This window comes from Daktulosphaira vitifoliae, unplaced genomic scaffold (genome assembly GCF_025091365.1).
Source record: "Daktulosphaira vitifoliae isolate Bord-2020 unplaced genomic scaffold, ASM2509136v1 Scaffold_1, whole genome shotgun sequence".
NCBI classification, from domain to species: Eukaryota; Metazoa; Arthropoda; class Insecta; order Hemiptera; family Phylloxeridae; genus Daktulosphaira; species Daktulosphaira vitifoliae.
Window position 1 is genome coordinate 67,573,867 of NW_026099572.1, and position 144,179 is coordinate 67,718,045.

Below are 144,179 nucleotides of genomic sequence, written 5' to 3' on the forward strand. Positions count from 1 at the left end.
TGCTCTACCTGTCAACCACTCAATACTCTGAATCATACATCATATCTGGTTTCATAATAGTCTTATAGAACTTACCTTTCAGCCTCATTAGAATTATTTTATCGTTTAACACATGAAACGCTTTTCTCCAATTCATATACTCGCACTTAATCCTGTGTCTTACATCCACGTCTTTACCACCGTCTATCCTTTTCATTTGCATAATTGATCCTAAATACTTAAAACTTTCTACATCTCCTATTTTGTCCTCGCTTATTGTCACTTATCTCCTCATACTTCGCGTTCTCCTTTGTCAAACTCATACTCTATATTCTGTCTTACTCCTACTTATTATATTTCTTTACTTTGAAGAGCTGATTACCACACCTCTAGCCTTTGATTAATTTTTTCCTATAACGCTACATTGTCAAAGAACAACATGCATCACGGTACCTCTCTTTGTATTTCTCTAGTAATTTCATCCATCACTATAGAAAATAAGTAAGGACTTAAATGAAAACCTTGGTGCACTCCTACTGTTACCCTAAAATCTTCTGTTACTCCGCAAATACTTTTTACCCTGGTTCAAGTGCCATCATACATCTCCTCTATTATACTAATGTACCTTTTTAGGATTTATTTCACATTAATACCTACTTGAAAACCTCTCTCGGTACTCTATCATAGCTTTGTCCAAATATTTAAATATCATACACATCTTTTTCTTCTTTTCCCTACACTTTTCTATTAGTTGTTCTACACAAAAAACTGTCTCCATCGTTGACTTCCTAGCAAAAAACCAAACTATTTTGAATTACTAATGTTTTTCTTCTTATTGATTTGTCTATTATCTTTTCCTAAATCTTCATATTATGCCTCTATAATTTCTCTATGTCTCCTTTGTCTTTAAATATCGGCACCACAGTACTATTTCTACATTCTTTTGGCATTTTCCCTTTTTATAGGATTCTATTAAAAAGATCCTTCAAACACCTTGTGCCAACATCTATTAATAAATATTACTATAATTAATCATGTTGCTTATTAAATAATTGGCGAATGAACTACTGCGAAAATACATGACTCATTAGAACACATTGGAATATTAATCATAATAAATATAATCACAACTAGAATACAATTATTGAGGGAACTAGTTATTTGAAGCGAAATATAATATGAATAAATGTTTAGCTAAAAAAATTGCAGCACACCTCCTCATCTCCTATCATTACTTTAAATTATTAATATTCTATCAAATAATGGTCCAAATGTTATTATTGAGCAGTTATTTTCTTAATTACAACATTTTCTCTTTCATAAGCTAATTAAATATCTATGTTGTCATATAAAAATATAAAGTTGACACACCTATAAGATTTAAATGGATGAACATAAAAAATATTTTATAATAGATAAATGGAAATAATTATATAACTAACAATAGTAAAAAAAAAATTACAAAATAAGTTTTTATCTTAAGAAAAATCAAGTGGTTAGTGTTAAAAGAATTGTAAAAGAAATACATATATATATATTTTATTTATGTATATTTTGAACATATTTACCGGAATCCGGATCCCTTGGATATCTCCTCAGATTCAGCCTTAACTATTTTATAATTTTAAACCCAACCCAAATATCTTCATAATCAGATACTTGTCTTTAGACTATTTTCTTAGATTATAGTTACTAAAAATTTACTGGAGTTATTGAAATGAGGAGTTTTTAACTTCAATTTATTTTCCAATTCTATTTGATTTATGTCAATTACTATAATAGAGTTGTGTTAAACGAACTAAAAAACTAAAATGTACTTATGATAAGATTTTATAATAAATGTACTGTTAATGTAAGTTTTGGTAAAAACTTACTTTATATCATAAATTTTTTTTTGTTAATAAAATTAAAAAATAAATTTATTTAAATGAATAAAAAAGTTCCTGAATTTTAAACCATGTTTTTTTTTTTATCAACCCGAAGATTGGTTTACACTCCAATTCTCCATTCTAACTGGTTACTTCCCTTTTCTTTAAGTTACTTAAAGGTTTTGACTCTTGCATCACATTTAATTTGTCCTATATAAGAGTTTCGGGGACGTCCTGCAGTTTTCTTTTCTTCTATCATATCCTTTAGTATTATATTATGCAACTCTTCTGGGTGTCTCGGGGCGTGACCAACAATTTCCCAGTGTCTTGCTCTAATCGCATCTATATGTCTGCGTTTTTCTTCCACTGCTCTAAGTACTGCTTCTGAAAGTACTGAAATAGCAGATCATGTAGCTTTTGGAATAATCCACCAATTTTTTTAAATTAAATACTATCTACAGATTTGCAACGAAGCATTTCTTATGATAGTAATTTTAATCACTGTCAGATTAAATCTATACGGGACCCAACTATGCCATGTCCACACTGTGCTGTTTTTTTTTTAATAGAGAAAATCTTTTTTGCTTTTCGTTTACGCCTGTGAGGCCCTTTTAAACACCAAGTCATAGGTAAGTGCATTGGTGATTTTACCTTCCATCAGCCTTAATAAAACTACTGCACTCAATAATATTATTTTTATTCTCTTATTTTCTTTCTATATTAAAATTTCTATATAAATTTTAAGGACGTTTGGAAAATGTAAAATGACTGAAGATTATTAATTCAAATGAAAAGTTATCAACATATTTCTTTTTATTATTGATATATGAATTACTTATAATACTTTATATTAATTTTTTCAATATATTAGTTTTATATAATGTATTATACTCAGAATACATTACAATTACCTCAGAAGTAAATTTTATTAATTTTCTTTTTTCAAAAATAAGATAATACTGTTTTTGAAATGTTCATTAAATAAGTATGTCATACACGGTTTTACTATTTTTTTTTTTAAAGTGGACTTATCTCTGATGGACTGATAAAAATTCATAATATTTATTTTGTATTTGTTAAGAAGAATAAAGACTTCTTTTAAAGTCTTAATGAAGCCTAAAATTTAGATAAAATAATTGTTTAGACTAAAGATTAATTTACATTAATAGAAAAGCAAAGATATTCTCGTGAACTATTGATTAAATCGATTTGTTTAACGATAATTGTAAAATAAATCAATTTAATCTAATCAGCAATGATGAAATCTATTTCGATTATTTAGTTTATAATGTTGAAAAATATTTCTATAATTTCAAAAAAAATTTTTAACATTTAGTATACCTACAGAATTATCTAAATAAATTTTCTTTTCTTTTTGATTATAATGAGTTCAAAAAATTACTTAAAACTCATATTATACCATATTACTGATACAATAGTAACAATGAAAACTTTGAAATCCAGTCTCAATAGGCATACGTTATTTTGTCAGAGAATACGGATGAGAGAAATTTGGTTCTGAATGAAGTCGACCGGATCCCTGGCTACCGGTGACACGGCAGTGTCGTAACGGGACGTGACGGGATGCGAGAGTTCCCGAGGGGTCCCGTTAAGTTGGTCACACCCAGCTTGGGCAGCAGCAAAAGCCGCCGGTGCACGCGCGCGCACCCACTCATCACCCGATCGCTAGCGCCGCGCGCATACGCCGTACTGACGGGCGTCAGTCCGCGTTTTGCGCTTGCTCCATGTAGTTTTCGTCCGCTACCGCTGCTTCTAAACGCAAAGCGGTTCCCCACCCAAACAGTAGTGTAACCGCTAGTCAGTTCAATATTATTAATATTCAATATAGTATCAGTCCGTGCTTAGTTGTTAAAAAATATTAATATTTTTCATTTATCGTGTTTCATAAGTAATCACATTATTGTAATAATTTTTACCCACATTAAATTGATTATTTAGTTCGAAATCGCGATCGTGAGTATATGTGTGTGTGCGCGATTTAATGCGTACGCGAGTATATCGCCTAGTTGTGTAACCAAACACGGGATTCCGCTCGTTCTAAAACTTTGTGTGCGTTTAGTTGGTGCCTGAAGACGACAGCGATTGAAAGTTTGAGCCCTCGCCAAAGGGACAGACGATAATGCGTTACATTCACGGCACAGGATGGTGCCGATGACCGGCGGCACACCCCTTGGTGGTTCGACAGCGTTGCGGTTGACGATCGGTGACGGTGCGGCGTCGTCCATTACCCGGCGCGTATAATAGCCGCGCGCGTAAAAATTTCCGCCCTAGCGAAAGTCGGCCGAAAGATGGGCTGTGCAATGTCCGCCGAAGAGCGGGCCGCCCTGGCCCGGAGCAGGCAGATCGAGAGGAACCTCAGGGAAGATGGTCTGCAAGCAGCCAAAGATATAAAACTGCTATTGTTAGGTGAGTTCTTCACTAGCTTAGAAAAATACACAAAAATAACTACACATCTAAAACACTACCCATGTTTTAATATAGAATCTGCTATAAATTGTAATTTAATATAACATTTTTTTATTAATTATGCAGCTTTTTAATAGTTCTGTCTGTAGGTTGTTTTTGACATCTCTAAGATATTATGTATACCTATAAGAGACCTATAAGTGGTCTTATTTTTGTCAAGGTGTAAGTGTTGTTGAAGTTAAAAATTCGTTACTAAAGAAAAAATTAAATTTTTTAGACGGTAAATTGGAATATACCAATCAATTTTCCAATCATAAAAATCACTAATTATCATAAATATATTATCATTAAGTTGTAACTAATTGTTATGAACATTATGAAAACCATTAATGTTACGGAAAATACCGTTTTCCATTAGAAGTGGCACTCCTGCGTTTCAACAGTGGCGGTAACTCCCCTCGAGAAATCGATTCACTACTGCCGCAGACCATTCACCTCCTCTGTAGCTTTAGATAGATTTCAATACTCTTTTTGCAAACACTTTGTATTTTCAAGTATTGTAAATAAAAAATGAACATAAACAGGCATTTGACAAACATAACGTTTGATAATTTAAAGAGAGTTTTAGGATAATTGATCAATGTGTTGACTTATTACTCCTTCAAGATAAATTCTTTCACATGTTTTCCAATAGGAAATAAGCCACTTTGCATTTCAGTGTTATTAAAAATAGTATAATTTTAAAAGATACATAATTAACTATCTTTTGTATGATTGTTTTAATAATTAGCTGATATCACTCAAAATTAAGCTGCAATTTTATCAATATATATGAATACATATAAAACATATGTCGGAATGATAAAGGAATAATACCTTCTCGTTACAATTTTTAGCACATAAAAAATGATTACACCACAGATTTCCAGTTAATTGTACTACGGAAACAGAGAATGAAATTAAAATATATTAGGTCAATGCCATCACACTTGATATTACCAACGTTAAAACATTAGTCAAATAAATACACACGTCATTCTATAATCTAATATATACATATATACATATATATATATATATACATATATATATATATATATATATATATACTAATAATATTTTATTAATGATGAATACTCATCTAAGAATGTTTTTAATTTAGGTGCTGGAGAATCAGGGAAAAGTACAATAGTCAAACAAATGAAGTAAGTGTCACCATTATCATTACACTTATTACTCTATTATCTTTGGTCTCGATCATTAACAATACTTTCTTAGAGTATTTTGAAACAACTTAAGTAAAAAATTTATGGAAATAACTTTAACGCATTTATTTGAATTTTATCAGTAATTTTTGAAAACATTTTATTGGATTAATTTCATATAGTTATAAGTAATCAACTATATTAAACATATTCTTAATTTTTCCTTAACAGACTTAATAAAAGTCATTCGTTCCTCTTTTAAAATCTTTAACGTAAAATAAAAACTAATACCAGGTAAAATTACTGAGAGTTTATAGGGTCCATAATTTGTTAAATTAAATCTTTGATAAATATTTATATTGTAAGTAAAAAAACATTTTAATTTTGAGCAAATCAAAACGATATATTAAACGATTATTCTAATTTTATTCCTCAGCACAATTATAATGCAATCTCATAAAAAAAAAATTATACTATTTAAAGTAACATTACACTATACAATTAATTAATAGAATATAGAATGACAGGATATAATAGTTTAAGGATTAAAAATATTTTTTAATAAAATCTTAAAGAAATGAATTATTCTCTGTTATTGTATTTTATAATGTATGCAATAGATAAAATACAATTAAATTTACTTCAATGTTTGTATATTAATGTACATCTTCATTTGGCGCCAATTGTGAGGTCTTAGGCTACCAACTTACCAGAACCAATAAAAATATAATTTATTATTATATTTTTAAACTACTTCTGTTAATGTTATTAGATAGTTGTTTTTAGTAGTAACAAGTATCAAATAATTCATCGGTGCATTAAGTAAAATTTAGAGATCGACCACGCCCCGGCATTAAATGCAACGATGCTAATGTGTACCACAAAACAAGGTTTGATGATTCCTCGGCGGCAATAGTAGTGGTGCAGGATCGATACTTCTATGCGTCCCATTTCTTGTTGAGCACGCGTCAACAACGACCCATCAATGACCACCGTTGCCACCGGTCCTATGAAACTTAAAGCTATTTTTCTAAAAAAATAATTGTTTAAAAAAATCAGATTCATCTATCGTTAATTCAATAGATAACGACAATGATATGATTGTTTATTATGGCGTACATTTTTTTTCTTATTATATTAAAACAATTCACATGATTTTTATTTAACTTTGCAATCTGTTATTTGTATTGATTCTATAATTTACAATCTTCTGTATGTGTTGTTACATACAAATTTCAAATTATTTTACTGAATTATTCTTCATGTAGAGAACATTGAATTTATAGTATTCAATGTTATTAATGTTTTAAATACTGTTAAATGCGTATTTTTCTCATTTTTTCTTCTACCTCAATAATAATAATAATAATAATAATTTATTAAAATTTTAATTTTTAACATCTATATTAATCGATTTATTAATAAATAATTTAATAATTTATTTGAACTATTTAATAAAAAGTCATTTAATTATGTTTTCAAAACTGTATAAATTATTGCTCCTGTATTTAGGATCTTGTCAATATTGTTTTTAGTGATGTGATAGAAAATATAATTAAATTATAAACTAATTATTTTGATATAAATTTGGTTAAATATAAATTACCTGTAGTTAATTTTTTTAACTAATCAACTATCGTTCTTAAAATTAAGCTATTTAATATATTTCCTGGGTGATAGAGTATTAAGAAACAAAATATCACGTTGAACACTTCCTTTGATACTCTTTTAATTAAAGGTTCAAGTAGAAACTATTCTAATTAAAAAATGATCAAAAATATTTACTTTAAAATTTTCTGTGTAATATTTTGTATTTGTATTCGTAGCAAAATTGAGTTGTGTCAACAACGATGTTTAAGGACTGGGTAATCTTAGCGACATGATCAATACATAAAATTAAACGTGACAAAATGTTCTAAATGTTTACATAATTTTTGATAAACATATTTCTTAAAGAGTAATAAGTCTTAAAAATAATGTAAAATTTTTGTTTATCCAGGCACTTACATTTTTTTAAGAAATATGTTAATTAAAAATCGTCCATGTAGTCGTAGATAATTTTTTTTATGTTTAATTAGATGTATTGATTATCTCTCTACCATTATTTGTTCTCTCCAGACATATTTTGATGCACAAAAAATGTACTTAGATGCCCTTTTATAAGTCATAGTCAAACTGAACATTGGTCATAATGTTAGATTATTTTTTTATATTAATGATTTTAAGGTATCGTGCAAACATGTCATTTATTCAAAATATTATTTAGACTTATTTTTACCAATTTCGTGTTATTTTTGTATAATTTAAATAAGACATAAATCATTTTTTTTTAAATAAATTCTTGTTGCTCAAATCACTCATTTTATTAGTTCTCATATTATTAAATTTATAATAGATATAAAAATAAAAGTAATACATTTTTGAAACTTTTTGATAGTTTTATAAAAATAGCCAAAAAAATCAAAATACTTTTATTATTTAAGTATACAGTAGTAAATATATTGGTAACTAGCTTGAAAAAATAGATAAATTATTAAATTTTTAGTTTTACGAATTGAAGTTATGTTTTGTTTTACACGTTGTTACTTTAACTATTACTAATTAATTGACAAAAAAATTGGAACAATTTAACTGATAATCTCTCTTACTCATAAAAATTTCATGTCAAACAGTATTATTCATTATAAAATATAATATTCCCGGTAAATTATGATATAGTAACAGTCTGATATCATATTTCCTGTTAACTTATAAAATTATTCAATTTGTTGGGAAAATTATTATTTTTTAAACAACTGCTAAAATATTAATATTATTTAATTTGCTTGAAAAATAAAAAAAATAGTAAAACTTTTATAGTACACTAATGAATGGCACAAAGCAATCAGCCTTATACTAAACTTTCTGTTTAATATATGAATAAGGTAATATGAGATGTAATCAACCCATAACAGTTTTAGCTACATAACCTTAACTATGTAACCTAATATTAGTAATACTATTTACCAAATGTAACACTACGTATGTGACTTCATCCGTTAAATTTTTCTTATTGAATATTTTTTTTCAGAATTATACACGAAAGTGGATTTACGTCAGAAGACTTCAAGCAATATAGGCCTGTGGTGTTCAGCAACACAGTGCAATCGCTAGTCGCCATATTAAGAGCTATGCCAAATCTAGGAATCGGATTCGGCACTAACGAACGGGAGGTAAGAAAAGCAAGTGATTTTTTTCCTAGGATATTTCATTTTATAAAAATCAATGATAAGACTTGAAACTATTGTTAATATATCCCAAAACAAGAATAAAAAATATCACAATCATTTATGTTTCAAAGTTTATATTTTAATAACATTGTTCTTTTAGACACTTAAATTCTTTATTTCTTTACTTTATTCTTTATCGTCTAGTAATTGAATTAGATAAGAAAAATTACGAGCAAGTTCCTTTTAATATCTTACGTAACCATCTCCCACACATTCCTCATAGTTTTGTTCATAACATAGTTGTTATCTGAGCATTTCGCAAAAACTACCTATGTAGACGATATTTATAATAATGTTAATGTAATTCACTGTCATAATAGCTTACTTTTTTCTATATATAAAGTAATAATAATAATGTATTTTAACTCTCATAGCACGCGATCATTGTCTTCTTGTATGATGCACGCGAATTGAATTTGGCCAGTGTTGTAGTCATAATTAAATTTACTTTATTGCTATAGTTTTATTTAATCCGAAATAAACTTCAAAATTTTTTTTGAAGTAATCAATAAATATTATTTTTTTTATCTAAAAGAACATGCAATATGATCCTAGACAATTCAGTTCGTCAGTGGAAACATTATAATCTAAACTATAAAATATTTTAATATTTAATTTAGTATGTTAAGACGATAATAAGAAAAAATTTTATATAAATAATTAAATTTCAATAATTCGAGTTGTCGAGAATTCATTGTACGGAACAGTTAAAATTTGTTATAATTTACTGTGAATTGAACAATGGAATTAATAGAGTATAAAACTATTTTATAAAACCTTTCTGATGGCGACGGGTAGAATTAATACTTAGTGTAACCCCCACAGTTATATCCCTTGTGGGAACTTAAAACATTAAAACTACTATTGTGTAGGACAAATACGAATTAATTTGACCTACGCGCATGGTGATTGTCGCCGACAAATCTCGAAAATAAATTAAATTGAGCGAAAACGAACTCTAACCGTCACTATAGTTTTAGTGTCGACGGATGTGTCTCCTAGATGATGGTCGTGTTCTAATTTTTATTTATCGCATAAAATAATTTGTATAGTATAATTTAAAGTTAAAATAATACAATCATCATAGACAAAAACACTTGTCAGATTTTTAAGAAAATATTTACATAATGTATGATGGATAGACTGTTGAATTTGCCAAAAATAATAACAGATTACAATATTTTTTTTTATAAAACCAAACTAAACAAATTTTTCATCTAATACATCCTCTTTTTATAAAAAAAATAATTTTTCTAAATCAATGTTTTTTAAGAACCGTCGTATAACAAAACTAACGAGAAACTTTTTTACTTATAATAATTAATGCGATCTAATATTCTTCCTTAAATTTAGTTTTAGAGTTAACATTCATGACAAGAATTTACTAGAAAAGTTCATTTTTTTATTTCTCATGAACTATTTCATAGTTCAACAAGGTATTAGGAAAACTTTTTCTTTTTAATGTTGTACTGCAAAACAGAAATAAAGTTTTTTTTATACGTGTTTTTCAAAATGTTATAAAGCAATTACACAATTATACATTTTTATTTCAATATTAAAAAAAATGCATTATCGCAAAAAAACGACCCTTTAAAATTAACAATTTAACCTAATTTTTATTTTACTTGGCGCCCTAGATGTATTATGTTTTACAGCTGTTTAATACATGGTTGTATACATGCAATGAATATTAAATGTATAAACTAATTTATGGATTTCAATATCTTACTAAAATAATTTTTACAAAATAAAAAAACTTAAAATTCAATGAACTTCTTAATATAAAATTGTTTTTTAGTATTATTATTACAATAAGTTGTTATTGTTTAATATGTAACGATTAAATAACATATTATTTAATTCTCACAAGTTGGGACAATACGTGTCGTCGCTGAGGTCAGATCTTTGGCCGTAGCCTGGCACGCAATTAAAATGCATATGTACACATAATTATTTCCATAATTTATAAAAAAATATTTGAAAATTAATTGTGTTTTTTAAATTTGTCAATTGACTTAATGAAATGTAAATTTAAAGAAAAATGTATATGATAATTTATTAATGTAATAGAACTCTTGTTAATTAATAATTTAGTATTTTAACCCATTTTTAATTAATTAAATTAAAATTATGTCTAGGTATCTTGAATTTTCCAAATTAGTAATATTACACTCTTTAGAACTTTATTAGCATATATATATATATTTAAATCAAAGAGTAATTTGTTTATAACGGAAGAAACAAGAAAAACTTCCACATTCTAAATAATAGTGACAATATTTAATAAATAATGTTTTGCGAAAATCAAGTTATTACAAAATAATACTTTTCAAAAAAAAAAAATTGTTATTTTTTTTATTAATTTCTATGTTTATTTAGTTATAAACATACAAAGTGTTGAAAAAGTAAGGAAACCGAAAAATTGTTATAAACAATCAGAACAATTGAAAACCATTTCCTTACTTATTGAATACATATATATATTTATCATATTTCATAGTAAATTTAACACACAGTATACAAATTGAGTTTTTTTTTTATTATTTTAGGATATATTTACATATCTTTTTCTCTTTTAATAATTAAGTTATTCAATTATTTATTTAAAAAAAACAAACATAACATAATGTCATTGTTTTTAACTTACATCTAATTAAAAAAATAATGACACTTATTTGTGTTATTATTAACTGTCAGTCAATACGGTTTTTGCTTATTATACGCAATATCTTAATATATGTTATCTTATTTCTTTACAATATTGATTAATAATTGATTTATTTTACTTTTATAATGAAATATAAAACCTCTAAGTCACCATTTGTTTTAAAATAGTACTTTATTTTATGTTTTATGCTTCTGTTTATAGTTGTTGTGTTAATATACGCAAACGGATTATTTCCCTATTTACTATTTTTATGCTCCCCCTAAAAAAACTATAAAAATCTTTTTTTTTAGTGTGCCACAGTTTAGAATTTATAAATGTTCATGTACCACATGGTAAACTTGAGTCTTAACTATGCACTATTTACAAGAATTAAACATATGTTTTAAATTTGAACTCGTCTGTTTATGTATATAATTTTATGTATAATAGACATAGATTAAATTAAAACAAATAAAAATAATCTAAAATAAAATATTTATTTAAAATAGATTTAAAATATGTGTGTACATTAGTGTATTTAACTATTGTATTGACATTCCATTTTCTGTAAATGCAGTTGAGTACAAAAATACAAATCTCTCATACTATGTAATAAAGTACTGTTGTATCAAATTTGAAAACTTAAATTAATTTATAATTACTTGTATTAATTTCTATAAAAAAAAATGCAATGATTGATGAAAAATAAAACATATTGTTAATACTCAGATTTAAAATACATTTTGTTTCAGGCTAAACAATTTAAGTTGAGTTTGATTTTTGTAAATATGCTTGTAAATGTTTGTATAACAAGTAAATATTAAATATTTATCAAATAATTTTATGGCATCTATTCTTTTAAAATTATTTAATAGATTAGGTACTTAAAACTAATCTTTACAAAGCTATTAATGTATTAATCTTAAGTCTCGATAAGACTACATACGGTTTGCTATTATTGATATTTTTGGTATTAAATTTTCATCGATTGTCTAGCATTTTCTAAGCTATATATACAGGGTGGCCCACCACTCACTGACAACTTAAATAACTTTTGATCCAGTTAATATTTTTAGTTGATTTTTTTTTTAAATAATAGTTATACGTTAGGTCTATAGCTATATCTCAATAATTAATTTTTTTACATTTTATTAAAAATATTAATTATTTTTAAATTTTAAATAAAATGTAAAAAAAAAATCTAAGATAGCTATTTTGTAGAGTAGAATTTAAGAAAAATTTTAGTAAAAAAATATCTTATTAATATTCAGTAGTAAATATTCTGTAGCGTTTTGAAGTTTGTGAAAATTTGAATTTTCATGTACTATTTTACGGTATTAAACATTGAAATACGTATTGAGAAAAGGACAGAAGAAAACGCTATCTTTTCAATATACTTTTGAATGAGAGTGATAAGTAATAATTGCCTTATCTAATTTCTTATCATGGTATTAATGCCAAGTTTGTAATGTATACACACTATCATCATATGTATACACAGTAATCATGAAAAGATAGCGTTTTCTTCTGTCCTTTTCTCAATACGTATTTCAATGTTTATAACCGTAAAATAGTACATGAAAATTCAAATTTTTACAAACTTCAAAACGCTACAGAATATTTACTACTGAATATTAATAAGATATTTTTTTACTAAAATTTTTCTTAAATTCTACTCTACAAAATAGCTATCTTAGATTTTTTTTTTACATTTTATTTAAAATTTTAAAATAATTAATATTTTTAATAAAATGTAAAAAAATTAATTATTGAGATATAGCTATAGACCTAACGTATAAATATTATTTAAAAAAAAAATCAACTAAAAATATTAACTGGATCAAAAGTTATTTAAGTTGTCAGTGAGTGGTGGGCCACCCTATATATATGATGTTTTTAGTCATTCAGAATTCCAATTTGAGTGATTAACGGTAAAAACGTTATTTAGTAATTACCTATAATTATTATGTTATTTTTCGAGAACAATGACATGTCATTAAAATATTAATACTTAAACGAAAGGTGGGGGCTTTGAAAAAAATCCCGTAGCTATACAAAGTTAAATATGATTTTTTTTAGAATAGAGCATTTAAATAATTTAGTGTTTTTAATAACAATTTAACGTTTTTGTATTTTTAAATTTTGAATGATCGTCAATATTCCAAATAAATATAAGGTACAGGGATCACTATTACATATAGTTTACATATCGCCGGATATTACTATTTATTTCTATTTCCTTTAATGCTGCGAATAACTATATTTTATACATTCTACATATAGTTTAAATATCCAAAATACTACAATAGATTGAATAATTTGAGTTGACATTTGTATACATTACAATACTCTAGAAAAATAGATTGTGTTTTACACATATACTGAAACTTGGAAATTTTAAATTTCAATTTGAATGCTACAGTTTATTCCATTGTGTTACGATTGTATAAATAGTAAACTAAAACCAATTGGAAGTAGTAAAAACATACATAATCTTTGCATATATGCTGTGCGTAGTGTTCGAGTCTCTTAAATTTAAAGCCATAAAATAGTTATAATTTAATGAAAACCATGAAGTGAATAAAAAATACTCTTTAACATAACATGCTTTTAGTTTTTCCATTTTCTGAGTTTTAATTTTATCGAATGTTTAAGGTTACCAAAAGTATTAATTTTTAAAATCAACATTTTTATAACTATTTCTCCATTTCAATAATTTTCCAATTCCGTTTCCCATTGATATTTTAATTGTATGTCGGTGTGCATGTATTATAAATTTGCATAGTTTTTTCAAGCTAAGTTATTTAAACAAATTTTACTTTTCAAATTACTTGTTTTAAAAAATCCTGACATTTTTTTAGCCCCTAAATGTTATGATAGCTTTTGAAAATTCCAATGTCATGTACGAGTAAAGCTGATTATAATATATTTACGATTTTTATAAATTTGATTAGAGTGCATAATAAAATTATAATGTTGTCTAATGAAATATTTTAAAACATATGTGATATTTTTCTTAATCCTTTTACATTTTATAAAACCTGATAAGAATGCACTTGTTATTTGTTAACAGACTGACGCAAAAATGGTATTAGATGTAATACAAAGAATGGAAGACACCGAACCGTTCTCGGAAGAACTGCTTGCAGCCATGAAGAGGTTATGGACCGACCCCGGGGTGCAACAGTGTTTTTCCCGATCTAATGAATATCAGCTCAACGACTCTGCAAAATAGTAAGTGTTTCATTTTTCTTAGAAAGTAATTGAATTTATCATAATTACATTAAGCGGTTTTCTCTATCTATTTGTATCTATTATCGTTAAGACAATAAAAATTATAGAATGGCCTTAACTGCAATAGATTTTCTTCAATTATTTATTTAGTATTATTTTTTGACTTCATTATTTCTTAATTTGTTGACCTTTAAAAATGCTCTTATCTTTACTAGCTATAACATTTTATTAATATAAAATGATCACAAGAATTATAAATGGCATTTAACAAATATCCAAAATTGTCATTTTTTATGAGGTCAATATTTTTTTGATTTAGTTTTGACTTTATTCGTATTAACCAACTTATTATATATTTACGTTAAATATCAAATACGTTACATTATAAATTACGTTAAACAATTAAATACCTGCATGTTAGGTAATATTGCCCTTCGGGTAAATTAATTAATAGTAGGTGATATTGCTTCTAAGAAATTCGTGTCACAATTTTAACATAACGTTATTTTATTGTCTACTACCAGATCAATGACATGGAATAATAAGACTGAGTTATCATGTTAATATCCTAATTGTAATTGTAAATGAATAACTTTCAAATATGATCATACTATGGAGTTTTGTAGTTAAATATTGAATAAATATTTTTCTATATCTTATGAATAATTAAAATAATTAAAGATATTATTACACGGATTCAAAATGCTATATATGAAAACATTATTTTAAACGATTATTTATGAAAAAAATTTAACATGCTGTGCAGCTTTTTTAACCTTCTATTTTAAATTGTTTTGAAATCAAAAGATAATTACTTTTGAACCGATAATATATAATTTTTTTTAGTTTTTTGATTTGTTTATAAATAAAGTTTTAATGTTAATATCGAAACGATAATTTTTTAATTCAAGCTATTTTCAGGCATTTAAATAAAATTAGATTTCGCTATTACGGTAAATATCTTATTAATGAACGTAATTAAACTACTCAAATATTTACTAGTTAAAAATAAATAACTGATTGTTAAAGTTAAAATATTTAGACACACTAGGTAAAAAAAGTTATAAAAGTGTATTTCGAAACAGCTGCCGTTCCGTATACAACTCCAATATCAGATAGGGGTGTACGGTACTGAATAGTTAAGCTGCCGGCTCGGCGGACGGGCGTGGTCCTCAATGACGTCAGTGGATCGATAACACGGCTTCGCGTCTGGAGAAACGTGCAACCTGCCAATGTCGATAGGTTTTGTACCTACAAAAATGTATTTTTGACTTGCTTAACATGTATGCTATCATTTATAAACAAAGAATTGGAAATCAAAAAATTTATATTCTAAAATTCCATAGAAAAAGTAATTTTGTGATGAGAATAACTTAAAAATCCCCCAATTTACTGTGCACTATGTGTATAGTAAAAACAGTTTTTATTAGACCAAATTGGACTGGTGTAATTACGAGGAGATATAAGTTCCAGACTCCTCATGACGAATTTTATATTAGTAGAATAATATAATGTTTATTTATAGGACTAACACTTTTATAAAAATAAAATGTTTAAATTTTATTTTAATGAAAATTATTTGAAGTTTAATTAAAATTTTTAGAACATTGTTAAGTCTATTATATGACCTTATATTTGTTTAATAAGATAATTTTTGCAGTATATTCAATTTACTGTTGAATTATGATTCCCCTAGAATAGTAGTATCATCTAAAAATTAAAGGTTATTTGAGATTAATATTCTCATACATTCAGAGAAGCGAGTTTTTTGCTATGCAACATAATAATCATTGGTTTAGGTTTCTTGTATTTTTTTTTTTTAATCAATCCACTTATTGTCATATTTGGAATATTTCTTACAAATTAGGTTGTAATTAATGAATAAAGAAGATGTATCATTGGAACTAGAGCAGTATATGTGCTTTTTGTACTTCATAATATTTTAAAGTCATTAACTAAATTTCATTGTTATTTAATATATTTATTGACTGTATGTTTCGCTACACAAAAAATTGTGCAAGTTGTTCGGGAGGTACAAACTGCATTTTTAGATAAGTTTTAATTTGTGCAAAAATGTATTATATATTATGAATACTTTTAATTTTGTGGATGTTACAAAATCTCTCAAAATACTTTTTATTGAGCTTAAGTTATTTATCATATTAACTATGATATTCTATACTCAAAAAATTAATTTTTTTTGTTAATTTTTAATCTAGGGAGAAATTAAAAAAAAATGTTTAGTCTATTAACCATTTTTTATTTAAAAATAATTAACATTATGTTTAGGTTTAGCTGCATTCCTAATATTATGAGCATTTTGATGATTTAAAGAAAATTGAAAATATTAAAATGGTCCTTTTTATTTTTTAGCTTTTTGGACGATTTGGACAGGTTAGGGTCCAAAGACTACCAACCCACTGAACAGGATATATTGCGTACCAGAGTGAAAACCACTGGCATTGTTGAAGTGCATTTCTCGTTTAAAAATCTTAATTTTAAGTAAGTATATGAAATGTTATTGTGTTATTTATTTGAAACTAAATCATGGCTCACTAAATGAATATACTTACTTTAGATTATTTGACGTCGGTGGTCAGCGATCGGAGAGGAAAAAATGGATTCATTGTTTCGAAGATGTTACAGCGATCATATTCTGTGTGGCCATGTCCGAGTATGATCAAGTGCTACACGAAGATGAGACTACGGTAAATACTCAAATTAATATTACATTCTTACTTCAATTTGTCTTAGTTCGTCGTTTTATTAACAATGATTACTGTGTCGTTGGAAAATAAAACGAACAGTATAAATTGATAAAAATTGTTTATATCGTTAATAAAACTAGTGATGTTTCGACATATTGCTTAGTAGTATCTTTTGTCTTGGCACTATTAATTGATCTTTGACATAATTAAAATTGTATTTGTCACCATTTTTATGATGTCATGCTTTTAAATCAGTTACTGGTCTATAAAAAAAAATATTAATATATACGTTTGGGCCGAAACTCCACGTGGCTTGCCCTTCAAGTGTACATGTGTGAAATACGTTTACATTTTTTGGCAATGTTTTCATAGACCGACACGGTATCCACGGTAGAAGTTTAAACTGTTACTTACTTGTTTTACAAAAGAACAATTACTATGAAAAATACCAAATAGTCACTTAAAAGTATATCTGGTATCTTTTTTTGTTTCATTGTTCCGGTAATTATAAATGTAACTAATTTCGAGCACCCCTTTAATGCTGCTTTTAAAGCTGTTTGTGTCATAATCGAAACAATATCACTTCATTCGAGGACATTTGCTTGTGGTGTATGATTCACAAGCCACGGCAACTTGTATCGCCCCGCGCTGACCTGTTGAATGTTCACTTACTCTGGATCAAAATTTCATTTTATTTTTATTTATGTAATTACATATTATAGATTACTGAAAATCAATATAATTTCGACAATACAATAAAAATACTTAATTTTTTTATAAATATTTAGTAATTTTTGGTGAAAACAAGTTTGTAATTGATATCCCACAAAGTTGAAGTGTACACATTTATAATGTAAAATACTTATTTAAAATAGTTGTGCTGATTATAATTTTAGCTTTGATGCGTAGCTAAGAGTTTTAAAATAATGTTGTAAAACAAATATAAGGAAGTTATTAACATTATAATAATTGGATATGAAGCACGGATCTATTTATTTTTATCTATAGGAATTTTAACCTCTATAAAAGAGGGGATAAAACTATATTTTTTTGAAAATTATAGAACATAGAATACTATAAGTTCTTAAAAAGAAAAAAACTATAATAGGTTTCTTACTTTCAAAGATATTGCGTGAGGCATAGTTAATCAATCACCTTATATTGTACCACAGTTAACTTTTGTGTTTATATACACATGAAGATCTTATCTCCGACACTGACGATGGTCGTTGTCATGACAACACCGCTCTCGATCGATACAACCATCACCGGTAGTATTACCCCTCTACTCTTTCCCTTAAACTGTGACACTACGCCGCACCATCACTTACTCCATTGGTCAACCCTTGAACTATATTCAATGTATAACATTTAACTTACCGAGTTGCTCTTCTATACATTATATACATCCGTATATTTTTTTATCTCGTCTCTTAAAAAAAATTTCCTATATTTTACTGATGAATTGTTTATTACTTTATAGAAATACTTAATTGCAATTCATTAGGCAATAAAAACAGCCTTTATTGCTCCTGTACGCATGCCTAAGTTTAAAAATGTTCCCAAGACATGAATTAAAATATTTATCATTTGATAAAAAAAAAACATTACATGTATCCATTTTAAGTAATTGGGATTACTTAAGAATATTTAAAAAATTAAAAATAGATTCCAGGTCAACCACAAACTAGAAAATTAATTAAAATTATTTTTTATACTTCTCGTGTAATTGTGAAAATTTGTAATACATAAATTATTACTGTATAAATATTTTCATTAAGGTAATTTGTATGAGACCTATTTGGTCTTGAGCTCTTGTAAATTAACTGTCAGTTTAGGTGAAAACATTGTAATGTGTTGGAGAAGCACTCTTTAGAACTATTTTTCAAACTTATGAAATAGATTAAAGACCAATAACCCCCAGAAAATTTTCAAATAACTCTTATGCATATTTTATTTACTAAGGTGTACATACAGTTTTATTTTCACATTTGATAATCGTCTTTTTTAGTGTAGTTTTTCGAATGTATTTTAACATAATTTTAGTTGCACAAAATTGAATAAAAAAAAGTTGTATTAAAGTTAAATATAAATTTTATAACCATAATAATGAAAATAAAATAAAACCAATAAAAATTATTGTTATCAATAGTTTCTTAATAATTGATGCATTCTATGATGTTATTGTTTAATTGTCCATTAAAGTTAACAAATGTTTTTTAATGTCACGATGAACTCAATAATAGTATGTTTAAACACCAACAATTACATGTCATGACACGATGACAAATAATTATTAAACAGGGTATGTTTCTGGATTTTATCCAGTTTATTAAAATAAAATTATGTTTTTATGATACACAAAATAAATGTTTTTAAAAATAATAATCGTATTTTACAGTGAATTAAATTTGAAATTATTGAAGCAACAATCAGTTGTAAAATAAGATTTATATATTATTAATCAACTATTTTTAAATAATTTTATTTGTAGTTATAATTTTATTACAGTAATGTATAATGTATAATGTAACAAAACATAATTATTTTATATAAATAAATATAATACCTACTCTTATGTCTTTTGATTTTAGAATCGTATGCAAGAAAGTTTGAAGCTGTTCGATTCGATCTGTAATAATAAATGGTTTACAGATACGTCCATAATATTATTTTTAAACAAAAAAGACCTGTTTGAAGAGAAAATCAAGAAATCACCGCTCACTATATGTTTCCCAGAATATGCAGGTATGATATAATGCAATCTCATTTTATTAATTATAAAGTTTTAAAGACACAGATATATTTTATTTACAGTTGTCAGTAATCTGTTTATTCATCGTATGTTTTATCTTCCAATTACCATGTTTTTAAATTTTCAGAGGGTCCATACCTTAGGACCCTACTATTTTCGTGTCTTCTTTAAATGATAATAATTGAGATTTTATAATAAATATTATAGAAATGATCATGAAGACATTTTGTTCGAGAAAGTTTTTACAGTACATTATTATTTTTACAACCAAAGAATGGTATTAAAAATAAATTAGTTATTTTTAAACCTAAACTCGATTATAGAATTACTACTTAGTAGCCAACAAGTGAAAATATATGTGTAATAGTTTGAACTGATTATACCAATGTTAAATATCTTTTTTTTATTTTTTAGGTGCCCAAGAGTATGGCGAAGCTGCTGCATATATCCAAGCACAATTTGAGGCCAAAAACAAATCTACAACTAAAGAGATTTACTGCCATATGACGTGTGCAACAGATACAAACAACATTCAGTTCGTGTTTGATGCCGTCACTGATGTCATTATTGCCAACAACCTTAGAGGATGTGGACTGTATTAGATCGTCGGCCGAATTAATGACTCGTGACGGTTGACATGCAAAAGGTAAGACCAAATGTCTGTATGTTACATTGATAGTACATATAATTTTTTTTAAGTCCTCTGAGATTTTCAAATAATTTATTAGTTTTATTTGAATTTCTTTAATTAAGTTTTGTTACATAAATACGAGAGCTTAGAGTTATCAAAAACTTCGGGTAAATTTTATTTTATGAACTCTTTTATTGGATTCTTTAATTTTTTCTTATATAAATTAATAATATTACACAAAAATATTAAAAAAAAATGCTGTTATTTATATTATTGTGTACCATACAATTATACTATTCTATTAAAATAATGTTAACAAATTTTTAAAAATTTATGTTTATATGTTTGTTTACAGATTTGATTTTATGTACACGAAAATTCAATGCACAATTTCTGAAATGGCTTACCTATCCAGTGTTCATCTATAATTTTAAAAGAAACACATCATATAATATAATTGTATATGAATACTGACATAATATACACCTACACGCACACTTGTATTTACCTTATAAATATACCAAAAAAAATGTTACCTAACCTATTTTATACTTATAAATATTTTTTTTTGTGAAATACTGGAATTGTGTATAAAATTTCAGGCTCGCACAAATAAAAAATGTTGATAAAGTATTGATAAATTCATAAATACTGTATAAGATGACCTTGCATTTTTTCATATTTACAGAATTTTTGTACAGTATAGAAATTAAATTTTTTTTTTTCTATTAAAGAATACGAGAGAAAAAAAGAACTTGTATTAAATTGTTAGAAGAAAATTAAATTAAATTCACTTTAAGGATTCAATCATTAAACTCTTAAACTGTTGTTCTAAATTTTTTTAATCACTACTTAAACAAAATTTCAAATTGATTTAAGTTATTGAAATTTATACTAATAAGTGAGGACCAAGTATAAATCAACAATTTTTTTAGATAAAATGAAATAAATATCAATTTAAATTAAATATTTTTCATTGAAGGCTTGTGTGTTATGTTTCTTTAATAATTGATATTTGTTTACACATAAAAACAAACCCTCATATTAAGTTAGTCCGTAAACAATCAAAAATACACACTGGTAAAAAATTTCAGTGCCTGTTATAAATTTTAAAAATACTTTAATGTCTGTAATTCTGAACATGTCAAACGAATAGATAAATCTACAACATCGAATCTATATATTATAAGTTATAGACAAATTTGTTTTTTTGTAAATACTTAATGAAAATTAAATGCGTAGAATAGATTTGTTTAGCTTTTAATCACTTAATATTAATGTTATATAAAAAATAATTTAGGTCATTAAATGTGAATACAAAATTTTATGTATTGAAAATTATTATTATTATTATTATTACTATAATTATTTCCATTGAGGCACAATGATTTTTATTCAATGTTTTATTCAAACAAAAATGTTTTTAATTATTTAAGTAAAATTGATTAAGATATAAATTATGTTGTTATCGAGGCTCTTATAAAAGGTAAAAAACAAATGCCTTGTTTTTATGGAAATGTACATACATTTTTTTTGTGTTGAACAAAAATATAAAATATAAGTAAACAACTTTTCCATTTTGTACAAATCTCATTTTCGGTACCAAATAACAAAAGTAAATGAAGAAAGAAAATATGATCATATTTTATTGTTTTGCATTAAAAGTTGTTGTTTCTAATCGAGTGCAAATTTTCATTCAAATTATTATGTTTAAATATTTACCCAACTTTTGTTTGTTTTTTTAGTAATATTTTATAGATTTATTTTGTACAAATATTTAAACCACATCCTTGTAAACAAATTCTGTTCTAGTCATAGACATTTATATTTACAAAATTATTACTAAATATTATACATTAATAATAAATACTACTTATATAACAATAATGCAATTGTCAGCAAACATGGATGAGTATCATTACAATTATAATTTATTATTATAATGTGTTTGATTGAATTATTAAAAGAAAAAATACAAGTTTAGCTTTGACTAGATGCATGTTCCTCGGTTAAAAACAATACCTATTATAACTCAAGTTAAAATCATAAATTGTATATTATCATCAAAATATTATAAAAATATGTTTTTTTCATAGTATTTCTAACTTTTGAATTCATTGGTTTTGGATTGAATATTTTTTTAAAAAAGACGTATGGTTAATAATATATTTTCAACAGTACAATATAAATTAATAACATATTTGTTGGTCATTTCAACAAAAATAATTTACTTTTTATCATTAAAGGAGCTATTAATTAAAAATTATTGTACAATTTTAACTTAAGTTAATTTTTTATTATTATAATAACGACTTTCTTTTTAATTTTAAGATATTTTTTTAGTTACCACAATAATTTGGTGTATTTAAGGATATCTTAAATATGCAATATCAGAATATATAAAACATCTATATTGTTATTTGTGACATTTTGTCACATCTACATTTTCATTTGTAACATATTGATATAAAAAGCTTAATCTGTATTTAATTATATGATAAAAAATAATAATTATTATTATTCATTTAAATACCTAGGTTGTCAAGGAACATTTATTTCAAGTTATACAACAACACTATGTAATAAAGACATACCTTAATTAGATCATGCCTTAATTTAACGAATAAAAATGTGGTTCTGGCCTTACTATCTCCGCTCTTAAGGATGGTCCTGTATCAATATTATATAAAAAAAAAGACGGTATTATAGAAAAATTATTTTTTTTAATAGTCCATTAATAAAAACAACAAATAATATGTTTTATAATTTTTGTACCACTACACTGACGTAATTATGGGGGGAATATGGTCGTTATATCTTCCATTGAGAAGATGCAACTTTTTTTTGTTTGAGAGGATAAAAAAATGTCGTTTTATGTATATTCTTCAAAATGTCATTTTATCACTACCACTCGTTATTATGCAATGAGTAGGGCCAGATTATGAAATTTTTGGTACTAAAAGAATTATTTCAAAATAATTAAACTTTTATGAAAAAGAGTAACATGGAAATAAATTGTTTTTATTTGACACTACAATAGTCGTGCAATTTGATGTAATACCGGTTGTCGTGTGCCATCTATTAGATACACGGTTAACTTTTTATTACAATCTGTAATTAACTTTAAGTATTGGATGGGATAAGTACTCCAAATTTAAATAGAACATATATTGATTGAGTACCATGAGCAATTAATCATATAACATATACTGATTTTTTCACAACTTAATGACTTATACATTATAACAGATAATACAAATATAATTAACAAAAAACCCAGCACAGGGGGGTCGCGGCACAGTGGTGACGTGGCATAGTTGGGTCAAGTATAATGATATCTGACAGTGATTAAAATCACTATCATAAAAAACGATTCGATGCAAATCTTTAGATAGTGTTTAATTTTAAAAAATTGGTGGATTTTCCAAAAGCTACATGATCTGCTATTTCCTTATTTATATCCTGATAAAGATAAAGATAAAGTATGTCGAATGAAAAAGGGATATAAATATTATTTATCATAAAAAAATTGTGTTGATCCATACACTTTTCAATAAGTTATAGCATTATAAAGTAAAAAATGTAAAATATAAAATCGAAAATTATCACACAAAAATAGCATTCGGTAGCCATATTCACTATAAAGACAAAATAAATTCCGAAATTTTTTTTTTCCATAATAAAGTACATTATATTAGCTTTAATTTAAGATATATATAAAAGTGTCTGACTTTCCAGAACACATTCAAAAGTTAAGTTGAAAAAGTTAATTTTTTGTGAAAAAGTTGTCATTTTAAATCCCACCCTATGGGCAGGTAAAAGGTCACATTTATAAAAAAAAAATTATATTGATTTGTTCATTTTTGAAAAAGTTATATAGTTTTAAGTAAAAAAAATTGAAAACATTTCGAAAATTAGCGATTTTTAAATTTGTAATTTTTTTGGAGGTTTCCCCCATTTACGGGGAACGAGGGAAATTTTTTCAGTTTTTGAGGGTAATATCTTGGACTAGATACGATTTGTGAATTTTAGCCAAATATTTGGTAAAGATGAAAAACCAATATGCTTTGCATCAAGCTCATTATCACCACCGGTAAAGAATTATTCTCAATTGCATAGAAAAGCATTATCAATTGTTTGTGTTATAAAAAATTCCATAAATATATAGTTATGGTAATCATTTTACATTATGTCCAGATTCTCAAGCACTAAAAGAAATTTTAAATCCGAACAAGAGTATAACAGTGGTAGTAGCTTCAAATTTACAGCTTGGGCAGTTTTAATATACACGTATAATTATACTATTCAATATAGACATGCATTACAAATGACACATGTTGATTGTATTGTCAACATTACCATTGAATATATTATATATATATGCAAGAAAGTTGGCCAATAATATAATGAGGATGTAAAGTATTATTTTAAATTAAGAGATAAGTTGGAAACCCCAAAAAAATGTTAATTTTTTGATGATAGTATAATAATGACTGAAAGGGTAAAAAAGAAATACTTAAATTATTGCATAAAGATCATCAGGGTATAGTAAATAGTGGAATAGTTTGGTGGAGAGGAATGGTAAAAGATTTTGAAATTTTGTAAAATGTTGTGAGAATTGTAGTCATTGGAAAATGACTACAGATTTAACATATTATAATCTAATATTTTACATTGCTTAATTTTATTTATAAAATTACATGGTTACCAGTTAATTAGTTTGTATTTCATTGCCTAAAATATCACATTGACTATAACCATAAATGAAAATGTCACAAACCTTATAATACATAAAATACAAAAAAATTTAAATTCATTCAATGGAATATTAAAAATATTTATATATAAAATAAATGTTTTATTTGAGTGAAAAAGAAGTGTAATAAATATATAGCTAATATATTTAAATCTAGGTCTGTGATCAAAAATCTCCATTATTTTACGCTTATGGTTACTACACTTACATAATATGTATGTAATTTAAACTAGCCGGTAAAACTTTCTACTTTACAACGTCTTTGAAAATTTCCTATGGATTTTAGAAATTGAAAGCTATGGCCGACAGATAGCACGCATACTTGAATGTTTTACAGATTTTACCTAGTGTGAACAAGCAGACAGTCAGTCACCCATAGCAATTCAACGAGTCCGTTACGCATTAATCAAAAGGCTTATCAATTTTTGTTATTAACTTTTTTTGAAGTTTTGTAATAGCTTATTAAGTTCCAATAGTGTGAATTATAGGACAGTGGTAGTGTTCATAAGTAATATATTTGATCAAAATGACGCTAATGTGACACAATACCAAACGTAAGAAGTCATGCTTCCAAAAAAACGCAAGGGGCGCAAATAAATGTTGCTCAAATATTACTTGTGCTGGTGAAATTTGTGAGACAGTAAAATGCAAGAACATAGGTTTTCCCTAACAGTTTTTGTCTTTATCGCAGTCATAAATGTCGTTTTTGGAGAATTACAAACAGCTGAGAAAAATTTACAGTTCGAAGCAGCGTTTCAGGGTAAGATTATTTCATTTATTCATTAAAGTTACACTGTATTTTTGTCTAAATATTTATTTATTTAAATATTATCTTTTTCTAATTTCTTTTAAATATGACAATAATTCTAAAATATCGCATTTTTCCTCACTTTATATAATCATTAAGATATTTATTTTCTATCAAACACAGAAAACAAAAATTCAATATTAAAATTTAATGTCAATTTACAATTATTAATTTGCAGAATGCTAAATTTATATATTCAATAATTTATTTGCTTAAGCACTAAATTGTTGCTAAAAAAAAAAATACCTAATGATAATAAACACAAAAAAACATACAAAAATTGTATAACATACGTAAGAACTTCAAAAATATCTTGTGTCATTTTATTATTAATGGTAAATATATATTTTTAACTTTACAATAATCATTTAATAATTTATGTCGATATTTTTTTTGTAATGAGTTAGTAAAATATCTTAGAGAAATAATGAATTTTAGGCGCAATGTCTATGCAAAATCAATACATGTATGCGTTGTTCTTAAATAAAATGTATGAATTAATTTTTATAAACGATTGGAATACTGCCATTTTAAAATTAGATTTGATAAATTTAAATAATTAATAGAAATTTTTAAGGATAAACCAGTTTTTTTTCATTATACTTATACCTTTACAATATGAGACTTTGATAATTATAGCTTTAATTCGAAGCTAAGGAGATAATAATTTTACTATTATATGGTTTTTTAAATAATTCATATATTGGTATGTGTCTTCACATATTCTTAGCAACTATTTTATATTGAAATTTATTGAGTCAAGTACTTTTAATACTACTAGATTAATGCTCCATGATTAATACTCAAGGCGCAGACTAAGACACATAGAGATATAACAGGAAGCTAAAGGAAGTTAATTGTTTTTTTGAATACTTAAATAAATATGTACATATACAATAATTTTCATAAAAACTATCGTTAGAATTATTCTAGACTATTTTATGTATGGTTTATTAAAACTAATAAAAATACGTATACAACTTTTTAAAATAAAATTGTTATACTTTTTGAATTTATCATCTAATTTTTCTTTATAAAAAATCATCCATTGTTTATGATTTTAAAAATCTTATACAGTTTTTAATAGAACTCCAGTTAAAAAGAACGAGGACATTTATAATCTATTTTTTAATTTTATTTATAAATTGTATGGATTATAAGTGTCAAATAAGAAAACCTTTTATTTAAGTAAATTACACGCAGAAAAGACACGCACTCTTAAATGCATTAGTTACTATTAGATTTTTTTTAACAAGTATAATTTTTAGTCATTAATCTTCTTTAATTCGAAGATGTCAATTTAACTATATTAGTTGGATCTTAAATAAGTAAACAATTATAATCTAAAAAATGATTTATGTATCATTTAATATTGACTGTTGAAAACTTATGATAGTATATTTAAAAGAACTTACAGGTGTGCACTCGATAACAGAGGGTTGTAAGAAAAATCAATTCTTTCTCAAGTTTGCAGGGTTAAAAATCATAGCTGTTAGTGTTCTACATCGTACGCCACTTATTTGGTTATTATTTTAATAATTATTTAATTTATAATTTAATCTTCTTTATTAGAAGGAAATACATTAAATTCTCAATTTCGATTATTTCAAAAATTTAGATAGTAATGTAATTGTACTGTAAATATTCTAAAACAATATTTGTTACTTCAAGTACACATTATATACTCAATTAAAATAAAATCAACTTTATTGAAAAACAATCAAAGATTTTAATGAAAGCGACAAGTGTAAAAATCCTTTTTGGTTTTATATCTGATATTTTAAAATAGTATTTAAGGATAAAAAGTTGAAAGATATATTGAGACCATATGATTGAATAAATTGATAAGAAAATCTTGACCGCATTCTGCGTTACGTTTTCATAAATAGGCTACAGGATCGCTAAATCTTAAATCTAAAAAGTGGCATGTGTCCCATAAAAAAATAAGTATAACATATATATTAAACATTTATTAGACAATTTTTCCTTTCGTCCTCGTCTCGCCGACGTATTACTACCATCGCTACCAACTCCACCGTAACGTCTTGTGTATTGATTAACAACAATTGTTGGATATGGCGGGGTCATGCTTTTCGGTTTACACCGTAATACGTCGCCTTATTTGCCTGCATTCACACTTTGACACCTTATATTATTTACCATATTATTATAAAAAAGAATTTCAAATATTAATAAATTTAAAATGCAAAAAACCTTTCATATAAAAATATGTACAAAAAAATAATAATAATATAACCTTCAATGTAAAATTGTTTAGAAATTTTAATTATGTAAAAATTGTGTATAAAAATTGAATAACAAAATTATTTTCTTTAGTTTTAAAACTTCCTACATTCAAATTTCATAAAATAATTGTTTTATTTAAAATTCATAATACGTGTAATATTATTTACAATTTTTTTTTTTTGTTATATAAATGGACTGCTCAATAAAATATCAAAATTCATTTTAACAATGTTTTTATAATTATTTAAAGAATATTAGAGTTAAATATAATGAAATAACCCTATATAGACATGACAGTTTAATTTAGTTTAATATTGACAATAAACGCTGCTGGTTAAATATAAAAATGTTAGTATCTTAGCTTAGAAAGAAAGACAATTTAATGAAAATGGATACGATCCAAAAACGTTAAAGTGTCGTCAATCTAGTCACTACAGCTGTACGACTATTATTTAAAATCGTTCATAGCTTAAGTGTAAAATTTAAAATTGATGCCAAGATATGTCAGTAAATTTTATTAAATCCTGATTAATAAAAAAAAACTCTAGTTGAGTTAATTTTCACGTAAGAATTTGTTTGCATATTGTAATGCATTTTATTTTTAATAGGCCAATGAAAACGTATTTATATTTATTGATATTAACTTGATATATATCAAGTTAATGGTATTAACAACTGAAAATTATTTACATATAATATACATTGTATATATGATATTTTTAGTAGTATTTAAACTCTTTTAGAAATCTAGTGAAATTATTATTCATTGCTCTTCAAAGCAAATAACTCAATATTCGAATCATTATCATGCATTATTCTCGTTATCATTAAATAGTTTAAGCATTTTTTTCTTCTTCTCTTGTCTTTGCAAATCTGGTTCTCCATTCTTCAGTCTTTTCATGTCTACGTATCGATTACAGTATTACAGCATTTCCTCTGTATTTACCTTCCTCGGTGTTCCTCTATCCTTGAGTACATTTTTTCGTCGTTCAAATATATTGTCATAAGATGATTTTACCTCAGTAGGTGACCAAAAATTTTCATTTTTCTTTGTTTCATGATTTTTAACAGAATTTTTTCCCCCTACTTTTCATTTCTGCCCACTTGATTTTCAACAATCTCATCCACGTACACATTTTCAACTTTTTCTTGACTATTGATGGTCTATGTTTCACAATCATATAACAATACCTTCTATTCATAGCATTTGACAATAATTTTTACTTATACTTATATTAAGTTTTTTGTTTTCAAGCCGCTTACTTTTTTACATAAATGCACTTTTTACCATAGTTGTTTCTTGCCTAATTTACATTGCGCATATACCATCACCTTTTCAATAATTCAAATACTTCCTAGGAACTTGGATTGTTTTACCTGTTGTTTTAAGTAATTTTCTATTTCCAGCTTCGCTAAAGGAATTTCTTTTGCTTTAGTCACCACCATTGTTTTTGTTTTATTTGCATTTATTACAATTTGATATTTTTACAATATTTTAGTAAGGTTGTTAAGAGAATTTTGAATATCTTTTTCCGATTCAGACACTAAAACAATACTAACTCTAAATCGTATACAGTAGATCTTTTCTCCATTCATGCGTATTCTTTTAAAGTTTTTCTTATACTAGTCTATAATTATTCTACAAATAAATTGAACAGACGAGGAACAACCTTATCTTACCCTTTTTTATTTAGCTTCTTATTAATTTTTGCTGTAGTGTTATGTTCTCCTACATCTATTAGGGTCTTTTGTTACTTGTATAGTAACATTACTCGCCTATCCTTCAAATCTATTCGTGTTTTTTTCATATAATTCATCAATTGTTATAAATGTATTTCTATTTACATTTAGCTTTCTTTCCGTGAGTAACCTTAGGACTATAATTGCTTCACCTATATCAGTTCTTTTTCAAAAACTGAACTGATCTTTATCTATTTTCTTCCTTTTCTTATTCTTTATTATGTAAAGCAGTATCTCGGAAGCATGTGTTAAGAGACTTATTGTTCTGTAATTCTTGCATTCTAAGAAATTACTTTTTTTAGGGATTAGTACAATTTTACTTTTGGCAATGTCTTTTAGAATTTGCTATCCCTATACACGTTCTTAATCATTTCAAATAGCTTACACTCAGTATCTTTTCCGACATTTATCAATAATTCTGTTCAGGATGTTATCGACTTATAACGCTTTATCTTGTTTCAATTCATTTAGTGATTTGATGAATTCAATTTTTGTTATATTTGGACCTATGTCTCCTTTGTTTGACTGTATTATAATTTCAATATTCATATCGTTTTCTTCTATCGATCCTTCATACAGATCTAAAAATATATATAGTATTCTTTCTACCTCGTCACTATTTCGCCTTCATCTAATACGCTAAAAACATTTTAAGATCCTTTCACATAAGCGGTTATATTTTCCACTGATAAACACAAAGCGAAATATTCTAATGATTTCTTTATAAAAAATTTTACCTAAAATGTATAAACGAACCTTCGATGAACGGTGTATCTTATATTATACATTACACATACAAATGGAAAAACATTTTTCCATAAAACAAGCCTTTCATGAGTTTTTACATTATGACAATCAAAGAAACTTAAACGTACAAAATAAAATTGTATTACTTGTACTGATAAAAGAATCAGCTTATGTGTAACTTTTTCGAATGGTCTAAATATATATGTTCGAATATCGTTCAAAATATTATAACACGTTTTGTTGGTATCTTGGGAATTAGCTGATCTTAAGTATTTCTCGCGTACAGCAAATTAGCTGATTCAAGTATTGGTATTTTCTCAATAAGTTTCACTTAAAAATCAAATTTTTCAAATGCCAAAGACAGAAACGTTTCTAGTATATTCAATGTCGAAAAAATAAAATAAAAATATATAAAAAATTAATACTATCATCAGTAATATTTAGAAAGCAATTTTAAAAAATAATGTTTTAAAATATTATAATAATGTTTTAAAATTATAAAATAAATAAAAAACCCAGCACTGTGGTGTGGCGGCACAGTGGGGTCGTGGCATAGTTGGGTCCAGTATAGATGATATCTGACAGTGATTAAAATCACTATCATAAAAAACGCTTCGATGCAAATCTGTAGATAGTGTTTAATTGAAAAAAAAAAAATTTGTTAAAATAGCATATTTTTAAATACGGTAGCCATTTGCACATAGAAGATAGGTCGTCGGGACAAATTTTTTTTTTTCATTTAATAGTATATAACATAACCTTTGATTTGATATATGTTTAAAGGACTCAGTATTTCCCGAACATTTTCAAAAATTAAGTTGAAAAAGTTAATTTTTGTAAAAAAGTTGCTATTTTAAATCCCCCCCCCAATGAGCAGGTTAAGTGATAGATTTTCAAAAAAATGATATCAAATGAAAGGAAAATATCTAAGGTTTTAGTATAAAAAAAAATTATATTGATTTGTTTAATTTTGAAAAAGTTATGGAAGTTTTAAGAAAAAAAAGTGAAAAAAATGACAAAATTTACCGATTTTTAAATTTATAATTTTTTTGGATATTTCCATCATTTTCGGGAAACGAAGGAACTTTTTTTAATTTTTAAGGGTAAATATCTAAGGTATCTATAAAAAAAAAAATTATATTGATTCGGTCATTTTTAAAAAAGTTATGTCAATTTTAAGTAAAAAAAAAATTGAAAAAATATCGAAAATTAGCGATTTTTAAATTTGTAATTTTTTTGGAGATTTCCCCCGTTTACGGGGAACGAGGAAATTTTTTTCACTTTTTCAGGGTAATGTCTCCAACTAGATACGATTTGTGATCTTTTGACGTATTTTTGAAAGAAAGCGGTTCGGTGAGAGCTGAGAAAAAGTGGTAATAGACATAAAAAAAAAAAAAACACATCATAGTTAAATTAATACCTTCTCAGCTTCGCATCGAAGCTAAAATATAATAAACGTACATTTTCTATTATAAATATTTCTCAGACATTATACAAATACGCTACTCACAATTTTTAATAATTAATTAGTAATTTATAATAAAATTAAAATTAAATAATCATAACGTTATCCTAAACATTCGTGTTATTTTTTAAGTTTCATCTTTTTGAAATTTTATTAAATAATACTAAAATATATTTAAATTATAAGAATAATTTATATAATAATGGACGTCATGTATTTTTAATAGTGCTTCTTTAAAAACGTCTTAAAATATAGTCAAAATTTAAATAGGTTTGACATATCATATTTGAACAGAATGAGTAGAACTCACACTGTTTATAAATAATACATGTGATGACTCAGTATATGTAATGTATTTTATCAAACTTATTTTTAATATTTTTAAAGCTAAAATAGAAAGTAATGTGGAATAAATTTTTACATTGGATTTATTTTTGTTCCACGAGGATTTAGCCCATTCATAAGATAATTTTTTTGTACATAGAAAAAAAGGAATAGAAACATAATTGGTGGGAATGACTTTTTATTAAATTTATAAAAAAGAGTTATAATTTTTAATTTTTCAACTTAAATAAATAATCGACAGAAGAGTGATAAATAATTTTGTTACAAAAATATTCTTACAAAACATAAATAATTAAATTTTTTAAAGTATTAATTAAGTTATTTTATGGAATAACATTAATCCAAAATATTAATGTATTGCTATTTTTTTTTGTGCAAATTTCTAAAAATACTTTTTGATTTTTATTAATCATTTAATTATACAGGTCGTTGTGGTATTGATAGTCCATGTCAACAACTGTGCTACGAGTTACATGATGGCATGTTCGAGTGTGACTGTAAAGTAGGATTTTCATTACACGAAGACGGATATACATGTACAAGTGAGTTAATACTACAAATGTAGAACATTTTTAATTTATGAATTATAATACAAACCTTTTCAGATCTTGTATGGTACCTTTAATTTTATTTCAAAATTATTAATTTTCAATTGTTGTATTGGAATTAGAATAGTGTTTTTAGCGCCAAAAGATCTTAGATTATGTTTAAAAACAAGAATAACTAATAATTTTTTTTATTATAACAATATATTTATGATTATATTGATTTGGAAGATAAATATTTTTCCTCTTAATCAGTTTTGTATTTAAAGTTCAAAAGTTAGTGCATGTTTGAAACGTTATAATTTTATCTGAATATTTGTAAAGAAAAAATAAATTAATCAAAGAGTTATTTTATTTATTTAAAATAAATTATTAATTTATTCTACATCAATTCCAAATTTAGTATGTTATACTATGATATTTATGATCTGATTCTTTAAATATACATTATCTTGACATATTTCATTTATTTTAAATTAGGAAATAATTAAAAGTTAAATTATTATAAATCTATAAAAAAAATTTACTAAAAAATAGGATAGACAATTTTTTTAACATGCTGAGCAAAGTTTCAATTAAAAAAAAAATGATTATTATTTAACTTAAATAAATGAACTACTCATAACTTTAAAAGTATGTATTGAAAAACAGTGTCAATTATTGTTGTTCTTTTTTTTCTCTTAGTCGCGGTTACATTAGTACTCTTTAGCTCAAAATTGTGGGTCCCCATAAGAAGGAATGTAAATTTTTTTTTACGTGTCCATTCTGATTTTATCCAGTATTGGCGGTCAGTACTTGGATGATATTCCTGGTATAGTAACATTAATAAACATTACCCCCAAACACTTATAAGTATTGATATCGAAAGTTCTATCAAATAGTAGTATAAGTTATGTTCTATCTTCTTTATAATCACGTTACACCTGAAAAGATGTTAAGTTTTGTTATAAAAATTGATACTTTAGAATAACGTAACTTGTAATGTGTTGTTCGTTCATACATAATAAATGAACTCTATATATATAGTTATATATACAGGGTGATTTTTTTATCATAACCCACTCAATTACTTGCAGAATAATAATAATTTAAACATTTTTTTTTTTATTATCTTTAGTTACACATTATTCTTGAATTTTTAACTATGTAATACTTTTTAAGTTCATCCCTTATGCCTTGGAAGGGGGTCAACTTTGTTTTTTTAAATGGTAACACATATTTTTAATTTAATAAAATGTTTGAGTTTTTAATTTAATAGTAAATGGCATTTGAATTTTTAATATAACTTAATTCGTTTATTAGATATAATCATTTAAAGTTTCAAATTTTTGAATTAATATACAGGTATAATACACAAGGGATTACAAATATAGGTAGCTAATTGGTTTTTTATAACATCGATATTAGCAGGTACACAGCATTGTTATTATCAATTGTAGTAAGGCACATTGTTATGAGTTTATAAATACACTAACTGACAATACAGAAAGTATATCTATTGATAATCATAATTGATAATAAACAATCCGTGACTGAGACAGCAATGTCATAAAAATCCAATTAGCTACCTGTATTTACAATCCCATGTGTATTATACATGTATATTAACTCAAAATTTTGAAACTTTAAATGTTTATATCTAATAAGCTAATAAAGTTATATTAAAAATTCAAATGCCATTTACTATTAAATTAAAAACTCAAACATTTTATTAAATTAATAATATGTGTTACCATTTAAAAAAACAAAGTTGACCCCCTTACAAGGCATAAGGGTAGAACTTAAAAAGTATTATATAGTTAAAAATTCAAGAATAATGTGTAACTAAAGATAATAAAAAAAATAAATGTTTAAATTATTATTATTCTGCAAGTAATTGAGTGGGTTATGATAAAAAAATCACCCTGTATAATACTCTTTCTTGCTATATATGTAATATCCTTAGTAAAAGAACTGTAAAATGATACTTTTAAAATTATTAGGATCGTAACTCATATAAAAAATATTTTTCTGTATCTTCAATGTTTTATGCAAATTATTATACTAAAATAATCTTCCAACTGAGAAATAAGATAATACTGTAACAGATATAATTAACATAGTTATTCGGCTAGGTTTATTGATTTTACTATTAAATAGTTTATTATGAGTTATATTTATTTATTGGATTATTACTTCACAAAATGTGGTAAAATGTTTTTTGACAAATTTATTTATCAGACATCCACCAAAACAACATTTTCAGTAACTTGATAGTTTTGTCACCATTAAAGTAGCTTACGTATATTTATTCAAACGAGGAAGATGTATTCAATAAAGGTATATTTTTACCTTGTTTTATTTTCTAGTGTTAACAACTTAAAGTTTTTATTATAAACTATCGTAGCCCATTTGACACCATGATTAATTAATTACATACATGGTAAGATTAATATATACAAATCAGATATTTGTTGAATATTTTTAAATAAGTTGACTTTCCTTTGTTCTTTTCATTCACTTTTAATTTGTGACCAATTGTTAAATTAAAAAAATTACTGTAATAAATTATAAAAGTAAGAATTATCTTTGATGCTCAGAGTGTTATTCAAAATATAAATCTTGATTCAGTGAAAAAATGTAAAATGATTATAATTAAAAGATCTTTTTGGTATTAATTAGTTGAGATATAAGAGTATTGTGGAAGTTATTTAAGTAGTAATTGCATTCATTTTAGGTGTTCATAGTTCTTATAGTTTCCTACAGATTACTTTTATTTTATGGAGCGGCTTTTGTTTCTTAGTTGGCAATAATTCTAATCTCCATATTGTTGGTCGTAGACATTTAAATATAATGACATTGTTTAAATTTTTTTAAATTATTTCTTTTGTTAATTTTGAACTCCATTAATTAAAATATCAATTTTTAAAGTTTTTAAATAGTAATAATTATTTTTTATCATTCTCTTAAAAATTAATAATTACTTCATTTTCAAAAAACAGTGAACTAGCTAAAATAAAATAAAATGGCAATTGAATGTAATTAAAACAAGTTGTATTTTGTATTTTGGTTTTGTTATTATATCTATTACATTTTTTAATATCTAATAAAAACTGTTGTTAGTAAAACATTTATAAAACAGAAAACAAATTTTTAAAATAACAAGTATTGAATTTCATGTAACATTAAAACGTTTTAATTATTTTTATCAATTAAATACGTAATATAATACCTATCCCGAAGAATATAATTAATATGATACAAATACCCCAATTCAGACAAATTATCATAGCACACTTATAGTACTTTATTAATAAAAGCGACTCATTACTACACTAGAGATGATAAAATCCTAATCCGGTAAATCTCTGATTTTAGAAAATTATTTATTTCTAACACGTAATTAAAACAAAAACGATAATATATTGGAGACTTGACATAGTTGAGATAAGTGTAGATGATGTGTCATAGTGATTATTATAACTGTCATAAGAAACGCTTAGATGCAAATCTTTACTTGGTGTATAATTTTAAGAAAGAAAGAATTGTTGTTGAATTATTTCAAAAGCAACTCTATTTCTTTAAATATATATTCAGACTAACAGTTCTTTGATTTATAAGTTTAATATATGAATATATAATTAGTAATTAATAGTTTTAATTGCAGCAATTAATATTAGTATAAAATTGATATTCAATAATTTAATAACGTAAATTTTACGGAGCAATTATAAAATATTATAAAGTAGTTGTATATTTCGCTACTTCTATGGAAAATGTATATTAAAAATTGAATTGCATGATGTAAAACTTTGGAGAAAATAATTATAAATAATTTGGTCTTAACTAGTTTACAAGAAATTTTAATCTGAGATAAATAATACTTTGTCTAAACCAATTTTGCGCCAATTTCAAAACAGCAATTAGATTATTTCTATCAATTCTAATTTTAGTGGCAAAATCTTTGGTGAAACTAGGCCTGGAATATTTCAGATTATTAATATATTGTAGAATACAGAAAATAGTTCAAAATACTTTAATTGTATACCAAGATAATATTTTTTGTCAAATTTCGAATACATACAGAATAAAGTCCCAGGACAAATTTTTTTTCTGTAACTTATAGTATGTAGCATTAGTTTTAATTTAATATATATATTTAAAGATCGAAGAATTTCTGGAACATTTTCAAAAGTTATATTGAAAAATTTCTATTCACTTATGTTATATAAAAGGTTTGTATGTTTCAAGTTTTGAACTCCTCTATATAAAAGGAAACTTTTTTTTTAATTAGAAAAATAATGATTGTAATATTTGAAATATGAACCTAAACTATAATTATTTTTGTTATATTGTTCTAACAATTGGATTAATATTGTGTAAAATGATTTTACATTGTTATTGGTTTTATTAAAACCAATATAAATATTCTTTAGTCACCCTTTAATGAAATAAACATAATAAATTTTCATTTTTTATATATCAGACTTTATGGTCCGATTTAAAAAAAAGTATGTTGGATGATATAAGTATGTTATAATTTTTTTATTTTGAATCCCCCTTGTGGAGAGTTAATGATTAGATTAAAAAAAAATACATATTAAATGTAAGGAAAATACCAAAAGTAATTATATAAAAAAAATATTTTGTTTTGTTTATTTTTCAAAAAATTATGGCAGTTTTAAGAAAAAAAAGTTGAAATTTACCGATTTTAAAAATAAAAATTTTTGTGGAATTTCTTCCATTTACATGAAACGGGGGAATTTTTTCATGAGTAATGACTTCAACAAGATATGACTTTTGATTTTTTGACGTATCGTTCATAAATAACTATTATTATTAGTTAACTAAAAAATTGTTTTTTCCTCTAAAAGGAAATGATTCGGCGACAGACAAAATAAAAGAGTTTGAACAAGACATTGGACTGACGTTTGTTGATTCAAATGATATCGATTCAGAAGATAGTGTACGGTTTGTTAAAATATCAAAACCAACGTCGACGACTGATAAAGCACACATATGTTCTCTTCAATGTGGTGAAGGTGTTTGCGTTTTTGACAATCATGGTAAATCAACGTGTCGATGTCCGTTTGGAAAAACTGGGTCTGACTGTCAAATCAGTAAGTTTATTGATTTTATGTTTTTATCCAAGTAGATATTTAAAAACAGATTAATTGAAAGCACTAATATTTCTAATACTTTTGTATTTATTATTACAAATTAACTATTAATTAATTAAAACTGTATTTTTACACAGTGTACATCGTGTTCAAACCTTACAAAGTATATACGTAGTGAATAAAAGAGTTCTAATAATTATCAATCGATTCTAAGCTCTGAGCAAAATATAATACTTTTACAAAAATCAATACACAACATTTTTATGTAGTCGAATAAAATGTCTTTGAAATATAATATTTCTTTTAAAAATAATAAATGGAAATCTAATTATATAAATCTTGTAATTTGAATCAAAAGTACTAAAATAAACTTTTTAGCCATTGTAAATTTTTAAATCTTTATTCAAACGATCTTTTAAAATTAAATATATAATATAATTCAAAAGACAATTGGAATATCCAAAATGCTTTAAATGTTAGAATTATATTTGTGATCCTATCTCATTTTATCTCATTTTTTTGGTTTTTTTTAAATTAACATCGTTAAATAATGGTTCTTAAAGTATATAACTGAAACAAATGAAGCAACCAAAGTTGGAGAGGTCAAATAACTATTTTGAACAAAAAATCAAAAGTGCAAAATAAAGTAGTACAATACCCACTTTTTTGATTGAGTTATGATGAACTTTTTATTTTAAATGCTATTTATTATAGTTTCTGTAAACCAAATGCATTGAAAAGATATTATTTCTCAATTTCAAATAAATGAAATTATAAATTAAAATAATATTTATTTAATAATTAATTCATTCATCAATTGCAATTAATTTTTGTATAAATGAATATTCTGGTATTAACAAGATTATGGTCCTAAACGTTCCTGTATAACCAAGAGTTTTTTAATATAATAATAAAATCCACTTACTATAAAGTGATAATCTAGAAACTTACTTTAAAATAGCTTGTTACCACAATACATTTTGTAAAAGTTTTCTTTGAATATATAATAAAAATACTTATAAAGTTTCACCAACTAACGGTAAGTAAAACAATGCAGTTTAAAAAAAAAAACTGCCTTTATCCATAAATTTAGTTTAGTTATCATACATTTTTAATAAAACAACATTTGTACAATATTAATATAAAGTAGTGTTGACAAAGAAAATTAATTTTAAAATAAATTAAACTGAATGGGTTAATTTTTAAAGAAAATATTTTTTTTATTAAGGTTAAAATATATACTCTTACTTTCATACTTATATGGTGACATTATAACAAAGCATTAAGTTTTTTAACTCTTTTAAGAAACACGTAAATTTTACATTAGGACAGAAAGTTAACAATGAATTTATGGTACAGGAATCATCTCAGAAATTTCTATATTATTATTCAAGTAAATTAAATAACTGAAAAACTGATTTGAAAAAATCAAAACTTTTTAGTCTACTCCCGAAAAAAATCCTATAAATATGACAACTTATAGTTCTCTTGAAATTAAAAATAAAGTTTTTTGCTCTTTCATCAAAATTTAATACATTTTTTTAATATATTATGATAAAGTAAATACATACAATTTAATTTTTTAGGCGTTTTCACTAAAGATATATTTATGTGATCAGAAATTATTCTTTCTTCTTGCTCATTCCATTAAACAAATTAAATATATAACCAAATACAAATCAATGTAAATGAAACTATTTTTAGTAGATAGTATAAAACATCTTAAATTTTAAATGTTATTATATTTTGAAATAAATATCCAGAATGTAAATGTTCTTTGCATTAAACTATATAAGTTATTTGAAATCGAATAATCAAAATGTTTGCTTTAAAAAGTTAAAAAGATTTATTTATATCTATAAATATTCTACACTATATTTTTAAAAAAATATTCAAATGTTGTAATCTCATAAGTCACACTGAGATATTTTACGATGATAAAGTCATAACCTATAACCGTTGTTAATAAAGCGATAGCTATCATTTTCTCAGCATCACTTAAAGTTTAATGAAAAACTATATATACAGAGTGGAACAATTCTAACTGACAATTCATATAATTTTTGATCTACATAACATTTTATACTTTAAAAAAAAAACAATACAATTCAATGAGATAAACCTTTGTGTGTTTTTGGGATTTTAAATGGTATCTTTAGTTAAATCGAGGGGAAGTATTATGATGTTGGTTTACACATTTATAAATGACATTGTAAATCTATTTAATTTATGAAACATTAGTTTTAAAAATAAATTAATATTCATAAAAATGAAACTTTTAATTTTTAATTCTCGTTCTCTGTTAAAAAAAATATTAAAATAAGACTTTAAGAGAAATTTCTGCAAGAATAAAGCAAAGAATAATCAGTTGTCCCTCGAGTTATTGTCTGAAAAGAAAAAAATAAATAAAAATAAAGATTTTTCTATATTTTATTATTTTGAATAGCTTATTTTTAGATTTTTAAGCATATTTACTTTTTATTTTAAGGTTTCAACTGCATATAATCGGAACTCTTAATCATATAAGAAAACAAATATTATTATCACAAAATATCAAATCATCAACTTTTATTATAATAAATTTCCACTTTTGACAGAAAATTTTAAAGTTTGAAAAAATATCCGTTTTTGAAATTTTGAATAAAGAATAAAAAATAAAATAACTTAGAATTCAGATTTTAATTAAAACAAAAAAAAATTGATTATAACATAATTCAAAGACTATTTAGTAAAAAAATATATTTTTAATTCAATAATCATATAATGTATGAACTAAATGATAGAAAACCCTCAAATTTCCACTTAATTAAATGAAAAATATGTTACTTAAGCATCAGTAAAAAATATATTTACACTACCATGATATATATTACAAAAACGATATCCAGCGTAAGTACCTACAAAAATATTTTATTGCAGTTTTATAATTCGATACACGTTTTTTTGTTTGTTTATTGATCAGAAATAATACCCTACTAGCAACTTTCGGTTTGTTTAGTACTTTTTCCTTTTTTTAATAACGACGAATAACAACACTTATTCGTTGCAATATTTTCATGACCAAATAGTGACAATGCTAGATTGAACCAATAACTATTTATTTTTTATACTTCAATGGAATTTTAACTAAAATAATTCAAAAAAAAAATTTTTGAATCAATAAACTCGTCAATAATTATCAAAGATTAAGATTAATTAAATTTTTTCATTAATTTAATATTGTCTTTTAAGGGTAGGTTGTATTAAAAAAAAATGTAATACTTATGAACTCTTAATAAATATATTTATGGGCTAAATTTGAGTTTGCGTGACTGCAATTATTACATTGGCGTGACCGCACCCAATAATTCGCCCCGGATATTTGTTCCGTCCACCCTGGAAGCCACATTTGACGCCGGTCTTAAAGTTAGTTCTTTCGATAAAAATCCATTAAAATATACATTCCTTTTCGACTAAATATAGCCACACGCAAAGCCTATACCACAAATTCACCATTGTAAATGTTCATGTGTACAACTGACCAGCCAGTTCCATAATAACGATAAAACTTAGAGTTGTTGATCCGATAAATTATCTATTTTATGACTTGCCTTATACCTGAAATAAAACCAACAAAGTTTCAAAATTAACCCTATAAAGGCGCATAATAGGTATTTTGGACAGTCTTAATAATTCTTAGTAATAGAGTAGCCATATAACATTCAATACACAGTCTGAAATAAGTACATATTCTAAAAATAAATAATTAAATATTTTTATTTCTTTTCAATTCATACAAATTTATAACAGCCATAAAATTCTTTTACTCTTGTTCAATATCACCACAAGAAAATTTAACATATAAATATTATACTAATATTTTAAATATTATAAAAGCAATTTAAATAAATTAATGAAAAATAATTACGGATTAAACTAAATTTTAAGTTTTTTGCTATCATAAAATTTTAACTTGAAATTATTTGGGTAATTTGAAACTTTCAATTAACTAAATTATAGTTTAGCTTGTATTACAGTTTAATGTTATTAAGTTTTATTGTAGTGACAAAAGACTGATATAATGAAGTTTTACACGCGCTATTATATTTTAATAAGAGCAATGTGATGTTTTTTATTTTATTAAACATTTTAAACAAATTTATTATTTTGCTTTTGACTAATGACTTAACAAATATTTTGTTTATAAAATTTTAATTTTACAAGTTTAAGTATATTTCTTTAATATTATGTATGAAACTACGCTGACAGTCCTAAATATTATAAACTATAATGTGTTTTTATTAAAGATAATTGATGATATTTTATTAAGATCTATACTCTTATTGAGACAAGAATCCTTAATATATGAAATTATATTAAAACACTAAGAATATCATGAATAGAGATCTGTAGACAAAAACAATAACCAGAAGCCGTAAAAAAAACAAATATTTTTATTTTATAATTTTGATTCATTACTAAAGTTATACTAGTTAATAGCTTACAAAAAATTAAGAGAATATGGTTTTAAAAATTAATAGTTCCAGTCCAAAAATCTGATTTGATTTTGTTCCATTTCCAGTTTAGAAGTAAGTTTACTGGAAATAAAAATCATAATGTATATTTTTAAAATGATACAATTTAGTATAAATATTATTTGTATAAAATGCGGAATTTGACAAATAAATACTAATTATCATTAACTTAAGTAAGTTACTGTAAAAATCACTTTTTTATGTACAGCAAATCAAATAAGATATCCTCGGTTTAATGGTCTTAGTTGGTTGGCGTTTCCTCCACTTCGCGGGGCATACAAACACGCACAAATTAGCCTAGAGTTTAGACCAGAAAGCTGGGACGGAATATTATTTTTGGCAGGTGAAAGAGACGATTTGGTAGGGGACTTTATGGCTATTTTGCTTCATAATGGATTTTTAGAATTCAGGTAAGTTGTAACGTAACACTCTAATACATTATGTTCGACTTTTTATCGTATATGTTCAATAGATTTGACTGTGGATCTGGAATAGGAGTTGTGAAGTCCGATGAAACGGTGATTTTAAATCAGTGGAATACTTTATCTGTGTACCGGCATAGATGGGATGCGTGGATTCAGTTAAACAGAGGAAAAAGAATTGCTGGCAGATCAAAAGTAAGTTTATAATTATTTTATATATAATATTGTTTTTGTACGTTCATACATGATACACATAAATTAAGTTTTTTTTAAAAAACCTCAATAAAGTTTGATGAAATTGAAAATATTAATATGTTTAGACTTCTGGGAGTATATATTTAATTAAAAAAATTCTAATTATGTTCGTGAATTCTAAAATAAAACAAAATCATTAACACTAAAATAAATTTTAGTACTTTTATTTCAATATTGAATTCAAGAAAATTCCTAAATGGGTTCAGAATGATGCAATTTATTAATAATGTTTAAACATAAACTATATGTCGGGTATACTTTTAAACATTTTAAAATGATAGATATTTTTTTTCAAGAACTTGTTTATATATTGATTAAAAAATAAAAATTGATTTAATGGAATATTTTTATGAAGAATGTTCAAAAAGTGAGGAAATAGTTCTATTTTTGTAAACAATGAGAATAATAGAAACAATTTTTTTTACTTACTAAACATCCTATTTAATTTTAAAGATATCATTATTATAAATAATTAATTTTGAAATTTATTTAGGGTCTTTTTTCGCGAATCACATTTCGCGAACCTGTTTTTATTGGAGGCCCCGGGAATACTTCTGGTTTAGTCGAACGTCTACCCACTGATCGAGGATTTGTTGGCTGCATCAGGCTTTTGCAAACTAACGATCATAGGTATGATTTTGGAGAAGCTCCAGCTGGCGATACTATCAGTGCTAAAGAAATTGGTGAGTTTACTGCAATATTGTTTAAATGAAATTTCACATACCTCTATTAATTTTCCAATTAATAAATATTTTAAGTTAACAACTCGTCCAAGACAGTGGTGAATTTTCTGAAAAAACTCTGAGATTAAAATGAAAAATTTTTATTTTAAAAGTTCAAGAATAAAAAAAAAAATCATTAAAAAAAATTTTAATTATATATTCTATAAATTACATTTTTCAGATTAGGTATTAATTTTATAGGGAGATTTAAACAACCCCAAAATACACAACTGGTCTGAAGTACATCATACAATAACTCATCTAAGTTTTAAAATATTATTATACTCTTTAAAAAACTGTATATACCACCTATCAGAAAAAATAGTGACATATTTAGAAAAAATAGATTTTAAAGAGACACAAAATAAAATTAATTGTCCATTTAATTTTTTTAAGAATCTCTAATGGAGAATACTGTATCTAAATTAATGAAAATGTTGTTTATACAAAAAAAAAATTTAAAAATTCTAGTCCAGTCACAGTTCTTATCGATTTAGTTAATTTAATATAGAAATAGCATTAAAAATATTATAAAATGTGCATGGTCGATATTTTATGTATTTGATTATTTGGTTAAAGGAAAAGAGTTTACTCTTTTCCTATTAATGATATTATCTATCTTACCGGTTTAATTCGAGTAGCTATTAGAGTGATACAAAACATGTATAAAATTTGCAATGAAACAATTTTCGGATAAGAAAAAAATTCTTTTTAGTTTTCAATAAATTAATACCAATTCATCGAACCAACAATGAAGAAGAGCTTAAGACATTTATTATTTTAATTTTTTCTTAAACTATTATCTGTTACTTATGTTCTCAATTACAATGTGAAAGAAATATGAACGCATGATTTTTTTAATCTGCTAACAATACTAATATTAAATTTATGTAATAAAAAAAATTCACAAAATATCTCAAATTTTGTTATTAAACAGTATAACTAAGTATTACATCGTATCGTGAACAACAAGAATAAAAACGCCTTCTTTATTTTTTCTCAAAAAAAGTTCCTTAAATTGATGAAACACTTTTTTGAAATATTCAAAACGAAGCGCACAATACGTGACCAAACTAAAGAATCAAGAAGTAAAAAAAACGAATATAGAACGTTTATCCTGAACATACTATATAAAATAAAATATGCAATTATAGTAAACAAAATCTTTTCTTATGATAAAACTCCTAGAGTTTAATCTATTTAATTCGTGACCATATCACGAGAAACTGAGCCCAGATAATAAGTTATTCGACGACTTATGTGATATAATAAAGGAGGTATTTGCAGAAATTCTGCTTTACCAAACTATACTAAAATTCAGAGCATATGGGTTGTTGGAAACTATGGTGGTAATTATTTGTAATTTAATGCTTTGTATTTCCGAGGTGACGAAAAAGTTTATCCAAGAACTACATATACTGCTCTCAACGTAGGCATTTATACTTTTTAAGAGCATAGAACTTATAAAATACGATTACTTTCCTAAGATTTCATCTGATATCAAAGTTTGAGTGATTTGACTAATACTTTGCGCATTTAAAATAAAAAAAACATAAAATAAATAAATAATTTGTATCATATAAAAGTATTTGATAAAAAATGTAATATTATTATTTGTGTTAATTAAATTTTAATATTGATAAATTTTCTTCAATTATTTAATGTACTAGTGAATTTGCGTCAACTCTAATGAGCTATCATCTTATACATTTCAATAGCCACGCACTTTATCAATATATTGACATAATGATAGACGATAGATAAATTGCAGAGATATAAAGACAAAATATAATTAGGAATTATGATATTGTCAAGAAGGGCGTGTGTTTGAGTTTATTTACGTATCGCCTTAATTATTAAACTGCTACCGACAACAATGCTAAAGAAAAAAGTAACGCAGCTCAAAGCGTTGGTAGGGTTAATGTTCAAAAGGAATAAATGGCTTTAGAGGCAAGTCAAGGGCGGGCGTGTACTTTAACTCCGATAGCCGTTATTTTATGGCATTTTGTTGGCGTTAATTAATATTATATAAACCCTCATCGGTATTACAGACTCTTATTTCAGGAATAATTTAACGAATCCTTTATACTATATTGTAACAATATAGAATTAAAACAAACATAAATATACATAACTTATGTAAAAATCAAATAAAGTTAAGCTCTTTATAGTTTTCGTTGACTAAAATTTCACACGTGTATATTTCAATTGTGGTAAAGTAGGAAATGTTTTGTATAAAACTAAACACGTAACATTTATTTATTTATTTAAAAGTGATATTTTATTTTATTCTCTTTTTGTCAATAAATGCTAATTACGTCTATAAAATTTAAAACTATAATTATAGAATATTAATTTTTGGAATTTACTTTTTTATTATTAATAATGACAACAATTATTATGAAAAAATCGAATTTAAGCTTTACGTGAAAATTTAATGTTCTAATTACTTTATAAAACACGGAAAGATAAGAATTTACATTTTTTTTGTCAAAAAAAGGTTTGTACATTTTCAATTTATCATCATACAAGTCTTTTTTAATACAATATTAATTTTAAAGAAAGTCTTTTATTATAAATTAAAATGTTATACTAATAATACTAATTTGTATACTCAACATTATTAATGTACTTCACCTGAAGTTAAATAAACAATTATTCAAATCATAACAATAACACATTATTGTCAAATATTTGTTGTACTTGAAGTTTTATTTTATACTATTTATACTTTTGACTAATTAATGTAAAGATAAATTAACATGATTAGAGAGATATAGCAGTAGTCGAAGATTTATCTATTGAAATAACGAAATTCTGCAATTTAACTTGCTAATGGTAAAATGCTTTTAAAGTAAATTAAACCGGAAACTTTGGAGTAATTTTGATTAAATGTTTAGAGATTACAATTATAACTGTTTTAATATTAAAAATATTTATGTGTTCTAATTAGCCGTTCATCATAGTAACAATAAAATATTATATGTAGTGTCTCATTTAAAAGGAAAATACTGTAATAATTAGTAAAAATATTAAAGACCTAGAAAACCCATTGTAATAATCACTCTGTTTTTATCACATATCAGATTGTAAATTAGTAAATTGAATTAGTAAATTTATTATCAGAGTTTAATAAAATTATAGTAATATTATGAATGATATCATATTAAATTACGCAAAGACAAATGCCATTTATGTTAGGCCACCTTTATTATAAAAACATCATTATGTTGTATTGAATTGAGATTGCTGTAATGCAGTAATACAGAAATATTAGTAATCTATGTCACTATAATTTGCTTTTGATAAACGACTTATAACATGTTTTTTTTTCGTGGCCCGTCTTGAGGATTAATATTATACCCATTGCTCTCGCGTGTTGAAAAAAACAGTATGATTTATTGTTGCTAAATGACGGGGAAAATGAAATGTTTATGGTGTGCGATTTGTTTTTACAGAGGAATGCTCGACAGATAAGTGCACACGATCTCCATGTCAGCATGGTGGAAAATGTGTCACATCAAACAAAACATCGTTATGTCTCTGTCCACTTGGTTATACTGGAGATTTGTGTGGAACTAAACTGGATTTACAGGTAACATTTGAATAACTTTCGTGTATTGTAACCAATTATTGCATGTAAGTTTTATTAATTACTCGAAATAAGATAATATACCAAAAAAGGCGTTTTACCAATTAGAGATATTGAATATACCGGTTTAATATTTAATATTAATAGGTTTCAATAAAATTTTTAATTCAAAATATAAAATAAAACTCAGTAATTTGGGATCCGGCATATTAAACACCATTCCAGAGCCGTCGGGATAGTTGATGTAGAGAGTATCACACCCCCTTTTGACAAAATTAAACCATTTGAGTCGGCAAATTTTTAATATAAGAGTACACCCAAAGAAAAACCTCAATCAATTTTGATAGAGAAATTTTATCAAGGGTTTATGATAATGTTTTATTAATACGAACAAAATAATTATTCTTATGAATAATAATTATTTTTTTCTTATCTTGAACAATAATTATTATTGTTCAAGATAAGAAAAAAAATCATCATATTGATAAATATATCATAGATTCAATAGTAATGATATATTTATCAAATTGAACAATGAATTTATTATATAGATCGAGGTTTTTCTCTGGGTGTATGCTACTAAAAAATAACTATTAAAAAAAAAAATTTTATCGGCAAAATTAAGTTTTACCATATTTTTAGCTTGGGAACAATACTTCAGTATAGATAATAATCTAACAGCAATTAATACAAGTATTATTAAATGATTTCCATTCAATATTACAAAATAAAAGTTATTATTAAAAATTTAGAGGAAGGGGGACTAGGTGGTACCGTACAACCTTCTCTTTAATAATGTCTATGAAGTAGGAAAAATTTGTAATACTCTAATTATAAATTGTTTATAAAACAATTAATAATCAAATTTTTAAATTTAAAATTAACAGAAATAGATTTCTTTCTAACTTTAATTTCCGCCGTTAACATATTAAATATAACAGAGAAAAAAAAATTTCTCCTTAAATACATTTACACAGCTTTTTTTAACATAACTTTTTGTGTAAAATCTGCTAATTTCGATACTTTGACGAAAATCAAAAATTAATTGTATAATGATATGCGTTGATGTTTTTAATATTTATAAAAAAAATTGTTTTTTTTAATAATAATTATTAATTAGTTTTATTTTTAAAAATTTATAGCAATTTTAAGCCAACAAAGTAAAAACATATCGAAATTTTCAGATTTCAACAGTTGATATTTTTAATGCATATTCTCCATTTAAGAGAACGAGGGATATTATTTAAATTTTTGCGGATAACTTTTTCAATTATATACAGTCTATAATCTTTTGACACATAGTTGATCTATATCGGGTCATTAAGAGCTCAGTATTAATGGATATATAAAAAACACATTACAGTAGAATTAAAACCTTCTCAGTGTCGCAACGAAACTAAAAAAAAATCACATCATATTAATATTTGTGTGTTACCTAAAATTAGCAGAAAAAAGTACTACGTTCATAAAATGTAGAGAAATACTTTCATAGGATTTGCTGTATCGGGAACTTATTTATTTGGCATTAGTTTTTTTAAACACTATTTGAGTAAAATAAGTTTTTCAAATGAGTCGTTTTAATTTAATTGCTAGATAATTATATAATAGTTGTAAAATTAAAACATTTTCGTAAGTTGTGTAATTTAATCTCGATGCTTAAGAACTTGTTAATAAAAGTATTTGTCTATTTTTACAGGTTCCTGCTTTTAATGGGTCAAGCTACTTAAGACATCCGGCGTTGGGTGATACAGCTTTATCTTGGCTTGATTTGGACATAACATTTAAGACACAATCACCGAATGGGCTAATTTTATACGAAGGGTATCAAAAATACGGAACAGCCGATTTCATTAGTGTTTACTTAATTAATGGTTATTTAGAGTTCGCGTTCGATTTAGGAACAGGAACTGCTATTTTAAGGTGTTTTGAATTTCATTAACTATTGATAAAACTATTTTTTTTATAGATTTCCATTCTTATTTCAAATATACCATAAATAACTCTAAAAATAATTTTCTCGATACTAATATACATATTTTTCTAAGAAATGCGAAAACAATAATAAAAGGATTAGCTGAAAAGTAACGTTAGCATTAATACTAAAAAGCAATTTTTTCATTATTTCTTACAAATTTTTAGTATTATTGAAGTTCATTTTTCAAATTAAAAATTAAAAAATATATAGTTTTCTGTATTTAAATATTATATTGTATTATTCCTTTTTGAAATTTATGTTTCTGTAATAGGAGCCCACATATTATATCGTTGAACGAGTGGCATAAAGTTTTGATATCACGAACAGGACGCTTAGCAACAATGTTTGTAGATAATCAATCACATGTACAAGTACGACAAACATTTTTTTTTCATTTTAAAATTGTACATAAAATTAAAATACATTGTAAAAAAAATATTATATGAAATTTGTACTATTCATTATGTTTAAAATTTCAAAGTTAAACTTTCACCGTGTTAAATTTATGGTAAATGTCGTTAGGTTCTGTGAGGCCTTATCAGACATATTAACTATCATATGAGGTAGAACACCTCCCTTCTATATTTACATGGGTACAAAAGAGTATAGATTATTTCTGTATACCACTAAACCTCGACATGTATCCAAGAGAGTATATTGACCATCTCGAAATATTTTGAACGTATATTGTAGATGTTAAGTGGGGTTTATAGTATTGAGTAACTGAGTAAAACATTTTTTTGACACATCCCCATGAAATTCTGGCTAAATGTCCGCTGACTGATGATCAAATATTAGTTTTAACTCGAAGATACGAAGTTATTATTATTATTATCAAGATATTCTTTTTATTATGTCCTACATATTAATTTTAATTTCTAACTTCTACTGAACTAATATTACAATCAATATCACCGATGACACCGTGTAGCTACTAATTAATCAGTTATAAAAAACATAAAAATGTAACGTTAATTTAAATTTATTGGTGAATATTTTTTATCCGATAAAATTACATATCTTGATATTTTGAGTTTACTTTTTTTGAAAAAATACTTTAAATATTCACATATATTTTCAGCGTTTTGAATATAACAATTATATATATATTATAAGGTTGGCCGACCTAATTAGTTTAGATTAGGCGAAGAAAAAGAAGAAAGATATTTTAAGATAATGGAATAGTAATAAACTGTTTTTCTTGTTATATATATAAAAATATTATAATATTTTTCTTTCTCCCGAAATATTCCAAAAATCGTAAAACGTAATTTTGGGAATGACGTAACGGTATAAGACAAAATCATATTCATTACTACAACACAGTCTCATCACCAGTATACAATGTATACTGGTATGCAATTAAACCTTTACGGTATTCATCATAATTGTATATCTAAAATGTAATACAATATTTTCATTCTGTTATCAAATTATTTTTTTAACACATAATAATCTAGCATTTAAAAAAATGGTATATATAAATAATTGCGAAAACCATAGTTACTCATTTAAATACTTTAATTATCTGTACAGAATCGAAAATTGTCAATAACAAATAAGAGCTTTCACTGCATAATATTTTTAAGTAACAAAAGATATTTCGAAGTTGAATTTTTTTTTGGACTACACTAGTGTTGAAATATATACAACTCTTGATCAAATGAAATTTTGTATTTTTGTCGTGGAAAATAAATATATTTTATATTTCTGTGTATTTTTTACAGGTTTTATCCCCGGGAGCTTTTACTCAATTATCGTTACCTTTGAGCATGTTTATAGGTGGTACACCAGATTTTGACGAAGTTTCATCAAACGTTAAAATGAGAAATTCATTTAGGGGTTGTATTCAAAAAGTAAGTCTACATTACAACTTAACATAATTTTTTTACTTTCAATTTAATTTAATTCTATTAAATTTAATACCTAAACTAGTAAAATTGTGAAAATGCATAATTTTTAAAAATTAACAATAAATAATATTTTAAAACTTAATTGAAAACAATTTTTAATAACTTTTAGTATTTATTTTTCTTGTAGTTGTTACTCTATTAAATTAACACTATCTTCGGACGAGGAAAAATAATAAATTGCATAAAAAATTCATCTACTAATACATAAAATAGTATTTTAAATTTAAAAATATTCTTTAATTTCAACAAAATTCATCTTTTAACTTTTAATGTGGAACAAAGCTGTATAAGGTTTTTGATGACTAAAATCATGCTGAGCAAAGTAAAAGTTTTTAATAATATTTTCTTCGTCGTCATAATGCCATTAAAGAAGTTGGTAATGTTCCTACGCGTTGTGTTTGCTTCAACACTTGGAAATAACAAAAATTAGTTGCTCATAGTTATATTATATTATTTCAATATACAGTTGTAATAAAACATTAATATTAAATTTGTTGGTTTAATAACGAAATTTTAAAACAATTGAATTTTTCAATTATTTACTAGCTATATCGCTTAATTTCATTAAAATGTTAATGTATATGAAAATATTTTAAGTGTTCATTTTTAGTTATAGTGATAAAAAAGTTTAAATTTTCCATTATTCGATTGAATAATAATTTTAGCGGTTTTTATTATAGCCATCCTAACCAAACTGGTATGCATTTACATAGAAGTGTTCAAATAATTTTTTTTGAAAACCTAACAACATACTAAACTATAATTATGTCGAATAATTAATTTTAACTAATTAATGATAAATTTTTCTTTTATAGATAGTAGTTAATGACAAACCATTGCGAATAGTCCAAGGTGCTCTATCAGGAGCAAACATAGGAAATTGTCCTCACCCTTGCGTGGCGAAACCTTGTGGCACTGAAGCTCAGTGCATTCCTGTGTTCGACAAATACAAATGTGTATGTAATAAGCACTGTAATTCAACCGATAGCAGCCAAGTATCTTTTGACGGAACATCGTTTGTTCATTACACTAATCGAGAAATACAAAAAAGGTATTTATAAACGACTGCACAACAAATAAAATCTTTAAACATTTTTCTTGATTACAATTAAATACATCCATCAACTACAATAGTTTCCTAAAATCAATGTTGGACACACTATATCATCATTATCGCAACTATGAGCAGTTTGAAATTTTGTACTTCTGTTGAATAATCAGCCCTACTAAAAATGTAAATTTTATGGTATATAATGTTTATAAAAATACTTTTACGGGTAAAGGGAAAATTAATTTAGCACCGCCAAAAAGTTAGTTGCGCCAATTTATGTCATTAAGAAATGATACGATATTCTTCTTTAGATTTAAAATTGATAAACTTGTTTTTCTTTATTCGTCACTACAAAATTGTTTTGTTTTTTCGTATACATTGATTTGATTTTGTATTAAACATATTATTAATAATTCAAAAAGTATTATACATTTAAAAAAACTGAATTTTAATCACAATATTTTAATTAGCACGATTAGACAAAATATTTGAGAAATCTAACCTAACTTCTTTAAAAAACTTAATTTTTAATTTTTAAAACTTAATTTTTTAATTCTTAAAAAATTTTTATGTAAAAAATGCAGATAGTTATCATAATTTTATCCCCTTAGACCCCTGATTATGTCTATGAATACACTTAATTTTTGAATAAATGTGCTCTAATTTATTAAAATTACTCAAAAACGCTTTAAAATCTTAAATAATGCAAAATAAGAATTTCATTTTTGAACTCTCCATTACATAAATCGAATGTTTTGCTTGAAAACCATCATCTAACATAATCCAAAAAAAAAAAAAACTAGCACAGGGGGAGCGCGACACAGTGGTGACGTGGCATAGTTGGATCAAGTATAATTATATTTGACAGTGATTAAAATCACTATAAAAAAAAACGTTTCGATGCAAATCTTTAGATAGTGTTTAATTTTAAAAAATTGGTGGATTATTCCAAAAGCTATATGATCTGCTATTTCCATATTAATATCCTGAATGAAAAAGGGATTATTAAAAAATAATATTTCTCATAAAAAAATTGTGTTGATCCATACACTTTTCAATAAGTTATAACATTATAAAGTTAAAAATATAAAATACAAAATCGAGAATTTTCACACAAAAATAGCATTTGGTTACTATTTTCACCGTGAAGACAAAATAAAGTCCGAAATTTTTTATTCCATAATAAAGTATTTTACATTAGCTTTAATTTAAGATATATATAAAAGTGTCAGACCTTCCGGAACACTTTCAAAAGTTAAGTTGAAAAAGTTAATTTTTTATGAAAAATTTGTCATTTTAAATCCCCCCTATGGGCAGGTAAAGGGTTAAATTTATGAAAAAAAATATACTAAATGATAGGTAAAGACATCATTCATTTTTAAAAAAGTTATGGCAGTTTTTAGTAAAAAAAATTGAAAAAATTTTGAAAATTAGCGATTTAATTTTTTTGGAGGTTTCCCCCATTTACGGGAAACGAGGGAAATTTTTTCAATTTTTGAGGGTAATATCTTCGATTAGATACAATTTGTGATCTTTTGACGCATCGTTGAAAGAAATCCGTTCGGTGAGAGCTGAGAAAAGGTGTTAACAGACACAAAAAAAAAAACACATCATAGTAAAATAATACCTTCTCAGCTTCGCATCGAAGCTAAAATATATTCGAATCCGGGTCCTAAATGATAAGCAAAAAAAATGACTTAAGCACCCCTGATATCTTGTGTATGCCATTACAAAAGTAAGGAGATATTTTTTTCTATTCATTATCTCTTATTGAAAAATTTTCAGTAAATGTTTATACAAGTGAGATGATTCTAATATTTGCATCTTTTGTATCTATAGAATTACTGATGGGCACTTAGAAATTGACTTAAGATTTCGAACAACCGCTCTTAGTGGACTTATATTGTGGACAGGACGAACGGATAGGTCAGCTGATTACTTGGCATTAGGGTTACAAGATGGAAGAATTGAAGTAGCTTTTGATTTAGGAAGTGGTGAAACGGTCCTTAAGTACAATGCTTCTGGTTCGTCAATAAACGATGGACGTTGGCACAAAATTAAATTTACGAGGTATAAAAAGTATACTATCAATCAATAAATTTGTCATAAAAAATACTATTTTATTTTATCATTACAACTTTTACTATATGAAATAAACATTTTGCTTTTTTGATTTTATGTATTTATAGACATGAACGTTTGAGTGTTATTGTAATAGACAATGGAACAAAAATGTTCACTATATCAAATGGAAAATTAAATCAATTAAATACAAACACAGGTTTATACTTTGGTAAGTTTCATTAATTGATTACTTTTAATTACATATTAGTAATAAAAAATAACTTTATTGTTATATAATATCATCGTTTCCATGTTAATATAATAATCTCGATAATTAACAATGCAATAATTGAAATAAAAAGTAATTGCAGTAATTTTTTTTTTGTTCATATATTTACTTAGATCAATTTGTAAAACATAACTATAAGGTTTTTTTTAGCAAATTGTATGTATAAGCAAATAAGGCTTCATTTATAACCAGCGCTTATATAGAAACATTTTATTGGTTTCTGAAAAAAAGATATGTACTTCGTTAAAACTTCTAATAACTAATACGTTTGCAAAAATAGGGGGCAAATTTTAATTTGGCCATAAAAGTTTTGGATTTATTTTTAAAAAAATGTAATGTATAATTTTAATTGTATGACTTTTATTTTAATTATTCTGTGACGATTCAGAGATTTAAATATTTATTGTGCATGCATAATGACTTGCAAGTCATAATGAGAAATATTTTTGAAAAAAAAAAATAGTGTTTTGTGTTCCTAGTTCTACTAGTATTTTTATTATTATCTAATATACAGTGTTCAGTAAGTAAGAAAACAGGTCAGTCATTACAAACAATGAAAACAATGAGATACTCGTTTCCTTACTGAACATTTTGTATAAGATAATAACGAAAAAAAAAATATATATATAATTATCATATACAGAGTGATTGATTTATCATAAATCACTTAATTAATTAAAAAATAAAAAATTTTAAGGAGGTACAGAAGACGTCGAAAAGTCAACTGGAAAAAGATACAAAAAAGGATTTATCGGTTGTGTTTCTGACTTTGTATTAAATACTGACTACCAAGTAAAACTATCTTGGTCTACTAACACAAAAAATGTTTGCATATCATAGAGATATAACGAATACGGTTTTATCATTCTTCCAGCACTTGTGTGTGTATCTTGAGCTTAACTTTGTGTAAAACTATATCATTGATAAAAGACAAATATTATTTAACCTGATATAAAACTTGAAACTCGAAACATTGAATTTATAATTAAGATTATTATAAAATCAATGCTCGAATTATTGTGTTTTTTCTAATGTTTTCTCTAGTCCTATTTAGTTTTAAATAAATGTACTATCTGTTGTAGAATATTTTATTGTTATTATGATTATGATTTTTAAACATATTGAGGTATATGAATGTTTGAATTGTATAAAAGTATAAAATAAGTAATAAAATTCCTACTAAAATATGTCTATAACGGCTCTTCAATTCAAAACTGTCCAATTAAAATTATCTCAAGTAAATTATTCAAAGGCAAATTGGAGTGCGAAAAATGTTTATTATCAGTAGATTTATTTAAATAGCTAAAACTTATATAGAAGATATCTAATTCGATAAACATAAAATACAAGTCTGAATTTTACGTTTTTCGTAGCAAATATTTCTTGGAAACATTTATACTAAAATTTCAATTATAATTTAATTTTTTTATAAAAAATAGTTCTATTAAGATAATTAATTAATAACGTTTTGAAATTGGACGAGTTATAATTAAAGAGTAATTAATTTAATATTTTATACCTAATTGTTCAAAAAACTACATGTAAGGAGATATTTTTCTACACCTTTGTATACAAATTTGTACGCCGTTGTTTTCATTATTTTTCTATTTTTAATTTAAAAGCCAATCGTGTGCAATTTAAATTATTGTATTTTGTAGCAAATTTTTTTAAAAGAAGTGTTAACGTACATATCTTAAAGTTAGACAAACTGTAGACAATAACGTTATGAAATTGACATTTAACAATTGTATGTGTGTTAGACGGAGCATAGCTTTCTGGCTCAATATCAAAAAAATCAAAGCATTTATTTAAATTAAACCTATTATCTAAACATACACAAATGTTCTCCCAATAAGAAGTACTCATTGATACCGTTTACTAGTAATTGAATAATATATATTTAGCAATAGCGATCATTGTTAACCACCTTAAAGAATTAAAATTAATACATTATAAATAAATTATTCAAAATACTTCTTGTAAATACTTTTATTCTATATTACTCATACATTAAATTATAAAGAATCAATCATTTTTGTGTATATTATTAAACTTGAACTTGAAGTATGTGCAAATGTATTTGTCAATTAATATAAAAAATGTTAAATGCGTTGAAGAATTAGAAAGTTATAGCATTAAGATGAAAAAGTTCAAAATAAATTTCTCAACTATATTGTACATTTATTAATATAGGAAATGTATCTATAGCGACTGATAACTTAAATAAAATTATTAAAAATTAAAATTTTGGTAAAATGTTTAAAATTTTCATATTAAGTTACTGCTTTTATATTAAAACACTTGAAAAAATACTTGTTTATACACTAGATAGAATGAATTATTATCTTATAAAAGAATAATAACATTCTAAATAATGTTTACATTGTTGGAAACTTATGCATATTATTATTTTTAAAAATGTATAGACATACTCAGGATTATTATTAATAAAAAAGTATAGCAAAGAATTGGTATACTAAGAATAATTCTAGAGAAAAAATATATAAAAAAATGTTTCTATAAAAATAGATAAATTTTCCTATATAAGAAGAAGCTTGTTGCCATTTTACATTCCTTGCAGTGAACATGATATTTTATAACTACATTTTACCTATGTAACAAATAATTTGCCTAAATTTTATAGTGTAAAATAAAAATTTATTATTACTATTGGGGTATTGGATTATCTTTGTAAAGAGTAGGAAAAATATTTTTTAATAATATCTTTACAAGATACAATTAATTTTATTATAACATGGGAGAAAATCATTTCAAACATAATATATAATCAAAAAAAAATTGTTTTAATTGTTTACTTAGTCTTTTAAAATTATTTGTACACTCAACAAGCTAAAATAAAGTGGACAAAAAATTTGTTTAGGTCATGTAAACAATTTGCTAAAATAAATGTCTAATTTTGGTATGACAGTAACAATACTTCTATAAAACATTATATTTATATCATTTTTCAGTTTGGTTTACTATCATAATTTAATTTAAAAAATAACCACAAAGACGTTTTAAATTGTATGAAAAAAAGTTGTAAATTATTTATGTTTATTGCCAACTACAGATAAAAACATCTTTAATAAAATGAATAAAAGTTATTTTCACAACACTTATAATGAATTAGGATTGGAAATACTTCAGCACATCCCTAGTTGTGCCTATGAATATAACTTTGAATTAAAATAAGATAGCTTTTAAAAAAAAATAACTTATTTTTCAAGACTATTTTAACTATTATTTATTTTAAGCAACTATATCACAATTGAAACTTATTTAATCGTTTGTCGTCAATATTTTTTGCAAATAAATTCATTAGAAATACAGAAATTACAGAAAATAAACAGAGTGTTGATGAATAAGAGACCATATATAGTAGTTTTGGAGAGAATACAGACCAAATAAATAAATGATTTCGGAAAAACAAGATAACAACATCATACAAGAATGTTTGAGCAATACTCAGCACACACAATTTCTGAAGGCCTAAAAATCTAAAATAATTTCATAGAATTTTTAATTAAATTTTTTAAAATTTAATTAAATATTATATTACTTGTATTCAAGAATAAAGAAAAAATAGACAATTAAATATAGGCCAAATGTATGAGTATAAATGTGTATCCCAGCTACAATTGGATTATAACTCGTTTGTCCTATGTATCCAGGTACTATGTCAATTGTTCCAATACTATTTGAATTACCCTAAAGATTTTTAAAATGTTATTACAAATAATTTTCAAATAAAAATTAACTAAAAATAATAAGAATATTTCAATAATTTTCATTTACCTGATAAAAAAAGAAAAGAAGTGATAACCAATAATGGAGTATTGTAATCGTAGTTAAACTATACATTTTATTTCTTATTAGATCGCACGTGTACACTAAGATAAAAGGTATTAATAAATTATGAGGTCTTGACAAAAGAGATACACGTAAAAGCAATAAAATAATAAAGGACCAGTTTAAATGCTTCCATTTTTGACAATTTTTTTCAGATTGCATAAATATTAATACAAAATGATTTATTACGAGTAAATACCAAGCTATGGTCCACGATGAAAGTGAAAACATCAATTTCCTAAGAGTGAAAATGTATGTTTAAAAATAAAAATGTATTATTACTTAATTTTTTTACTTACAATATACTGTAACCATATGGTTCAGAAATTTCTTCAGTATTAACTCTGTATACATAATTACAAAATGAGATCCAAATATATAATATACAACTAAATATTTCATGTATATTTCTTTTATTGTTTAAGAAAAATACATGAATATAAACACAAATAATAAGAATACTAATGAGACCTAAAAATAAAATATACAGTATAAACATCAAATAAATAAATTGGTTGATTCGCAACAATTTACAAAATCAAATATCTTCAAAAATTGTTGGTATCAAGTTAGCACTAAATATATTTTAAACATTATTTAAATAATTTTTTTTCTTTTTATGATGATTGATAAGTGCATATTTAAATCACTTTATTGTTTTCACTATTTCATTTTTGTAATTTCAATTTATGTATATTATAATTATTGATTATTAATGTATCAAATTACTATACATTAAATTACAGTAACAGATTAATGATTTATTACATTGGATAAAATATTAGGTAATATTAGATAAAAAAATTTTAAGAACAAATTTTTTTTAAACGTTTCATTCTATTATATCATTAAAATAAAAATAGAGTTTCCCACTAAATAAAACTAAAATTTAGGTTTTTAACCCTGAAGTAATGAAAAAAAAAGTTGTTTAACAACATATTCATTTAGATTTTTAATCAAGCAATTTTTAAATAATTTGATATGTAAAAAACAAAAAATGTATGTTTTGAATTAATCTCATAATTAAGTGATTAACCCAAAAATAACTAGTGTAAAATTCAGCTTTTTACTTTAAAAAAATGCTCATCAAACTTAAATTTAAAGGTTAACAAAAATAGGTAAACTTGACAAAGTTCCAAATATTACTGAAGACTTTTTAAACATCATCAAATTACATTAAAAATGTTTAAAAAAAAAATTATATTTCAGTTTTTTTTAAAGGTTTAATTGTTTAATGATTAATTAATAATTATTTTAAAAACAAGATGTGATGGAAAAGTTATAAAGTCATAAATGGAATCAGCATTAAAATTCTTTATAGAATTTACCTAAATATAGTAGACAATTTTTCATTATATTTTGTATATTTCATATTGAAATGTGAATAGTTTTGTAAAAAACAACTATCCAATAAATTATAAAAAACCGAAATGTTATTAAAAACAAATAGAAAAAGTCCTACAATATATATATTGTAAACTACAATTATATCATTAATCGATAATAATTATTATTTATCAATTTCACATCACTCTAAAAATGATACCTCAAAAACTTAATTATGATTATATCAATGAAAATGTCAATTATTATTAAATAATATACAAGATGCCTCACCAGGTTTTGACTTCTTTCATTTTTTTTTTTTACAACTTTAGACCACGTTAAAAATATATTTTTCATTAATATTTAATAATAAAAAAAGTAAAATTTCTTTGAAGTTTCAAAATAACCATTTTTTATCTTTTTTCTTACAACAATTTTTAGTGGATCAATTACGATATTAGGACAAGTACTTAACAAGTTACAAGCATTTTAATACATAAAGTGAGTATGGAAGTGGGTGGTATATGTAAACTGACCTTATGTACAAGACATTTTAAGAATTATCATGTCTTGGTATGATACTCATATATTAAATGTGAAACACAAAAATATGTTAAATGTAGTTTTAGGCATTTCAAAGGCTATTAATTTCAATTTTTATATTACAATAAGAAGTAATTTCAACTCATTTTATTAAAGCACAATAAACAATGGCATAATAGAATTAAATATATTTTATTGTGGTAAAAAAATTCTCAGTTTCAACATTTATTCATACTCTAATTTACTTTGGCTTAAAAGTGCACTTAACACATTTATGCACTTCACCATAATGTTTTTGATATTAATAAATTTTTGATTAAATATTTAAAAATTAAAGTATGAATTACCTAGTATCATGAACACTGATAAAAATAATTTATTTGTTGGTTCTCTTAACCAGTCTCCCAAGCTATATGAATTAGACCACTGATTACCAACATAGTTTAAATCTTTACAAAATCGATGTAATATCATACAAAACAACCATTTTATCATATCAACATAACTGTTTTTATTGAAATAATTGTAAATTTGAATGGTTGAAAAACCTGTCCAAAGATGATATAGAAGCTGATGTTCTTCTTCAATGTAACTTGATGAAAATAAACTTAGAAAATGAATTAGCATCCCAGATATAACATATAAGTCATTATTATTTATGTTACTTTTCTAAAAATAAATTAATTTGGTAAAAAAAAAAATTTATTTATCTTTATATAGTAAAAATTTTATTAATAAGTAAATTTTATACCACTATATTAAGTTTGATCGAATGCAACTGGTAAAAACTTCCAAAGTTAAAAATAAATATGGTAAATATTGTAATTGCCAAAGTATTTAGTTTAATACTAAATTCACATAAAATGCTTTCACAATGTAATGAAGTACAAGTTATCCAACGAATTAACAAGAAGAAAACCAAGTATTTTATATGTATATAATTTATTCTTTTAGGTTGCATATCAATAAGAAGTAACCAAATCTAAAATATTTTATTTTACAGTATAGAAATCATAATAATTAATTTAAAAAACAATTTTTTTAATCTAAACAACAAAAAACAATATTTGATTAACCTGTGATATTAATATCATAGAGATAATTAAAAGGCAGACATCATATTTACTAACTGAACCAATAAGGTAGTTCCTCATACCATTTAAAGCAAAATTATATAAATTTATTGTATATTTAGCTTCATCATCAGATTTTAATTCTCCTTTCAGCCATTTGTAATAATTTAAATTAGCTTTATTATATGCCAAAATGAAATCTAAAAATCAAAAGTTATCCTAAATATACAACTAAATAATTTATTTATATTTGAATATAATAATAAAATAGATTACTCAAATAAAAATCTAGACAAAACTAATCATATTAACTTATGATTTCACAAATTTGGATACAACTATTTTTCCAAATTTTAGACTTGAAACTGTACTGTACTGTACAATACTATATAATAACTCAGAAAATTAATATTTATTAACTTAGTAAATACAATAAAAGCGTAATTACATTAAATATTTTTTTAACGTAATTTAAGTAAAATTATACAAAAGGACTTCAGCTTTAAGTATAAAATTTTGACAAAATTAATAATATTTATTATATAATCAAGTAATATTTACCCGTTTTTAAAGAACCACTTCTATTAATATAGTTTTTGTAGACTTGTTGAGCATTGTAATGGTATGCAAATAAAATTTCATTAATATTTAGGAATTGCACAGCTCTATTTATTAATTTTCCAATATTTCCAGAAGGAATAGGTAATCCCATAATAACAGATATTGATGGAACAATATCAATTTGCATTATTTCTTCACTATATAAACAATAAATTATAATTATTAATAATTATTATATTATATTCAATTAATAGTCTTAAAAATCTAGGCTTACTCAATAAGACCACCACATTTCCTATTTTGTACACTAAAGAATACAGGTACTAGTACTTCACCCAATGATGATCCCCCATGGCCACCATTATCTCGCATTCCATGATCACCACATACTATCAAAACTGTTGGTAATTCAGAATTACCAGAATCCTATTAATTAAATATGTAAATAATTTGTTAATGTTTCACCTTTTAGAATAAATATTTACTTTTTATTTTGAAAGGTTAATAAGATAAAAATTCAATATTACAAAAAAGTAAAAATATCCATTTTTTTTTTACTTAAATGCAATATGTTAAATTAAAAACAGCTTTTTAAGATTAAATTTATTTTAAGATCTCTTTGAAAATTAAACAGTAAATTGTAATTTGAAAACAAATATACACCAAATTATCTATGATGAAATTGATAATTTTATCCATTTCCAACAATTTATGTGGCATCAAAGGGCTTCGAGGGCCAGCCAAATGACCAATATGATCAAGCCCTAAATAATGAAGTATCATAATATCCCAATCAGTAGAATGCTTTAACTCTTTATCTAAATGGCGTGTGATATTGTTATCTACCTTAAAAAATAAACAATTGAAATAAGATGTTTTGGTAAATTTAAAAAATGCATTACTTCAGTATAATCAGATATATAAAATGATGTAGTGCTATCATAACGATCAAATGATTTTGGGAATAATTTCAACCAAGTTTCATCACCAAAAAAAATAATTTTTTTATTAGCTAGTTGAGCTTGATTAATAATGCTATCTTGTTTAATTTCTGAAGAACCCAAGTTCAATGCTATATCAATAAAGTTTGGAATAGTACCAGTTGTTAATGCCTACAAATAAATTTTACATTTCTTATTAATATAAAAAATCACCTTTCAATATTTAACTATACTTGTATACTTTTATTCTAGGCATTGTAACGGTAGGTGCACTAACTCTGGTTCGAAACAAACAACTTTGGTTATTTTTTATATGAGTTGTAACAAATGGCATAAATTTGTTGTATTGTGTATCAGTTAAAAAATCAAAACGAATTCCATCAATTATCATTAGCACTACTTTATTCACTGATTTATGATATAAACGTTGCGAGTCAAAACTATAAAATTGACAAGAAACATATACTACTTAAAGTTCAATTTTTATCAAGCAATAAGAAATGCATAGCAAACTATATATATATAATTATATATTCATATAATTTATTTTAGGATAATTGTTAAATTTATACTACAATAAAATTTGTTTTTATTTTTATAAATTTATATAATCGAGAATAACATATTATTACTATGCATTTCTAAGCAATTACATTTTTATACATATTTGTCAACAATTACATAATTATTTTTAATAAATATTTAATAAATTTCTGAAGATTTATTACCGCCAATAGTTATCATCAGGACTCGGTTGAATAGTAGAAGGGATATCATCCATTGAAGATTTAACATTGTCATTGTAATCAAAAGAAAAAAATCCATACAAGAATAGAAAATTTGAAAAGAACATGCATATCATCAAATATAGAAACAAAATTGATTCTTTAATTAACCACATATCCTTAATATAATTCAATCATTCTTTGAATTTAATAAAAATTATTTGCTTATATTACTAGTTATAAAAAATAAACAGGTACAATAATTAAAAAACCAAATTATAGTTGTTAAAGTAAAACTATTTAAATAAAGTGCAGACTAAACTTAACATTATGTCACAAAAGGAATATTGGGAATAAATATTGTACATAAATACAAAACACATTCAAATTGCATAAAAAAATTAACATCATTGAAAATAGGATTTCATTTAATAATACTTAATTGAATAAATCTTCAGTGATTTTTTCATTTTTCGGATACTTTTTTTGTGTTGTATAGTTGTGTTTAGTTACTCATTATTTAATAAGTTTAATTAAATGAATGTAACATTAAAAATACCAACAATAACATTCAATAATAATAGTATACAGTATAGAGCTATTATTAGATTGTAGTGTTTTCTATGAATACTTATAAACAATGAAATTAACTCATTTGAGATTGTAAGTTATTTTATAAGATATGAGAATGCCGACAGTTATTTACATAACCTGATAAGTTAAAATGAAGTAAGGTTCGTTTTTGTGGTACCTTATAAGTACAGAACTCAGAGGCAAGATTTATATTTATGATAATAATGACAATAATTAACATAACGAAACAACCACATTAGCGAATAATTTATCGATGTAATAATGACATTGAAAAAAGCCTATAGTTGAATTAAAATATGATAGTAAATATTAGTAATAGTAACGATTATATTTTTAATTCATTATAATGAACTCACCCCTTACATCACCAATTTCCTAGTAATAAACATTAAAACATTACATGTTGAGAACCAATTTCAAACGCCATTTTGATATTACTCTATTTTTTACCATTGTATAATTTGTCATTAAACTTAAGAAATAATAATAGCGGTAGCTGCAGCCCTTGGAAACAAATACTATTCATTTTAGTTAGATTACAGAAAATAACTTTTTCTCGATATTCGCCAAAATCTGTGAAAAATTAGATTTTTGAGTTATCATTAATAACAGCCAATACATCATATACGTCTAATTGACATGTTTTCGTTTCGTGATACTGCATCTTAATTTTTTATTGTAGACACATGCATATTAAATTTGATTGTGTAGTAATGTTTTTCTGAAGATAAACGAAGTGAATAAATATTAAGATCTTCGTGTGAATTTTAGGAAATCTGCTTCTATTTAATTCAATAACTACGAAACCAGCGAATTTATCAAAATCATAGACAAGTTAACTAAACATACAGCTATTTCTTTTTATAGTTTACAATTTAAATCGGTAATATGTCAGCTTTACCACGAAGAATTCTAAAAGAAACGCAACGTTTAATGCAAGAGCCCGTGCCAGGTATTAGTGCTCAACCTGATGAGGGTAATGCACGGTATGTAAAATTAAAAATATACTTATTTCATTTAGACTAACATTTCAAACATTGTTATTTAATGATAGATAAGTATATTTTGTCCTAATAAAATTTCTTCATTTAAAGTAGTTCATTGTTCTATCTTAATTATTTGTAACGTAACTATTATTTTAATTTATAATTTTTAAAATGCTGTTTAAAAATTTATAAAACTTTCTTTTTTACTATATAATCAGTTTTTATATTTTGAAATAAAATAGTTTTGATTCCAAAAATTAATGCTAAAAATTTACATGTTATACAGCAAATGTAGTAAATATATGTTTTTGATTATCATAATACAATAGCTAATTTTAAACTGAAATTAATGTAATAATTGATTGTTTATAATTATTTGATTTTCAAATACATTTTTTTAAGCTAATTATGTGAATTAAAAAAATTTAAATCAAATTTCCTAAAAAAATTTTTATAGACTAATTTTACTAAGTATACCATTATTTAAAGCTATATTTATTTTACAGATATTTTCATGTTAAAGTAACTGGCCCAGAAGACTCACCGTTTGAAGGTGGTTTGTTTAAACTTGAATTATTTTTGCCTGAAGATTATCCTATGTCTGCTCCTAAAGTTCGTTTCATCACAAAAATCTATCACCCTAATATTGATAGATTAGGTCGAATATGTCTTGATATATTAAAAGATAAATGGTCACCTGCATTACAAATTCGTACAGTTCTCTTATCAATTCAAGCTTTACTTAGTGCACCTAATCCTGATGATCCATTGGCTAATGATGTAGCTGAGTTGTGGAAAGTAAATGAAATTGAAGCCATACGCAATGCCAAAGAATGGACACGCATGTATGCTACAGAAAATTAATCAGAATTAAGAAAAATAATTTAAAATGAAAAAAAAAGTTATTATAATAAGTACTCGGAATGAAAATCATTGTAAATCGAGCAATATACTTTATATATATTTTCCATCAGTTATCCTTTAGCAAAAGGGAATTTATTAATAATTATAGTAAATGGTCTTAAAGAAATTTGTTAAAACTCTTTGATTCCTTTTTTTTATTTTTGAAAATGTACGTTTCACTATGAAGTATGTAAAAAACATAATATCTTATAAAAGGGTATGGATTTTATTAATTTGTTCACTAAAGTTATACATCCATATTACTTTCTAGCGAGCAATAGTAAAATGTGTACATATGATATGTATACTAATATTGATATTGTACTGCTTTTTTTGTTTCGAATTTGTCCATAATATTTAGATACACATTATTATTATTTATTATCACCAATGTTATTACTTATTACCAAAATTCCATAATTTTGTGTCAATAAAACTTATTTTAAGATTAAAATTCTTAAATCAATATTTAATTAAAATACTTCCACTATAACTTATAAATGCCAAATAACTATCCTATTGCTTTTTGTTTTATCTCAACATGTTTAAATATTTTGTTATTTCGTTAATTTGTTATAAGAAAAGAATCAAAAAATTTATTGCTTTTTTCATAACTAGATATCTGTATTTATGATAATTATGTAGTTATAATTTAAGTAGTATTTTGATCACTACTTTAACTGCCATTCAGAAACTTTTTAATCAAAATTTAAGTTTATTTTAAGTTGTAAAATAACAAAAAAATAACTTATTGCATTATTTTTTTGTTAAAAATTTAATAATTTTTTTTTTTTTAATCAAAATAGCATATTATATAGAGGTAATATAAAATAATGTATAATATGTTGTATACATAACAAAATTGGTATAAATGTATTCAATTTGCAAGTCTTTAGAGTGTACTAATAAGTCGTTGCATCTTTCTCTCAAGTAAATTTTAAACTACTTAATTTCAGAAGCCATTCAATATAAAACATTGGTATAGACCGTTGATAATAAGCTTTATATATCAAAGTTCTCAACAAATATGGCAATAAATTAAAAAACTTGATTTTTTATTATTAAGCATTTTTAATTTAGATTTTATTGCTTTTATTAAAGTTATTTTTCGTTGAAAAATCAAAAATTTCGTTTGAATCTAAAAACTATTTAGAAAATCATTAAACATACATATATAGTAGAAAATAAATTATATTTTTTCTTGATAAAGTGATTTATTACCATATCTGTTGCATATGTCAATATACAGATACAGTGTGAAGTGTAGGATTAGACTGTTTATGAAATAAACAGTCCATTGTTCATTTTTAATAAAAATATATGTTCATATAAATCACTATAACACATACTATTTTATGTATGAATGATATCGTTGAAGAGATGATATAATTATTATAAGAGAAAAATAATAAATTAAAACTTGAAGCAATCGTAAGGATCTATGTGATTAATTGAATTTGATTGAACTAGATAAAATATGGAGTTCAATAAACCAGCCTTTCTGAAATGACGGGTAATTTAATTTAAAACTTTAAAATATTTAAACAAGAGCTTCAAATTTATTTTAATACAACTGAATGTTATTCAAAAAAGAAAGTGACTCGGGTAGCGATTCTATTAAACTTATTAGGAACAGATGGATTAAAAGTATAAAATACTCTAAAAGTGAAAAAAGAGACAGTGTGCGATATTCTGAAAGCATTAGAAAAAATGAAATTATGGAACATTATAAATTTTTTACTCGCAATCAATGCGTTAAAGAACCATTTGAGAATTTCTACACAGGTTTGAGAGAATTGATCAAAACATAAATGTGAGAATAAATTATTAAGAACTCAGATTGTACTTAGTATTTCAAATAAAGATGTCCAAATTAGTTTTTTAAGAGAGGACTTGTCATTAGAAAAAGTGATTAATCATTGTTGTGCTGCAGAGCAAACTGAAATTAATAGAAGGGTCATACAAGTAGATAATACCAAATTGTTGTTCAACAAGGAAACAAATTCAAATGGTCAATCATCAGAAAAGACCAATTCTAAATCAGGTTTTAAAAATGTATAATATAATAAAATGTTGTGTAAAAAATTTAGTAGTAAGTCAAAAAAATATTAATTATTTTATAAATAATTGTACAAGAAGTGGCAAAAATCATAAGATTGATGTGTCTTGCATTTGGTAAAAAATGTAATAACTGTGGTATATTAAATCAAGATTATGTGTAAGAAAAAAAAAGATATTAATGATAAAAAACAAATTAGTAGTATAGAAAATGTTGATAGTACTGAATATTATGAGTCATTAGATGTGCTTGAAATTATGAGTTCTAGTGAAGAGAGTAAAATTAATAGATTATGAATTAGAGAAATTGTAATTAATGATCATCATACATTAATAAAACTTGACACTTGTGCAGAGATAAATGTTATGTCTGTTTAATTATATAATAAATTTAAAAAATTGAATCTAAATAAAAGCAATATAATTAAATTAAAACAAATAGTATAACTATTTTCACGGTTATAACTTTGAGGTTTTGTCGTGAAACTCTTTGAACTTTATATCTTAATCAAATAATTTTACATTTATGAGATATTTACTGACCTCCTGGTTTACTGAACGTTCAATATTTAATTTTTGTTGTGTGTAAACAATAGGAAGCCACGAACCTTAAGATCAGTAGGGTATTTTGGGCAAAATTTTAGGAGCAAGTGCTTGGGATATTTAAATACAAGAAATACTAATAAAATAATTATACGAAGTATGGGTCAAACGTGTTAACCGTTCTGAGTGGTAGCTAACAAAGAAAGTAATAACTCCAAGTGGCTTAAGATAGGCAATAAATACTATTTGCATTTTTAGGGCTGCAAGTTGTGACGAAATATTTCCTGCACTTCTACAAGAGGGACTAGATCGAATCGTCCTCCATTTCTGCGACATATTTAGAGCATGCCTAGCCTACGGTTATCAAACCGAAAGGCAGGATGGGGTTTATACCTAAACCTATCCGTGCTAACTACTATGAAGCAAAATCCTATAGACCAATAAAGCTCACTTGATTTCTTCTTAAGACTACGGAGAATCTTAATGATAGGTATATAAAAGAAGGGCGTAGCTATAGTAGTGGTGGGTAAATTCTCAGACACAATTATAGGCTTAGCATAGCTAAGATTGAACACTATACACATGCGGTGTAGTAAGTACAGACTAGCTGTTACTCCAAACAAAGAAGAGGTAATATGTTTACTAGGACAAGAACAAAACTTGACAGTCTTGGTACACTTAGCCTGAATGGACAAGGAATTGATTTTAAGTCAGAAGTGACCTACTTAGGTATTATTCTAGACAATAAGCCAAGATGGATATCACGTATTGAGGCAAGAGTCAAACTTATGAATGGGGAATGGACCACTTTACTAGGTAAAGAGGGTTTGTAATTTATACAGGCGGCTTTAAGAAATCAGGAAAGGTAGGTACTGGAATTTGAGGAATAAAACCTTGCATAAATATCAGCATGATAATGGGCACAATACCCTCTGTATTCCAAGCTGAGGTAATAGCAATACTAGTAGAACCTTCTAGTATTCAAGAAAAATGCAGAAAACACCTTTTTTAGACTAGAAACAGTGGTAGAACTTGTCGAGCAATCCATCATCAAAGTACTACCCAGAAAATAATTTAGAGAAAAACACAAGAAAATATGGTGTTATCTTGTGGTACCTAGGAATTAAAAATGTTTATTAAGATTTCCGGTCTACTACTAAGACATTTTAATAACATAACTAGATATTAAATAAGCACTTTAACTGGACTACTGACAGGACACGGTAATCTGCTTAATTATCTCTACACAATAGGAGTGACAGAATCACTACTGTGCTAGAAGTGTGGAACAGAAGAGGAAGATTAATTTCACATAATGTGTGAATGTGATACTCTGGCCACATTATGATCTAAACATTTGAGAAAATATTTTTCTGAAAAAGAATATATCAAAAACCTATAACCCCAAGAGATAATTAATTTTGCTTAAGAGACAGAACTCTTAGAATATATAAAGGTGCGTCCTAAGAGGACGTACTATGTTTAGTCTAGGTATTTAATAATACAACAACACTTCAGTAGAAAAACTTATATGAAGAAACCGAACAAATATAATTCGGAAAGAGGTGTACATAATGAACCTATAGGTCTGAGTGCATGGACAGTTCATGGCCATCTCTATAACTACTAAAACTAAACAAAATACGAGAACCAAATAGGATAATTAATTGGATGCTAACTTCTGGAAAAATCTGCAAACATTATCCCTAAAAATAATCATTATTTAAACTTTATCATTAACCATAAATTAATAAATATTGACGTGTTGTAATGTATGTTTTTATATAAATATATGTATTTGATTTTATTGAAAATTAACCATGTACTCCATATTTAAAAAAAAAGATCTATTTCGATGTATAATAATAATAAATAATAACTCATAACATCATTGCATTTTCAAAATTTACATATACATTTATCTATATAAATTAAATATATTTCAAATAAATTACTAAAAATTGATTTATATAACTTTTACTTTAATCTTCCACATATATCCATAGATAAATTGCACTTTGCCCTAACTTTAAGCATATTATTTTTAAATAACAAATAAAATATTAATTCATAATAATAAAATGTTGAATCTAGAATATTTTATAAAAAAAAACATTATGTTAAAGAATATGATTTTTGAAAGAAAAAAAAATTAATCATATTGTAAAAAAAATGTATTTATTATATATATTTGTTATAATACACAATTTGAATGTCTAATGACCATATTTATAATAAATTTAAAGATACATTATAACATATTCATTCACGATGTTGACTAGAATAATTAGGAATTTAAGAGTAGTTTTAATTTACAGCTGCTTAAAAAACAGACATAATGACATACATTAAAAAAATTATATATGGGTAGTTCAAACGATATGCTTAAACATTTATGCAGTGTAGTTGGTCCATATTTAAATATTTACATTAAGCTATAATAAATAACTGCAATATCAATATGAAGACTATCACAAAAATAAATAATGGTAAAACAAAAACAGAAAAAAATTTAAGATAAAAATAAAACTAAAAAGAGAATACATGGTACATAATGAAAAACATAATTTTGGTAATCCTAGTTTTCGTGGTTATGATATGGCAAATTATTGATAAATTTTATGATACATCATGTACTTAATAAAAAAAAATTCTCAAATATTTGAATTAAATGACTTTTTAGAGAATTCAACAAATCACAAGAGCAATATCTTGTTACAGAATATAAATTAAAACAATAAAGCTTTAAAATAATTGTATAAATAAATTTAGTGATTATGCATAATTATGACTATAAAAAGGGAATATAAACAAAAGATATGCTTATCATATTGTGCAAAAAATAAACCCTTCACTAGTCCATTTCTAACTGACCAGGTGTTCATATTAAATTTATACCTGACAATAGTTAATAATAATTTAAGTCCCATAGTGTATGTAGATGTCCTAGTAAAACAAGACGTAAGACATTCAAGTACATGACTAGATAAACACTGGAGTTTCTTGGCCAGTCAATAATCGAAACATGGATGTAGGCATTGTTTTCATTAATATCTGAAAATTTCAACAACAAGTTTTAACTAACTAAACAAACAAATAAATGCTTTTCTTAATTATTAAACCTAGTACTACTCATTTAACAATAATAGTCAAATAAACTAAACATAATTTTTTTTTTTTTTAATTTAATCAATCAAAATTTAATAGTTTAGTTATTTATCATTTAATTGTGTGTATACTTATTATTAATTTATGATACCATTATAAAATAAATTATTAATGTGCTTATATAATTCACTGGAAACTTATTGAAAAATTATTATAAAGGGCTCAGATCAACTACCACCCACGCTACCCCATGATTTTTTGGGTATGATATAAAGTGAGAGGGAGAAAATTTAGTTTGAGCAGTACCACTCTCACTCCCTCTCTGGCCATTACATCTCGTAGTTTGTCAGTGTAAACATTGTCCATTAGTTGAAAGGTTACAGTTCAGAATAAAGAGAAAAAATAACTTCATAACTTAACAAAATTGAAATTTAATGGTTTCCAATTGAAGATAAAAATTACTAATATAGATAAGACTATTTCAAATACTCTATGAAAAAAATAATTTTTTTTAAATGTTTCTTTATTTTTCATAAAGTTGAACTTACTCTTTTTTTTGTAAAAATTAATAGAAATAAAAAACAAACCTCTCCAACGGAAGTTGCTAACAAATTTACAATTTTTTCATGAGGAACTGCAACAACACTTTGATTGTTTATTTCAATAATTCGATGACCTACTCTGACTCCACCACGTTCAGCAATTCCTCCTCTAAGTAGACTACAAATCTAATAATACAACAATTTATTAAAATTTCTAAAATAAATACTTCAATCAAATTAAAAAATAGAAATAAATATCACTTACTACACCATTTTGCACACTAAACCCTAACTGATATTTTGTATCTGGTCTTTTAATTTTTACTTCAACTACTGGAGCACATGGTACAACAGTCAGTTTAATAACTGTTTGAGGTTTGGAATTCTTAATATAAATAGGACAAAATTAGTACACAAAAAGTAAATAAGTTCATTAATTAATTACTTTAATATAATTTTGGCAAGTTGATAATGGCAGACCAACTAATGATACTCCATTAATAGCTATAATTTGATCTCCAATATTTAAATGACCACATCGAGCAGCTGCTCCTGCTGGTGCTAAATTTGCTATAACAACTGTAGGTAACATAGAACCCCAACCAGACTCTACAATTACAACTCCGAGAATTTCTCCTTTTGATTTTGGTACTACAACCTACAAAATATGAATCATATATGAACATATTTAAAAAGTTAAAAATAAAATAAATTTTAAATTACAAAGAAATATAATACAGATTATAACTATTTAAGTATTTTAATGATATATTATAAATAAACAATTATGAGTTCAACATATACAGAGTGTATATCTAGGTGAGAAGATTAGTACGAATGGGAAATGATTAGTTATAAAAATAGCAGCAACCACTCTTCACCTCAAGTCATTACCTTAAATTGTTAATGACTTCTGAAATACTGGTCCAAAAGTTGCTACTGACCAGTCATTTTCTTAATTAGATCATTATATATCAAATAAGCTAATTAATTATAGGTGTTGCCATTTGAGAAATTAAAGTTAATATCCTTATAAGGCATAAGTGATAAACACAAGAAAAACTTTATAATTGAAACATTGAACTAAAAGAAACTTATAAAATAATTTTAATATTATTTTAATTTTAATTTTCACTTAATTAAGCAATTCATGATAAGTGAATCACCCTACATAAAGATATTCAATAACTTCTGATATACACGCACTGGCAAAAAAAAAAAAAAAGTTGATAACAACATGAACATAATATATCATTATACATTTCTGTGTTAAAATTAAGCTATAATCATAATAATAAGATTGAATATATATTTACCTCTTTTTGAAGTTCTTTTTTTGCAAACATCTGCAATTCGTCTCCAAAAATTTCTTGTGAATTTAGTACTTCCTGGTAGTCCATTTCCTTCACAAAACTATGATCTTCAATACCATTTGCTTTTAAAAACTCCATGTATGCAACTTGAAAAGCTTGTCCAATAGATTGAGCAATAAATTGGGCCTAAATATTAAAATCAAACACTTTTATTTCAATCATAATGGCCAAAAAGTTTTACAATATAATGTGGATTATAACATGCTACATTTTTAATAATGAAAATAGCAACAAATAAAAGTGAGTAGTCTTTTCTAATTTAATTAGTCAATTTATTAGACTTCTGGCATGGATACAATGCTCCCCAAAATTAGAATTTTTTTTTTATAAAAATAGCTCTCAATTTAACAAAAAAAGTGAAACTGCAAAAGAATATTAACCAAGATAAATATTTTCAATATTTAATTAGTAGTTAAATACTGACTTAATAATTAAAAAAACATTTTGAAATAAATTAATTCAGAGTTTTGACTTCTTATATGAGTCATGTTAGGCATTACTTTATTTAAGTATATAAGATATATTTTTTTTTTATGTTTAATGAATTAATTAAATTAAATTGAATTAATTCAGTTTAGCTGAAGTTAAAGTACATAATAAGAAAATTAAATGAATTACAAATAAATAATAATACAAAGTATGATATTATATAATGACTATAAATATGAATAAACATTATGTTGAATTATAACAACTTGCAAATTAATATCTAAAAAAAATATGATACTGAGATCTCTGTACAATTAACAAAATGAAAAAGGTAATTTTATCAATAGGAATCAGCAGTGCACATATAAGAGGGTTTGTGTTCCAACCCCTATGAGGAAATAAAGTATAATTTATTGAACATCAAAAAAAAAGATAATAATTGCCATATATACACATTATACTCAAGCATTTATATTGTCTTTTAATTATGACGAGTAATGATATAACAAAAGTATATTATTAGTTTTGGGATTACTTTTGAGAATTCTTCTGCAGATTATAACAAAACAAAATACCATATAAAAAGTAATAGAATAAATAATTTCTGTAAAAATAGTTAGTCAAACTTGAAAATTATTTGAAGTAAATATTAATTGGAAATTTATGATGGAAAAATAACCATCTTTTACTTGGTTAAATAATAGCATAATAATAAAAATTTTCTAAAAAATTATTCTATGGCTTCTTAAATTTTGAATTTTTATGATTTCTCAATGATTGTTGTTTAAGATCTAAAAATAATAATACTCAAAAAGTAATGTTTTAGTATAAATGCAAACGATAAATTTCCAGTCAAAAAAAAAAAAGAATATATAATTAACAAAAATTGGGGTCTATTTGGCCATCAAATATAAATTTGTCTAATTTAAAAAATACAAGTTATATTCTCGTCTTTTTAAAATATTTTCAAAAAAAATTATTATGGTAATTTTACATCACTAATTATAACAACTTTTTATACTAATTATTACATTTACTTTTATTATTTTCATATTTAATATCAACTATCTGCCAATGATTCGGATATTTTAAAAATTTAATATAATATAGTAGTTAATAATAATTATTTGTAGTTTAAAATCAGAGAAAAAGGTAATAATTAAAATATATATTTCATAATAAAATAGAGGAAGTGTTTTGTGTGAATAACTTTTTATTACATATCTCTTCAGATAAATTTTTAATGTATGCTACTGATAGTATAGACTAACAGAGTATCAACTTATAATCAACCTTTATTATAAAAACTAAATATTATTCTACTCAATATGAATTTTACTTTGTTGTTTCATTGTTTTTTATTTTTAAAAATTGTATACATATTATATCTTACCTCATCACTTTCAAAAACATGACATATCATTTTTGGTGTTCTATTATTTGGCACCTTTTCCATGCCATTAATCCCTGCAGGAACTAAAGCTGTTTCAGAGTTAGAATCTGAAGGTTGATGTGTTAAAAAACATCGTCTTCTTGCCATTAATACAACTAATTCACCAATATCAGCAATATAAGAAATTGTTCTAAGAGCATGGTCCATCATGATTTCTTTTAAATCAGTATTTAAAACCATAATTTTTTCTGTGGATATAAATAAATCAACTTCAGTGCTAGGTTGAGTTTCCCCATCTGGAGCCTAAGAAAATATTATACACAATATTTTAATATAACTACATAATTTTTCATTGAAAATTTTTAACTTACCAAAGCCTAAAATCCAATTAGAAAGCAACAGTCATATTAATGTGTGAAAATTATATTATACAAACATCATTTTAAAAAAGATTTTATGATGAAATATATTAAACCAACCTTAATTCTGGATACAGCTTCTTCAGCTTGCATCATTCGAGTACTTTTTGTGGGCTGTCCTTCACAAGCTAGTTGAGTAGATCCTAAATACCTTGCTCTGAAGAGAACACCTTCAATTAATACTGCAGGTTCATGAATCATTACTATAAAAATTAATTTCTTCATTTTTTTAAACTATATTTATTAAAACACTTAAATTATAAATTTAATATTGATGAAATCATAACTGTAAGGTATCAAAATTTTAAAAATAACCATTGAATTTTGATAACTGAAAATACTTCTTAATTTTAATTTTGTATATATATATATATATATATTTCATTGGTAGTTAACATGAAAGTTGATATAAATTAAAAGATTATAAAAATAAAATATATACTTTTGTATTAATGAGACTAAAAATTTTGAATTATAAGGTAAAATTATTAAATTAGAATGAATAATATAAAACATGGTGCGAGTTATAAATTAAATATAGTAGTATAAAAAACGACCCAACCTTTTTGTATTTTGAATAGACTTACCGTGCAAATAAGTGCATTATATGTCAAAAATCCGTGTAGTGCCGTGAATAAAAAATAAGACAGTAATATTGTTAGTTTTATAGATAAAATAAATTCATTATAAAATTGACACTATATTATTAAAAAAAAATGTATTAAGAAACTACTCAAATAATTTATAATAAAATGTTTGTACACAAATATATCCTATTGGACATTTTCTAGAAAAATGTATAGCTCAAAATATTCTTAACTGAAAATAATAGTGACCTATCACCAAAAAGCTCTTTTTAGATAATTGTGTTTTAGTGAACACTAATTGAACTAACAATTCGTTATTCATACACAATAAAATTAACCCATTAACTAACACTTTGGAATGCTTATTTTAGTTTCAACAATTTTGGAGTAATCACTAATGTTCTCACCAAGCAAATATATATTAGTTACTATGAATACAAGCTATAAGCTTATTAAGAAAACCTCTTTCACTAATTTAGCAGGAGAAAAGAACTTTTTTAGAATATCAAAAAAAAATTTGTAACTGTTTAATAATTAGAAAAAATTGATCTCTTAAAAAAATATCAAAAAGATATGAAATATTAAAAAATTATAATAATATGAGCTTTAGTATATTAAAAATACATAAAAAAGAAAAAAATAATTTAAACTTTTAAGGACTAAAATAATAAAAGAATAACTAATATATTTCACTGTAATCATGAACAACTAAAGTTTAATCAAAATTTAAAATTACAAAATTTTTATATAAAAATATAAAATAAAGCCTGATTTTTAAAGTCTTACAAAATCAGAATTGTAAAATTATTTATCTAAAAATAATAAATTTTAATAATTCAAATGTTATTAATAATGTATGTACTCAAATAGGAAGCTTTCTATATATTTTTTTTTTATAGAGTGAATTATTGTACTAAACTCATTAATTAATGCAATAAGCAAAATAACTGTTAGGATCATAAACCAAATTAAGCTAGAGTTAATCAAAGCCCAAATCATGCAATTATATTCAATAGAAATGAAAAATAAAACTCATTTTATAAACCATTATAAAGTGTACCTGTTTGGTGCTGAGGTACTCCTAAGCATAAAAAAAAAAAACAAAATAAAGCTGTTAAAATTTGCTTATTGAAATGAATAATAGTGCTATAAACATTTTAAAAGTTTAATATTTCATAGCTGATAGCAGATTATTGTTAAAAATTGTAATTTTACTTTGTTGCTAACAGGTAAGCTGATAGCAAATGTAACAAGCATTATCTAAGTCTAAAGTATTTACTGAATATGATTAAGAAATTAACAAGATTTATAAATTAATTTGTTGATTAATTGATTAACAAAAATAATCATAGGTTTAAATTTGTATTATTCTTGTAGATATTGCTTGTTTTATGTTATCGGTTAGTTGTTTTCAATATTATTTAAACTTTATATTAAAATTAAGTTAAATATATTGAAAAAATTTAATAATATATATGCTAATGCATATATAAAGATATTGTAAGTTTTCTTTTCCTTAATTTGACATGAAACAAATTACAGTATGCTAAAATACATCTATTAAACTTTAGATAATTAATTAATTAAATTCTAAGATTAGTTGTGTAAAAAAAAACTATAATTACAATGAATTAAATTATGGTGAATATTTAATACATTTCACTTTTTGTTATTTACACTTAATTAGAATTTTAATTTAATAATTTCCTATTTTGTCAAAAAAAGATTATTTCAAAATTGAACATTCATTAAAAATTGAATTTGTTTAAAAAAAGTTTTATAAATTTTAGCCAAATAATTTCATTAATAGAAATCAACCATTCCAATATAAAATTTTTATTATATCATGCGATAAATAATAAAACATATATATTTATACATTTTTACACCTATTTGAATGATGTAAAGCAATTAGCATTTAGTTGATATATCTATATTTTATTTTAAAAATACTAACCTTCTTTGTTGCGTGTTTTTTTCTTAGTACTTTCTTTATCCTAGAAAAATATATTATTAAAATGTAATATATCATAAATATATAATAGTAAGTGAGTACCCACTTAGAGTACTCACTTAGTCTTAAAACTAAAAATATTTATGTCTATAAACGAAATGTATTAGAGGCAAAAGAACCAATTTATAAAATTAGTAAAAAAATTATGAGACTGAGAATAAACTATAACACCAATTAAATTATTTAACTTTTAGTCCAATAAATGATGATAATAGAATTAAGTTTAATAGCAAAATATTTCTTTCAAATCTTTAAATGTTAAACTAAAATATTTTTGAAATACTAAAACAAATAAATATATAAATAAATAAAATAAAAATGAAATTTTTAACTATGATTATTCAATAATTTTTTTCTCAGTATATTTTAAAATCTAATTTATAAAATTTGTCATGCACTGAAATAACTTCACATCAATTTTATTTCTATACAGTTTAGCCAAAAATACATTTAACGTCAATATTCAAGAATTGTAGTTCAATTTCATTAGGCTGAACTAAATAGATTAATCATAATATTTAATACAAAAATTATTTGAAATGAATAAAGGTATAGAATATACAATTTAAATTAAAAATCAAAACATAAGTACAACAATATGAATAGAGAATTAGGTTTCTTAAAGTTTAAGAATAGTCAATTTGACACCTCCTACAAAAAAGGTCATAACTCAGTTTTTATTCTTTTGTTTGTTAAACAAAATTTAATTTAATTATTATAGATTCTTTTCTTTGTAACCAAAGAAAATATCTTACAAAAAAAAAATTAAGTGACATTTTCTTAGGATGTGTCTATTTAATTTTATTTGCATCTTCGAATTAAACATCAAATTTAAAAAATAATAATTGAGAAAATAACTTCAAATTAGTAACAGATCATCAACAATCTCACAAAGCAATTTAGTTTATAACTAGTTAAAGCTCACACAGTAAATAAAAAATCAACAGTAACAAATCATTCTCCAACATATACTATTAAAACAATAACATCAAATATTGAGTCAAACCTTTTTCACAGGATTTAAAGTTTGGGGTACAATAAAAGTTTTTTCATTATTTGTAGCTGGATCTATAGTTACAGGGTGAGAGGGTGTATTGCTTGAAGGTGATGTCAAACTAAATGGTAATAGAGATCGAGATTTCAATTTCTTCCAGTCCTATTATATTAATTGTATTATTACTACTAATTTGAAAATATTTCATTTCTTTTTAATGGATAAAAAAAAAAAGCATGATATTCAATTAATAAAACAGAGAGATCAGATATTACAGTATTATTAGTATAAACCTTATTATAGATACTTGAAATATAAAAGTCTAGTTTATAAGTTGAACTTACAGATTTTTCATCATAAAAACCAGTATCATCAATTCGTTGTTGTCCTAAAAGTCTATCAGTTTCTAAATCTGTGTCAGCTTCTTCTAATATAAATAAAAAAATAAATATGTAAGTAAACCAAAGATACCTTGTTCTATATTAATATAAACATATGTAATTATTTTAATTTTTACCTTCATCGCCACTAGGACCTGAACCAACTCCTTTAGGCCTTTAAAAAAAATTATTAAATAATAAATAGAGAAAATACAGAATTAAAAAAGGTTATTAGTTGTACCTAGGAACCCAAATTGGTAAATCTTCTGTTTTAGCAGTGTTTGAATTTATACTATCTTTACTAGGACTACAAGTTAATGATAAATTATCATCTAAATTAGTAATTTTTAATGGTTTTGCTTGTCTAAGACTAGATCTGATTTCATGTAAAGCAGCTTCAACTAAACCTGAAGAATCATTTATACTTCGATGTGTTGGTGCTGCTAGTGGTGAAGGTGTTCGACTTTCATCAGGTCTCACTAATATTTGAAAAAAGTAAAATACATAAATATATAATTTCTTAGACAATTGAAATTGAAAAAATATATCAAATTACCTAAAGAGTTCATCAACTGCAAACTAGTTTCTTGAGTAGATATATTACTTCCATTTATATCATTATTATCACATTTTGTTACTCTATTTGTACGCTCAATAATTTCTTTTTCTATTTCACTAATTTGCCTTTTCATTAATAATACCTAAATTAATATTGCAAAATAAGTAAATAGAATCTGGTAGTCTAAATTTTTTTAGTTGCTTTAGATTATACAGATCAATTATTTTATCATTAGCCACTTGATTTTTTTTTTTGAATAATATTATGTTAAGAAAATCATCTTTGGTATTTTTTAGTTTCATATATTATTAATTTATTTGTTATTAATTCATCACTAACACCTTACAAGTGTGTCAACTTTATTTTTTTAATGACAACATACATATTTAACTAGCTTATAAAATAGAAAATTATGTATTTAAGAAAATGAATGGTCCATCATAATTGTTGGGTCAGTATTTCAGAAATAATTAACTTTTTTATACCTAGGTGGGAAAAAACGTGCCTGAGAAATATCTAATAACAAATATTGTCATACCTACACCTTACCTTCAATATATATTTAAAATGTTAATAACTTCTGAAATACTGGTTAAAAGTTGTTATTGTCCAATAATTTTCTTAATTATAGCACTTTCTATGTGATAAACGAGTAAAATATATATATTAGTGTTTTAAAAATTTAGTCGTGTACTTATAAAAACAATAAACAAAATAAAAAAAATGAATAAAATTATAATTATTTTAAAAGAAATCTAGTGGTTAATGAAAAATCAATCACTTATTACATACAGAGTATCTCAGACCTATCTGATAATGTTTATGAGATTTGATACAATTATCAGTTTTTTAAAAATATTTTTTATTATTTTCTTTTTTAACTACATTTAAAGCATATATTTTATTATTTATCTTTAATAAAATAAAATAATAATAATAATAATGATAATAAAATCAAAAGTTATAAGTTTTGTCAGTGAGGTATGAGACATCTATATATTTTTTTTTTCATCAATTAATTTTATTAATCTTAAATCATAACTATTTATAATTTTTACTCATCCAAACTCATTTGTGGTTTAAAATACAATCAAATGGTTAACATACTCTTAAATACATTTAATATTTAAAATAGGAAACTTTAAAATTCAAAATATATATTTTATGTACTGTAGGATTATTGTTGTCTGTATCACTAGTGTGTCCACTAGATAGTCCATCTTCTAAAACAGGCATAGTAATTGATGACACTCCACTCAAAGGGATCATATGTTGACTATCCACTAAAGATGATGATTCACCATCACTTCCTATTCCAATGTCTTCACAATCAGTTATTTCAGGAGACAAAGTTACATTACGACTAAATCTTCCAATATAATTCTGTAATATTATGAAAAAATCATTTATTAATATTATAAATTTTACATGTAATAAAAATGTACTTATGTAATTAATTATGTGATTAATAAATTAATAAAATGAAAAGGTAAGTATACATAGTTTTAGCTCCAATAGCACAGTTTAGTATAGTTAGTACCTTTACTATAAACTTTATAGTACAGACATATTTATGGGGAATAAAAATTAGCCTCTCCTTCTTATATACACAATGATTGGTTTATCATAAACTACTTAATTACTCTCAAAATAAATACAATATTCAACAAAATTTTTTAATGTTTTTTATGTTGCTTATTTTCTTAAAAGTATTAGTTATTAATTACTTTTTAGAAATATCCTTTATAACTTATAGGTATGTCAACTATATACTTATATAATAGAAAATTATCTAATTAAGAAAATGACTGGTTGATATCATCTTTTGGGTGTTATTCTCATTTTTAAAATATTTTAAAATATTTTTTTTTTGCACTTTTCTTTGCAAAAAAAATTTAATGGGTCAATAAAAATTTTAGGACAAGTACTTTAGGAAAAATCATAAAAATAATCTGTGATATAGTCTATAAATGTGCTGAAAATATTCATTTTTCTAACAGGAATAGCAATTATATTTTAATAATTATTATTAATTGTCATTAAACTAAAAAACTATACATCATAAAAATTGTGTCAAATTAATTTTATCAAAATTTCTTATTATTTTTTATTAAAAATTATTTCTTGAAAATTTTATTCTATGGTGCTATAGTGTCCACCATTTATTAACAAGGTCATTAATATCCAAAACATCTGTTTTTAATTTTAGGTAACATTATAATTTATAGATGCATGATGTGTTTACCTATTATTTGGTATATATTTTTTTAAAACTGACCCTTTACCTGCCCACAGGGGGCAAGAAGTAACTTTGGAAAGTTAATTAGGAACCTATAATTATTTTTTTACTATTTAATGGGTTATGAGTTAAATAAAACTTTGACTTGTTAATAAGCAGTTTTGAATTCAACTTTTTAAGTTAATATAATTTTTAGTTATTGGCGAGAGGTTTGAACAATAATAATAATAATAATAACATAGAATAATTCTTATTTGTATATTATGGTAAAATTAGAGAGTTGCTAAACTCTTTTCCACTTATAACCTTTTTTCAATCTTTTAAGTCTATTATTTCAAAAATGAATATAAAAAACTAGTTATTAAACAATCAAAATATATCACAAAAAAAATGTAGTCTAAATTGTAAAAATTACTTTAAAAAAATAATTCATAAATTAGTGTTTATAATAGTGATCGAAAATATTGAACTATTAGATAGTTGTCCACTATTCAAACTATTTGATAGTCATTAAAAAACTATTCAAATAGTAAAAATATTCTATAGTTACACAATATATTCAAATAATTTTAAAATCTGTTCAATAGTCTATTTGAATAGTTTATGTTAAAAATAAACTATTCGGTTGTATAAAAACAATTCAAATAGTTATTCGATAGTTTAAAATATTCGAAAATGCCCATCACTAGTTTATACCATAGACATACTGAGAGCAATCCGAGAGCCATTTCCCTTAAAAAATGACTAACAACACTATGTAAAAATTAATTTGTTCTAAAATTTAAAACAGCAAAAATGGTAATGATAATCAAATTATTTTTAATTTTCAATGAAGCAATTTCCTTAATGCTAGTTCCTGAATGTACAAGGTTTTTAAACTAAATTTGAAATTTTTGATTAAGAATAGCATATAATTCTAGGGGTGTTACCAGAAATTTAACTTGGGCGAGGGAGGTTTTAAAGACCATTTTTTCACCTTATCATAAACTAATACTAGCTTCAAGATAATACAACATTTATAACAATAATTGACCAATGGAGAGACAATAGCCCCTTTTGCTCACCTTGGATACTTAACTGCAGAATTCTATCAAAAATAATAATCAAAAGTAGTTTTTAATAAAATATGAATTTTTAAAGTGAATGATACTTGATTTATTTAATAATTAAGGTACAAATATTTAATCCCTTAGACTTGAAAACATTTGAATCTAATATTAATGTTACATAAATCTTTAGTTAATCTTGACAAAATTAATTACACAACATATTTTTTTAATACCAACAGTGCTTTTTTTTTTATCAAATATGAATAATTCACTATACATAAAATATTTTTAAGAGATTAATTTTATAAGCATCATAAAACTGAAATTCTAAATTTAAACAAAAATTTAATCTATAGGAAATAAAGAGGAAAACATCCAGATTAGCCCAGATTAGCTAATAGGTTATAGATAAACTATATTACATAGAGTGTACATTATTTTTTGCTATAAACAATTATAGTATTTAATATTTGAGTAAAAATAATTATTGATTAAATTATACACATACTTGATGTGCACCAGCTAAGCAGCGAGATTCTTCTAATGAACCCTGTTTAAGAGGAGATAACTGAGAACTTTGATGTAAATCTTCATTAGAAAGAAGCATATTTTCATGTGTACTACTTTGTTCTGAAGCTGGTATTCTTCTTCTTAACTCATATTCCAAATCCTATGAAATAATATTACTTTAACTTAATATAATCATAATAATATAGATTTAAAATTATACATTAACAAATAAACATAGACAATTAATAGGAGAAAATAGAATTTGAATTCAAATAAATTACTTGAAACTGTAATTGTTGAGAATTTTGATTTTCAGTAGCAGACGACTTAAAAAATTCCTCTAAAACTTTTCTAGTCTCAGAAAATTCATATAGATAATCAAAATTCATTGTTGGTGATGGACTAGAAGACCTTGAATTATCTTGAATTACTCTCTATTTATAAAAATCATATTTTAATAAAAAATAATTTATTTTTTCCAAAAATTTAATACCTGAGGAAATCCAGGCCGGGGAACATAAAGTGTAGGAGATGATAATAAAGATGGCATTGAATGTTCTTCCTCTATATAATGTTTAGGAGTTCCATTGAAACTGTTATTTTGTACTTCATACTGTGTACTTAATTTTCCATCAGTATTATCTGTACTAGATATTTCAGTTCTATTACTATTGATCAGCAAATTTAAATCACCATTTTGATTAGCCTTAAAAAAATAAGATAGTTATCACAAAATGAAAACAATTTGGAACAAATCTTGTTTTCAGGTATTTTTTTTAACGTTTATTTTTATATGCTATTTCAAAACTATTTGAAAAATTTAATGAAAACAAATCGTTTAAAAGTTACATCTTAAAATTGCCAAGTTAGCAAATCAAAAAATTACACCCAAATAGAATAAAATTATTAAATATTAATATAAAGTTAATTTATCTATGTCCATTGATTCAATTATCTGAATCCTATTCTCAATAAGACTGGTGAGATCCCCAAACTGTTCAGCCATAAATCTAATAAGGATATGGAGACCCCAGCTTTAAGGATAAACTGTCACCAATAAAAAAATTACTCACTAACTTTTTAAAAATTTTTTGGTTTATGATGTATTAAATGAAAGCATTAAATTTCAATTCAAATTCACATTTAAATAAAAAATACGGCTAGATCGGGTATCATGGTATCATGTCAAGGTATCCTACCATAAGATAACAGAGTAAATAAGAATTCTATGGTGGTTATCTATGTTTATATATAATATATGTTTTTAAAAAAATGAAAACAGCAAACAGTAGATCCTACCACAGAATTTTTTTAAATGTTGGCATGTTACACAATATAAAAAAACATTGAGATAGATTTAAGTGACAAAGAGGAAAAAGAAAAATAATAAAAACAAAAATTAAATTATACTTGAAATTAAATTATTAATAACTTTTGAAATATTGGTCCAAATAATTTTATCAACCAGTTAATTTCTTAATTACATCATTTACAAAAAAAATATGCAATAATTTTAAAACACTTTTTAACCATTTGCTCCTGCTAGAAAATTTTTACATATTATTAATCTACAATAAAAAATTAATTATAAAAAAAAGGATAAAGTGTGCTCGGTAAACTAGATTTATATTATAAATTTAATTGAAAAATTGAATTTAATACTTTTAAATTTAAACGTGGTTGATAAGCATCAACATTTTGATATGAATTTTTATGATGATGTAGTCCATAATGGCCTATTGAAGTATCATGTTGAACTTTATCCCATACTTCATTTGGTATGTTGTCAAATAAATCTGGTTCATCTAATTATTAAATAAATTATGCTTAATATTCTAATTAGTAAAATAAAATTTTAAAAACCAAAAAGATAATTACAACTTAAAAATTATTACCTAATGGTAATTGTCGCTGATGTTTAGGTGCTTTTATATCATTTTGAAAGACTGAATCATTTATATCTCTGGATGTTTCTTTAGAAATATCTGACCCTCTTAAAATTCAATATTTATATTATAATTATTGTTTGAAAATTTAATTAATTCATTTAAAGGCTTATAATTATTCTATTTAATTTAGTATTTACCTGTTTCGAAGTTCCCATACGCGACCTGGAGATTTTACCCAATCTACATCAGTATTAACAGGTAATTGACGTGTTTTCCGACCAGCTTTACTTCGACTTTGGCTATAAACTTCTCTACCTCCAGCAATTTCTATAATTCTATATATAAGAATAGTTTAAGTTATAATTCAAAATAGTAATAATTTATGCTTAAAAGAATATTAAATACCTAGAATCTCTTAGTTTATACATAGATTGTTGCGTAGCAGTATTACTTTTACTTCCATTTCTAGATTGATTACTAGAATTTAAAATACTGGATTCATTACAGATATTTTTTAAATCAGACTCATTAACCTCATCTTCAAGTAAATTTTCATTTATTTCTCCTTCATCATCTTCAATACTAGTATCTAAAGATGAATCTTGACTTATATCACTGTCACTTCTTCTACGTGTTCGAAATTTTCTTATTCCACGTAAACTGCGTTTTCTTGTATTATTTCCATGTACATTATCACATCTGTAAATAAAACACGCAATAAGACAACATTGTGATCAATTGTATTAAAAAACATTATTATAATTTAATTTTAACAATGGTGATTATATATATATATATAATATAATTATATTATATTATTGAAATAGAAACACTTTTCTTATATGTAGTGATAATAAACTTTTAAAAAAAATTAGTATTTTATAAAATATATGATTAATATTTAATCTAGAAAAAACAAAAATCCAAAAAAAACTTTTTTTTTAATTCTTATTATTTTAACATTGGAACTACTAATATCCATTGATTAGAAAATACCTGGTTCTTTGATGGTCATTTGATTGTGTCAGATCCATATCATGATCTAAGTTATCACACAGAGGGTTCAAATTTAAATCTGTAGAATGTACAGTAGAAGGGCGACATTTAGGGAAAAGCTTTGATAAGTCATCATTATCTAGTTTCAAGCCAATCATAGCTCTTTAAAGTACGGATCCCACCGCTTTTGAAATCTGAAAAAAATAATTCCATGGTGCATATTAATTATCAATCTATTGTTGGTAGAAAATTTTACCATCACAACCAAAAAATGTCTATATTATTTAACTTTGGCATCATGAAATAACATATTTAAAAAAAACTATAGAATAAAAATTTAATCAATTATATAAGAAAAATAATAATAATAATAATAATAGAACCCAATCTAAAGATAAAATATATAGATAGAAAAACATACCATTTATTTACTTTTTAATTTAAAATATGAAGTATGAAACTATTATGAACTATTTTACTTTCACACAATTTAGCCAATGGTTATTACACGGTAGTCATAGCAACTAAAAACTAACATAGGCTCAGAAGATCAATTTTCTTACATGAATACACCCATTTTTTTTTTTTTTATAGAATTTTACACAAATATTTCAGTGAATAATCATATTTTTTTTATCAAACATACAAAAATAAAATTTTATAGAATATTTCACTTTTTAAACTTAATATATACAAGATTGATATTGATTATTATGTTCAATAAGTAATAACAGACTACTATTATTTATTTCATCAACCAAACCAATTAGATAATAATATATATAATACAATTTTTACAGTATAAAACTTAATAACATTTCTGTAAACATTTTATTATATAGTCTTATTTATATAATGATAATTATGTTAAGATCCCAGATTATATGCATTTAAACATTTTTGTTAGGTTATTCTGGACATACAATCATCCAGTTCAAATTTTTAGTAACTAACTTGAAACTTAGTAATATGTTGTTATCGAGGTTATAGTTAGAGGGGTTAATCCCCTTAAAACAAAAAATATTTCTATAATCTTACACAATTCTATGACAAAGGTGTACAATTTTGAGACTCTTCAAAATAGCTTAAACAAAATTTATAAATTTATATAATTCTAGGCTTTAATTATGATAAACTAAAATGTATAAGGTTTATTTTTAAGCAAAAATGAATATGTAAAACTAAAATGATTAAGATTATACATTTAGACATTGTATTAAAAAAAAAATTTTAAATTTAAATAAGTCACAGTTGAAAATTTCTATTGTTTGATAGCTTTGTAACATCAAGGTACACTATTGTTTGAGTATGAAAACTAGTATATAATAAGTTGACAATAGCTATATATTAGTTTTGGTCATGTTTAGAAAGCTATTTAAAAATAAATCTTTTATGTATTATAAATTTACCATGGTAAATACTGAATACACATTCAAAACCATTAAATATTTATAAGTTGTAGTAAATTAAATTTGTTGAATATTTTTAAAAAAAATACACATCATTTAAATACTGAGTCTAGAACCAAAATACAATATTAATTGAAAAATAAATGTCTAAAACTTATACCATAAATTATGTTAGATAAAAAAAAAAGTCAAAACCAGACATTGCGAAATCCTAAAATATTTATAAACACCTGCGATAACTTGGTTACTTGGTAAATTTGTGTTAAAGGCTGATTAATTCAAACTGAAGTAAATAAATAACATTTCAAGAAATTTATGTGTAATAAACTAGTATATGTTATGCTATGACGAAACTAAGAAAATAAATATTTAGTATTTCTTATAAATATTAAATGTTATTTCCAATTGTATTAATTTGATTTTCATGGGAAATAGATAAAAAAAATAATAAGTATATTTTGGTTATACTACATTATACATAAATCTTTAAGCTAGATAATATTTTGTTGATTAGATCATAAAATATTAATGTAAGTTTAAAAAAAGGAACTTATACAACTATTTAGTTTTATGTTCTATTTTTAATAATACTGTTTCTCGATTATGATAAGAAAATATAATTAGTGTATATAACATGATTATGAATGTTTAATATATATGTTAAGATAAAATAGTAATTTTCAAAATAACAACTTCAATAAAAAAAAGATTATCAATTAAATTCTTCAAAAGAAAAAGTGAATAATAAATTTTGAACGCAATAATAATTTCAGTACTAATTGAACAGATTATCAAAATATATTAACTTACCTTAAAAATGATGAAAAAATATTTTGTTCAGACATCAAATCAAAATCGATGTACACGATTGATACCTACAACATACGAACATAAAATCTTAGAGCTTAAAAAAGGCAAACTTCATAGATTATTCATTTATTAACTAGATTTGTTTACTACAATTAATAATTTGATAGATTAGAATGTGTAAATTTAGTGATAACGCTATTGATTCGGAAAAACGTGAGTCGCGTATTCGGTACACGCACACCAATGGTCGTTTGCAATTATAGTAAATCGAGGTGTGTTGAGAGGGGTAATGATATAGGCGTCTGTATTGCCATACTGCCTTTGATAACACGTGTATAATTAGTGACCAGGCCAAACAGACAATATTGTAAGTCATTTATATGGGTAGTTCAATAAAGTGATATGTTAAGACTTGTGCTTTTGCTTACCGCTATTGATATAATTTGTCTACTCGGAATCTGCTAACTCTATCATTGTCACTCTCCGCCCTTGACAACATTCATCCAACCGTTTAACTTAAATACTGGACTTGCTGATGACTCAAAATTCATTTACCGTTGGAGTATCTATGGGCTTAGCAGAGGTTAACTTTTATCTGAACAAAATGCGACAGCTACAGGGAAATAAGAGATTACGGGGTTTTCTATGTTATTGACTCAAGAGGCGCAAAGGCGCATGTGCGAGTCAAATTTTATGATTATCGGATGCTGAGACGGTGAGCAAGTTTGCCGTCCACCCCATTGAATTAGCTTCCGAACCCAACCCTACCGCCACTCGTCAAAAAGGACGTCAATGGCAAGCTATTCTCGTGCGGCATTTCAAACATTAATTGTGGCAGAGAGGGGTGGGGTCCATTTAGAAAAATGTTCTTTGGCAAATGGTCCCGTTTTACAGGCCGTTGTCATATTGCTCATACATTGACTTAACGTGAAAATCTCATTTCTTTAATATTTAAACATCTATACAATGTTTCATTCCATTTGCAGTTTGCTAAAATAATTAGTTTGATATAAAAAAAGTTTAATATTATTTTATGTTAACAAAAATACGATTAGAATAAAATGAAGTGTAGGGCTAGGTACCGAAATGATTTTTTGGATGACGGGAGGCTTTTATTTTTTTAAATAATGTCTGTTCTGAAACCGACATTATTAAACATAGAGGTTTTTGTTTGTCACTTAATTGATATTTCAGATTCGGTTAATAACTATTTAAAACAGGTTTTAAATAAATTTTAAAGTAAAATTTCTATAGCTTCTTAAAATGAATGCATTTCTATAGACATACACACATTTTACCTTAAGAAACCAGATAAGGTTTCTTAAGTTACCCAATACAATCAAAATATCAAAAGTTTTCAATAATTTATTACAAAAAATGAAAATCTATAATTTGAAAAATTAAAAATTTTTGTTAGAACCCTTCGTCCCTCGTTCTGAGACAAAACTGAGAACTTATAGAGTGAACGTTAAATGAAGTATTTGGAATGAAAATTTATAAATTTTAACATAAAATTAACTATATATTATGATTTTGGAGAAGATACTGAACATATGAGCGTATAAATTTTTTTTAATAGCTAATTTTTTAAATTGAAAAAAAAAACAATTGTCACTTGGTGGACTCTATGGGTCTTTCACAATGTGACATATATATATATATATATATATATTTATATTTATTTAAAAACAATTTGTTCCCTGGAAAATGATAAATAAAATAAAAATAAATAGTTTACTGATAAAATTATAAAAGTCACGGTATGTAACTTGCAAATAGTACCGATCGTTTAATTGAAAACAATACACGGTTCACGTAAATTATATATGGATATATATATATATATATATATATATGAACGATCTGGTTTTAAATTTGTTTAAATTAGCGATTTACTGAATTGATTCATTGGATTATAACATAGATTTATACACACAGATAAGCCACAGCAAGCTTACTATTAGCAACCGATATTTGTTCATTTATATCTGAAAGGAAAGCGCTATTTACTCTCATGATAAATATTAAATATTTATCAATAACTGTCAGCTTCTTGATATTAAAATAATAGTGGCGATTATCCATGCATGACTGACACCTGCTAGCTCTAATGCTAGAACCCGTTGTTATTAAAAGTTAATTGCTTATTATTTGATTTAAATGAGACATTTTATTTTGTTTTACATATGAATTCAATGAAAGATGATTTGTTTTCTGTTTTATTAATATTTATTAACTTTTTTTACTTAAAACTTTTTTAAAAATGAATGAATCAAAAAAATTTTTTTTTATTTATGCTTTAATTAATTTATTTTCTGTACGCATATATTTTTTGAAAATCTTACCCTTAACCTGCCTACTGGGGATTCAAAAATAAAAGTTAACTTTTTCAATTTAAGTTTTGAATATGTTTAGAAAATACTTCGTTCTTTAAGCATAAGTTAAATTAAAGCTTATGCTACGTACTATAAGTTAGGGAAAAAATTAGTCCCAAATACTTATCTTCTATGAGTAAATGACTACTCGAAAATTTGAGTAGCTAATTGCTGTTTAACAATGTATATACATTAATTTGAAGATTATTAAAAATTTTTAATACCGCGTATAGTTCAACCAATAAGAAAGCTCAAAATTTACGCTATCTATCAACATAATCATTTATGATTAGCATATTGTTTTTCTGCGTCCATTCATGATAAAAATGGAACTGCCAAAATTGTGTACGCCGTGGCCATTTTTGTATCTTAAGTCTTTGGTAATAAATATCCATAGATAATTAATAATTTATAATGTTTATGCAATTATCTATAAATGTAAGGTTTATTATCTATAAACCTCGCCTTACAACCTGGTGAGGAATAACCTATGTCGGTGGTATAAGTGGTAGCAATATAATACAAGAAGGTAATTCGTTTTATCAATTTGATAAGTAATCTGTTAATCAGAATTCTGACTTGTGATTATGTACATGCAAAATATTTACTAGTTGTGAAAAATAAACTATTATTCAGTGTTTCCCTAAAGTATACTATGTCGGCATTAGCATCCTTAACTGCTAATTATACTGACTCGGAAGACGAAGCTTCAACACCTAGTCAACGAAGACATAGCGAAGAAATATCAAATGCAAATCCGATCTCTGATGAAAAGTTACCTAGTCCTAAATTACAAATTCCTAACTCTGCGCCAGCTGTGACCAATCCAGATGACGACAAAAAAACAAACCTAGTATCATACTTCGAAGACCATGATATTGTTATGTCAGATGAAGATATTGATCAACGAACAATTGTTGACGAAGAAGATATTTTACCCTTTGAACCTAAAGGTAGATGTTCTAAAGAACTACAAGAAAAAATTGCTCGATTGCATGAAAAAATGGAGAAAGATGGCATGGACATGAACTACTTAATACAAAAGAGAAAAGATTTTCGAAACCCTAGTATTTATGAAAAACTTTTACAATTTTGTAACATAAATGAATTAGGAACTAATTATCCACCTCATCTTTATGATCCTTTGAGATGGGGCAAAGAATCATTTTATGAAGAATTAGGACGACTTCAAAAAGAAGATATGGAAAAAAGACAAAAAGAGAGAAAAGAAAAAACAAAAGTTAGTAATTATTTTTATATAAATTAAAAAGAACTATTATCAAGATTAGTTTTAAAGTAAAATTAGTTTATTTTTAAAATACAGGGTAAAACAAAATGAATATTATAGTTCTTTATTTTGTAGCTACTAATCTAAGGAGTATATTTTTCATGATATCTAAATTTTTTCTATATATCTTGTATGATAGTACTTGTAGAATATCTAATCGATATTCTAATACCTTCAATTTACGATGCATATTTTCAAAAGTAATAGTTTAGAATGATACATCGTTCTTTGATTTAATTTTGTCATATTCTGTGGTAATATATAAATATACTTTTGTACATAATCCCAGAATAAAAATTTGCAATTCATATGATTAGGAAAACATTGTCAAAGTAACAAATAGCTAGTACTCGATCCATCATTATTGGAAAGTTACATTTAAAAATAGCATTGTAAAATATTATATTGATATATGTTATAAAATTTCCAATGAAGAATTTTGCTATAGTCATGAGCTAACACATTGTTTTATCAATCAACATTAAGTGGTACAGATTTACAACACATTTAAAACTTCAATAATTTCTTTATTACACCCTTTCTGAAATTTAGTAGGAATCTATTGTATTTATATTTGGATTAATGAAATAAAAATAGATGTAGTTCTATATTAATTTTTATTATTTATTATAAAAATATAGGATAATTTTATATATTTTAAAGATATTTAATTTTCCTACCTTTTGAATGATTTAATAATTAACATTAATTATGTGTTACTATTTTGAGGTATTTACATTAACACTCTCTTTTTAATAATGATTATCCTATTTAACTTATGATGAGTGAAATTATTATTAATTGTTATAATTAATTAATTCATAATAATTTTAGGTTGAAGTAGTATCTGGCACCAAGAAAACAAACAACATAGTTACAACTACCCATAAAGCTGATGATAAAAAAAGTAAATGGGATTTAACAACATCAGCCACTGGTACAAAAGGAACAGTTATATCAGCGTTTGGCTCTCTACCTAAAAAACAAAAATTGGATATTCATTGAAATAAATGAATCATTGAAGTATGAGCTTTCACCTGTCAGTTTATTCAATTGTATAATAAATAATTAAAGTGTAAAGAATTTACAAAATTGTATAATATTAAGATATGATGGCTCAAGTATAGCTAATTATTTTTATAATAATTAAGAAAAATTTGTTGTAAAAATATTGTACTTGTTTTTTTTTAACAATGTAATTATTTGATTTTATACATAAATTTCTAAAAAGCTAAAGGTTAAAGTCAACTTTTTTAAAAAAATTATTTATTTATTTTCATTATTTAATTTCATTCTTATTTCTCATTCAGTTAAAATTACGGGTCAAATTTTATTATAAATGCATTATATTATACTATCATTCTTGTAACTATTACGAGACAGGTTTTTGTATAAGTGGCCAAGTTATTTTATTATAGTTATATTAATAGTTATTATAGAAGTTCCTGACCACATATCAATCATAGTAATACAAGTTTTTAAATTCTCATAAAATTAAAAATTTTATTATATCAATTCCAAACTTGCAAGTCTAATTAAAAAAAATGTTTAAAGTTCATTACTTTTAAATTTTAAAGTTTTATAAAAATCAACTTGAAAGGACCAAAAAAATAGATTAAATAAAATATTTAAACATTTTGAAACAAAATATTGCACTCATTATTTATAACATTCAAAACATAAGAAACAAATGATTTAAATTGTCTATATTGGCTAAGTAACCTTTTAAGGGGCCCCAACCTTTTTTTACAACTTTGAAAAACATACAAAATTAAACAAAATTTTTTTTTTTTTAATCATTTTTAAAGTCAAATAAATTTTTCGAATAAAAAATTAAAGGGGATTTGTCCTAAACCCTCATTTCTTAATACGACAATGCAGTTTACACTAATTTCTTCAAACCGATTTCAAGTCAATTTTTGTATAACACTTGATTAAAATTTTTTGGATTTTCTAATTTTTACACAAAAATTGTACTTTTTCCTTTATCTTTGATATCTGTTTTCTCTACAAAGACAAGTTCAGAGTTCAATTTTTTTTTTCAAAATATATAAACTAGTTGATGTTTTATAAATATAATAGTCAAATATTGTATTGTATTATAGTGTCTTATTTTGGGATTTTGATGTAGTAATTAATCTAATATTGAAAAATTATTTATTTAATCATTAAAAGCACAACACAATGTATTTTAAGTTTAAACTTAAATTAATATTTTCTTGTTAAAAATGCTTATTTACAGAATAGTACAATTAGAAAAATATTATACATGATATGTTGTATAATAATTTTTTAGTAAATGAAGAATAACTTAAGTTTAATTATAACACTCTAGTGGTAATATCAAGTATTCATAGGTAAAAAATTTAAGCTTGAAATAAATAAAAACAAAACAGTTGCCGGTAAAGTTGATCTAGTATCAATTTTAAGCAAATTTTTCGAGATTATAAAAAAATAATTAATTTTTGTACATATCGCATAAAACTTTTTCCATTGGAATATTGCCAATTGTTCTCTGAAAGAAGATTGCTTCAATGCGTGCTGCTGGTACAGTTTTAAGAAGTGGTAACATTAATAATAGGCGGCCAAATCTCACTGGTTGTACTGGGTGTTGATTCCTGGTGTGTTGGCCCAACATAACATGTGCTTGGTCTTGTAAATTTTCTACTTGAATAGGATCCTTTAATCCTCGTGTATCTATAAAGAAAATTAACTAATGAAATACTTTTCACGTAGAATTTTATACCATTATAGTTTTTTGAACACACCTGCTCTAAATAATACAATTGCCTTCATACATGCGAACTCTGCTGGATCTACGCTAATGGTTCGAAATCTTCGCAAAGTTTCATTCAGTATACGAATGTCTGCAGCAACTTGGCTTGCTTTGCCATTGGGAATAGCTGCTACGTGATCTGATGGATTAAATAATGGATTATTTTCTAACGGTAAACACCACTGTACTGCGTTCAATAGAAATAGTTCAGACCAACATTCTTCTAGAAGAATTACCTGAAAGTAAATGTTTTTATTTTATTTTTAACATTTCCTTTTATAGGCTCATTTTCATGCCCGATCATAATTAAGTATTTAGTATACAGAGTGTTTAGGTTTTTGCTATTAAATTAATATTTTTAATTTTAAATAATATTAGCCACCAGCGATCAATTTTTATTGATTAAATTTAATATTAAAAAAATATTTAGTGTTCTGTACGAAAGGAAAAATGTTTCTATTATTTTCATTGTTTGTAACGATTAACCTGTTTTGTTACTTTTTGAACTCTGTATATTTTTCTAGTAAAATTTCTTATTAATTTTTACCTGATCTCTGAATGGCAGAGACGCAAACGATGGTAAATTTTTTGCCCATTTCACAGCCATAAATAACAATCGAGCGGAGGTTTCATAAACGTTTTCGTGAAGACCTGGGTAAAATGCCGTATGGTGGTCGTATATGGAATGGTGTTGAGTTATGGGAATCGGTATTGTTGGTGACATTCTTTTGTTTTCTGACGTGTCCGGTTCTTCGTTGGTTACGTCAATACTATCGTCTGAAACCAATTAAGGAAAATCGAACTCAATAATTTCATAAAAAATAATTGTCTACATTTTATTTACCATCATCTTGATCTTGAAATTCTGGTTTGGGTGACGAGGATTCGGTTGGCGATGGTTCTGCCTGTCTTTGAACATTTGGTGGCCCCATCGGTCCGTTCGGATGATACCTCAATGGTGATAATGCTAATGCAACAGAAACTGGGGGTCTGTAAAGACATGGCCTGTTGAAATTTTTTTGTAACTATAGTAATTATTATTATATAAAATAAATAACCTTAATTTTTTTAGTAAAAAAACTTTATAATAAACATTATGTTTAGTCAAATTATTGGAAGTGTATTTATTTATTAAAATATGAATCAAATGTAACAATAAATGTATACAGCTGTACAGCAAGTCATACATGTAAATTGAATTACAAAATAATGTAAATCGAATGAATATAATCGAGGTCATCAAATTAACATTATAAGGGTTGCCGGTGTAATTTTTAGGGTCATCGCGGCCACAAGTGGGGAACTTCTTTGATGGTTAATCCTCAAGTGTTATTCGACTGCAATGAATAATAGGGCAAAAACCAACCCATATGGCGAGCACATAATTTGTAATTTTGCATAGGGTTTGATGAAATATGCAGTTTGTGTAATTTGGCTAGGATTAAAACGCTTACTAGTATTTTCATACAATAGCATACCTAGAAATGTATGACAAGCAAGGCGTCATATGAAGGGTGTCAGGGTAACTATTTGCTCCCCTTCAAATAAGTATATCAATGTACTAAATAATCGACCATAAAATGTTTCAAATTGCTATTAATGAGAAAAAAAATTTATCCTAATAAAAAAAGTACCGAACCCATTCAAATACTTATAAATAAAATTAAAACTATATTAAAAATATTATTAATTTACAAACTAAAAAATATTAAACTCAAAAAGCCACAAAAATGACTGAAAAACCGCGAATATGTATTTCGGAAACAATGTTACCATTATCAACGTTAAACACATACTAACATTTTTGAGTTTAATATTTTTTAGTTTTTAAATTAATAATAATTTTAATATATTTTAAATTTAATTTAATTAATTAGCCACAAGTGATCAATTTTATTATATACATTCAAACACTGTTAAAAGTAGTAGTGTTAGTAGATTTTTTTGTTCGAGTTTGTTATTACTTTTTAGGTCAAATAATTTAAATTAATGTTTTTTATTATTAATGTTTTAATTATTACTAGTAACTAAATTTTATTCGTCGTCAAACTTCTTCATTTTTTTAGTTTAATATTCTTTATTTAATTTTGTGTATCTTTAGAAAATACAATTTAACATTTTTAATAACACAAGTGTAACGGTTAGGTCTATGGAAATTGGAGTATACTACTTAATTTGAATAACAAATATATTTTGCATAGTATGTCGAGAGGTTTTTTGCCTCTCGATTGGACCAATACTGACATATAACTGGGATGATAACGATTTTGAATAATCAGTTTTACACAAGTACTCTATCAGAAATGGCAGCTTGGTACTGACCGCCAATTAAGAATCAGTACTTAGACAAGATGTTAACCGGTTCTAAGTCGATACGGGTTAATCAACGGTAAGTTGCCACTACTGGTGCAATATTTCGCACGTTGTCAATACTGATACTTAACAAAAATGTCCACTTGTGTTGTAGTGCAACCGTTGACTGCAATCATCCGTGAATCCCACGATTTGTGAATTTGTGACAATTCACAAACATTACATTGTGTTTTTACATGATATATTATACTTTAATATCATTGTTTAAAACTTCAACAAAAAAATTAGTATGTAAAAAAATGCATAGAGTACACTTGAGTAAATATTTTTGTCGACAGTCGCAGTCCAAACATTGATACTGCTAACTAGACAAAATAGTAAAAATATAGATATGTTCCAATTGTATACATTAACTATATAACTAATTAATATTCTGAGATAATTGAGTATTTAAATTATCATTTTTAATTTTACAAATTGAATCTTTACAACTCTTATTGTTCAATTACCCAAGGAAAATGCAGGATATTTTTAGTCGATACAGTGAATAAAATTTTACCGAATATTTTAAAACTGTAATGTATACTTTAATGTATAAAAAACTAGTTGAAAAAAATAGCATTAACGGCGATAGAAGTAGCTAGTGACCCTTTTCATTTTGTAGAATTAAATTGCATATTACTATGGTGCTATTGTTAATTTATGGGGAGTGATATTTTAAACGCCTACTAAAAAACAAATACATTTTAAATGGACTTTCAATAATCCTAGTTGAACACTTCTATTTGATAGGTAATCAATCATGAAAGGAGTGTTAATTTTATTTATGGTATTTGTTATTAAAAGACACATAACGTTTTGTGTTAGTGTTTTATAGGTCAAAATCGATAACGTCAATAAAATGCAAATGAGACCATAATTCTTGTCAATTTATTGTTATTGACTATTTTATTTTTCAATTGGAGTTATGTCCCATCGAGTAAAATATTTCACTTACCCGAAAACTCCTACAGCTACTGCAGCTTCTCGGATTACTCGTTCGTGGTCCATATCAGCTAAATTTTCTGGCCGAATGGTTGCCGTATTTCTGGGTTGACGTTCGTTTTGAACAGCTGAAACGTATAAACCAATACAATTATCAGAAAAATACTTAAACAGTTCCATAGCATCATAAAATCATGTTTTATATTATTGTCAAACACATATTTTCTTCGTAATTTGTTTAGAGTAAAGATTTAAGCGGTTGGGCTGAAAGAATGTAATAGCTAAAAAAATATTTTAAAGATCTAATCGATAAGTGAAACATACGATTTACATATCGGGACGACACGGCGCGAGGCTTTTTGAGAATTCCTTTGATTTTGTTTCGTTAAAATTTTGACAGTAATGCTTGTTGAGCGTGAAGTTTTTAATGATAACCGCCTCCAGAATTATTCACACGAGTTAAATATACGACAAAAAATAATAATAAATAACGCAGTCGCTTGACGCTTTTACATAAAAACATCAGAGTAATATGCGGCAGGGTTTTTTTTTTTGTAATTTCTCTCTACATGTACTTTATACTTTCGTTTACTCACTGAAGGTAAAGTATAACAACACAATGTACATAATACACACTGCTTTAGCCACCAAATGTAAATGCGTGCAGTGCACGTACATGACGAGCAGGGGTACCCTGAGGTTATTACAAAGCATGGGCACGAATAATAATGATAATATAGGCGAACAAAAGACAAACCGGAGATGATCGCTCATTAAAAAATAAAAAACGCTGGTGTGATTATTCGATATAATGTTGCACAAAACAAACAGTCTTGCGGTATATGCTCGCAAAATGATGACACGTGCATGCGCGTTAAATACATCACGTCTCTGTAGTCTTTCGAGCGATAATTATTTTTATTTAAATGAGCATGAAAATAGCCTTTTTTCCATACTTTCCATATCTCTATGCTTGTAGTGGGTTGAATTAAACATCCCACATAAACGAGGGATGCCGCATGCACGTGCCGTTGCTTGTTTGACCACCAGTGGTTTTTATTCTCATGCGGTGCACAGCTCGTAATGCATTGCAAAAGTACAAACTACACCAATTATACTATTGTTAAAATATTTGTTAATGCAATTGTTATATCACACTGTGAGTACTCTAGTGTAGTAACTGAAAATATACTAATCCATGGGACAAATTTATCATTTTTTTGTTATTTATAAACAATATTATTTAGTATTATACATTCAATTTTGTAGATACAACATAATATGCTACCGCCTTATAGAAAAAATGTGTATTTTTACAATTAGCAAAAACATGTATAAACAAGTAACTCAAAGTATGTCAATTTTGAATTACTACACTAGAGTCATCACAGTACGATATAGGGTGTTCCACAAGAAAGAAAACGGGTTTCTATTGCTTTCATTGTTTGTAACAAATCACCAATACTTACCAAACACTCTGTATGCGTTCTTTGTGGTTATCATCGAATAACTAAAACTACCCATGATGATTATATTTTATTTCGATATTTTTAACACGATTCTCATAGAGGGGTTAATAACAAACAAATACGAGTTTAACAAAAGTTCAATTTCAAAAGCCACAAAATCTCCATAATTTATGAAAATTCATTGTGAACATATTTTTATTTTAATAAAAAACATACTAATAAATATATATTTAGACAATATAAATATCAGTGGTGTATTCAGAGGAAGGCCAAACGGGTAAATTCTGAGAACGCCAACATTACTATGTGTACAATTGCGTTCTCAGGAATTGATCCATTAATGTATTATTGCTAAGATAATGTGTTGACTTATCTATCGTAACTTACCATCTTTATTCATTCCCATGTTTAAACATTTCTTAAGTCTACATGCCTGACATTGATTTCTGTGTGCTTTATCTACCACACAACTTCCGGTACCCGCTTGGCATCTAATAAAAAGTTAAAAATACATTTTATACTACAGATTAATCAATATACTTAAAAGATCTGGAGATAATTATAAAATTTCTTTCAATTTGAAGTTTTAAGTGAAAAAATATGGACAATTTTAACAAAACGTTAAAAATTTAACAGACCCGTAGTAAAATATTTGAGTTTTAACTTCGATAAAATCGAATAAATTTTTTCTTATATTCAAAATGTCTCAGATTAATTATTAAATAATATTGAGTACTTCGTAGCTTCAGGTATTTAATAGCAGTTTCGAATTAATATTAAAATGCATCGATACAATTAGTAATTCTAATTATGTCATTCCTCTGTTATTTTAATTGAACCAAGAGGTCAATAATAACATTTTTCGTCAAATCCTATAGAAGAAATAAAGATATTTGAACCAATGACGAAATGCCTACGCCCTAAATTACCCTCGCACAGGCGCATCGGAGATTTTTGAGTTCCCAGCCTCAAGAATCAAATATACACCTTAGATACGCCCACTTTATCTTGGTATAAAATAATATGCAGTCCTCTACAAATATTTATCAGATAAGCTCAGATTTATGCAATTAATAATAATGTTAGACTAAATGTCTTAACTATCAAAATAAACTTTCTTCAATTATTTGAATTCTGAAATGTTTTTCAACACAGTCATAAATACGATCAACGTAAGGGCAAAGTATTAAAAAACAAATACAATCTTTCTGAGAATAAAAGAAAAGGTAACCTATATTTAAATTAAAACTATTGAAATTAAAAGAAAAATACTTTTTATACATAAGAATTGATCATTTTTGGCTCACGTTATTTAAAATTAAAAATATGTTTAAAATATTTATTTTAAATTAAAAAATATATAAAATATTACCACAAAAAATGAAATAAAATTTAAGCTACACTTTTTACGAATGAACGACTTGCATGTATATAAAAATAAAATAAAATAATGTACATGCATTTCACATATTTTTGTGAGAGTTAGACTAAATCGATCGATTTTGTGTCACTTCTTTTGTTCATATTACAAAAATGTTTTGTTGTTCCCGTAATTTCTTTTGATTCTTAGTGGGACATTATATTTAGTTTTATTTTGACACAATAGTGGTTCATGTTTCTGTAAAGGATACGAATATCCCAAGGGTGCGATCGGTGTGGAAAATTAATCCTGTCGATTGAAATTCGGACTCTGAAGAGGGCTCAGTCTTTTTAAACAAATCAATTTATCGTTAACGCGATACCGACCACGTTAACAGTGCGTATTATCCACTTTAATTCCGTTTCCTGACCATTGTATCTACTCTATAGACTATATGTAATATATTTATAAAGATAGGGTCAAACAGATTTGCACTACTAATAACGAACTGCAGGGGTTAGTGTAACGTTTGGTAGACGAGGGATTTCATTCACAGGGTCTTTAATTTATCGAGGGAACCACTAAATTATTGTTTTATAAACATCATTATAGAGCATAGGCGTGTCTAGACTACTTTCACAGGTAGTACCCGAGGGGCTTAACGGGAGGAATGATGTCTTAAGACCATTACACCTTTACATCCTTCTTATCCCATTCACAAAAAAGTATTTTTATTGGTAAATTTTCTTTTTAAGAAAGGGAAATTCATTTGCCTCTCGAGCAACTTCCACGATTTTTAATTTATTATAATAAATTTTGAGGATCTTAAATAATAGATGATAAATTTTAAGAAAGAGCTAAAATATATTTATGCTAGAAAAGATACATAAAAATATGCATCGCGTTAACTCAAATAAGAAAACCAAAAAGTCTGGGCGTTTAGATTCAATATGCATTTCAAAATTAACGATATCTGTTCTTTATTTTCATTATACAACGATAGGACATACATTACTGTGATGATTTTGCAAATTAACATTTGTTAAAAAGTTGAGAATAACTCGATATACAGAAAGATTAATTTGTCATAAACCACTTAATTTATCCAAAAAAAAAAACAATATTAACAATAAGTAAAGTATTTTTTATATTTGATTCTTATAACTTATAACTTACAACTTTATTTTTCTAATGGCAACGTACATAATTAATTAGCTCAATAATGATGTAATTATGAAAATGACTGGTCGATAACAACTTTTAGACTAGAATTTCAGAAGTTATTAATATGTTATACTGTACGCTTGAGGTGATACGTTAGTGTTGTTATTTTTATTACTAGTCATTTCTTGGGCGCACTCTTTCTCTCGTCTATCTATGAAAATATCAACAAATTTCGGTATACCGAAACGAATATTTGTTATTGACCGGCTATTCTTATAATTCTTATTTCTATTCTTCTTATATTATTATTTATTAAATAATTTAGTTAATTATGTATGCCATTAAAAATGTAAAGTTGAAACCCTTATAAGAGATAAGGGATGAATATGAAAAATTACTTTATGATTGATAAATCGAGAAAAACATTTACCTAAAAGAAACCGATAAAAAATTCTCAATATTATTTTTATTTTTCGACTAATTAAATGATAATTGAATCATCCTGTATTAAATTCTTTAAAATATTTGTTTACAATTTAAAAGGGTGAGATGATCATAGTATTATGCTGGAATACAATGACGATTTATTTTGACTTAACTTAAATATTCCTTGTACCATTAAACGAAAAGCCATTCTTAAACAGCAATACACGGAAATTTATTTAATATCGTAGTTATGTTGGTGGCGCACCTGATCTGTTTGCTGTGTTGTAGTAAGTTCACCTGCTTCAAAGGGCGGCGCCGGCGATGATTGTGTGTGACGTATACGATTCCGTCTTAAGACCCAAGTCGAAAACCAATCAAAAAGTACATTGTGGCAACGGCAACGAGTTAGAAAGGAAATAACGGACGATCGATTGGGGTCGAACGAGTGTTGTGTGTTTGTAAAGGGTGTGAGAGTAGAAGCAAAGAGAGAACGAGAGAGGAAGATGATCAGACTGGTGGTACACATGAAAGGAGGGTATATTGAACACCAGCAGAACGGAAAAGGCTTTGGCCAGTGCGCGTATTTCGTTATATATATATACATAGATATTTAATATAATTGAATCTTTCTGCCACCGCATTCTAAACTGCGTACACATACATAGTGTCGTTGTCCCTTCATCCCTCTCCGCGTATACGTTCCTGTCTCATCCGATGTAATCCCAAAGAACTGTTATAAAACGTCAAACCCTCTTTTGCTGCTGTTTTCGTATACTGGATCACATTTATTTATAACCGTTCAAGAGTATTAGAGAAACGAAATTGAAAAAAAAAAACAAGGATTTAAGAAAAGAAAAAGCAATATTTTGCTTTCGCCGCCGCGTTAACGAAAATGATACAATTTCAATCACAACCTTATACTAAAGATACATCGTAGAATTAAAATATATAGCAATTGAAGCGTCTTAACAAACCCATTGAAAGTCTTTAAGTTTTACAATGCATGCCTTAAATATAAATTATTTATTTATTCGGGTCGTAAGTAATAATATGACCCTAAATTTATAAAAAGCAGTAGTATTGTTTACCATAAAAATTATTTTAATGAGTCATGTTATTTACTAGCTATTTTTTGTCTAGTAAAATTTCTATAATAACGGGATTATAAGAAGTCCAACATTATCTGTTCATAATTTGGATTCATTATCAAGACTCGACTCAAGAATGATGGGACATCGCATCCATACAAAATCTGCTTAATCCAGTCTTATTTTTTGGTACATACACACCAAAAGGTTTGCAAAATAATTCAAGACAACAATAAATACTACGAATTTACTCAAAACGAATCGGGTTAATGTCCGAGGTGGTATTTTTAAATTCTTAGGCGTTTTCATTCAAAATTTAAGAAGATGTGCAAAAAAAGGGGATATAAAAAAATATAAAACATGAAATCTTTGAAATCTATGAAATTTATGATTTAGAAATACTTTGTGCCGGCCCTGTCCTTAGTTGCACTTATACATTCACAAGTATCGAATAATGTCTGTTGTTTTGGAGCATATTGAATTTAGTGTAAACATTTGGTTCATATTTGATTCAGGGGCATCATTTGAGGGTCACATAGCATACATTTGCACATCTAAAATTCTGTTATCAATTTTAGCTCTAAGATACAGCCTTTTTGGATTTAATATACAAATAAGAGATAAGAAACCCACCACCTCATCATATCCTACATAGTATGATATCCATACGTAAAAAAAAGAAATTAACCAGCTGATTTGAATAAGCTATTATATAACATTTTTGGAATGTACAAGGATAAAATATAACTCTTACTTTCATCATAATTAGAATATTTTACATTACCTAATTAAGAGATCAATAGTAGTTAGTCAACTGTTGGTTTATCTACAAATCAATCTATTCGTTAAAAGATTTAATTACATTTCGATGTGTCAATTAGGTATAGTACGAGTAGTAGACATATTAAAACTTCAAATGTTTGACTAAAATCAATGGAAATATCTATAAAAAAAGTATATAATAATTATGAGGGTTCGTTAGCGATATCGATATTTCGATTCGATATCAATATCGCCGACTTTTTTATTTTTTTCCACGATATCGATGATATTTGAGATATCGCGATAGTCGAAAAAATATTTTTATAAAAAAAATGTTTGAATTTTGGGTACTTTGTTATAAAAAATATATTATTTTATGTTAAGGTAAAAACAGTTCGTAACAAATTTGTTGACATTTTTCGTATTAATCGATATTATGAAATATAGAATTAAAGTATGACAAATAATGACATTTATTGATATAAAATTCTATTCTTAGATTAGGTTAATATAAGTATTGAATGTAACCAATATATAATGATAAAGTCTTGTAACGAAAAAAATACTTATTTCTTTATAGTAAAAAGTAATTTGAATATATTTGATTATCGTTATGAGATTTAGCTAATTAACTGTATTATTTTTGATATTAATATCATTATCGGATTTGGTTGGTATACTATAGTCTGATTTGTACAGCAATGTACTTAGCGGTATTCTTGAAGATAAAAAAAACGGCGTAAACTTTAAATATAATATTTAATTTGTGAATATATTATTTTATATTATTCATATGAGTATATATATTTTTTGTTATCGCGGTATAATATCGCTGAAATTCGGTACAATATCGATATCCCAAAATACATCGTTGACAAACCCTAATAATTATTGTATACTTCTTATTCAATTATAATTGAACTCTATAAAATTTATAGAGTATATTTAATATACTTATTGTATTAACACGTCAAATATATTTTTATAATGTACGTTATATGAGTAGATTTAGAGGTGATGTCATATATTTTATCTTAAATGAAATTTAGATGATCGATTTCGTTAAAATTTAGCTATTTTGGAAAATTGTAAAAATTAAATATAAAAAAAAATAACAATTTACAAATCAACGATTTAATAAATATCTATCTGCCTATAATTTCAATCAATGTCGGGTTCAAGTTTTAGTAGACTTATAGATGAATTTTTATTTAGTATTTTTGGAAAAATTTTAACAAAAGGCGTGAAAATAATGTTATACAAATTTTATTCGTAACATAAAAGAAAATGTATTTAAATAGTAACCATAATCGGCAAATATGTACAACAAATATGTAATTGACATTTCCTCGTTCACAACAATAATAATTATTTGGACTTGTACTAATCGTTGTCAATGGAATTATTGTGTTGAATTAATGTTGGGTTGGACAGATCATGTATGACCGTTTTGAAACCCCTTATTGACAAATAAAAATAACATAAAAACGGAAGAGGGTGGAATTGTGGTCCTCTACTAAATTATTTATTCATAAAATTCACATTAAAAACCAGTAAATAAATGCAATAACAGTTATGGCAAACTGATTTACCGTGATTTTATTTAATTTTTGCCAAGATAATCCAAAAAAAATATTTCTTTCGACATTTAAAGAGGATTTGATTCTATCATTATGTAAAATTGGTCAACTTGCATAAAAAAGAGGAATGTCATCAACAGACATAAAAATCGCGTTAATTAGAAATTTCAAAGACTAAATGCGTTGATAAATATAGATATTTGTTTAAAGTGTGTACACCACTAACATATAGACTCAAAAAATAGGGGCCGTTGTAAATTCTGAATTGTAGTAGAAATACTTGAAAGAGTGCGATAAAGATATAACAAATTTGTGTTTCGTCCATAGCTAAACATACTATAAAATGTATCATACAACATGTTAGTTTTTTTTATTTTGAGTTTTTTAGCTTAAAGATGAATTTCGAATATATTTAGTAATTTTAATAATAAATGAAATCATATAATATTTCTATTGAGAATATATACAGGGTGTTCAGTAAGTCAGGAAACGGGTTTCTATTGTTCTCATTGTTACAAACAATGAGAACAATAGAAACCCGTTTCCTGACTTACTGAACACCCTGTATATAAGTTATTAACATACAGTGTTGTAATTAAGGGGAAATACGAAAGTGACAGACAACCTTACAGTGAATATTATAGTGAAGGTGCAAATTGTTTTTTAATTGAACGGAACATTTATTTTACGTACATGCTCCAGGGTTAAATCTTAATATTGCTTCTGCAGATTTAAATATATTATTCAATTTAAGAGTTATCGGAAATACCTGTAAATCAATTTGCGACGGACACTTCTTTTAAAAAACCCACTGCAACCGTTACACGCCAGTATGCCGTAGTGTTTTCCGCTGGACGTATCACCACATACAACACATGTTAAGCCCAAGGTTTTATTTTTCATTGAGGAGGTCTGTTGTCCTCCCCCTGGGCCGGACACTGATGTATTGTAATGTGCCGTGACCGATGATGGTGGAGTCCTGGAGGCAGACACTGGTACCTGTTGCGCAGCGCACGTGGCCGACATACATAGGGATAGTGGTCGGTCTCTTCCTATACCATAACCTGTCGAATCTGCATCTGCTGATGAAAAATGTACAAACTAATGATTAAATTCATCGTTTTAATATTTTGAAAATTTCAGATGCTTGAAATATTTTCTATGAATTAGAAATAAATTGGATTTTATTTTGAAAAGAGTCTAAAGTACCTTATGTTTATTATTCATTTTGAATGGGTCATTATTTTTCAATAGCTTAGTGGTGGAATCTCTCTCGAGTATGTATTTCGTATGAATAATACTCTTTTTTTTCTATTGACCTGAAATGGCACCTTAAAACTTACTTTATTGCTAAATTTAAAAAAAATGCCTCGGTGAAAAAAGTTAACAGCAATCCGTTAATAAATTTTATTATTGATCAATGAGAGATAAGAAAAAACGATTACTGAAATAATTAAAGTACTGCTTAAATAATGAGATACATTTCAATTTATTGTGTTGCCAAAAAAATATTAGGATGACCCAATATGTACATAAAGATCCAAATGGTTTCAATTACTGAAAAACTTAAAGATATTTAGGATAGTTTAAAGGTTAAAAAATATACCAAACTAAACTATTGTAGAAATATTTTCCATCTAAAATAAATACTTATACTTAGTGTTATGCATCAGTTTTAGCTATAAATAGAGATGACGTTTAAACCTCGCTTGAAATCCAAACGCGGAAGGAAAAATAAAAAACATTTTTCGCTTCAATTTATGTACCTTTAGTTGTGTATATTTATTCCGTTAAATCCTCGAGGCTTATTATTTTGAACGTAACGTCCGACTAGACGGTATCTGTAGAACGGACGGGCGTCGATTGATTATTCCCGAGGGGAAAGAGGAAGGGGCGTGCGTTCCAGGAAAATCCGAGGCTTAACTTTGGCCCCGAGGGGAAGAGTACGTGGTGCCACATCTGGTGCGTCCTGGACACCAAATGAATAGTCGCTTACCCCCCGACCAACTTTAAAAGTCATTTGTTTTATCCGCCCACCCTGATCCATACCAGCTGATGTTGCCTTTATCGAACCAGCTACCGTATACAATAAAAACAAAATTAATTATATGATGTCACACTTTTAGAATTCAGAATCAATTACGTTTAACATGATACTTTTTTGAATTTTTAAAATAAATGTGTTATATGTGTACAATTTGTTTCTTTATTTTGTAAATGATACTGAACTATAGTGTAACTGATAAATTAATCACGTTTTTAGCTTCGATGCGAAGTTGAGAAGGCATTACTTTTATTATGATAAAAGTAATGCCTTTTGTTTTTTAGAAAAAAAGTTTTTCTTTTGAATGTGGAATTTATTTGCAAAATGTTTTCGTAACAAATTCAACCATACTAAGCGTATTAAAAATATTTAAATAATAACAACAATTACATTAAAAGTTTTTAAAAATAAGTTATGTATTAGATTATTTTTTAATTTTAAATGATTAGAAAATTAAATCAAAACTATTTTTACATGCTATGAACAAGTTGAAAAAAAAAATGTATGAATTATCGTTTAATAACACTCAAAAAACCATTCGCAGATGTTCTTTGGATGCATGACATGTCTTTATATAATATGATGTTATAGGTATTGACCAGTGAACTGAAATGAACTGATCAAGAGAGACATGTCACGGTAGCTAAAGTGAGTGCCAATGGGGCGCTATTCGGCAAATTGTTTCTGGTCTCCAGAGACAAACCGAAAAACCCTACGTCAAAATAAAGCCTACAAATAGGGTAAAAGAGTATTTTAAAATAAATCATCGTAGAAATCGCCTATTGAATATCAATGATATTCAGTACTGTCGAATGTGTAAATATAAACACAGAAATTTACTGACGTTATAATGATTTACAGTTAATAGTATAAACGAAAACGTTTGAAAATCAATTTTTTTACAAATTTGCTAGTTGAAAACAACGTTGGGTTTTAAAATATTACTATTTTACAAGTTATAAATCATAGAATATTAATGTTTTAACATTTCGAAAAGGTTATATTCATTAAATCGTTTATCAAAATTATTTTGTGTTGCATCATATTGACCAAAAAATATCTGTAGTTATTAATTATGTGTTATTAGTAATGATAATTAAATAATAATAATTAACTGCCACTGTATTTATTTAAAAATAAAATATAAAATATACATTAAAATTTTGATTGTACTTAAAATTAAGTGAAACGCTTCGTTTCATTAATGGTGTGATAATCACAATGTAATAATAAAAAATGTCCAATGTTCACAAAGAACTGCTTAAATGATTAAATAAAACGATGTCGGGTAAGTATAATAACAAACGTGAGGAAGGAGCTCGTCGTGTATTTTACTCCCTCGCAGATATAGAAATGCTAATGAAATCAGACAAATTGCAAAACTATATTCCGAGAGTATAATGTCTTTTTTTTTACCCTGACTCGAAGATTTTGCGTGTGACTTCGGAGAAGGGCATTTTGAGTGTTTCTCATTTAGCGACAGATTTATATCACCGTTACCGCGTAACAAACCCCCTACTCCACCAACCCCCACCAGCTTCTTGGATTTTTTAAGCTCCCAGGGAATATACACCGCCGTTGGGCCCCAACACTCATTTATTCGGTTTAAAGTTTCCTCTGCCGTTCGCGTTGCTGTTATTTAACAATGAGCACCGTCGCTTTCATATTAGGCTCTCCGTTCACAAACAACTTCCCCTTATATTTTCTTTTTTTTTTTATTATTTTATTGTAATAATACCATTTCTCGTTTTTCTGAGTTCTTCTCTACCGATTATATAGTAATACATATAGTTTAGTAAAGTGTAATGCGTATTGAACAAAATAAAATTAGATATTTTTTTTATAATAACTTGATAAAAATTATAACTATCGCTAAAGTTTTAATCATATTAACAGATATTAATATCAATTTGCATAGTCTTAATGTGTAAGCAATCGAATTTTTATTTGTGAGTATTATAATTCAAAATATATTCAATAGGTTTATATATAAACGTACTGAAAACAATTATTTATTATTGCATAAATATTATTATTTCTATTGTAATTATTAAGCATTTTATAATGCATCATCATTCATTACTTTAATCTCAGCGCATATTTCAATGTTCAAGTAATTGTGAGGGTCTTTAGTATCAAGATTTGTACGATCTGATTTCATTACACATTACTCTTATAACTTAAAACCTTGTCACATTATTAGAAGCAAAAAAAAGAAAAAAATGCATTGATATTTCATTAAAATATGTAAAATTTAAAATCTTTCAAATACTTATTTGAATTCATAAATCAAGTTTATTATTTTTGATTAATGGTCTTTTTTAGGTGATACGAGTCATAATTATATAATAAATAATAATTCACGAAGAAAAATGTTTTCAACCATAAACTTACCTCTATTGTCATTATCTGAATTTAAATGAATGCTTCCAATTCTATGATCAGCCAGTGAAAAAATTGGTTGAGCTGATTGTTGTAATGAAATAAACGACCGATCGGTGTCAGTAGTAGTCAAATTCATATTTCTGAAATTTTAATTACATTTACCAAAATTTACATGAAAAGAAGTAACTTTAAGTAATAACAGCATTGTTGTTGTTTTAATATAATCACATCTTCAGGGCTTAGGAACAATGGATAAAATAGTAAATTCTTTATAATAAGGTATATAATATGTATAGCACGCCTTTTATTTTTCAATATGTACTGGTGTCAAATATTAGGGTGGTTTTCTAGAGGTCACGTGTGTTACAATAAAAAATTTGAAGGGGGCGTGTTTTTTGTTTTGTTCAATTCTTTTGTGAACTGACTACTGCATTGATAGAATTGGATGCACACAATTATTATAACTAAATGATTATCCAGATTAGGGATGTTAACGATTTTATAGTATGGAGTAGTATCTAGTAAAATAACGTTTATCTTTGTTTTGCATATTCTATTATCTATTATAATACTTTTAATATCTGTTTTCGAACATGTTATGTACGCCCTGGAGATAAATGTTTAAAAACGATATCGATGACCATAAGGCATAATTCATAAAATAATAAGCTTACATTTTAGCGGTAAACCTGAGTTATTTTTTTTAGATATAATATATTAAAAACAATAGTTTCTGTAGACTTTTTAATGGAAATTATAGTTGTTCTTAAATCTACGTGTTAATTTTAGGAACAAAAAAATGTTCAGAAATTCAAATCAAAAATTTATTTGAAATATTAGTGAAACTGTTGGGAAAAGGAGAAATTTAGTATAATTTTCATAACTAAATACGAAATATGATTCAATTCAAAAGTAGCTTGAAATTTTACATTTAATCGTATAGTTGTATATAATTGAACAAAAACCTCAGGTTTTCATTATGTTGATTATTAAAAAATGCACTCCTTATTCCTATAATGTATAATTTTATCTTCAGTTTAAGCTATATTGTAGTGTAATTACAAAATATATTTTGTAATTTAAAAATAAAAAAATATATCTATTTTTTAAAAAGGATAATTTTTAAATCGAACGCTTTAATTACTTTTTTAGTTTTGTAAAGCAAAATACTCATTTCGAAGAGTTTCTTGTCTGACTAATGAACAAATCACATTTTTTTAAATTAAATTAATTTATCTGAATCTCAAATAAATATATTTCAATATGAATAAAAAAGAAAGGACGTAGAAAAAAATGAATTAACTTAAAAGTTTAAAATAATCATTAAACTCAATGTTTTATTTTAAATTAAATTATACCAATTTTCTATCTTCGTTTTTACTTGATCAAACTGAATCAAATATTTAAAATTAATATGACCCAATAAAATTTTCTATTAACTTTTTATGATACCAATTTTATAATAGTTCTGTATTTCGATCAAATTATTCTTGATTCGAATCGAATTTATTTTATAAGTTAATTTTGACTTCAAAATAATAAAACGTCAAATTATTACAAAAATATTTTTTGTAAAATAATATAACTACTGAATAAATAAGTAACTTTTATTGTACATTTCGATAAACAATAAACATTTTACAATTTATTTTTTACATTTAAGGAATATCGAAATTTTTATTTAAACTTGTTAAAAAAGTGGAATTATTCCAAACTGAGCAATTTTTTAATTTTTTAATTGAATGTAGTATAATGAAAAAACACTAAATGTAATCTTAAATAATTGTATATTTTTCAGTCAAATAATTAATGGTTTAGTCACATTGTTTTAATATTTAACACTTAAAAAAATGTTAATAAAACAAAGGTAAAATTATTTTTTTAATTTTCTTCTTTAAGAATGGTATAATAATAAAAAATAATAATGTATTATATGAATATTTCAAATTCTCAATGGATTATGTTAAGAATTACAATATTAGACATTTTTTTTATTTGAGAACAAATTATTCATAAATATTTGTGTAGGAAGTATTTTGAAAATACGCTGAGATCAATAGAAAAATAATTTCTAAATTAATGATTTTTTATGTAGAAATAATTTCTATACAAATAAAAGATAAAATTTCTATATTTCAGGTTATTAAAATTATAAATTGTGGGAGAATCCTTTATGATGTTTATAATTTAAATTTTAACCAAATTGCAAATTTTTAAACTACAATATTAATTTACTGTTTAACTGGGATAATTTATGTTTTAAATAAAATAAAACGAAAATTTTGTTTATAAATATTTCTTGTCAGTTCATAAAAAATAAATGAAAAAAATAAAATAATTTAGCATAATAGAGTATAGAATTTTCGTTGAAATTTCATTGTATATAATTTTTAATGTAAAGTTTTTATTATAATTGAAAAATATAAATGGTACCTTTAATTTTAGCTGTTGGAATTAAATGTTCGTTATGTTCCGTTAAAGCGTAATAGTAACTGAGAACTATTTAGTTTGTTTAGGCGTATCCAATAAAAATTACAAATTCACTTTTGACGTTTGATCTGAATTTAACAATGAAAATAGAGAAGAACACAACAGATGAATGATTGTTGCATACGAGTGACTTATCCGGTTTGCGTTTGGCTTATGCCCCGGGACTCGGAGCTTAACTCGACGGCCGGTAAAAGTCGTACGGATACGAATAGCAACGGGCTGTTAAGAAGAGCGGAGGGTAGAGACGGCAAAGGCTGCTCTCGATGTTGCTGCCGTGGCGCTCTCGATAGGGAGGCGCGGGAGGAGGTCGGTTGAGGTTCGACCCGGAGGCTTAATCTTGGTCGGCCGACTGCTGTCACACCCCTCCGGGTGGTGGCGGCAATCCGGGGGGGTGTGCACTCGGGACCAACCGGAAAGAGTTAGAAATGAAATAGAACATTGGGCGCGCACGCGCAACGACCGTCGATGCCGCCCGCCGTGGTCGCCATGTTTATTGTTTAGCGGGCCGACGCGCCGCCCGAGTTAATAGTTAAGCTCTCCGACACGGCGCCCCCGTGCATGACAATTTGATTACCGAGTATTGAACCGACGCTACAATAGACGACAACACTGGCGCCCTCCCCTCGACTCCTCTCTGTTGATGATCGTCACCCATCACACATCTTCGCCCCTAATCCTCAGCAATGTTAACTGCATCCAGTGTTCGACCCCATTCAGCTATTGTTCCCATTTAAACTCAAAGTTTTAGCTCTTAAATTTTATACCCATGATCTCATTAACTTTCTAATTATGCATTCTCGTTAAGATATCAGAACAAAGTGTAATAGTCAACTAAAGTATACACTATGTATACTACAATACTTGAAAAAGTTCAATATTTGCAGGTTATCATGTGTCTTAAGACATCAGGGTATCTTAGCGAGTCGTGTACTAATAGTGTATTTGTAAATAAATTAATGACGATAAAGNCTTGTCTCGCAATGACGATAAAGTAGCTATTTTTTGAAAAATATAGATTTTTATGTATCATCTAGTTTTTGCGTTACTAGATGTTAACTGATATGAATACACTATTTTACAAAGTAGCAACTCTGCACAATACCGTATAATTAAACAAAACACTTTTTACGATTAATAAAAACGCACTCAGAATGGTCGTGCTCTTAACAGAATATAATGAATATATTATTTATTAAATATATTAATTCACTAGCATAGCGAATACTATAGACCTAAAACTTCAATATCAAGTTATTGGATATGGTATCCAATATATAATTAAATTTAAATATAAGAATGTATTACGTGTAATGTTAATTTATAATATTTTTGTATTTTAAAGATTTCAAACAAACAAATATTTGTACAAAGTTATTACATTATTTTTTAAATTTAAGCTTTTCAGTTTTTCCTTAAAATACGATCTTAAGTATTTTTATAAATAAAGCGAAATAATATAATGAGAATTGAATAAAAGTGTTGCGGTGGCCGCTATTAATAAACTGTGGACAAAATTAAAAAACAAATAAACTTTATAAAATATTTTTATTTTGCGAAATAGCCATCATAAAAATAACGAATAATAATCGTGTAGTAATATATTATAGGTCAACAGCACACGGATGATGTATTTTTTACCAAGTGTAAACCGGTTGGACTACATACGTCCGATGAACTTGTTCAATAATCTCAACGAAAGTAAATTTTATTTACGTTCTCGTCATTGACTCGTATAGTTGTATAGTAAAGCTTGAACCATATTATTTTATCAAAATAATGAAGTGAACTAACAATATTTTCGAAATAGAAAATGTTTAATTTATGATAGTTTTTTTTTTTTTTTTTTTTTTAAAGAAGAACACACATTATTTGCAATATGCGCACCTGGAAAATAATCTCTATACTCGTGTTGGTATTTTCATTTTTTATGGAATTACGACCTTTGGATTTTTATCTTGATGAATATCTAACTGAGATGAATATTACTACTGCTCAGGTATAAACTAATTTGAAAATATTTTGACTTGATGCTTTTTAATTACATTTTTAGAGGATTTAATATTGTAACGGAACTTTGTATTATTCAATTATATATTACAATATATTTGTGGTAAATATTAATAGTCAATAGAGATTACAAAAATTTAGTTTAGTACTCTATGTTATAACGAAAAATATTTAATTATTCAAGTAAATTAATATTGTAAAGGCTGTATTGTGATACTGTGGACAATCGCTGTCGCCTTAGCACTGATGTTCAGTTGCGCTGTATGCTTTTGGTTCCCGGATAGGTGACCATTTGGGAGTTTTAATAGTGACACATACCTTATCCCCTAACTGGCTCCCTCAGTTATAAAGAGATTGCGTCAGGTTGACAGCCGTTGTAAAACCGTAAGGTAGAGTCGACCCTAAATAGTTGGAATAGAGGCTAAAAAGATAATGATGAAAGTAATATTATTGCAGTCATTGTAGTAAGTATCGGCGTGAGGAGTGCGTAGAAATGTGAATCTACACGGGGTTCGTGCAAAAGGGAAAATAATAAAAAAAAAGTCATTTAAATCATCAAATATTAGTTGGTCGTTTGGGCGTGGGCTTCGTTTTTATAATAAACACGGGGTCTCCTTAAATTATAGTGCCCATACTATGATATATATGGGAATAAATAAATACCAATTAGTAATGTCTTTTTTCAACCGAATGTGTTTGAAAGTGAGATACTCGTTTCACAAAAAAATGTTTAGATATTAACTAAAATAAATTTTAACAGATAAACGAAGAAATAATGCCTATTAGGGAGTACGGTACTCTATTGTCCGTTTTATTAACATTAACAGTCACAGATTATTTATTATATAAGCCAGTGATGCTGCTTAACAATGTTTGTGGTATTTTTGTTTACATCAGCTTAGCAGTGATGCCAGACATATTGCAGTTAAAAGTTAGTTAATTTTTAATTACAAATAATTTCTTACAATAGTTTTAACATAGACAAATTTAGATAACAGAAGTTGCTATGACACGTATTACGGCTTATAGTGATGTGGCATATTTAAGTTACTTGTTTGCAAAGATCCACGACAAGCGATTCTATCAAATAGCTTCGGGTCTAGTCCGAACGGGTATGTTGACAGGGAAACTTTGTGGATCGGTTTTAGCTCAAATACTCACATTAAATGGATCACTAAAGTTGCTGCCCTTTTATAATTTGGGAGGTGAGTGAAATGTGAAAAGCTACATACATAACAACTATAGATTTAAAAAGAAATCATAATTGTCTTAGGTTTTGATTCAAATGTCTATAAAATTTCATTATTTAATTACATTATTTTCTTGTTTAAAAAATGTTTGCAATGTAACGGAAAATATTTTTTTTAATATTACAATCATATGTACATTTTTAAATATAGAAATCAATCCAATAATAAGTACATAGTAATAACATGAAATAAGTAAAAATTTAAAACGTATAACTCTACGATTAAAAAAAAAATATTTTTCTATAGCAATGGTTTTTGCGTTTATCTGGTCTTTTTACATGCCACCTGCAAGACCATCAAGACGTCGTAGAAATGCAAAATCAAAACAAGCTAATTTAATTTCTGTCCAGGTTAATATAATACAAGGTGCTTCTGAAATTAAGGTAAAAATAAAATTATATTCTCTACTATTAATTAATTTACATTATGTCTTAAAAGTATATTTATAAACTCATCAGAAAAATCTATGACATGATATTTTTAGAACAATAAGTCGGAAGAAATAATCATTAAAAACCCTCTGCTACGTGCGTGGAATGATTTTATTGAATCTTATACAAACTTGACTGTTTTAAAATGGTCAATATGGTTTTGCTTAGCTTTAACGTGTAGTAACGTGGTAAGTGTATGTAAATTGTTAACTTAAAACATTTTTCTACTTTATTTATATTTTTAGATTAATACCAAGTTCCTTACACAAGAATTCAAAAATACAGATCAGCAAACCAATAGACAGGTTGAAACGTTAGTGACATTGCTCAGTTAGTTTTTTTTTCTAAAATACATGTTTATTAAAAAGACTTTAAAAATCAGTATTTAAGTTAAAGACTAATTATTATTTTCATAATAAATAATATAAAATTATGTGTGAACCATTCACAGGCTCACACATTATAATTGTTTTTGTTGAAAACATTGCATAAGGGAAGCGATCTTCTATAGGAAAACGCCTGTTCAAAGATACTTTCTTAGTACTGCCTCGTGCTATTACGGTAATGACTATATTTAGTCATCGCTAATTTTATTTATTTATCACACAAAATTGGTTTAGCATTAGTGCTACATAAATATTTGGAAATATTTCATTACTTTAAAATAATCTCCCACAATTAGTAAATGTTTTTAAACTGTTTCCTTATATAACAAACTAAAAGTACCTAACTAACTTGATGGTCAATCGCATTAGTTATTATTGCATATTAGGTTAATTTTTGAAAAAAAATTTTAAATGCATCTCAGTAATCAAATAAGATTTAACTGGAGTAGAAATTATTTGAAATGTTTATAGGAATATCATGGATATTTAAATGAACTAAATAGGAAATAAATTGAAGACCTTTCAATATTTCTAGGTGCAATTTGTTCGTACAAAATTGGGATGAGACGAGTGAACTGGGAGTTAAAAGGTAGCACATTTATTGGTTCTGGATCTTTGATCCTTGGAATTTGTCTGGTGGTCAGTTACTTTCACCAGAAATTGCTGCCAGTTTATATGTCATACACACTATTCGGTGTATTAACGCAAGTCATGCTTGTTATTTCATTGTGAGTTAATTATATTAAAAAGTATAAACGTGTACTCATATTAATATTCGCATAATGCGTTATTAAAATATTGGAAAGCGGTCATTGTCGGTTAATTCATCACAGAAATTTAATATTCATTTTTTAATTTAATTAATATTAGTAAGGAAGATTTAGTAATCACCAAGACTGAATATTTTTATCAATAAAATGAAATAAATATTCAAATTTTTTGTGTAATAACCATCTATTCAAAAATAACTTTCAAAATTTAAAAAAAATTGCACATTAGTTTTTGTCATATTGTATTACTAACACATCTATTTTTTTAAAATTTCATTTCAAACTTAAAATGTCGGTATTCATCATAAACATCAGTTTATCTTTACTTTTTCCTGCTTTAGGTCAAATGTAACGAAACCATATTAATTAAAAAAAAAAATTATTTTAACATATTTTTACAGTAATAAAACTGAGAAATTAAGAATGATAAAAGTAGTAGGGGGGAAATTTTAAATGTAATCTGAAGTGTAGTTAAAATAATATTAAATACAATAACGACGATGAATTGACTGATTACCGAAAATATTAGAGTAAAGCAAATAAAACATTTGTATAGACAACTAATTTAATCATTTTTATTCCATATACTTAATGTTATTAAATTTAAATACAAAGTTCTCAAATTATCATAAAATAAGCCTTTTTTTGTTGAAATAATAATTGCTACTTTGTTTGAATTAATTTTACACACTGTATGAACTCAGTGACGCAATCAGGAGTGTTAAGGGGTGTTTATTCTCTTGATATGAAAGTAATTCTTCAATTACAGAAGTGGATGACTTTTTTTATCATTAAATTTATATTGGGGTATTTTTTTTTGTAAAAGAAAACTAAACCCAATCCCAAAGAAACTTTTGATTGTACTACTGTTTAAATTAAATATATACTTTACTTCACAGATCTGAAATAGCGAAACCACTTAAGAATAAATGTTATGCTTTAATCTTTGGATTTAATTCCTTCATATCTGTTGTTTTGATGCTGTTAATTAATGTGGTTTTCACTCAAAGATTTGATGTATTGAAGTTCATTAGCTCTAAACAGCAGGTTGGTTAGATTATAAAATATATATATATATATATGTAGTTCAATTACTTAATGATATACTTTTTAGCTATTGTTCTACGGTGGTATGTTTATTACAATTGGTGTCACTTACGTTGTGTCAAGTATAATCTCATTCAACAAAAATAGACTGATAACAAAATCTCCCATCTATAACATCCCTGAATAATTGAATTAAAAAAACAATCACCTTAAGATTTACAATAAAGGTTACTAATTATTTTTAATATGTATTTATATTATTTTACTTAGAATTGTTATTTAAACTCTGACAAGAGGTTTATATATTAAAATGTGTATGTATTTTGTACACTGATGCATACTAATTTATCTTCCGTCGGATCTTAATTAAAAAAAAAATGAAAATGAAAATGATATAAGTTAAAACAAAAAGGAAACTTCTATAGGTAGTTTTAATAATGTGTAGATTCAACACATGAATTTTTAAATCCAAAGTTTTTTTGGCTGAATGACAAGGACAATGATTTTATTTGTAAACTCAACAACTGTTTGAAATATATTTTTTGAAAAATAAGCTTGTAAGTAATAATAAAAGTTTGTATCAAAATTATTTAAACGCCTTGTATTCTTACACACCAGTCAAGCGCATATTTTTTTTGTTCAATTGTCTATTTTGTTATACAACCCTATTGTAAATATTATGTACACATAAACTGTTTTGCGTATCATAATAAAGCGATCGCTTATTTGTATTTGCTCTCCGATGCGTCCTGCACTGTAAACGATCTGTACAGGTAAAATTACTGACTGAAAATGAAAACTCGTAATATATGTAACTCTTGTAGAAGACAAGAGCTGTTGTCGTAGATGAACCGTGAATAATATGCTGTCAGAACAGTTTGGCAACGGTATATGCACACACTGTAAACAAAATTAATTTTTGTGTAATGTAAATTTTAAGTAAACATTAAGTTTTTGGCATGCAGAACAGAAGTTAGAAATATTCATATACGTTTGGTTTTATTTAACGTTGACAATATGCCCATGACATATTTGAGTACAGTATTACATACACCATTTAATTTCTATTAAAGAAAACTTATATTATTTATTATTCTTAAGATTTTTATAAAGTGTTGATATATGTAGGACAAAGCAGGGTAAGATGGTGAGATTAAGCTTCTACGACTTTTGTCAACGAACTTAATAGCTGAAATTTTTATGAGACTTGTCTCAGATTTTGCCTAATACCATAAATATTTTCAATTATATCTTTTATCTTCTAAGGGACTAAATATGGGTTTTCCTAAAAAGTGTTATTTTTGTCATATTTTCTTAATCATGTGGTGAGATGACAAAAACTCTTGTATCAACTTTTTATCAAAATTAGTGTAAAAAATAGGTCTCTTATGAATTTACTGGCATTAAGTTGTATTCTCGAAATATTCAATAGGAAAATTTTGAAGATTTAACATATAATGCTAATATTTAATGTTTAGATGTTCGAAAATTGCATCGAGAAATATGCTAAATATTGATTTTTTATCACAAATAAAATTTAAGTTCGTACAAGTTTTAATACTTGTTGGTAACTATGTGTAAGAGATTTTTACAGTAGCAAAGATGTGTTGCTATGTAAGATTGATTTTAAGAAATATTAAATTCGTTATTTTTACTCATTTGTCAACTTAGCTCGACTTTCTTTATTTATATATGTTTAAACTTCTTGATATTTTTTGAATCAACGAATTTCCAAGTACAATTTATAAATAAAAATATTTGAATTCATGATAATTTAAGTAGGTTTATTCGTTAAAAAAAACTTAAAAGAATATTCAATTTATTTAATTATATTGGGTATGTCTAAATGAGCATTGTTGTTTTGATATAACAATGATTTTTACAATTAAAAATTGGTTTACGAGTCAATTTAATTAAATAATTCTATATAATATATGAAAATTCTTTAAAAATATTTAAGAACAATTTTTGAGAAATTTTTAACGGGTATTATAACATAAAATAACCAAGAATAGTTTTAAGCATTTTTAGAAGGATTAAAATGGGCTCAGTTTGTCCGGAAATTTAGAAAAATTAATCATTTTGTTAAATAAAATAATTTTTTATGAAAAAAAAAACAATTAAGGTATGGGAAAATGAATATTTTTTTTATGCTTATCTTAAAATCAATTAAAAAATATTTTTTCGAAAACTAATTTTTTTTTTTATTAAAAAGCTGAAAACTTTGATAGGTGAAAACATTTAGGTATAAAAAAATTTTAATTTAATAATAATTATTGCTATTGTCTTCAGGATTGCTGTTAATTTTGAACGTATAATGTAAAATTAATTATCATTGTTATATATATTGTAATTTGGACGTGTGTCGGTTACTAAAATAAAATAAACACATAAAAAACTTTTTGATCAAAAAAATCATATCCACAATTCAAAAGAATTTCTTTTTTAAAACGAATAGTTTATGTGTTCCTTTGTTCGAGCGATCGTTAGCCATATATAATTTTATTCAAAGTTAGATAAACCCAATTTAAAACGAAAAGTGAAAAACTTTTTTTAAATTTCAATCACAACCTTTTAAAAGCATTTGACTTTTTAACATAAATCATCAATAATTTATATAGCCTCATTAAAGTTAAATTGTCTCTATTACACGGAGTGAAGAGATTTCAAGGAAACCTACACTAGCAAAATGATAAAATACGGCCATTGGTTCCCTACCTCGTCATAAATACTGTAAACTCAAAAATGAGAGCTGATTTGCGTTGTCCTGGATTCAATTTTCCCGGGATCTCTTATACGCCCTTAGCAATACAACTGGGTATATGTGGAGCACTGGCGGCAGCACTGATGTTGGATAAAGCGCAGGCGGGTCCCCTTTAACTTCCGTTCTCCGACAATCGACCGGCCTGGCGGCGGCGCGATCAAACAAATGCTTCCGCTACTCTCAAAGGGCTTTATGTAGCTGTTTGACCGTCTCTCGTGAAACCGTTATGGTATCATGGGAGGGTAAAGAGAAGTATAAGGGTATTCGCTTTATCCCTTCCCTTCACGTCTCATCTTGTTAAATAAAGCCAAGTTAAGCCGGCGCAATAAACCGAAGACGCGCCAGTTCAGTTCATACTTAAAAAGCAAACTCTAAGTCGAATACTTGAACATTCACTTCTTGTTTCATCCGCCACACGCTTTTATCTATAACAAACGGAGTAGAAAATTTGCATAAAAGGTATAATGCATTATGTCATAAATACATAATAACTATATTCAAATATGCATTACTTAGAGTTAAAATTTTTTATTCGAAACACTTTTTTAAACGATCACATGTAACATTCGTATACATATATTATAATAATTCGAATTGGATGTTAAAATATTTTTTCATTTACAACAATTTTTCAGTAGAACCTTTGAACATCTAATAAATCGTTTGTATGTTATTATTATTATCATTATTGCGCATGATCGTTTAATACCAAATAGAGACTTAATTCATTTTACAGAAATAGATCTTAAGTATAATTCTCAAATATTACATATTCAAAAGGTAAAAGCAAGAAATCTTATTAATAAATTTTTGTTAGGAACATGGGCATAACTAGGGAGAGTTAGAGAGCTTAGCTTCCCTAGTAGATGTTAAAGTCCTGACAAATTTAAATAATTATAATCATTAATTGTATAAACATATTTTTTTAAAGTAGAGAACAATGAATGTAGCATATCCAAACATTTTCTTCTAGTTGCTCTTTTTGTTAGAAGTATATATTCATTGTGACTCCACGAGTTTCAGTAAGAAATCAATTTCATTTAATTTGTGTATTTAAATGGAAAAATTGAATCGATAAAAATATGTCTGTTTTATTTGTACCAAACCTTTCTTATATACTAATAAGTAAGTTTTTCTATAACTAGCATATTATGTAAGACTGGAAGCAAACGCGTATACAAGGGTAGTATAGGAGTATGGAACTTCCCAAAATAACATTATTTTCTAAATAAAAAATGGTCTCTTTCAAATGATAGGTCATACGTTAACAGAAATAATGAAATAGTTCCTCATTCAAATAATGTTTATATATCCGCACCTGATTGAATTTAATTTTAAATTTTGTTAATATAAGAAATGTTTAGTATCTATACAAAACTGAGAACGTATTTTTGTAAGATTTTAAATTAATTTTTTTTCGCGTGCTTTGTTATTTTATATTAACACCATATCATTCAAATATACTAACAACACATACATTATCTTTAACTAGATTATGTACATAGTAAAAAATTAATTTTAATTTTAGGTTTTATTAGTTTTAGGTCCTTATTAAGTTTGTGGAGTGAAAGATATCATCAAATTTACAATTAATATTAAAATTAACAAACATAATGTCAGTAGTGTAATTTGTTTTATGAATCAAATCTATTAATCGTATTAGGTTTTTGAATAAAAATTAAAAGTTAATTAATTGCAATGAATGTAAGTAGGCTTTAAAATAGAAATTGTTCATTAATTTCCTGTGCAGTACGTTCAGATATTATACACATCTTAAACATAATATATATATATATATATATGTATATAGTGTATGACAAAGAGAAAATAAAAGCCTTTTAATTTTACTTAAGCGGTTTTCCTAGTTAACACTCCCTTATTTTGCTTACCCGCCCTCGTTTCATTTTTTTTTTACATCCCTTATGTGACACAAAACCAATTACATAATAAAGTGTTAAATCCCCTCTAAAAGGATAATAGTCACGTCTGACAATTGTATAATTCTATATGCGTTTATACGAACTACAAACCCGTTGAACTTTTATTGTATATAATGATTCTCGTTTACATAAGTTTTTATAACATTCATGCAGTATAATTTAAATCATTTATGATGAAATAGGTATGAATTGAAATTTTAAGGAGCAGTAATGATTAGATAAACAAATATTATTTTCATACAATATTAATGTAAAATTATAATGGCATGATATAATAAAAAAAGTAAGATAGTTAGATTGTGTGTAAAATTCTTATAAAGGCATACTGTTAGTAAAAATAAATCTTATAAAGAAAAATTTAGTTTGTATTAAAATACTTGTTTATATTTATAAATAAATAATATGATTTTGATAATAGTTAAAGATGAGCAAAAACGAGGTAAGTTAAATTTTTAACTTAACGGAGATATTTTGATTTTATGTTAACTTAATTTTTCTTTTGCTCGATCAACAGTTAATTAATATATATTTCTTGTTAAATAATTCCTTCCTAAAAAAATTTTAAATAATTTATGTATATATATATATATATATATATATATAAGGAAAACAAAATTTAAAACTAACTAAGATCACTGTTAGCACTCCCAAAAATTTATCACCCTTTGAACATAATATTTTGCAAACTTACTAGTATTTGCATTAATTTTATTTTGATTTTGTCAAGTTAATATTTAATTTAATTTATTTAGAAAAAATATATTAAATTTAATTATCAGCTCGTTAATTTTATTTAATTAGTTAGTTAATGTAATTAGTCAAAAATCATTAACTTCTCTCCAAATTAATAATTTTAAGAGTTTATTTTAAATAATGTATTAAGTAAGTAACTATTTCTTTTAAGAAATAATTTGTATGTTTATATTTGATCATTACATCGATAATAGTATCAGTGTTGAGAAGGAACTGGTTCCAAAAGGAACGGATTCCTGGAACGAGTTCTTTTTGAAGGAACGATGCTATGAACTGCTTCCTTTTAAAATAAAGGAACGAGGAAAATGAACAAATTCCATTTTTTAAGGAACGTGAACGGAAATTACAGTTCCTAAAAATTTTTATAAACATGTTTTAGTGTAGTTTTCTTCGTATCAAGACATTAAAATATTAAGGTATTTTTAGTTGACTTTTGACAATGGAAGTCCCCTATATACCCAGCCGAGATCGTAGGCTTTTTAAATGAATCAATTGACTATAAATAGAGTTATTCTCACATGTAGGTATACAGTAAATATTTAATATATTTCTTTCTATGTTTCTTGTTAACTAATATATGTTAAAGGTTTTGGGTTTTCTGATTTATTATTTCTAACTTATATGTAGACAATATACATTGGTCGCGTTGACACAAGTCGTTAGCATTTACTACCTGCTTATAAATATAATTTTCGAATACTTTTAGATAAGGAATACTACAAATTTGTTTTGTATTCGACTGCTGATGAAAATCATTGATGACCGTTATCATGATCTCATTGCCACAATTTTTTAAATAACTTGGTTACATAAAAGGAACGAAGAGTGGAACGAGTTCTTATTTTGGAGGAACTGTATCTGGAACAAGTTCCTTCTTAATATAAAGAATAGGATCTGGAACGAGTTCATATTTTAGAAAATGAACAGGGAACGGAACGAGTTCCATTTAAAAAGGAACTTTCCCAACATTGAATAGTATACATTTTACTGGATCATATTTTATATTTAGATTGAAAATGTTAATATTTATAATAAAAATGTTCCGCGTTTTTATGTAATTCTTCATTGAGATTGAATAAACTACACAATAATTATTATAATTCATATCCGAGAAATGCTACTGTAATATAAATTTTCACGATTCGACTCTATGGGTCATCGATGGTTACATTAATGCAAATCAAGTCGTGGTGTGGATAATCGTGACAGGGATTGTGGATGACCAATAGGGAAAGCATAAGCATGTGAAATTCAATTGTACCAATTGGACAACAAAAGAGGTTAGCCCAGAGCATACACGCGCGAATGAATTTGGAAGAGTTCAATTCTGTCGAAGGATTGCTTAAAAAGATGCTTGGCCCGTTACTGCCGTTGATTCGATTTAGTCAGAATGCGCGAGTTCAAATGCAATTATCCCATGAAACGTCGACTACGTGTCGTCTTCCGTGTTACGCATCTGCTCTTAACACAGCAGGTGGTACACAGTATCTCTATTATGTTAATGCTTCTCTAAACATACTTGTGCGTGTATAATAAACAGATAAACCGTGAGGAAAAGAAAACGTTAAGCTCTTAATATTGTTATGCGCATTACATTAAACCTTACAAGTTTAATTAACGGCCAATGTTCTCTATCACTTAAAGTTTTGAAAAGGTAAGTGTGAGCCCACTATGGTTTCAAGTAGACTATACAGGTCTTTTATTTGATAAAAATTGCGTTATAATTTTATTACAACTAAAATTGTAAAATTTCATTTTCTGAAAACTGCGATAGTTACAATAAAATTGATAAAATAAAGATTAAAAACACTATATCTGTAAATATTATGTAATACTTTATTATAATTGTGATTATTATTTTTGATATCGCTAGCGTGATAGAGAATTTTAAGAATACCTAGTTGTATCATTCTGTGTACAAGATGAATGTCATTCGCAGTTACAAATAATACATTGTTCTAACCTCACTTTTCTGAAACATTTGATTTGGTTAATTTTAAAGTGGCCACAGCCAGTAAGTTCGTTCGGATTTCGTTCATTATAATTGCATTTTTTTTGTCTCGTAGCGCATCCATTCTATTCGACAAAAGTTTGGATATTTAACCCTACAGTTTTCACTCGCAGTTCACTATTTTCCAAGCACGTTAATGGAGTCGATAAACATTATTAAATTAAGTTTGCCGAGGTTTAGTTATTGACTGAATAAAAAAGTGAACAAATTTGTAATTCAAACACTGCAAATATTTCACTTAATTTGTAAAATTACATTTTTCGTTATATTCGACGACCATTTTTCCATAGAAGAAAAGATGTCGAAAAGTTGAAAAAGTTATACTTATTATACGTATGTTTCAAGTTTTGAACGTATCCTGTATAAGGGAACATTGTCCAATTTAAATAAAAAGTATGTCAAATGAAAGAAGAATATATAATGTATTTAGAAAAAAATTGTGTTGATACATACACTTTTCGAAAAGTTATACTTATTTAAAGTTTAAAATTTAAAATCAAAAATCGAAAATTTTAACACAAAAATAGCATTTTTTTAACTACGGCAGCTGTTTGCACGTAGAAGATAAAGTGTCAGGACAAATTTTTTTATTTTATTTTATAGTACATGACATAATCTTTAATTTGATATATGTTTAAAGGACGCAGTATTGACGGAACATTATCAAAATTAAGTTAAAAAAGTTTAGTTTTGTAAAAATGATGCTATTTTGAATCCTCTCTTGTGGGCAGGTAAAGGGTCAAATTTTCAAAAACATGAAATCAAATAAAAGCAAAATATCTAAGGTTTCAATATAAAAAAAAATTATTTTGATTTATTTATTTTTGAATATATTATGGTAATTTTAAAAAATAAAAGTGAAATTTACCGATTTTTTAAATTGTAATTTTGTTTGGAGATTTCCCACATTTACGGGTAACAAGGGAAATTTTTTTCAATTTTTAAGTGTAATATCTTCAACTAGATACGATTTGTGACCTTTTGACATATCGTTGAAAATAATCAGTCCAGTGAGAACTGAGAAAAAATGACAACAGGCACAAAAAAAAACTCATCATGGTAAAATTAATACCTTCTCAGCTTCGCATCGAAGGTAAAATGGTACTTTATAAAAATAATTTATTGAGAAGTGTTAAATTTTCATATGAATAACATAAAAATTTATACGTATTGTCTTAAATAATTTAAAAATTTGATGTAGTATTACTTTTTTTCTAAATTCGAAATGATATTGATTATACAAATACTTTAATTTAAATATAAAATAAAATTGAATTTTTAAATAAAGAAATATAGTTATGGGTGTGATTTGAAAAATTAATGTTCTCAGTTATAATTTTTATTATTACTAGTTACATTACAATATTAAATGATTTTAATTTTATTTAAGAATTAACCATGCTCATTTTTTGTAAATTTTGTAATACGTTTAATAATTTCATGGACAGTTAAACGCCTAATGAGTTTATTCAATGACGAGCCAGTGGTGATTCGGAGTGTTGTAATTCTCCATATTTCCCAAAATTATGAATTTTCAGCCGTGATAATATATATATTTTTTGTTTATTCGAGTTTTCTGAAATGGCGATTCAAAATAAAAAAATTACCTTTTATAAAACAACCCCTCATTATTTTCTAGTTGCGCAATTGAACACAATAAACAGACATGTAATGTCCATTTAGTATTAAAGCATTCAACATAGCACCACCTGATTAATCATAAAGAGTACCTAAATTTTTAACAAATGACTGTTCAAAATACACTCTTTTGAACTAATCACATACAATATCACTGAAACAATGTTCGTTATAATATATTCACAAGTGTTCAATAACACTTATTGTTTTTAAATAATTTAAAACGACAATTATTAACATATTTTATGATAATTTGGATTACATTTTATAATAAGTAAATTTGAAAAAATCATAAAATATTACAGTACTATAAAATAAAATAAAAGGTTTATTTTTTAAAATATATTTTAATGAAAAACCACTAAATATGATTGTCTGATTTCTAAAATCAAATATTTTATCACAGTTATTTAATGGAACAAGCTTAAGTATCTTTAAGTTTACTAGATATCTCTTAGCAAATAATTGCATAGATTTTTGAAACTTGCTACAAATGTTCTCTTTGTAAAACAACAAAGAAAACTTTGTAAGTATACTTTTAATTGTGTATCCAGTAATGTATAAAAGGCAGGGGTGTGATAATTATTTTATTAAATAATTAATTTTTTTTATGTCAAATACATTTTGGAAGTATAAAAGAACTAAAATATTAAGATTTTAGTATAATTACTTTATTTAGGGAGCAATGTCTCTCTCCATATAAAACTACATTAAATTTTTAGGTTATTTTGACATAAAAATCCAATTAAAATATAATTTTACCCAAGGCTAAGTCATTAAATCGATAATATCGTTAAAATTTAACATAAAAATAAAATAGAAATTGATTATAAAAATTAAAATTAACTTATGGGAAAAAAAATGTATTCCAAAAATAATAATCAAAATATATATATTTTGAAATTGTTTATAAAATAAATATTATTAATAAGCCGTCAACTTTTTATTTCTGAACTAAAATTCTGCATAATTTAAACTCATGGGTTTCATTGTAATGTTTCAACCAAACCAGAGGGTTACTATTTACCCACTGCCCAGGGGAAAACTGGACAGTAACTTAATCCAAGCGAGAATAGTTAAAAATAATAAGTTAAGAAAAAAAAACAAATATTAATAAAATAAGAGAAGAGTAAAAAGAGAAAAATAAAGGTTCATGTATAATATAATAACACTTTTTAATTATTTAAAATTAATTTTTATATCATTTAAATATATTTACATATACATACAAAAGAAGGGAGAAGAAAAAAAAAGAAGTTGCTATACAACATTAATGAAGGAGTACAAAAGGGGGGTTTTAAGTGATACTTATTGATTGATTGAATCTTGAGGAGACATGGCAACTTGTTTAACGGCCCACTGTAGGCTATGGCTAACTACTCAGCCCATCATATCTCGACGTTTTTGTTAAAACAAAAAAAACGGAAAACAAAATTAAAAAACAACGTATAGCCTGGTTGACAGCAGATTGACTCAACGTTATTATTTTAAGTAAAAAAACGGAGAACAAGAAAACGTGGTTTTCTTTACCATAAAAATAATTCACCAAAAACAAAACTTGACACCTAGGTAGTATAGCTGAGAGAGCAAGGCAGTCGTTTTTGCATCGTGTAATGGCCGGTGGTAATGACGCCGGGTGGTGATGGTGGTGCCAACTTAGAACAAGTTCATTAGGGGGAAATACAACAATCATAGTACAGGTGCACAGTGTATGGTTAGCTGATGAGAACTGGATGATAGGTAACGGACCGGTTGACTGGTTAATCGGTATATAAAATTAAGATAATACACCCAAAGAAAAACCTCAATCAATTTTGATAGAGAAATTTTATCAAGGGTTTATGATAATGTTTTATTAATACGAACAAAATAATTATTCTTATAAATAATTATTGTTCAAGACAAGAAAAAAAATTATCATATTGATAAATATATCATAGATTCAATAGTAATGATATATTTATCAAATTGAACAATGAATTTATTATATAGATCGAGGTTTTTCTCTGGGTGTAGCAATTGATGTTGCTTTGGACTACTTATACAATATCTTAGAATTAAACACTATTTACTGATTTGCATCGAAGCGTTTTTTATGATAGTGATTTTTATTACTGTCAGGTATCATTTATACTAGTCCCAACTATGTTGAATTCCCACTGTGCTGGTTTTTAAAAAAAATTTAAGGGCATCGCATTAAGCAGTTGATTTGATGATCGTACTTTTTAGATATAAACTTATGATGAATTATTCTTTTGTTGTCATAAAAATGTGTCAACATCGTCTTTTCAGCAGATACAACAACTTTAGCTTTTTTGCTCAAATAATGATCAATAGTCCATATTATTACAAAAATACATAGTAAATATATTTTGAGTTTATGCTCACTCAAAATGGTCCGTTTTGGAAAAAAATCGGTAAGATTTAAATTTTTCTTTAATCACAAACATTGTTCTCAAAAAAATATATAATCAAGCCTGGTTATTATGATTTTGTGAAGAAAAAGTGTTGCATATGGGGTGATTTGAAATATTTTGTAAGACAAATAAGCTTTAAAAGAACAAAGAAACATTCAAAATAAAATAAAAAACTGAGATCAGACACACGTTCTATCATGTCATCAAGAATTACAACAGAAAATTCTTAGAGTAAATTACTTATCTGTAGATGGAAAAATGTTACTTCTAAAACTTCAACTTCCTTAAATCTTATTTGTAATGGTTGGATTGAAGACGATAATTTGTACAAGCTATTATGGTTCAATGAATAACAGTATCCGGAATTTGTAGAAGATATAGTTGTAAAAATAATTATCATTTTTTTATAATATAGCTCAAAAATTTTAATTAAATAATTTGTTAACTTTTGATTAAATTTCACAATTTTTTAAATTATAAATTCAAACAAGTGATGCCAGAATTTGAAAAATAATTTGTATTACTACTTTTAATATTTATCCCTACAATATAGTACTCCAAAATTGGTTGTAAACCTCTAAAGAATTATTATTTATAATAATATTGTGGTCTCATAATATTCTTGGTTTCTGTAATAATTTTTTTTAAATATATTAAAAAAATTTTAATTAAATGAATTAATTTATTAGATATAAGAAAAATGTCCATAACCTGAAATGATTTCAGTTCTTAACCTTGGTTTTAATTAATATTTACTAACAAATTTTACTTCTATTTCTTTAAAATATGTATTTATACAAAAATAAATATTATTTTCTCGACTTTATTTTAGAGAAGATATTGTACCAAGACATTTTAGATTCTTAACAGAGCTGTTGGTGAATGACAATGAAATTCTTGGGGTATACAAAATATACGTTATTTATACACTATGTAGTATAAAAATAAAGCATCCGTACTAGTTACTAATTTCTTTTTAATAATATTTATGAAATTTATTTCACAATATTAGTAATAAATAATACATTTTTAAAAATGTCTTCTATTATTTCAGTTGGGTTCAATAGACTCATAGTTTACATATTTTAAAAAGTTTTCAATATTTAGTATACTAAGCATATATACACCAACCCAGTATTCCAAATAACAATAGCAAACATTGAAAATGATTGTTACTGGCGGTTGCTACGTGACGTTAAAATAGTATTTGATAGTGTTCATGACAGCCGTCAATTGCCAGCTATGGTCCATTTGCAATCTAAAATTTATTTAACCTGCTGTGAAGCTTTAGTAAACGACCACCCTCTTTATTATCAGTCGCTTCCTTCTTGTCATCGCTTCAATTGACAATTTCAACTATATAACGATTGCAGATGATATTTTTAGGTATTTACAATAAAGATAGTGAAAGATTTTAGGGAAATGTCTATTTACTACGTATTATCTATTTACTAATATATTAATATTTATATTTAATACATTTTGATCCAGAAAATATTTTGTGTTACATTTTTTTAAAATAATCATTACCGTTTTGGACTTTGCTAAAATCATATTCATAAATAGCTAAAATCATATTTTCAAAATAGCAATTTAAAAAATTAAAAAAATATATTTTTAAGTAAGTTCATAAATAGAAATTATTTTTTAAAAAAAGGTAGCACCGTGTGGTCACACACGGTGTGAACGAGCATAGTTGGGACAAGTATAGAAGATATCTGATAATTATTAAAATCACTATTATAAGAAATGCTTTGAAGCAAATCTGTACATAGTGTTTAATTCTAAGAGATTAGTGCATAATTATAAAAGCAACATTAACTCCTATGTAATTAATTAAATCCTGAAGAGTAAGTCTTAGATTTAAAAGTACAATTTATGAATACAATTTTTTATAGCAATTAAATATAGTATAAAATTAATATTTAATAGTTCAATATTGTAATATTTATAGAGAAATAAGAAAAATTATAAAGTAGTAAATTTTCTTATTACTATGACAAACATGTATAAAAATAAAAGGGCTTGATGCAATACTTTATAAAAAAAAATTTTTTTTTACTTATGAATAAATAAATTGGTCAAGAAGGATTAAACTTTCATAGGAATCAAAAATATACTCTTCTGAATCAATATTTTACATTGTTTTCAAATCTTAAATTAGGCTTTTAGCTTCGTTGCAAAGTTGAGAAGATATTAATTTTACCATGATGAGTTTTTTTTTTTGTCTGTCACTATTTTTTCTCAGCTCTCATTGCACCGATTTTTCTCAACGATACGTCAAAAGAACACAAATCGTATCTAATTGAAGATATTACTCTTACAAATTGAAAAAAATTCTCTTGTATCTCGTAAAAGGGCGAAATCTCCAAAAAAAAAAACAATTTTTAAAATTGTTAAATTTTGTCATTTTTTTCTTAAAATTACCATATTTTTTTCAAATACGAACAAATTAAAATAATTCTTCTTTATATTGAAATCTTAGATAATTCCACTTCATTTGATATCATTATTTTGAAAATTTAACACTTAACCTGCTAATAGGGAGGGTTTAAAATAGCAACTTTTTTACATAAACAAACTTTTTCAACTTAACTTTTAAAAATGTTATGAAAATAGTGCGTTCTTTAAAATTATGTCAAATTAAAGCTTATATTACGCACTATAATTAAAAAAAAAAAAATTGTCCCGAAACCTTGTTTTCTATGTGCAAATGGCCACTGAAATTCAAAATAAAAATAATATTTGCGAAAAAAATCGTCTTTCATCGTGATGTTGTTTGTACTTAAAACTGCCATAACTTATTAAAATGTTCCGGAAATACTACAAGCTTCAAAAATATGTTAAACTAAAGATAATGTTACGCAAAAATTTGTCCGGACGACGTATCTTCTATATGAAAATGGTTCCCGTAGTTAATAATTATGCAATTTCCTAGTTAAAATTTACAATTTCATATTTAATTTTTTCAACTTTCAATTATTGTAATTTTTTGAAAAATATATGGATCAATACAATGTTTTTTTCATAAATACTTTATCTTTACTTCTTTCATTTAATATAAATTTTTATGTATATAATATAACTATAATGGCATAAATGAACAATTAACAAAAATGTTGATATAATTTATTCATTTTTCAAATTGTTATGGCAATTTTAAATCAAAAAACCGCACCACAGTGGCATAGTTGGGACAAGTATAGATGATATCTGACAGTGATTAAAATCACTATCATAGAAAACGCTTCAGTTGTGTTTAATTTTAAGAAATTGGTGGATTATTCAAAAGCAAATTCAACTTCTATTTCCTTATCTATATCCAGATTAGTAATTCTTAGATTCAAAAATATAATATATAATTATTATAGTTATTTGTTTTCAAATTATTATTGATTTTGATTTTTAGTATGTTAAATGTAATCATTTTTAATTTAATTTTTTTTGCTCTTTAAAATTTATAATAAAAAAATGAATTTATTATAATAACTTTTAGCTCAATATGCAAATTTTAAATTGACATCATTAAATAGAAAAAATAATAAAAATAGAAAAAAATGATATTGTTAAGACTAATATGCAGTCAGGAAATTTTATAATTACTATTTACACAAATTTTATACAAAAAATTAAAGTAATTTAAAGTTAAAAAAATAAAATATGAAATCGTAAATTTTAACAACAAAATTGCATGATTTTCAACTACGGGAACCATTTTCAAATAGAATATAAGTCGTCCAGACAATTTTTTTTTTTAACTTAAAGTGCATAACATTATCTTTAGTTTAACATATGTTTGAAGCTTGGAGTATTTCCGGTACATTTTCAAAACTTAAGTTGAAAAAGTTTAACTTGTGCGTTGAAATTGTTATTTCTCCTGTGATCAAATCAAATGTATATCAAATGAAAGAAGTAAACATAAAATATTTATAAATTGTATTGAAATATACATTTTTCGAAAAGTTATAGAAATTGACTTTTGTGATGTTGCTATTTTGAAACTCCACTGTGGGCAGATAGAGGGTCAGATTTCTAAAAAAATTAAATTCAATAAAAGAGAAATATCAATGGTTTCAATATAAAAAAGAAATATTTTGATTTGTTCATTTTTGAGTTTTAAAAATGACGAAATTTACCGATTTTAAAAATCGTAATTTTGGGGCGGATCTTCACTATTTACAGGGAATGAAGGAAAAGTTTACAATTTTTGAGGTAATGTCTTTAACTAGATACGATTTGTTATATTTGACGTATCGTTGAGAAAAATCGGTCCAAGTGAGAGCTGAACAAAAGTAATGGCAGACACAAAAAAAAAATAAAATAAAAAAATAAAACACATGTTATAATAGGCCCTATACATAAAATACAAAACACAATCAACACTTTCTATCCTCTAAAACAGCCAAACACACAACTCTCACGATCAGGCACGTAGACATGGCTGGGCTTGGGTGGGCCTGGCCCCCCTTAGATTTAATGTGGCCCAGGGCCGGCCCCCCTAAATTTAAAATTCAATTTTTTTTAAGAATTATCAAAAACGTGCTAGACTTTATATACATTGAAATTATTATTAATTTGTGATTTCTATTAAGTAATACAGTTATTATTATGGCTGTATTTTCATTTTTATATTCATAGAAAACGTTATTTGAAAAAGATAACGTTCTAGACGTAATAATAAATGGAATAGCAGTTACTCCAAACGTGGTTGTAGGTAAATTTTTTTTAACTCTGGTCCAACAAATGATAATAAACTACCAAGTATCTGCATTGATTAGAATCTACACCCAGAGAAAAATCTCGATCTATATAATAAATTCATTGTTCAATTTGATAAATATATCATTACTATTGAATCTATGATATATTTATCAATATGATAATTTTTTTTCTTGTCTTGAACAATAATTATTTTGTTCGTATTAATAAAACATTATCATAAACCCTTGATAAAATTTCTCTATCAAAATTGATTAAGGTTTTTCTTTGGGTGTAGTTGATTACAAAATTCGATAGAGTATACTCTATGAAAAATTTTTTGATAAATCTTATCTTTAATTTGTTTCTTTTTTATAATTTATTAGTTACAATAGGTAATTTATTTGTTTCTGTTAATTTGTTATTTGCGTGCTCTAAATAATAGTAATAAAAATATGACTAAAAAAAGGCAGAAATTATTTTTAATTTTAAATAAAATAAATTTTACATTGTTTATAATTTATATTTATTTTAAAATTTTTATAACTTATTTCTTATTAGTATTTATGTATAAATTATTTTTTCTTAATAGCTTAAAAGTTGAAAAATTAAATCAGCTTTTTATGATGTTCACATCATTATTTTATTAGCTTCGATGGATGCTAAGAAGGTATTGGATTTACTATAAAGTGTTTTTTTATTTCTTTTTTTGTGTCTGTTACCACTTTTTCTCTGTCTCACCGAACCGATTTCAATGATACGTCAAAAGATCACAAATCGTATTAGTCGAAGACATTACCCTCAAAAATAAAAAATTTCCTTCGTTCCCCGTCAATGGGGGAAACCCCCCAAAAAATTACAAATTTAAAAATCGCTAATTTTCGAAATTTTTTCAATTTTCTTTACTTAAAATTGCCATAACTTTTTTATACAGGGTGATTTTTTTATCATAACCCACTGAATTACTTATAGAATAATAATATTTAAAAAGATTTTTTTTATTACTATCTTTAGTTACACATTATTCTTGAATTATTAATTATGTAATACTTTTTAAGTTCATCCCTTATGCTTGGTAAGGGTGTCAACTTTGTTTTTTTAAATGGTAACACATATTTTTAAGCAGGTACACAGCATTGTTATTATCAATGATAGTAAGGTACATTTTTTGAGTTTATAAATACACTAACCGACAATGCAAAAAGTATATCTATTGATAGTCATAATTGATAATAAACAATCCGTGACTGTAATAGCAATAACATAAAAAACCAATTAGCTACCTGTATTTGTAATCCCTTGTGTATTATACCTATATATTAACTCAAAAATTTGAAACTTTAAATGTTTATATCTAATAAACAAATTAAGTTTTATTAAAAATTCAAATGCCATTTATTATTGAATTAAAAACTCAAACATTTTATTAAATTAAAAATATGTGTTACCATTTAAAAAAACAAAGTTGACACCCTTACCAGGCATAAGGGATGAACTTAAAAAGTATTACATAGTTAATAATTCAAGAATAATGTGTAACTAAAGATAATTATAAAAAAAAATTGTTTAAATATTATTATTCTATAAGTAATTCAGTGGGTTATGATAAAAAAATCACCCTGTATAGATACATGATATCGTTACTTTTCATTTGATATATTTTTATTATAAATCTGACCCATTACCTGCCCACGGGGGGGATTTAAAATGACAACTTTTTCACAAAAAATTAACTTTTTCCACTTAAATTTTTAAAGTGTTCCGGAAAGTTTGACACTTTTATCTATATCGCAAATTAAAGCTAATGTAATGTACTTTTTTATTTAAAAACATTTTGGACTTTATTTTGTCTTCACGGTGTAAATGGCTACCGAATGCTATTTTTGTGTGAAAATTCTTGATTTTGTATTTTACATTTTTACTTTATAATGCTATAACTTTTTGAAAAATATATGGATCATCACAATTTTTTTATGAGAAATAATATTTTTTAATAATCCCTTTTTTATTTGACATACTTTATCTTAATCAGGATATTAATAAAGAAATAGCAGATCATGTAACTTTTGGAATAATCCACCAATTTTTTAAAAATAAACACAAATTTTGAACTTGTAAGATTCATAGAATGGGATACTGTCTAAGGAGGAGTGGAGGGAGCCCCCCCACAAACTTTTTATGGGAAACAAATTATGGAAAATGATACAAGGGCCCAAAATTGTTGGCCCCTCTGTTAAATACCACTATCTCCGACATTTAAAATTAATTAACTACAAACTTTTATTAACAATTAAACGTATATTCTACACAAAAAACCACCGTTCAACGACCTCACACACCGAGCGTCGCCGAACAACAACTGCCTCTGAATATAATTTAAAAATAACTGATAATATGAATTGATTAAGTAACAAAATTATCACATAGGTTTAACACACGGCCATTTCTGACTTATTGCATGACCTCATGCATCTTACATTCAAAAATAAAAGATATATATATATATATTTATATATATAAAAAAATAAAAAATAAAAAAAAATTACATTAATAGCAACAATAAAAATTTTTAACAATAATTTGTTTCTCTTTGATACAATTTAACAGCTTTACAATTTTAACATTCAAATAATGATTACAAAAAAACATAGTTACAAAGAATAATTATAGTAAAAAAAAACTCTATTTACTAATCAGTCTCATAGTCTCCCAACCACACAGGTTTCTTCTTGGACCGATGAGATCTGCGGTTTATCACTTCATCTTTTGTCAAATCCAATGGCTTAGATGATGATAGAACAGATGTCTCTTCTATTGCTTTATCTTCCTCATCGAAAACATCTTTTTTCTCTTGCTCTTCATCACCCTCCTTCTCTAGCTTCCAAGATTTTAGTTGAGACACATGAGCAGTGGTCACATATTGTCTCCTAGCATTTTCTTCCAGCTGGGCCACTCTGTATTTGTCCAAAACTTCAGTCACAACTAACGGTCCTCTAGGAGTAGTTACAAAAGGTCCCAGATGATCCCCATGCACAATTTCAAATGGCCTGTTACCTGGCGGTATAGGATGTAAATGACCTGGCTGTCGTCCTTTAAGCGGTTTGGCTAATAAACACTCAAAACACATCCTGATGTGTTGTCGAACATATCGTTTCATTCCGACGAACCAAAAATCTTGCACCAAGTTAGATATAGTTTTATCCACTGATTGATGTCCATTCAAGTTATGTGCAGTCACCACCAGACTCTTACGCATACTTTTTGGCATTACAAACAGTTCCTTCCCTTGGTATTCTCTGTACAAGAGATTATTAATTAATTTAAAATAACGTACCCGGCTATCTTCATCCTTAGTACGCTCTTTCTTGTCCATTTCAATAATCTTTATAAGCTGTTGTAGCTCCTCATCAGCAGTTTGACACATGAGTACTCTCACCTCCACTGACAAAGTTACATAGACTCCACCATACTCACATAAGGCACTCTCAAGTTCTGCGGCAAGTCCCAAATCTGCTGATTTGCCAACTGGATCTCTTAATAACGCATCCACATGAGTCATCTTTGGACCTGCCCTGTACCTCAGGTCAAAATCATACTCCTGGAATAAATCACTCCATCTGGCAATCTGTGGCTTGGATATATGAGTCTTTAAAAAAATCAAAGCCTGACAATCAGTAAAAATTACAAACTTGATACCCAACAAATAATTTCTCCACTTAGTTACAGCATGAACTACACTAAGTAATTCCAACTTGCTCGAGTGATACTTTGCTTCAGCCTCTGTCAGCTTCTTACTCAGACAATGCACTAAGTTTAATGGCCCTCCCACTTCATCACTCTGTAAAAGCATCGCCCCAATCCCTATAGAGCTGGCATCAGTGTGCACTTCAGTTGCTGCAGCCTTTGGATTGAACATCCTCAAAATTGGGGGCCTTGTTAACTTATCCTTCAACAAGTTAAAAGCGTCTTTTTGTTCTCTTCCCCACGTAAATCTAATGCCCTTCTTGGTTAATCTTGTTAAAGGCTCTGCAATCGTAGCGTAATTTGCTACAAATCGCCTGAAGAATCCAGTAAGTCCGAGAAAACGTCTCACGGAGTGAACATCCTTCAGAACCGGAAACTTTTCAATAGCTTGAGTTTTACCCTCTCCTGGTCGAATGTTACTACCTCCAATGACGAATCCAAGGAACTCAATTTCTTTTACACCAAACGAACACTTTGAAGGTTTCAATGTAAGATTTGCCTCATTTAATCGCTCTAGAACAACTTCTAGTTTTCTCAGCATGTCTTCCCAATCTTGTGCATGAATAACCCAATCGTCAAGATAATTTTTAACCACACCATTCCTCAGATTTCCAAGAACTTTCTTCATAAGACGAGTAAATTCACCAGGTGCACCAGCCAGTCCAAATGGGATCCTAGTAAATTGTCCAGTTTCGTCTGGCGTCACGAAAGCTGTTTTTACTTGTGCTTCAGGTGTGAGTGGAATCTGAAGGTAAACCGTAGCCAGATCCAACTGAGCAAAAAGTTTACCACCAGCCAAAGCTTCCACCTGCTCCAACATGTCTGGTAAAGGAAAATTTGGTCTCTTAACCTGTTCATTGAGCTTCCTATAATCGACACATAGCCGATGCTTATCCCTTTGCGTCACCAAAATAACTGGACTTGCATATGGAGAATTAGTTTCAACAGCTATTCCCCACCTCTTCCACTCTCCCACAATTTCAGCAATCAGTTCTCTTTCAACAGCTGTTGTCTTGTATGGTTTACACACAACTGGACTGCTACCTTCCACTTCACAGAGTTCTATTTCCGCCATGTGTGTACAACCCAATTCATTTATATTCATAGAAAAACACCTTCTGTACTTGTTCAGCAAGTGCATTAATTTGCTAACCTCTTCTTCTGTAGCATCCCTGCCTATTGCTTTCAGGTCTGATATTTCAAGTGGTTTTTGTTCTACCTCTGCTGGTTCTTCCACAACTTTTAGTTCATCCAGTGAACCGTAATGCCCCAGAGTTGACTCTCCCAATCACAGGCAATCCTTTGACCGACTCAGTTTCAAGATTCCATCTTCTTTCCAATAAGTGACTCCCGGTGCATCAATCCAATTCCTACCTACCAATAAATCAAACTGACAAGCATTCCCTGGAACAACTTTAATGGTAACAGGGCCAGCTTCTACTCCGTCAACTGTTATCATCTCCTCTGCTTCTCCTATGGTTGTCACTGCCGCTTTGTTCATATCTCCAAATCCAAACATAGGTTTTTCCTCTGGTAGTACATTAAGATTGCATTTAAATGCCACTTCTTCTCTCATGATAGAGTAATGGCTACCAGTGTCCAGTAGTGCCGCCACCTTACAACCATTCACCACGGCACTCTTTGTATACGGATTTTCTTCCTTGAGATTTATTGATTTAACAAAATGTGCAGGCTGTTTACTTGGACATTCATTGGCATAGTGCCCTACTACACCACAACTATAGCAGGTCACTGCTGAACGCTTCGTAGGACACTCACGTGCCAAATGCCCTGCCTTATGACAGTAGAAACAAGTATTAATTTTAACTTGCTGACCTCGCATATCGCTAATTGCACCCTCAGTTGTAGGAACCCTATTGCTCCTCCAAGAACTCCTTTGCCACCTATTTTGATTGTTCACCTCTTGATCACTTGCTGCCTGTTGGTTTGTATTCTGACCCGCCTTAGTCCGATTGTCTCCATAATTGATCGTCTGCCCTCTGCTACTATGGTTATGATCACCAGTACTGCTCACCTTTGATGCTCTCAACATGTTCATGCGACACCAGGAACTCAGGTCCGCCAATAACATTTCTTCGTTGACATGCATTCTACCCAGCGCGTACATGGCCAACTCCCTTTGATAAATCCCTTGTATCAAGCAGTCTCGTGTCTCGGGAAACTCCATGTTCAAGGCTCTACAAAGACGTACCTTATCATGGAAGTAGTCCATTAAGTGTTCGTTCCTTCCTTGTGTCCGACGTTGCATGCAGTCCCAACGTTCGGATAACCGCAGCTCCCGTATGAACGTACCCCTGAACTTCCGTTGAAAGTCCGCCTAATCAACAAAATTTCTATCGATGAACCAGTTTTTAGCTGCTCCCGACAAATTCGTTCGAATGAACTGCAGTCTAAAAGTCAGCGGCCACATATTAATATCGGCTAAATTTTCTACTGACCTGAGCCAATCTTTAGCCACATGCGGCTCTTCCCTGCCAGTAAACAGTTTAACAGACTGATTTAGATCTGGTACTACTCGGTATTCCATTTGAGATATTTGCTCCGCATTTGACCTCCCATATCCACTAGTTGGACCAGTAGAGGATGCTGACGTAGTGCTCTGTAAAACGTCCACCTGGGCTTTCAGACTATTTACTAATTTAATTAGCTCAGTGTAGGTTGGTGCACGTATTTGTTCTTCGTCCACCATCGTTTCCTCCCGTTGTGTATCAAATATATACAACACTTATTTCTTATAGAAAAGAAATATATAAAAAAAATTATTGAGAAAACTAAATAACCAAATAATAAAAAAAAAAACAAATTCTCATAAATTTATGCAGATCACTGTTACACTTTAAAACAACTAATTTGTATAACCGTTATGGACGAACACCGAAAAAAAAAATATATATATTATATTATCAACCACAGCAACACGTATTGATAAGCGATTATTAGTGTGTGATACACCTACTCCAAACGACACTTTGTCACCTAACCTCACTTTCGATTTGTACACCAGGTTTTGAAATGACGGTTATGAAAATTTCAACCCGTTACTATCCGGAATCGCACAAAAGTAATTTTCCTTGTTTGTCCGGTACTCTCTTCGCACCCTAGGTTGGTGAGTAAAAAGCAAAACAAGAAAAAAAAATTTATATATAAATATACTTAATACAGCTACAACTCAAACAAATCGCCGTCCTCGTAAGCGCGGAAAAAATTATAATTTTAATAATATAATTTTAACAAATCCCACTTCTGAATAAATAGTTACTGTTAAATACCACTAATCTCCGACAATTAAAATTAATTAACTACAAACTTTTATTAACAATTAAACGTATATTCTACACAAAAAACCACCGTTCAACGACCTCACACACCGAGCGTCGCCGAACAACAACTGCCTCTGAATATAATTTAAAAATAACTGATAATATGAATTGATTAAGTAACAAAATTATCACATAGGTTTAACACCTTTAATAAACATTTTCTGGCTACGTGCCTGCTCACGATCACGCCAAACACATCCGCTCCTTCAGAATACATGAAAACGCTATATAATAAAATATGAAACAGTCGAATGTTACTCTTATTTTCCATAATTAAAAAAACCCTTTTACAGTATACACATATTATAAAAGGCCTAAAAATGTGAAACCCAATGAGAGCTGGACGATGATTATGCACAACTGTGGAAGGGGATCTGGGAAATGCACCAAGAACATCCCTG

The 144,179-nt window shown here is 25.9% G+C and overlaps 8 protein-coding genes across 18 annotated transcripts; 5 read left to right on the forward strand and 3 right to left on the reverse strand.

The window, feature by feature from the left end:
* The first annotated feature begins 3,562 nt into the window (after window positions 1-3,562).
* On the forward strand, window positions 3,563-21,258 carry LOC126895845 (guanine nucleotide-binding protein G(o) subunit alpha). The gene is made up of 9 exons (XM_050668118.1): window positions 3,563-4,274; window positions 5,437-5,479; window positions 8,550-8,691; window positions 14,469-14,629; window positions 17,003-17,131; window positions 17,208-17,337; window positions 19,932-20,085; window positions 20,507-20,738; window positions 21,079-21,258. The coding sequence occupies exons 1-8, from the start codon at window positions 4,157-4,159 to the stop codon at window positions 20,692-20,694; spliced, it is 1,065 nt and encodes a 354-aa protein (XP_050524075.1). The 5' UTR covers window positions 3,563-4,156; the 3' UTR covers window positions 20,695-20,738; window positions 21,079-21,258.
* Window positions 21,259-25,833: 4,575 nt separating this feature from the next.
* Window positions 25,834-57,304, forward strand: LOC126895829 (pikachurin-like). Its single transcript, XM_050668090.1, has 14 exons — window positions 25,834-26,239; window positions 33,257-33,373; window positions 38,230-38,475; window positions 43,198-43,399; window positions 43,462-43,606; window positions 44,160-44,349; window positions 47,847-47,983; window positions 49,677-49,900; window positions 50,227-50,326; window positions 51,683-51,811; window positions 52,684-52,919; window positions 54,759-54,989; window positions 55,109-55,212; window positions 55,970-57,304. The coding sequence occupies exons 1-14, from the start codon at window positions 26,125-26,127 to the stop codon at window positions 56,110-56,112; spliced, it is 2,319 nt and encodes a 772-aa protein (XP_050524047.1). The 5' UTR covers window positions 25,834-26,124; the 3' UTR covers window positions 56,113-57,304.
* Window positions 57,305-58,301: 997 nt separating this feature from the next.
* On the reverse strand, window positions 58,302-65,196 carry LOC126895827 (GPI ethanolamine phosphate transferase 2). The gene is made up of 13 exons (XM_050668082.1): window positions 64,297-65,196; window positions 63,810-64,008; window positions 63,530-63,739; window positions 63,291-63,473; window positions 62,902-63,053; window positions 62,628-62,824; window positions 62,070-62,266; window positions 61,745-61,975; window positions 61,341-61,662; window positions 59,424-59,595; window positions 59,071-59,362; window positions 58,835-58,983; window positions 58,302-58,772 (listed from the first exon to the last, which is right to left on the reverse strand). Exons 1-13 carry the CDS (start codon window positions 64,467-64,469, stop codon window positions 58,538-58,540), a joined length of 2,712 nt encoding a protein of 903 aa, XP_050524039.1. The 5' UTR covers window positions 64,470-65,196; the 3' UTR covers window positions 58,302-58,537.
* Window positions 65,197-65,378: 182 nt separating this feature from the next.
* Window positions 65,379-67,163, forward strand: LOC126895855 (ubiquitin-conjugating enzyme E2 N). Its single transcript, XM_050668133.1, has 2 exons — window positions 65,379-65,873; window positions 66,380-67,163. The coding sequence occupies exons 1-2, from the start codon at window positions 65,776-65,778 to the stop codon at window positions 66,735-66,737; spliced, it is 456 nt and encodes a 151-aa protein (XP_050524090.1). The 5' UTR covers window positions 65,379-65,775; the 3' UTR covers window positions 66,738-67,163.
* A 4,411-nt stretch (window positions 67,164-71,574) lies between these two features.
* LOC126895824 (uncharacterized) lies at window positions 71,575-90,741 on the reverse strand. 8 transcript variants are annotated; one of them, XM_050668075.1, is made up of 25 exons: window positions 90,506-90,741; window positions 90,078-90,142; window positions 87,859-88,052; window positions 87,268-87,561; window positions 87,060-87,197; window positions 86,869-86,966; window positions 86,636-86,778; window positions 85,467-85,679; window positions 85,255-85,407; window positions 84,972-85,133; window positions 82,346-82,558; window positions 81,173-81,317; window positions 80,858-81,095; window positions 80,754-80,791; window positions 80,581-80,663; window positions 80,249-80,398; window positions 79,186-79,225; window positions 78,289-78,309; window positions 76,702-76,823; window positions 76,223-76,525; window positions 74,344-74,526; window positions 73,473-73,685; window positions 73,293-73,412; window positions 73,073-73,213; window positions 71,575-72,431 (listed from the first exon to the last, which is right to left on the reverse strand). In XM_050668075.1, exons 3-25 carry the CDS (start codon window positions 88,014-88,016, stop codon window positions 72,360-72,362), a joined length of 3,441 nt encoding a protein of 1,146 aa, XP_050524032.1. In that variant the 5' UTR covers window positions 88,017-88,052; window positions 90,078-90,142; window positions 90,506-90,741; the 3' UTR covers window positions 71,575-72,359. The 8 variants fall into 8 exon arrangements, with proteins under 8 accessions (XP_050524032.1, XP_050524030.1, XP_050524034.1 ...); XM_050668073.1 differs by having other exon boundaries at window positions 76,702-76,844; XM_050668077.1 differs by lacking the exon at window positions 80,249-80,398 and having other exon boundaries at window positions 76,702-76,844.
* Window positions 90,742-92,808: 2,067 nt separating this feature from the next.
* Window positions 92,809-94,991, forward strand: LOC126895849 (SAP30-binding protein). Its single transcript, XM_050668127.1, has 2 exons — window positions 92,809-93,692; window positions 94,575-94,991. The coding sequence occupies exons 1-2, from the start codon at window positions 93,108-93,110 to the stop codon at window positions 94,743-94,745; spliced, it is 756 nt and encodes a 251-aa protein (XP_050524084.1). The 5' UTR covers window positions 92,809-93,107; the 3' UTR covers window positions 94,746-94,991.
* Window positions 94,992-95,951: 960 nt separating this feature from the next.
* Window positions 95,952-115,254, reverse strand: LOC126895837 (photoreceptor-specific nuclear receptor-like). Of its 4 annotated transcripts, none has more exons than XM_050668106.1 (9): window positions 114,525-115,249; window positions 112,101-112,231; window positions 108,432-108,744; window positions 101,670-101,773; window positions 99,827-99,941; window positions 97,361-97,506; window positions 97,064-97,293; window positions 96,509-96,752; window positions 95,952-96,437 (listed from the first exon to the last, which is right to left on the reverse strand). In XM_050668106.1, the coding sequence occupies exons 2-9, from the start codon at window positions 112,225-112,227 to the stop codon at window positions 96,199-96,201; spliced, it is 1,518 nt and encodes a 505-aa protein (XP_050524063.1). In that variant the 5' UTR covers window positions 112,228-112,231; window positions 114,525-115,249; the 3' UTR covers window positions 95,952-96,198. The 4 variants fall into 4 exon arrangements, with proteins under 4 accessions (XP_050524063.1, XP_050524062.1, XP_050524061.1 ...); XM_050668105.1 differs by having other exon boundaries at window positions 97,361-97,521; window positions 108,432-108,741; window positions 114,525-115,248; XM_050668104.1 differs by having other exon boundaries at window positions 97,361-97,521; window positions 114,525-115,247.
* Window positions 115,255-116,281: 1,027 nt separating this feature from the next.
* Window positions 116,282-121,061, forward strand: LOC126895840 (thiamine transporter 2-like). Its single transcript, XM_050668109.1, has 9 exons — window positions 116,282-116,577; window positions 117,349-117,519; window positions 117,580-117,793; window positions 118,085-118,221; window positions 118,323-118,457; window positions 118,515-118,599; window positions 119,191-119,383; window positions 120,325-120,472; window positions 120,540-121,061. The coding sequence occupies exons 1-9, from the start codon at window positions 116,458-116,460 to the stop codon at window positions 120,657-120,659; spliced, it is 1,323 nt and encodes a 440-aa protein (XP_050524066.1). The 5' UTR covers window positions 116,282-116,457; the 3' UTR covers window positions 120,660-121,061.
* The last annotated feature ends 23,118 nt before the right edge of the window (window positions 121,062-144,179 follow it).

Excerpts from the sequence above, each read along its gene's own strand:
- LOC126895845 (XM_050668118.1), top strand. The coding sequence starts at position 4,157 with ATGGGCTGTGCAATGTCCGCCGAAGAGCGGGCCGCCCTGGCCCGGAGC. Across the intron at positions 4,275-5,436 it reads TATAAAACTGCTATTGTTAG|GTGCTGGAGAATCAGGGAAA; the intron begins GTGAGTTCTTCA and ends TTTTTAATTTAG. Across the intron at positions 17,338-19,931 it reads TACACGAAGATGAGACTACG|AATCGTATGCAAGAAAGTTT; the intron begins GTAAATACTCAA and ends TTTTGATTTTAG.
- LOC126895824 (XM_050668073.1), bottom strand. The coding sequence starts at position 88,016 with ATGATTGGCTTGAAACTAGATAATGATGACTTATCAAAGCTTTTCCCT. Across the intron at positions 82,559-84,971 it reads GCTTAGCTGGTGCACATCAA|AATTATATTGGAAGATTTAG; the intron begins GTATGTGTATAA and ends ATAATATTACAG. Across the intron at positions 76,526-76,701 it reads AAGCTGTATCCAGAATTAAG|GCTCCAGATGGGGAAACTCA; the intron begins GTTGGTTTAATA and ends ATATTTTCTTAG.
- LOC126895837 (XM_050668104.1), bottom strand. The coding sequence starts at position 112,227 with ATGAATTTGACTACTACTGACACCGATCGGTCGTTTATTTCATTACAA. Across the intron at positions 101,774-108,431 it reads CGTCGCAAATTGATTTACAG|ATGCCAAGCGGGTACCGGAA; the intron begins GTATTTCCGATA and ends ACTTTTTATTAG. Across the intron at positions 96,753-97,063 it reads CTCTGCCATTCAGAGATCAG|GTAATTCTTCTAGAAGAATG; the intron begins GTAAAAATTAAT and ends ATTTACTTTCAG.
- LOC126895829 (XM_050668090.1), top strand. The coding sequence starts at position 26,125 with ATGCAAGAACATAGGTTTTCCCTAACAGTTTTTGTCTTTATCGCAGTC. Across the intron at positions 44,350-47,846 it reads TATCAGTGCTAAAGAAATTG|AGGAATGCTCGACAGATAAG; the intron begins GTGAGTTTACTG and ends TTGTTTTTACAG. Across the intron at positions 54,990-55,108 it reads CACAAAATTAAATTTACGAG|ACATGAACGTTTGAGTGTTA; the intron begins GTATAAAAAGTA and ends ATGTATTTATAG.
- LOC126895840 (XM_050668109.1), top strand. The coding sequence starts at position 116,458 with ATGCGCACCTGGAAAATAATCTCTATACTCGTGTTGGTATTTTCATTT. Across the intron at positions 117,520-117,579 it reads CAGACATATTGCAGTTAAAA|ATAACAGAAGTTGCTATGAC; the intron begins GTTAGTTAATTT and ends AGACAAATTTAG. Across the intron at positions 118,222-118,322 it reads AAGGTGCTTCTGAAATTAAG|AACAATAAGTCGGAAGAAAT; the intron begins GTAAAAATAAAA and ends TGATATTTTTAG.
- LOC126895855 (XM_050668133.1), top strand. The coding sequence starts at position 65,776 with ATGTCAGCTTTACCACGAAGAATTCTAAAAGAAACGCAACGTTTAATG. Across the intron at positions 65,874-66,379 it reads CCTGATGAGGGTAATGCACG|ATATTTTCATGTTAAAGTAA; the intron begins GTATGTAAAATT and ends TTTATTTTACAG.
- LOC126895849 (XM_050668127.1), top strand. The coding sequence starts at position 93,108 with ATGTCGGCATTAGCATCCTTAACTGCTAATTATACTGACTCGGAAGAC. Across the intron at positions 93,693-94,574 it reads AGAGAAAAGAAAAAACAAAA|GTTGAAGTAGTATCTGGCAC; the intron begins GTTAGTAATTAT and ends TAATAATTTTAG.
- LOC126895827 (XM_050668082.1), bottom strand. The coding sequence starts at position 64,469 with ATGTGGTTAATTAAAGAATCAATTTTGTTTCTATATTTGATGATATGC. Across the intron at positions 62,825-62,901 it reads AAATGTGGTGGTCTTATTGA|TGAAGAAATAATGCAAATTG; the intron begins GTAAGCCTAGAT and ends TTGTTTATATAG. Across the intron at positions 58,984-59,070 it reads TTCTTTTCTTTTTTTATCAG|GGTAATTCAAATAGTATTGG; the intron begins GTAAATGAAAAT and ends AAAAATCTTTAG.